The 109,886-nt window shown below is 29.4% G+C and overlaps 15 protein-coding genes, 1 long non-coding RNA gene, 1 other non-coding gene and 1 pseudogene across 22 annotated transcripts in view; 6 read left to right on the top strand and 12 right to left on the bottom strand.

Moving 5' to 3' along the window:
• The first annotated feature begins 2,225 nt into the window (after window positions 1-2,225).
• On the top strand, window positions 2,226-4,808 carry LOC112728934 (ACT domain-containing protein ACR10-like). Of its 2 annotated transcripts, none has more exons than XM_025779286.2 (5): window positions 2,226-2,758; window positions 2,869-3,087; window positions 3,363-3,468; window positions 3,551-4,157; window positions 4,413-4,808. In XM_025779286.2, exons 1-5 carry the CDS (start codon window positions 2,605-2,607, stop codon window positions 4,551-4,553), a joined length of 1,227 nt encoding a protein of 408 aa, XP_025635071.1. In that variant the 5' UTR covers window positions 2,226-2,604; the 3' UTR covers window positions 4,554-4,808. The 2 variants fall into 2 exon arrangements, with proteins under 2 accessions (XP_025635071.1, XP_025635072.1); XM_025779287.2 differs by having other exon boundaries at window positions 2,304-2,758; window positions 2,881-3,087.
• Window positions 4,809-5,600: 792 nt separating this feature from the next.
• LOC112730734 (uncharacterized) lies at window positions 5,601-11,527 on the bottom strand. Its single transcript, XM_025780795.2, has 13 exons — window positions 11,351-11,527; window positions 10,358-10,495; window positions 10,187-10,268; window positions 10,009-10,085; window positions 9,389-9,504; window positions 9,183-9,291; window positions 8,443-8,559; window positions 8,253-8,344; window positions 8,082-8,148; window positions 7,890-7,971; window positions 6,657-6,748; window positions 6,389-6,532; window positions 5,601-5,781 (listed from the first exon to the last, which is right to left on the bottom strand). The coding sequence occupies exons 1-13, from the start codon at window positions 11,525-11,527 to the stop codon at window positions 5,635-5,637; spliced, it is 1,440 nt and encodes a 479-aa protein (XP_025636580.1). The 3' UTR covers window positions 5,601-5,634.
• An 8,888-nt stretch (window positions 11,528-20,415) lies between these two features.
• Window positions 20,416-25,053, top strand: LOC112728933 (protein NUCLEAR FUSION DEFECTIVE 4-like). Its single transcript, XM_025779285.2, has 3 exons — window positions 20,416-21,763; window positions 22,804-23,357; window positions 24,062-25,053. Exons 1-3 carry the CDS (start codon window positions 21,391-21,393, stop codon window positions 24,950-24,952), a joined length of 1,818 nt encoding a protein of 605 aa, XP_025635070.1. The 5' UTR covers window positions 20,416-21,390; the 3' UTR covers window positions 24,953-25,053.
• Window positions 25,054-27,812: 2,759 nt separating this feature from the next.
• LOC112728931 (serine/threonine protein phosphatase 2A 57 kDa regulatory subunit B' beta isoform-like) lies at window positions 27,813-31,913 on the top strand. Of its 4 annotated transcripts, none has more exons than XR_003812811.2 (3): window positions 27,813-29,717; window positions 30,929-31,309; window positions 31,655-31,913. XR_003812811.2 is itself a non-coding variant. In XM_025779283.3 (3 exons), the coding sequence occupies exons 1-2, from the start codon at window positions 28,584-28,586 to the stop codon at window positions 31,250-31,252; spliced, it is 1,458 nt and encodes a 485-aa protein (XP_025635068.1). In that variant the 5' UTR covers window positions 27,813-28,583; the 3' UTR covers window positions 31,253-31,295; window positions 31,655-31,913. The 4 variants fall into 4 exon arrangements, 2 of the variants coding, with proteins under 2 accessions (XP_025635068.1, XP_025635067.1); XR_011869060.1 differs by having other exon boundaries at window positions 31,632-31,913; XM_025779283.3 differs by having other exon boundaries at window positions 30,929-31,295.
• Window positions 31,914-32,415: 502 nt separating this feature from the next.
• LOC112728930 (probable pectate lyase 12) lies at window positions 32,416-36,013 on the bottom strand. Its single transcript, XM_025779281.3, has 5 exons — window positions 35,741-36,013; window positions 34,894-35,342; window positions 33,525-33,775; window positions 32,792-33,189; window positions 32,416-32,689 (listed from the first exon to the last, which is right to left on the bottom strand). The coding sequence occupies exons 1-5, from the start codon at window positions 35,980-35,982 to the stop codon at window positions 32,485-32,487; spliced, it is 1,545 nt and encodes a 514-aa protein (XP_025635066.1). The 5' UTR covers window positions 35,983-36,013; the 3' UTR covers window positions 32,416-32,484.
• Window positions 36,014-42,911: 6,898 nt separating this feature from the next.
• Window positions 42,912-45,202, top strand: LOC112728932 (alpha carbonic anhydrase 7-like). The gene is made up of 7 exons (XM_025779284.2): window positions 42,912-43,167; window positions 43,272-43,489; window positions 43,800-43,906; window positions 44,317-44,431; window positions 44,569-44,733; window positions 44,833-44,886; window positions 45,020-45,202. The coding sequence occupies exons 1-7, from the start codon at window positions 43,056-43,058 to the stop codon at window positions 45,098-45,100; spliced, it is 852 nt and encodes a 283-aa protein (XP_025635069.1). The 5' UTR covers window positions 42,912-43,055; the 3' UTR covers window positions 45,101-45,202.
• Window positions 45,203-46,016: 814 nt separating this feature from the next.
• LOC112729493 (uncharacterized) lies at window positions 46,017-47,078 on the bottom strand. The gene is made up of 2 exons (XR_003166558.2): window positions 46,421-47,078; window positions 46,017-46,299 (listed from the first exon to the last, which is right to left on the bottom strand). It is a non-coding gene; the product is annotated as an uncharacterized lncRNA (long non-coding RNA).
• Window positions 47,079-47,868: 790 nt separating this feature from the next.
• TRNAH-GUG (transfer RNA histidin (anticodon GUG)) lies at window positions 47,869-47,940 on the bottom strand. Its single transcript has one exon. It is a non-coding gene; the product is annotated as a tRNA-His (tRNA).
• A 2,167-nt stretch (window positions 47,941-50,107) lies between these two features.
• Window positions 50,108-51,463, top strand: LOC112728929 (zinc finger protein ZAT5-like). Its single transcript, XM_025779279.3, has one exon. It carries the CDS (start codon window positions 50,398-50,400, stop codon window positions 51,280-51,282), a length of 885 nt encoding a protein of 294 aa, XP_025635064.1. The 5' UTR covers window positions 50,108-50,397; the 3' UTR covers window positions 51,283-51,463.
• Window positions 51,464-54,993: 3,530 nt separating this feature from the next.
• On the top strand, window positions 54,994-57,022 carry LOC112728928 (uncharacterized). Its single transcript, XM_025779278.3, has 6 exons — window positions 54,994-55,331; window positions 56,003-56,094; window positions 56,195-56,273; window positions 56,364-56,458; window positions 56,601-56,696; window positions 56,782-57,022. The coding sequence occupies exons 1-6, from the start codon at window positions 55,166-55,168 to the stop codon at window positions 56,857-56,859; spliced, it is 606 nt and encodes a 201-aa protein (XP_025635063.1). The 5' UTR covers window positions 54,994-55,165; the 3' UTR covers window positions 56,860-57,022.
• A 79-nt stretch (window positions 57,023-57,101) lies between these two features.
• LOC112728927 (ras-related protein RABC2a-like) lies at window positions 57,102-59,101 on the bottom strand. The gene is made up of 6 exons (XM_025779277.3): window positions 58,468-59,101; window positions 58,118-58,186; window positions 57,964-58,029; window positions 57,682-57,803; window positions 57,426-57,554; window positions 57,102-57,311 (listed from the first exon to the last, which is right to left on the bottom strand). Exons 1-6 carry the CDS (start codon window positions 58,610-58,612, stop codon window positions 57,198-57,200), a joined length of 645 nt encoding a protein of 214 aa, XP_025635062.1. The 5' UTR covers window positions 58,613-59,101; the 3' UTR covers window positions 57,102-57,197.
• Window positions 59,102-59,956: 855 nt separating this feature from the next.
• On the bottom strand, window positions 59,957-64,588 carry LOC112728925 (phosphatidylinositol 4-phosphate 5-kinase 9-like). 2 transcript variants are annotated; one of them, XM_025779273.3, is made up of 9 exons: window positions 64,322-64,588; window positions 62,569-63,928; window positions 62,292-62,459; window positions 61,855-62,020; window positions 61,629-61,739; window positions 61,338-61,525; window positions 61,109-61,266; window positions 60,591-60,756; window positions 59,957-60,432 (listed from the first exon to the last, which is right to left on the bottom strand). In XM_025779273.3, the coding sequence occupies exons 2-9, from the start codon at window positions 63,810-63,812 to the stop codon at window positions 60,153-60,155; spliced, it is 2,481 nt and encodes an 826-aa protein (XP_025635058.1). In that variant the 5' UTR covers window positions 63,813-63,928; window positions 64,322-64,588; the 3' UTR covers window positions 59,957-60,152. The 2 variants fall into 2 exon arrangements, with proteins under 2 accessions (XP_025635058.1, XP_025635061.1); XM_025779276.3 differs by having other exon boundaries at window positions 62,569-64,160; window positions 64,322-64,562.
• Window positions 64,589-75,496: 10,908 nt separating this feature from the next.
• LOC112728924 (protein fluG-like) lies at window positions 75,497-80,935 on the bottom strand. Its single transcript, XM_072210335.1, has 18 exons — window positions 80,649-80,935; window positions 79,872-80,123; window positions 79,701-79,767; window positions 79,503-79,619; window positions 79,319-79,424; window positions 79,067-79,223; window positions 78,881-78,976; window positions 78,732-78,780; window positions 78,372-78,640; window positions 78,102-78,274; window positions 77,889-78,009; window positions 77,748-77,800; window positions 77,530-77,659; window positions 77,259-77,404; window positions 76,957-77,145; window positions 76,426-76,658; window positions 76,164-76,300; window positions 75,497-75,796 (listed from the first exon to the last, which is right to left on the bottom strand). The coding sequence occupies exons 1-18, from the start codon at window positions 80,808-80,810 to the stop codon at window positions 75,734-75,736; spliced, it is 2,520 nt and encodes an 839-aa protein (XP_072066436.1). The 5' UTR covers window positions 80,811-80,935; the 3' UTR covers window positions 75,497-75,733.
• Window positions 80,936-88,268: 7,333 nt separating this feature from the next.
• LOC112728923 (thaumatin-like protein 1b) lies at window positions 88,269-89,703 on the bottom strand. Its single transcript, XM_072209989.1, has 2 exons — window positions 89,496-89,703; window positions 88,269-89,156 (listed from the first exon to the last, which is right to left on the bottom strand). Exons 1-2 carry the CDS (start codon window positions 89,635-89,637, stop codon window positions 88,480-88,482), a joined length of 819 nt encoding a protein of 272 aa, XP_072066090.1. The 5' UTR covers window positions 89,638-89,703; the 3' UTR covers window positions 88,269-88,479.
• A 1,727-nt stretch (window positions 89,704-91,430) lies between these two features.
• On the bottom strand, window positions 91,431-93,668 carry LOC112728922 (thaumatin-like protein 1b). The gene is made up of 2 exons (XM_025779271.2): window positions 93,469-93,668; window positions 91,431-92,287 (listed from the first exon to the last, which is right to left on the bottom strand). Exons 1-2 carry the CDS (start codon window positions 93,518-93,520, stop codon window positions 91,614-91,616), a joined length of 726 nt encoding a protein of 241 aa, XP_025635056.1. The 5' UTR covers window positions 93,521-93,668; the 3' UTR covers window positions 91,431-91,613.
• A 1,390-nt stretch (window positions 93,669-95,058) lies between these two features.
• On the bottom strand, window positions 95,059-96,129 carry LOC112730733 (thaumatin-like protein 1b; annotated as a pseudogene).
• A 379-nt stretch (window positions 96,130-96,508) lies between these two features.
• On the bottom strand, window positions 96,509-101,430 carry LOC112728921 (protein fluG-like). Its single transcript, XM_072210334.1, has 17 exons — window positions 101,144-101,430; window positions 100,367-100,618; window positions 100,196-100,262; window positions 99,998-100,114; window positions 99,814-99,919; window positions 99,562-99,718; window positions 99,376-99,471; window positions 99,227-99,275; window positions 98,867-99,135; window positions 98,597-98,769; window positions 98,384-98,504; window positions 98,243-98,295; window positions 98,025-98,154; window positions 97,754-97,899; window positions 97,452-97,640; window positions 96,921-97,153; window positions 96,509-96,795 (listed from the first exon to the last, which is right to left on the bottom strand). Exons 1-17 carry the CDS (start codon window positions 101,303-101,305, stop codon window positions 96,524-96,526), a joined length of 2,592 nt encoding a protein of 863 aa, XP_072066435.1. The 5' UTR covers window positions 101,306-101,430; the 3' UTR covers window positions 96,509-96,523.
• A 7,333-nt stretch (window positions 101,431-108,763) lies between these two features.
• Window positions 108,764-109,886, bottom strand: part of LOC112728920 (thaumatin-like protein 1b) — a 1,435-nt gene continuing 312 nt past the window's right edge. The window contains exon 2 of the mRNA XM_072209988.1: window positions 108,764-109,651. Coding sequence (XP_072066089.1) covers window positions 108,975-109,651 — 677 coding nt within the window. The 3' untranslated portion in view covers window positions 108,764-108,974. The remainder of the gene's footprint in view (window positions 109,652-109,886) is intronic.

The raw sequence follows: 109,886 nt of genomic DNA, 5'->3' as shown, positions 1-109,886 counted from the left end.
TCACTTGAGTATCTAAATAATACTAATTGATCCTAATTAAACCTAATTATATTCTAACATTAATAATTTGCCTATAAAATATTATTCACAACTAACAAAGTCAATTACTTTGGTTATATATAATAATACAAAATATTATATGTAAATAAAAAATAAACTATTAAATCAATCATCATTTATGTGTATATATATATAATGTTTATTTTATTTTTAATATGTATTTTATTTATATTTTAATATATATTTTATATAAATAACTGATTTTTTTGTGTATATACAAAACTTGATAATAATAATATTAATAATAATAATGTACAAACTAAAAGTAATCTCATTTTTGTGTGTGCTAATGACTAAGAACTCTACATATATACATATCCTCTTAATTGACTCCAAGTCCTCATTTGATTCAAGATGAACATTTGATATAAGATACTATTTACATTAGTTAATTATCTGAATCTATACTATCATATTATTTCATTAGTTAAAGTATATTACTGATAATTGTTTCGGGAGTTCTCTAAAACTGAACTGATTAAACTTGAATATATATGTGGTCCAAATGTTAGAAAGATGAGGTCTTAGGCTGGTTTGGTCCGTGAACCGTTTCTCAAATTGTTTGTATGCTTGAATATGAGGGGGTGGTATTTGCAAGACATTCCATTGCTTAAGTCAATAAGGGATTAAGCAGGTTTAGAATATTAGACTTTTATATATTTGAGTGTGTGAAGATATTTATAGAAGATGAACTAATAACTATTGATAAAGTAATTCCACTTCTGAGTGGATAATCGTTCCTTTATCTTAGATTTGTTAGGATCTCTCCTCTAAAAGTGAGAGAGAAATTTGCAAAAACAGTTATTCACTTAGATAAATGTTAAACGTCTGTTGAACCCGATCTCTTGAAAGAGGTCAGACACGTAATAGAAGTCAATCTGCTGAATTGAGCCTTTTAACTCTATTTGAGTCTGATTTTATTATTTGAACAAAGGATATGATCAGATAATTATATTCAAACTTCAAAACTAACTATATTTACACTATCTTTTAATTAAATTTAAATTTATCTATATCATCAAGTGATAATCTTACACACCTATATTATAATATCACTAGGAAATCACATGGTACTTTTTTAAAAGTAATATGAATTACAAAAAAAAAGTATATAGGCAATTATGCCAAATACAAAAGAAAAAAAAGAAAGAAATTATAAAATTATATACATAATTTCTTTTGAAAGGTCCGTCATTGGTATTATTAGCAACTTTGTTTTGGTTGTGTTCCCATGAGACAGAAGGAAGGTTTGTTTTGTTTTGTTGTGTGTTTTAAATCCATTTTATTTTATTTTATTCCAAAGAAAAATATGCACATGCATGTGATGAAAATTAAAGGTAGTAGATAGATAGATTAATACGTGTCCATTATCATTATCAAGAAATGAATCATTATTAAATCTGCTTTTTTTCTTTTCCGGGTTTCAATAATGACACTGTTGCTTAAACGAATGAGATGTCTACACAATTTGAATTGTGTTAGCGTCGTTTCTTTTGGTTATATGTGATTGATTTTAAATTAACAAACACGAAAGATTTTTATTTTTGAAAAATTAATAATATTTTAAGAAGTAATTTAAAACTATACTAGGATATTATTATGAAATCTATTATTACCAAACTTCAGAATTCTATTTTAATTTGTTAAACATTATTGTTAGAATCAGGATATAGTAAACATTAATGAGGAAATCATTATCATTAATTGTTTTGACGAAAAGTAAAGCAAGTATTTATCAGTTAACTTAACTGTTCATGCCATTTACTAGAGAAAGATAAATAATTCATATAAAAATTTAACTTTATCTTTTTCATTATTATTATTATTATTATTATTATTATTATTATTATTATTATTATTATTATCTAAACGATTTCCACGTTAGAAATTTAAGACTTTGATGTAATTATGTTTCCTATTACGTAGAATACTTTAAAAAAGTAGTTTTAAGAGTTTATTAATTTCTATATTATTAACATAAAAAAGTTGAATATTTTTCACATTATATTCTAATCACATGAGTAAAAATTATTTCTTTTTAAATGAATTACTTTGTTTATATAATATAATTAATATGATTAAATATCAGCATAAATTTTATACAAATAATTCATAAAAATAAAAAAATAAATTAATCTCTTATTTAATTTCCATTTGTTTTTGAGATATATTGCTTGAAGCAACAAAATTCTTTTATTAAAAAACAGTACTATAAATAGTAATATGTTACAATATATAATAATATTTACAACCACATAGAAAGTCTACAACCTTAAAAACATTTGTCCCTCCCTCAGAAGCAGTTAAACTCTCTGCTTCTTCATTCTCCACATTACTCTCTCATATAATATTATTGATTATTAATTGTTGAATCTTATATAGAATTCAACAAGATACTACCACCAATAACAACCATTGAATAAGAAGCCATCATCATTATCACTTAATTAAACAGAAACTTCTCTTTTTCCTTCTCATATGCTTCAACAACAACAAGAAGAAGAAGAAGAACAGTGAATTATATATAATCCTAAGAAGAAGATTATGGGAATATTGCATGATGATGTAGTGATATTCAGGGAGGCAGAGAAAGAAGGAGATCCAACAGTGATAACAGTGAACTGTCCTGACAAAACTGGTCTTGGTTCTGATCTGTGTCGAATCATACTCTTCTTTGGTCTTAGCATTGTAAGAGGAGGTAATTTCAAAATCTAATCTTTCTCTGATTTCTTAGTCTTTTGTTTGGATTTGAGACATGGGTTTGTTTTGTTTTGCTTTAATGTTGACTCTTTTTGAATGAATTATTAGATGTGTCAACAGATGGGAAATGGTGTTACATAGTATTGTGGGTGGTTGGGAAAGAGAATACAAGATGGAGTTTGTTGAAGAAGAGGCTAATTGGGGCATGCCCTTCTTGTTCCTCAGCTTCTGGAATCTCTTATTACTCTTCTGATTTCCATCCACCTAAGCCTCCTCATGTCTTTCTTCTCAAGTTTAATTGCTATGATCGCAAAGGCCTTTTACATGGTATTCTCCATAACCATATTTACATGTGTTTAATGTCTTGTTCTTTTCAACATCAATCTATTTAGTAATATTTAGATTTGGTTTGGTAAATCTTTTCGAGTCAAGAATCAAGACTTTGAGGTTTCTGATATACCTTTGGTTTTAGTTTTAGATGTTACTCCTTTCACTAAATTACTTTATTCTCAATGTTTGGAGGACTAATATATGGAACAGATCATATGGGGTTTGATAGAAAGAACTAACAAAGTAAATGGTTTTTGTTTGAATGGTGACAGATGTTACAGAGGCTCTATGTGAACTAGAGCTTGTCATAAAGAAAGTGAAGGTATCTACTACACCTGATGGCAAAGTCATGGATCTCTTTTTCATCACAGACACAAGGTTTTTACATCTAAAAGAACGGATCTGATTAAGTACTATCAGTGCATCAAAATTAAACTCTGAATTTATTTTCATTTTGTAGAGAACTTATGCATACTGAAAAGAGAAAGGAAGATACCAAAGAATATTTAAGAGGAGCATTGAAGGATGCCATCATTGATATAGACATTGAATTGGTAGGGCCGGCGGCGGATATTTGCTCGCCGGCATCATCGTTTCTTCTGGCGGCAATCACCGATGAAGAAACGATTGGAAACAGAACGCTAATACGGTCGGATGAAGTGACTATTACTATGGACAACACTCTTAGTCCTGCTCATACCCTTGTTCAAATCATGTGCCAAAATCACAAAGGTCTTATCTATGATATCATGAGAACTCTTAAGGACTACAACATTCAAATTTGTTATGGTAGATTCTATGTTAAAGAGAGAGGAAAATGTGACATTGATTTGTTCATCATCACAAAAGGAGATGGGAAGAAGATTGTAGATCCGAAGAAGCAGCATTCTTTGTCGTCCCGGCTTAGGACGGAGCTACTCCATCCGGTCAGAGTAGGCGTCCATAGCCGGGGACCCGACACTGAGCTTCTCGTTGCCAATCCTGTCGAGTTGTCCGGCAAGGGACGTCCTCTCGTCTTCTACGACATTACTCTTGCTCTCAAAATGCTTCAAACTTGCATTTTTTCGGTAACTATTTATATTCTGATTATTACTCAAGTGAAGATATCTTTAGAATTTATAAAAAGATAATAGTTAAAAATCGTTAAATAATTTAACGTATTTTACTGAACTGTATAACAAGTTTGGTATTCGCGTCTTAGTTTGATGAGTAGTCACCTTTTTTTTATTGTTAGAATTTAAAAAATGAATAATTTAGTCCAGACATATGACATACTGAAAATCGTTAAATAATTTAACATGTTTTATTCGTTATTGCGACAGGCTGAAATCGGAAGACATGTGATCGGAGACAGGGAATGGGAGGTATACAGAATCTTACTTGATGAAGGAGGAGAAGGGTTATCTCTTCCGAGGAACAAGATTGAAGAAGGAGTTTGGAAAATGCTGATGGGTTGGGAGTGATAGATCCATGTTTTTGTTCATAGTCTAGTGTACAATTGTACATATACATATAACAAGCTCCTTAATTTTTATCTTATAGTTTATTAGGTGTTATCTCTTTTAATTTATCATATTTGTCAAGTTACACATTTGTAATTCTAACTTATATGTATATATAAGAAAAATGATAAGGCCATAGCAATTAAGAAGATCAAATAAAGGAAAATGGAATGTAATATATTGTAAAGTAGTAGAAATATATAATTGATACACAAATATCTTACTTCTTTATAATAGTTCATGAGTTTGTCTTTAATATATGGACAATGAATCTTAATCAATTAATTTCTTCTTAGATATTTTCTTAGGATACATTTTTCATGATTTTATTGCACAACGTTGTAGTCTTATACCCCACACCAATCTTAATGCTATTGAAATAATTTGATGAATTGGACTCAAAACTTTAGTGATAGGGGCTCTTTCCATCCAAAAACATTTGCTTTAGTTTGTTCATTGATTTCTATGGATGATGTTATAATATTATTGTGGGGTTCCTTGAAGTAGTATGATATTTCTCTTAATAGACATGTGTATTCTATTTAATTAACATATTTGCTTAATTTTAATTACACACATGTATTAAATAACTTATGAGAAATATCTTGGATTTAGATTTTTTAAAGTTTGAATTTCACTTTAAACTTTAAAGAGTAAAATGTGATCTCTTATTATTTATTTTATAAGTGTGATCAAGAATAAATATAAGAGAGAAACCATTTAAAGATAGAAGATCACACTTTATCTTCTAAAGTACAAATTTAAAATTTAGAGGATCCAAATTCAAATATCTTAACATCATTTATAAATTGAGCTAGAGAAAATTAATAGGACGATTAAAAAAATATTACTATATATTAAAGTAAAATTTGCATACAGTTTTTATGTAAAGTTGATAATTAAAAATCATTAAATAATAATTTAATCAAATCTATCAAATTATCTAATGATTTTTAATTATAAACTTTATATAAAAATAATTACATGTGAGACTCTACCATATATTAATTAACATGATTAATTGGTTTCTAAATAAATTAGCCTAGAGTTTCCAATATATTCCTAATTTGTGGAAGATGCCAGCAACCAAACCCCAGAAAGTGATTTCAGCAAAGATGACATATAATAGAGTACCCAATCTCTCTGAGTGCCAAACATTGTTAAACACATGCTCTTGGATCCAATTTACCTGGTTCATATCATCCCAAAAAAGTTGTTATATATTATGCTTCTAGCTAGCTACTTGAGATCAAGATTAAAGTGAGAAAAAGAATATTATAGTTGGATAAAAATATGAAAATTAAAGCATATATTATATTTATATAGGTTTAATTATACTGTGAGTTTTTATATTTTTTTACTAAAAATAATTATTTTAATTAGGTTTTTATATTTTGAAAATTTGTATTATTAGATCCTTATATTGAATTGAATTTTGTAATCAAATCCTTGGAATAACCAAAATATTACAAAAGAAATAAAAAGAAAAAGTAAACGCTCCTATATATAATTCAATACATATATATCTAATTTTGTAAGGTTAGTTAAATGTAAATAAAAGTTTATTCAATTTAAGAAAAACTTACATAATAATGCTAAACTGTGTTTAAGGGCTTTATTATATTGCAAAAGTTTATTCAAATATGCCAAGACTAGATTAATTTTTTAATTAAAAATTAAGTGAAATTATATGGATTTACACATGACCAACACTAATATATAATTTATGTGATATAATTGAAAGACTAAAAAGAATAAATTAAATAAATAATAAAAAGGGTAAGGTAGATTGTTACTAGTGTGTTATCTTGATCCTTAAAATACCATCCATTAACAAAGCCTGGGAAGATGCTCTGAGCAGCCATAACAAACACAAGCATTGCATTCATTCCTATCCATTCCAAGAACAAGAATGGCGTTCTAAATCCCCAAACATCAATCTGATTTTTCCATTAACAATATAATAAGTAATTAGGTAGTTGTTGAAATATTGTATTCTTCTAGCTACTTAATAAATAAATAAATAAATAATATTCTTATGTTATTGTTCACTTAATTACTTACCAGTATGTAGAATGCAGAGGATACAATTCCTGCTGCCCCAGCTGTGAAACAAACATAGCTGAAGCTGTATAGTTGCTTGTTGATTGGGATAGCTGCATTTCAATTTTGAATTTTCCATGCAGATTAATTTTATACAGATAATAGAATTTAATTATTCTGTTAGTCTCTATAATTTTATAAAATTTGTAATTAGATTTTTATATTTTTTTATTGGGTCGTTAAATGCTTTTAATTTTACAATTATGTTTTTTTATATAAAAAACATTAAATTAACAGAATATTTCGTCCCAAAATTATATAGTAAATATTTAGTTAGGTTCTTAATTATGAATGCGTTTAATTTGTAAAGAAATATTCAGTTAATTTTAATATTTTTTATATTAAAAAAGGTTTAATTACAAAATTAAAAATAATATGGAAATTTAATTAAAAAATATATATATATAAATACTTAATAATAAATTTAATGAAATTATAAAAACTAATAGATTAATTAAATTTTTAATTCATTCCCTGTTTTACAATTTACAGTTAATGTCTCAATGAAGCTAATTGCAGATCAACTACTTATTAGCATAGAAGAAAGCAATTCTGTTTTAGGCATGTAACTGATAGGGGTGAGTACGGGTAGAAGTACCGATTATCCGTCAGAATTTGAATCGAATCAATTAAATTGGTTCTGAAATTAATGGGTAATCGGGTTCAAAATTCGAACTAAATCGATAATTTTTGTTAGTGATTAGTTCGGGTATCGGTTTTAAATGTGCAGAACTTGAACCAACCCGCAAACTCGATTATATATTAATTAAATAAAAAAATAAAAAATATATATGGCTTTTCCATTAGACAATGATTATTCATTATTAATATATTTGGATTCTAATAAGTTTAGTTTTTAATGTATTTGGTGTTTAACATGTTTGGATTATTTCTATTGATGTTATATGTTTATTGTATTTGTTGAACTTTTAAGATAAAAATTTGATTTTTTTATGAATTTTAAAGTCATCAGCTACCCAATTACTCAAACCGAATCAATCCGTTTTTAATTGGTTTGGTTTGATTCGGATACATATACTAAAAAATGTAAATTCGAACCAAACCGAACTAATTATATTTTGATCGATTCGGTTCTAATTTTACCATAAATCCTAACCAAATATATCCGTGCTCACCTCTAGTAACTGAATTACCAGAATCAGTTAATGGCAGTTACTTGTATCAGTAGCTTACCATGTGTTAAATGAAGGATGATGCCAAGGATTAGTAACACAAACCCCATTGAGATCCATTGCTTTAACCTCTCTGAATGCCTCTGATGATAAAATAATAATGTTTTATAAATTAATTACAACAACTTAGTCTTTCTATATAATATAATATAATATTATAGGGATAAAGTAGTAAATTAAAGTAGTTAATAACCTTGAAGTGAATCAAGACATGACCATAGTGGACGCCAATGGTGCCAGACAGGATAGCTGATATGGAACTAATTAAAACGAACAAAAAAAAAAGTGAAATATAAAATAGTTAATTTCTTCTAATAAATCTTTCTATTTATTTTACATTTTCAAAAAATAAATAAAGACAAACCTCAACAGGCCCTCAGGTTCAAAGGGAGCACGACACCAAGTTGGAGCATCTTTACGAAAATGCCCCTCACTTGGAGAACTTAATGTGCATGCCTGTTAATGATTAAAACGAAGAAATAATTATAATTAATGAAAAGCATAAAAATAGGTAGTTTAAACTTATTAATTAATGATATGACATAATAAGATGCCTTCAAGCGTGACCAAACAGGGTGAGAGTAAAGATGGTTAATCCCCCAAACTTGTCTGTCCACATAGCCAACTGCATTACATGCTGCTCCTAAGTCTCCTCTCATGCCACATATTACCTTGTAGTAATAATTACAACAATTTAATTAATGATTAGTCACCAATAGACTAAAAATTAATTCATTCCAAATTTAATCTTTATTTAAAGGTTTTTATGTTGACTATCGTTAATTAATATACGGGAATAAAAATATTTAAAATGTCTTTTTGTTAAAAATATTTTTTAGTAATTAAAATTTAATTATAGAAATTTTTGAACTAAATTTTGAATTGGGCAAAATTAACATTTTTTATAGAAAATGACTATAATATTTTTATTATAAAAAATAATTAAAATATTATTATTATATAATTATTTTTTATAAAAAATATTAATTTAGACCAGTTTAAAATTTAATTCATCAATTTTTCAGCTAAATTGATTTGTTCGATTTAATTATGACAGAAATAATACGGTTTAATCGATTATATATGTTAAATTTTAATTATTAGAAAATATTTAAAAAAAAAGACATTTTAGATATCTTTACTTTCTTAATAAATTACTATATACATAGATATGCATGATTTGAACTCTTAATATTTATTTAAATAGATAAGTAAACTAACTTGTGGATCAACTGAGCTAAATTAACCATTTATTTGACAACATTTCAAATCATGAAGAGGTGCATAAACTTACTGTATGTCTCTTTGGGTTTTCCTCATTATAGTCCACAAAACTCCAATTTGGAACATAGAGGCTGAATGTTGTGACCATGTAAATCAGAAATGCAACAAATCCTCCAAACCTATGCAACATGTAGTGTTAATTAATTAATAATTAGTCAAAGAATTTTTACAATCTCAACCATTTAATTTCAGTAGAATTGGATTTGCCCCTCTCACCATTGCCATCTATAGGCAGTAAAAATGGATAGATGTCCAGGATTTAGGGTGGTTGGTCTAATCTTGGAACTAAATGTCTCTATTAGAGCAACAACACAGAATACAAGGCCTATTCTCTGCATGCACACACACAATATATATAATATACAAATTAAATTTCTCATATTTGTTATTCAAGAATATAAATATAAATTAACATTTTACTTAGTGTTTGCGATTTTCTTTAAAAATATCTCTAATGTTTAGTTCCATTCAATTTTGTTCCTAATATTTTCTATTTGTATCAAAATTACTCATAGACATTAATTCCATGTAAAATATTGGGGTAAAAAATAATAATTTTTAGGGATAATTTTGACAAAAATCGAAATCGTTCGAAATAAAATTAAATGAATCGAAAACATTAGAAATAAAATTGAATAAAATTAAATATTAAAAATATTTTAAAAAAATCATAGACATTGTGGACGAAAAATATATTTTATCCTAAAAATCAAGTTAGATTAAGTTGCGTAAAAATAAACTGATATTAGATGTTAGTTTAAAGGAGAATTTAATATTGATATTTAGAAATTAAATTTTTATTATAATAATTTAATTAGTTTGAGGATGAGTCGGACCTGAAGAATGCCACACCATCTAATAAATTTCATGTCAACCCCATATGAAAGGTCATCAGGGGCATGAGAGTATCCACCTGAGGTTAAAACTTTATTAGTCTTCTAATAATAACATATTAATTTGTATATGCATCTGATGAGGCAAAGTTAAGAAGAGAATTATTATGGTTAATTATACCTTGCAAAAGTATACCCCAGAAGAGAAGTTTCAATGTTCTAATGAATATCTTCTTCACAGCATATTTAACCTTAGGGACTCTCTGCATTATTATTGAATTAACACTAATTATAACATAATATAATTTTGACTAGTATAATATGATGATAGCTGATGTAACATTTTAATTACCTTGAAAGCAAGAGCTATGGCAACTCCAACAATGAAAAGAAAGAAAGGCATAACAAAATCAGCCAATGTGCATCCATTCCAAGGTGAGTGATCAATTTCTGGATAAGCCCCACCAGCATCATCAACCAATATCATCACCTTTACATACAATTATACACCTAATATAAGCTCATAATACAAATTAAATAAAGGTTTTTTGGTGTGAATAATTTTACTGAATTTTTAATTAAGTTTTTTTCTTATTGAGTTTTATATCATATTAAATTTTGTTACTAATTAAGTTTTTACCGTGATAAAAATGTTGAATTAACAGAATATTCTATTAGGTAGCGTTTGATGGAGAGACAGAGATGGAAAGATTAAGACTGAGAGATAAAGACTAAAAAATAGAGATTGAAATAAATCTTAATATTTTATTTGGTGCAAAGTAGGAGACATGAATTAAAATAAGAATGAAACTCTAATTTAATTTGCATAAAGGGTAAAATTAAGATTAATTAATTGAAATGAGGGTATTTTAGATATAAAATGATATTAAAGTTTCAGTCTCCATTTCTAAAAATTTTAGTTCCTGGTGTCCCTATTTTTTGGAGGTAGTGAAATACTGAAATTTTGGGGACAAACACAAAAATTTTAGTATTTGAACCAACAAATATAATACTAAGTTTCAGTCTTCTAATCTCTGTTTCAGTACCTCAAAACAAACACTACCTTAATAAATAAAATGAATATACTTAACACTTGACTAAATATTTTATATAGTTTAACGAAATATTTCATTAATTTCAACGTTTTTATCACAGCAAAAATTTAATTGTAAAATTTGATATGATATATAAAAATCTAATTGAAAATTTGATAAAAATATAAAAACTAACAGAATAATTAAAATTTAAATAAACAACTATTTGTATGTATACATGCACACATGTTTATAATTGTTAAAAGTATATATTTATTTTAATATATACTTTATCAATAATTAAGACTGACCACGATAGTGAAACCTCTAAATGCATCAAGTGTTGCGATTCTCTTTGTTTTCTGTTTCATTGTTCCTTGATCTTTCTCATGAGAAATGACCGTTTTGTCCTTTTCATCATGATCAATAACAATAGAGCCATTCAAACCTTCTTCCATTCTCTTTGCTTCTCCATTATTATCATCCATGGTAGCTATTATTCAAAAGTAGTAGTTTAAAACTCAATTAAGACATGCAAGAGTTATATAGTAATTGCATCCAATTTAAGACATGAAAAAGGTCACTGAGGTGAGAAAGACACCAAAAGGGTCCACTATTGTGAGAATACATTATATTGCTCAATAATAACAGTTTAATCCTCTTTTATGTCTTTTTTTTTTTGGTCATGCTCTTTTATGTCTTTAAGCTTTGACTAAAATTTTGTACTAATCACTAATCAGAATCCTCACCGCGGATACTATTATGGGCCTGAATTGGACCTTAAATTATATAAAGCCCAATTAATCCATACCGAAAAACAAAGTATGAACATGAATTTAAATGATACTAGTATGGTGTGGGCTTTGGCCCATCAAGCTTGTAACTATGCTGAAAAAAAGTATGTACATGAATTTAAATTAAAAATCTGACCAAAAAAAAGAATTTAAATTAAAAAAAGTGATATGAATTTTTGTATATTAATATTAATTAATTATCCTAATATAAGTAAGGTAAACGAAATTAAACTCTAATGTTGATGAGATATTTATGTGAACTAATTACTAAGTTTGATTTCATAGTCACAACTTATAATTAGGGTTGTACATAATTAAGGTTAACCAAAAAATTAAATCTATTTTTGGTTAACTAAAAATTTATTTTAGGTTAATTAACTAAATTAGTTTTACATGATAAAATTGATTATTAAACAATAAAAAATTTAAAAATTGATTTTCAATCGATTAAAAAATAATCAATTTTCATAGAAAAACTAGTTTTTGCACAGAAAAATTGAATTTTTTTCACAGAAAAATCGATTTTTGCTTAGAAAATTTTGATTTTTGAAAAAAAAATCAGTTTAAGAGATGATCTAAAACTCATATATTTAAGAGATGTGAATAATAATAATAATAATAATAACAATAATAATAATAATAGAAAGATAAGTTAGACAAAATAATATTTTTAAGTAAACCTTTTTCGGTAATTATATATTTAAAAGTAATTTTGCTTACTACTATCCAAACATTATCACTTCTGTCAAAATTAATTTACAAATAAGTACCAAACATATATATGAAAATATGCGTAATCCATTGTGGTTAAAAGAATTATTAGCATAATGACTTCAGCGGATAAAATTTCAAATCGGATTTAGACAAAGATTCTAGGAAGGAGCAAGATATTTAGTATAAACCAATCCCACACTTGAAACAATGTTCACTTTTCATCATTGCTTCAAACCCTCTTTTATATCCTAATATATATAGCCACCCACTCTAACATTTAAAGTAGGTTTATTAATTAGTTCAAGTCTATAAAATTATGATTAATATCTGCACGATTTAGCTGATCATCACGATATTATAATAAGCTAAAATATCATACTTATTATTTATATTTAAAAAAAAAACTTTATATATTATCATCACATGTGTGTGTGTATATATATTCAATAATAATGTATGTTACTATCTTATGTATAATAGTTATTTATTTTCTTTATCAATTATTCAAATGAGTCAAATTGGAACTTTATCTTATTCTCTCTCTTCTTTTGATTAATTCCATATTAAAGTTGATTAATTAATGGAAAGGCATCTAATTAGGCTATTATATAGTAGTGTAATCGTTCAATTTGAATCCTTCTTTGCATACAGCAATTATTACATCCTTAATTAATGGTCCTATGTCTCCAAGTGCGAATATTCTATAGGCCATGTTTGAGAAGCTACTGTGGAAAATTTGTTCCGATGGGTTACTTTAATTTGAATAGGATCTTTGGATATGTTGCCCACATAAGTGATAAGAACGGATCAATGATCTTATGGTAATAAGATATGATGTAATCATGACAAATAATCTTCAATATTTTTGTCAAATAATAAAATGAGTGATATACATCGCTTAATTTGTTTTGCAACTACTTATTATAATTTTTTAAATATTATATATATTATTAAAAAATTAATTATTATATATTTATATATAAATATATTTTTTATTTAATTTATTTTAGTATATGTTTTATATAAATAAATAATTTAATGGTTCATTTTTATTATATATAAAGTATGATTTTTTTTGTATTAAGTTACTTGACTTTTTATATGGTTCAACTTATTATTTTTTTTTTTACTAAAAATAGAAAATTTTGAATTTACGATTTTTTAGATAAATATAAAAAGATTATATCATTTGAGATATAACTAATTAGATGATTCAACTTATTACTTATCTCTAAATTAATTAGCTTAAATACTTAATAATAACTCTCTCATCACTTTCGGAAACAAAATATTGAAAGGGTACTCACTTTTATGGGGTATCATCATGCAAAGTCCATGCCCTATGCTAAAATTGTGGCTATTATAATATTATTCTACTAATTTGGTAGCTGCCCTTTTCACTTTCTCTAGAAAGCACCAAAGCACCCCTTTCTATTACCACATTGCCAAATTGCTTAGCTTCTGCAGAAAATCATGAAGGATATATATATATATATATATATAATCTTGTGCAAAACTTCTCAACACTTCATGATAATATATTACCTTATATTAATTAGGGGCCTTTAATTCCCGACATGGGTTGAAATTTAATTTGACTCTTCTTTTGTTGCTAAATTTATACTAACATGCATTTCATTTTTTTTGTGATATCCTCAAAATTTTATAGTTTAAAAATTAATCTGTTGTAAATTTAAATTTTATTCATATTAAATATAATAGTGAATTAACCATTAAATTAATTTAAATTAATTTGTATTATCACATATATTTTATAATTTAAATATCACTTTTTATATACCGTTTTTAATTTACATATGGATGCATGATTGGTGTTAGACTTTGATACAGAAGAGGGATGTACTTTATAATTTTGTGGTATCCGTGGAGCCACAATTCGAATCGAGTTCCATTCACCACACGGACCGTCCGAGTTACGTTTCACCAAACACACGGTCCGATTTAATGCAGCCTGGACACTCTCCCTGAACGGTGCCCGAAAGCAAACAAAGACCCATGCAACCTTTTCTCACCTTCCGATTACAATCACTTTTACATTTTACTCTCAACTTCACTCCCACTTTCTTCTTCCTTTCTCCGTTTTTAGTGGAGTTTTGCATAGTGGAGGAAAAAAAATCATGCCAAAAAAACATAAAATTAAAGATATTGATCGATCTGAGTTTCATATTATTCATTATCTCAGTCATCCTAATTATGTAAATTTTTTTAAATTTTTTAAATTTTTTATGTTTATAATTATTATTGTTAGAAATTTAATTATTATGATTGTTGTTAGAAATACAATTTAAGAATATAAATAGCATGATTATTAGTATTTTTCAATATTTGTTAGATTTTTCTAAAATTTTTTTACTAATTTTTAATTATAAATATTATTATTAGAAAATTCATTATTATTATTCTTGTTAGTTTTTAAAATTTAAAATTAAACAGAATGATAGGGTCTTTTTAGAAAGAATGTAATTTTATTTTTAATTTTTTATTATTTTTTAGTATAATTATGTTTGAAAAGAACGTTAATTTTTTAAATCTTTTAAAAAAATATTAACTTTAACTGTTAATGGATGAAGTTAAATGTTATTGTTATTGTGAGAAATTGTTAGTATTGAATGATTAGTAGAAAGAAAAGTATGAGAAACTAATGTATGTTTTATACAATGTATACAATAGGGTTAAATTAAAATTAGAATTAAATTAGCGGCAATTAATTAATTTTGAGTAGTTTTCAATTTAAATTTTGATTCAAATCATGATTCCCGTTTTTAAATTTTATACACGTTCACATTGAATGTTTGTTTTTGTATGATTTTGGATGTTCACTTTCACAGTTTTTGTGGATGTTTATTCTCCGAGTAATTCAACAAGACTCGGTCAGCAGCGCTGAGATGATGTGAGCGCGAGGTTCGGAGCTACAACTCACATCAACGACGCTGACAATTGCAGGTCACGAATGTTCGGCTGCGTAAGGAGTGACAGTGGTTCTTCCGACGAGGGCGTTGGCGCGAGGAGGAGGGCGTTGACAGAGGTTCTTCACGCAGAAACAGAGCGGTAAGACACAGGTTGCTGCGCACATGGCGGGGCGGCGGAGAAAGGGGGATTTTCTGCGAAACAAACAATGGAATTTTTTGGAGAGTAGGTAATGGTGGGTGATGAATAGTTAATGTGAAATAATTTGGGATAAATTGGGGGTAGATATCACAAAAAGCAATTAGAAATTATGGATAATGATGTTTAATTTACATTATTAATACATATTGGGCCAAATAAATAGCCCATTGTACATATTGTATAGATATTTTATTGTCTCCCTAACGGGACTCTATTTTTTATAATTGAGGAAAAATATTTAAATGATAGTAAATGAGTAATTAATATTTGATATTATTTTAGATGTTGTAATATTGTTGAGAATTTTGATTAGGAATATATGTATTAGTAATTATTTTTAGAGTAAAGTATTGTTTTTGTCCCCAACGTTTAGGGTAAATCCTATTTGTGTCCCTAACGTTTAAATCGTCCTATTTGTATCCCTAACGTTTGTAAAAGTGATTCAATGTTATCCTGTCGTCAATTACACATCATGAACGCTTTAGTTTGAGTTTTAAAAATCTCTTTTTGAAGTTATAATACAAATGTCTGGAATAGAATCGATGATCCATTCCGAAAAATAGCTCATCAAAAGTTGAAACTAATTCCTACAACATTTACATAATTCACTTTTCTATGGACATAATTGAATCTAAACACAAATAGTGGGTATAATATTAAAATTGAAAACACATCCAAGTGAGACTTAATTGAGAATGAATACATCCAAGTGAGCATAATTGAAAAATATAATCCGATTTATTAGTATAATTGATAATAGGATAACATTGAATCACTTTTATAAACGTTAGGGATACAAATAGGACGATTTAAACGTTAGGGACGCAAATAGGACTTACCCCAAACGTTGGGGACAAAAACGATACTTTACTCTTATTTTTATTAGTAGTTAGTTATGAATAATTTTAAGGATTAATAATTAATTTTAGAAGTTAGAATAATTAGTTTTATAAGGATTCAGTAAAATGATTTATGATAGTAAGTTAGTAATTGTTAATGAGTTGACTAGTAATTTGTTATGTTTTTTGTAGAAATTAAAAATGTTGACATGTGACCACCCAGTTTCTCCGGATCGGTATAACGATAGGGTGGAGGAGCATTTACGACTTACGAGTTTTTATCATGTATCTCAGATTGGGGTAGTGCAGTGCCAGAAAGCATTTACCACCTCTGTCACATCTGGAGCCATAGTTCCGTCACCTTGATCTTCATCTCCATCTGGACCAACAAATTCGTAGTTGTTTTCGAACTCTTCTTCACTGTCACTATTATGATCTTTCCGTAGAATATTCCGGTCGGCCTCAGATTGTTCAAACTTAACATACAACTCGATGAACGAGATTTGAGCCCGGTTTTCAATATACATTGAAAACATCTCCTGCATGCTCGCTTCCTCTGTCACATATTTGGTTTGATACTGGACGAATTCACCAAATACCGGTATGGGATATCTGTATAGAATACATGATATTTTTCTTGTCCTCTCAGAATCAATCTTTTCGCAGATCACACCTTTGATCTCTTCAAATGAGATGATAAAAGGAGTAACAACATCTAGCGGATTTTCACAAATAAATTTTACTCCTTCAGACATTTGTAACAAAATCTGACCAAAATAATACACTTTTAGTAACACTCTGTCACTCATTTCTCTCAATCACCAAAAAAGAAGCATAACCTTATCTACTAGATTTTCAGGTTCAAAACAAGCAATAAAGAAACCAAAAAGAAAAAACAGAAGAAGCAGCCCTTCAAGAAGCGGAAGAAGACGCGAGTAAGCTGCCACCAGTTCACTTCACACTTTTATATAGGCTTTTTAATCAACTCGCACCCTTCGATTATGTTAACCTGATTCAAAAAAATATTAAAAAATGAAATCGGACCATGCAATTTCATTTACCAGTTCATATAAAAAATTGCCAAGCTCACGCAAAATGGAGGGTCCGACTTTAATCTTCCTAAATTCAAATTCTCAGCATGAAACTCGGACTATGCGATTTGCTGTCCCATTTCATATTAAAAAACCAAGTTTAAGCAACACGGAGGGTCCGATTTCAACCTTTCGAAATTTAAATTCTCTTACCATACAAATTGGACCGTACAATTTGTTATGCAAAAGTTTAAAACCAAAGAACTCGCACGGTCCGAGTTCTTCTACCTCACACTGTCAAAAAGTTGTCCCACATATATGTCTAATTTTCCATAAATCCATATCGAAAAATAACATACATATATCTTCTATTTCCATAAAATTGAGCCTTTATATACTCTCTTTTTCTCTCTCTTTCTCTGATTTTAACCGAATAACTAACTAAAATTATAGCATGCATGAATTAATAAGTACCTTTAGAACATTATTTATTAAAACATATATTAAATGAAAAAAATTAAAAGGTTAAAATTTTTAGTTGGGTATTTAGTGATTGTATGAAGAATATATTAAAAACATTAAAAAATTTTAATATAAGTAACCTTAATACTTTTTATGCTTAACATCAGCATAACCTTTAAACTAATTAATAAACTACTTTAATTTCTTGTATATAGTTATCATTATCCATTTTAATGTTGTAGATAGTAATGACATCAATAAAACAAACCCACTTAGTTAATGGTAGCTTTAGTATACTAGTATCTTCCACATTTACCAATGAATGTGGGTAATCCAAGCACCATTATTGTTGGCTGTGAAAAGCCATGATGAGATGTTAGTGAACCATTAATTTATGTTGTAAATTGATTAATTGAGTTTATCCCAAAGTGATGATGCTTTTGTCTCGTGAACTGAAGTATGACACTTTGTTCTAATTTGAATTTTTTTATTTTTTTTATTATCAAATTGCCGATACAAAACCAGTCAAAGATTTATATTTTATATATTGTATATACTTAAACACACTTAGTTACAAGTTAAATTACAACCAATGCAAATATGCAATCACATGGCTGGTCACATGTTTTGTCTCATTTGATTAACACATCATTTGGCCTATATATAATTATTTTAAATAAAGAAGGGTTAGTAATTAAATATCTTCATTTTGGCTCAATCTTATTAATTATGAGGATCTTGCTAAGTAGATGATTTGCTAAAAAAATTAAAACAAAACAAAAAGAAAGAAGAAAAATTTTGTTGAAAAGTGTTAAGGACCGTCACAAGTTTAGTCCGGAGGCCGACGGGTCGGGGCACCGCCTCCGACTCAAGTCCCGAATCATTCTCCGCATCAGGGAACTTGATGGGTCGGTCCCTAACACCCGGTCCGAAGCTCGTCCGATTTGCTCTCAGACGGTCCAAATCTCTGCGCCCAGAAGCCGGCCGAGTCGGCACTCTCGAGGTAGCACTCGAAGCTCTGACCCGAAAACCAGAACGACCTGCTCCACCACGTGGACCAGGACAGCTTATAGAAGTTTTTTGGCCAGTAGACTAGATCACCTATGGGCCCGTCCAATACAATATATAAGGGAAGAAGATAGCTCTCTCCCGAGGTACATAACATTCTTACTTAATTCGGCTACCAAATCGTACGAACACTAACTTGATCGTCGGAGTATCCTTACAGGTGGCCACCCCCCATGCTTCACACCACCTCTAGCGTCTACAACTCACATCTTTGTCCTCGCTCCATGTCAATTCAGGGTCTCACCCGTTCCCATACTCATCACCATCCGACCCGTCGAATACTCAAGATCATCAGGTAACGAACAAAAAGTAAAACATTTTTGCTTTGTTTTTCATTTAATTTGAAGAACTCTTCTGATCATCATGATATATAGTTGTTATTTTATGAGGAAAAGAATATATATATCTTCAGTTATATGCTTACTTTTGCTTTAATTTGTAGAATGATTTTAATTTATTTTTTATTAAAAATAAATTAAACTGCATGAATTTTGCTTACTCTTTAAATTATATTATCTAAATATAAAGTGTTGGAAATAATGGTGTTGAATCTTTTATTTGATTATTTCTTTCCATACAACAAATAAAAGTGATTTTATCCAAAAAGTAAAATTATTATTCTTCAAAAAAGTGATATATATTCTTCAGCATGTGACCCTTTCCACCTTTCAAACAGATTCTTCCCAAGTGTGTGACCATTTCCATCAAGATTCATTGATGCTTAAGTGTTATTAAGCAATCATTTCTAACTGTATATACGATTAATAAATTATATTAGTTGTGCTATTTTTATTTTATATATTAATTTAATACCTACTTTTTATTATTAGAATAATAACAAATAACTTTATACTTCATCATCTAACAACAACTAAAAAAAAAAATAGAACCAATTACATAGAAAAAAAATAAACATTCTCAAAAAAACTAAAAAGTAAATCAATCAAATAGAAATTAGCTAGTTAGCAAATTATATTATTGTTGCTTTAATTTATATCCCTTGAAGTTAGAAAACAAATTCTTTTTGCATGATCAAACTAGATAGAAAGTTCAAAACAATTTTTTTTTCCTTAAAGAAAGAAAAATCTTAAATACCTTATCTCCCTTTTTTGAGAGAAGAGTATATATACAATTACAAAAGGACAATGCATATATCTTTTGATTTCCTTTAATTTATTCCCAAGTTTCCCACTGAATCCAAGTTCTTCCCTTGATGTTTGGTTAAGGAGCACTGTCTAGTGCTTATCAATTGGTGGAGAATAAAGTTCCCACATGAAACCTACTTTAATTTCTTTTCCAAAACCTTATAATATGGCATCCTCTAGTGTATATTTTTCTTATCCTAGTAGCCATTTATTTTGTCAATCATATCAAGATATGTAGCATTCAGAGTTTAATTTTACTATAATCTAAAAAGAAAAATGTTTGAGTAGTATACTTAAAAAAATTAATCCAAGTAATTAATTAATATAAGGGTAAAGTATACTTTCTGTCTTTGAAGTTTGGTAAAAAATTATCAAAAATATCCTTAAGTTTTATTTTGTTTCAATTTTATCTCAAAAGTTTTCAATTTGCATCAAATATATACTCGATGGCTAAATTTTCAAAAAATGTAAGACCAATATAACAATAATGTTTGAAAATTATGCTTGATTTGCTTGTATTGAGGGTTGTTCTTATGAAATTGTTGTTGAATTAATTTTACATTTTTTGAAAAATTAGCCGTCATGGATATATTTGATGCAAATCGAAAATTTTTTGGACAAAATTAAAACAAAATAAAATTTAGGAATATTTTTAAAACTTTTGTCAAATTTTAGAGATAAAAAATATACTTTATCCTTAATATAATTAATCTGTCTTAGTAAGATAAAACTTTATAATTGTTATATTAAAAAAATAAAAAAATTTAGGTGGATTTGATATTTGTTAGTCCATTATTAATATTAAGAAATAATACCCACCATCACATTCTTATAGAATTTGAAACCTTAGTTAAATCAATGTTATGTTGACACATACACAACTTGCAACACTAATACCTTAAATAAAAGATTATTAGATATGCATAATAGGGAGACAATGATAGATTTAAAAACTAAAGAATAATTAAGATGTCATTGTATGTGAATAGTAATAATACATAAAACAATAATGTTCTTTTTAAAAAAAATATATATATGTCTGGCCATAAAGACAAATAATACAGCATATAGTTGTGTGTAGAAATAATATATATTAGCCAACCCATGTGTACATAACATATATTATATGCATGGTTCCAAAATAGCCTAAGTTTCCTAAGAAGCAAAAAATGGTAGAAGCAGAGATGAGAAAAATGAAGAAGTTGAGCTACCAAATTGTAACTGGGAGGTGGTTCATGATCTTTGCCTCATGCTTAATCATGTCAGTTTCAGGAGCAACATACATGTTTGGTTTATACTCCAATGAAGTCAAATCCTCATTGGGATATGACCAATCTACCCTCAACTTGATTAGCTTCTTCAAGGACCTTGGTGCAAATCTTGGCATATTCTCAGGGCTTATCAATGAACTCACACCTCCATGGGTGATTCTCTCCATTGGTGCAGCCATGAACTTCTTTGGTTACTTCATGGTTTGGCTCTCTGTCACTGGCCACATTGCAATTCCCCACGTTTGGCAAATGTGCCTATACTTCTATATTGGTGCACAAATCCTTCCATTCTATATACTTTTCTATTTGTGTTCCATATGCATCAATTTATTCTCCAAAAAAAAAAATCAAACGTTTTAAATTTATCTTTGAAAGATACAGTTGTGAATCAAATGGATCATTTCATAAGTTAGATGATAAAACATAGCATAATTATTTTGCCACATATTATCATCTAATTTATTTTATGATACGTGAGATAAGTTTAAATTTTTGAGAATCAAATTGATAAATACCTAGTCTTTTAGGTAATGTTTGTTTTCAAGACTCATAATGAGATTTAGTACTATATTTAGTAGTTAGAAATTAAAACTAAAATTTCAATCTCAAAACTCAAAATTTCAATTTTGAGATTCAAAATTTTAGTACTTTTAAAAATTGAGGATATAGAGAACTTAAATTTTTTGAGATGAAAACTGAAATTTTAATTATATTTCTTCTCAAAAATACTCTTATTTAACCTTTTAAATTTTAAATTTGTTCTTTAATCTCTATATTTATCTTAATTAAACATAATACTGAGACATAACATAATCTAGTATACTTTATACCAGATATAATACAAAAATTTAATTTAGTCTCTGTCTCCTTTTCAAATGCAGCCTTAGGAACTATTTAGGATGCGTTTGTTTACAGGGACGGGAGACTAAGATAGGGACATAGAGTTGTATTTGACAAATAAGATATGAACAGAAATATTGTATTTAGAAACACTAAATTAGTGTATTTTGTGTCTATCCTAATAAAAAAGACATAAAAATACTAATAAGTGATACAACTTATTTTTTATTTTTATTTTATTAATTTTTTATAATTATATTTTTTATTATTATATATTTTTCTTAAATTTTTAAATAAAAAAATAAAAATAAATTAATTTTTATAATTTATTCTATTTTATCATTAAATAAAATACAAAAATACTAAATTCTATATCTTTATTTTTCATGTTCTAAGAAACAAATGTAGCCTTTACGACATTATTGTACCGTATTTAATATTGGTATTTGTATTTGTATTTGTGCGACATAGGAGCTAATTCGCAATCATTTGCCAACACTGGTGCATTGGTAACGTGTGTGAAAAGCTTCCCAAGAAGCCGAGGAAGTGTTATTGGGCTTCTAAAAGGCTATGTTGGACTAAGTGGTGCAATCTTCACTCAACTCTACCATGCTTTTTATGGTGATGATTCTAAGGCTCTCATCTTGCTCATTGGATATCTTCCTGCTGTTATAAGCTTCTTGTTTCTCCCCACGGTTCGAATCCTCGACATCGTTCCGCAACGGAAGGAGCTGAGAGTTTTCTACAAGCTTCTCTATATATCACTTGGTGTTGCTGCTTTTCTTATGCTGTTGATTGTGTTACAGAACAGGTTGAGTTTCAACAGGGTTCAGTACATTGTTGATGGCATCTTTGTTCTCTTGTTGCTCCTTCTTCCACTTGTTGTTGTCTTTAAAGAAGAACTTAACATCTTCAACAATCATAATAATAACATCAATCATGCTTCTTCTTCTTCTGATTTCAAAGTTGTCACACAAGTTCCATCTCCTGCTAGTGAATTGTCCCAACTAGAATCACAGTCACAGGTAGTGTTCAAATTTCAAGTGCAAGTAATTTAGTAATACTTTTGTTATGTGGATGTTATATATTAGTTAATATGTTCAGTATCTTATTAGATTGGTAAGTAATTTAATATAAAATTTAAGAGAAAATAAGTATGTGTTTAGTAGTTAAGACAAGACAATAATGTATAAACAAAAAGAAAAAAAATACTCTTTAACAGAAGAATAGAATATAAACAAGAACTTAGTTAACATCTGTTTTAAGGTCACATGATAAAATAAGTTTATCGTTAGTGATAAGTTTTAAATTTTTTTTATTTAATAAAAAAAATTAATATATAATTTTAACATATGTCCTCTTTAGAACACACTATAAATAACCATATAAATAATTTATTTTTTGAGTATTAAATATATTTTTATCTCTTTGTTCTTTTAGTGTTAGATATTATGTCTTAACTAGTAAATATGGTCTAAGATAATAAAAAATAATAGAAATTTTGTCTCTTTGTTAATGTTTAAATAGACAGATAAAAATTGGACAAATTATTGTGTTAAAATCTTTTCTTATCAAACATATTTGTGCCTCTCCTAGTATAAACAAAACCTTAATATTTTGTATCAAAATGCAATAGATTTTTTTTTATTTTTTCCTCTTAATTAATATTATAAAGTCTAATCTTTTATTATATAAATAAAATTTACACTTGGTAATATTAATTGAACAGGTAGCACCAAATTCAAATAGTGCCATTTCACATGGTGGAACTTCATGTCTAAGCAACATATTCAAACCCCCAAGCAGGGGAGAGGACTACACAATCTTGCAAGCACTTTTCAGCATTGACATGTTAATCCTCTTCATAGCAACAACATTTGGTGTTGGTGGAACATTAACAGCACTAGACAACTTGGGACAAATTGGTAAATCACTAGGTTATCCCAAAAAGAGCCTCACAACATTTGTATCCCTAGTTAGCATATGGAACTACCTCGGACGCGCCTCTTCAGGCTTCGCGTCCGAGGTATTCCTAAAAAAATACAAGTTCCCCCGGCCGTTGATGCTCTCACTTGTCATGCTTCTATCTTGCGTCGGCCACCTTCTAATCGCTCTTGGAATCCCAAATTCACTATACTTCGCCTCCGTGATCATCGGATTCTGCTTTGGAGCCATATGGCCATTAATGTTTGCAATCATATCCGAAATTTTCGGACTCAAGTACTACTCAACATTGTACAATTTTGGAGCTGTGGCTAGCCCTGTTGGATCATTCATACTAAATGTGAAAGTAACAGGCTCTTTGTATGATAAAGAAGCTTTGAAGCAATTGGAAATGAAAGGACTAGAAAGAAAAGTTGGACAAGACTTAACTTGTTTAGGAGTACAATGTTATAGGTTGCCATTTTTCATAATCACAGCATCAACATTAGTTGCTTGTTTAGTGTCATTTATTTTGGTCTTGAGGACTAGGGAATTCTATAAAGGTGACATTTATAAGAAGTTTAGGGTGGAAATTCAGACACATGAGGCAGAAATGGGAGCTTCAAAAGGTGAAAATCTTGCAGCCACTACCACAGCCAACATAGATGTGTCACATAATAAAGACAATGTAAAGTGAAAAAAAAAATTGTATGTATTCATAGTTTTCTTGATGTATGACTTATTATATGTTCATTTCATGTTGCTTTAATGAACTCGTATAGTAGAAGAATTAATACCCTTTGTTTTCTCTCTTATGTGCTTCTTTTCTTTTCTATGATGAACCAATTATCTAAATGTTAATGTTAGTAAGTGTGAGGAATGTTGAAATTAATTTCACATCAAAGAAAGCAATGAATAGTGAGGAATTTATAAAATAAGAAATTCATTAATTTACTACTTTAAGGTTTTAAATTGAATGTGGTGTCTTTTCATTTTATGTTCTCTCACTTTCTCCCCCTAAATTTTAGAGCTGTCTCCACATGATATAGATTTTAATATGATTATGCTACGGTGACTATGTAAATATTATTAAAATTAAAGTTACGTTTTTTTCTATATTTTAGTAACTTTTTTTTAACCAACACTTTTAAAATTGCATTGTTTAACAATAAAAAAGCATTACTTTAATTTTAGTAACATTTTTTGAAATACTATAATTATTATAGTCACCATAACATAGTCATATTAAAAGGATGGTATAGATATATTTCTCTTTATAGTATCTACTACTTTTTTTTGGATTGGTAATTTCAATTTTTTTTTGGGGGGTTATGGATAGGTATATATAGGTCTGAAACAGAGTAGGGTAAAGCCCAACTAAAGCCCAAGGCCCAAACCAAGGACCAACTTTTGTTTGTCTTTTTCACTAAGAAATATACAATGATTACTCTATAAAATAGGAACTATAGTCTATGGTAAAAACACAAAATGAAAAAAAAAATTGTGAACTATATACCTAACAATAAAAAATTACTATTTTAAAGAAGATGAAAAAAAAATTCCATTGACCTTATTATGATTTAGTATTTTCGATTTGAATAGAATTATTTTAGGCAACAAACACATAATATGATTCCAAGTTTCCAACTAAAACAACTAGAGAATAAGGGTAGTCATTATCTACATGCATAACAACCATAAGAATTAAAAAAAAAGTTATTTATGAATGGTTAACCTTTTCTTTTCTCTAGTTATTTGTTTAGCTAAAAATTAGTACTATAAATAAATAAAATCTAAATGCCACCGCATTTGCAGTTCATTCTCTGAAATCTAATGTGATTCCGTTGAATGCTTCATTAAAGTGCAAAACAACAAGTATATAAAGTTGAAATCTATATTAATCTAACAAATAATAATAATAATAATAATAATAATAATAATAATAATAATAATAATAATCTCTAGCTAGGTCCCTTGTTGACCCCTAAATAACACTAGCACAGTATCACCCTTTTTTATTTTCAAACCGACAAATATATACATTATGTACTATGCTTGATTTATTCATTACTATATATAATATCATATAATTATATAAGCCCTACATATGCATCATGCATGGCATGAAAATAAGAATATCTTGTGGCTAATATTCACCAACCAATTTTGTTTCAATATTTATGTTACCCTATTTGCCAACCCGACCAGTCAACCTAACAAGCTACTATGTATACTAGGTACTAAATCTATAAATAATTGGAGTTGACTAAATTTCTTGTTAAAATTTAGTCCACAAAAGGATGCAATAAGGAACAACAGCGATGGATGGATATGGATCGTTAAATTTGAAAGAGGAATGACTAATTAAATTTAAATGTTTTCATATCATATATATATATATATAAAGTATATATATGCACGGGGCTTCATCACTTTATTGATTTTCTTGTCACGTAAATTACATTACTCATCTTTCACCTTTTTTCCCCCTCAACTTATAAAATAAAGTTGGCTAAAGTTGGTTGTTTTTTTTATTATTATTTTCATGATTCAAATTTGAATAGACAAAAATATATAGATTAATCAATATTTATCCATGCTTTGGTCAAATTGTACATGGATCTAATCTTTATATAACACATCATCTCTTGAATCAAAAAGAGATAATGCTACATTAATCAATGGTGGCCCAACAGTTGATCAAATTTTATTAAGTACTAGGATTTTAAATGTACATAATAAAAATAAATGTGAAAATAATTAAGATGTTAAAGAATTTATTTTTTGGTAAATTATATTTCGGCTAAAATTTTTATGGACACGAATTAAAAAAATTAAAAATATATACTAAATATTTTTTAATTCTTTTTATATAAAATAATATATATGACATACCTTTATTATGAAAGAAAAAATAGCTTTTTCTTTGCCAAATTAGATATCCCCACTAAATACATCAATTAACTTGATATAAGACTTAGGAATTAACCTAGAGTTAGAACATTATATGTAGATATCATTTTCACACAAAAATTGACATTAGAACTTCTACTATATGAGTTCATAATGATAATAAAATCTAATGTTAAAAGACATAACTCAGTAAAACTTTTGGTATTTAAATTAGTATTTGTTTTTAGAGATTGAATTTGAAATTAAAAAATTGAAATTTAATATTATATTTAATAATTAAAAATTGAAACTAAAATTTTAAATATATTTTATTTAATAACTAAAAATATTTTTGTAAATATTTTTATTTTATTTTTATATTTATTTTAAATTAAATATAATACAAAAAAATACAATTTTTTTCATTCTCCTTTTAAATGAACCCTAAAATAACAGAAGACGTGGCAGCTAAGTAGTGAGTGATGTATACGACAACGTGTGCCACGTGGGCAAATCTTAATTCATTATTCTTCACTTACAAGCCACGTATTACACGGACCAACTTCAACTAACACTACCCATTACTCGACACTCTTGTGGCTTTCATTCATCTCATTCACTTTAGCAAATTCATCTCTAATCTTGTGACATTCTCCATTGTGATATATTTTGTGTTATGTATTTTAATGATGAATGTTACTAAGATATGAAAAGATAGTGTAGTATTTTCTAAAAATTAATTTGTATTGATTACAAGAAATGTTAGTATAAGTAGCATTTAAAAGCAATTAATTGATTACAACAAATCTTTAAATAAAATTAACAAAAAAAACATAGCGCTTCAGGAACTACCTTGTTTTTCTAAAATACATTCGTACTCAAATTTTAAAAAATGAGTAATTTATATTTTGAAAAAATAAATTTTTACAACTGGTATTAATGTAAATCCATAATTACTTACTTTTTCGTGAATATCGCAACCTTTCTCTAATCTCTTAATCTTAATTATCCTCACTTCACTCTCTTCTCTCTCTCTCCCTCTCTCTCTCTCTCTCTCTGACTCTTCTCTGCAGACATCACTGCGGCGCTTCCGCCGCCGGGAAACACCTCAGACCTATCACAGCTCCGGCGACCACATCTCCGATGATTCCCTACTCCGATCCCTAGCTCCCTTGATCTCCACAAGCACTTTCCACCGCTATCATTCTCCATCTCCATCTTCTACTTCGTCATCATCTTCTTAGCTTTATTTCAGATCCGTTCTCCTGGGATTCGCGATGCAAAAATCGAGGAATAACGACGCATTCATGGATTACAGAACCATCTTATGAGAATCTCTTTGCCGAATCCATCGAAATCCAAATCGGAGCAGCTACTGCTACCTGTGGTGGATCGCAATCCTTAGGGTTAGGGTTCCAGCTCAAATTTCCGGCAAAATGTTGAAGAAATTCATGGGAGGAGGGAACAAGAAGCCCTCCAAGTCCGACTCCGCCGATGCTATCGCCGGCACCGGCAACAATGTCGTCGTCAACCACGCCTCCCGTGGAGCTTTACCTGCGCCGGCGCCAAATTCCGCTGGAATACCGTCTGCTCCGCCTCCACCGTCTGGTGTCATGGAGGTCCTGCCGGCGTTCCGCGACGTTCCGGTGGGGGAACGGCAGAATCTGTTCCTCCGTAAGCTTCAGGTTTGTTGCTTCGTCCTCAACTTCTCCGACACGCTGAAGAACGTTAGAGAGAAGGAGATCAAGCGGCAAACGCTGATGGAGCTCGTTGAGTTCATCCAATCTGGCTGCGGAAAATTATCGGAGAATTGCCAAGAAGAAATGATTCGAATGATTTCGGTTAACATTTTCCGGTGCCTCCCTCCGGCGTCGTACGAGAACACCGGGCAAGAAGCCACCGACCCCGAGGAGGAGGAGCCTTCTATGGATCCCGCCTGGCCTCACTTGCAACTTGTTTACGAGCTTCTCCTGCGATACGTTGTTTCTTCAGACACCGATACGAAGGTTGCGAAACGGTACATTGATCACTCTTTCGTGTTGAAATTGCTTGATTTGTTTGACACAGAGGACCCTAGGGAGCGTGAGTATCTGAAAACTATACTTCACCGTATATATGGAAAATTCATGGTTCATAGACCGTTTATTAGGAAGGCGATTAATAATATATTCTATCGGTTTATATATGAGACTGAGAGGCATAGTGGAATTGGTGAGCTTTTGGAGATTCTTGGTAGTATTATTAATGGATTTGCGTTGCCAATGAAGGAGGAGCATAAGTTGTTCCTTGTGAGGGCTTTGTTGCCTTTGCATAAGCCTAAGTCGCTCGCCATGTACCAGCAGCAGTTGTCTTACTGCATTACTCAGTTTGTTGAGAAGGATTTCAAGCTTGCAGATACCGTTATTAGGGGCTTGCTCAAGTACTGGCCTGTTACCAATTGCCAGAAGGAGGTTCTCTTCCTTGGAGAACTCGAGGAAGTGCTCGAGGCCACGCAGCCTGCCGAGTTCCAGCGCTGCATGGTTCCCCTTTTTAGACAGATTTCCCGCTGCCTCAATAGCTCTCACTTTCAGGTTTGTGGAAATTTAAGTTTCTAGTTTTCATAGTGATATGTATGTTTATGTAGAATTGAATTCTGATAAAAAGAAATTGACGTGCTCTTCTAATCATGTATTACCACATAAGTGAAATTGTTGGATTCTTACCCTTGCTATCTTAAAAGTCAAGCAAACCAGATAATATATGATTAGTTGACAGTGTAAAACAATTTGCAGAGGTACCGTTTCATATGGTTATAGATTTGAAATGTTCAGCCTCTACTTCCTATGTAAAGATACATTTTCGTTTATGGCATATATAAGTTTCAGATGGAGTAGTATAAGTATCACTGTCAAGTGTCAACTGCTTAATTAGTAATATTCCATTGTCATATTCTTTTTCTGCTTCTCTTTGCATGCCTCCAAAGTTTATCTTGATTGAATCTGATTTTGATGAAGCTATGGACTTGTAGTTGAAGTTGCTTTTTATGCCTTTTGCATCTAGTAGTGATTCACTGTTTGATAAGAAAAAATACTTCTGTATCATGTTATCCATTGATATGTGAAAAAATATGCATGATCTAATATTTCACTTAATTGGAAGCCTTTAACACACAAAAATTTAAAAATAGAGGGCAAATATGCACATATGTATTCATGTCGATCTTTCTTCTTTTCCTTAATAGTTTTGCATTTTATCTTATAATACATTTGAATTAAGTTTTTTTATATGCTCCTTGACAATATTTCATTTACCTAGTGGAAATAAGGCTTTGTTGTTGTTTATTTATTTATCTGGGGGAGGGGTACTACAATTCAATATCCTTAATATTTTCCATTTGTTCAGCCTTTTAGCTTAACTGTTGCTTTGTTCCCTTATAAATGTAGATTATTAAGCTGCAGTATCAGGTGGATATATTTGTATGGAGATAGTTATGTTGAATGTTTTTATTGCATTTTCAAGAAGCAGAATTTTGTCGCTTGAAAAATGTTGAGAAATTTCGTTCTAACCAATTGATGTGAATATTACTAAGGCTTATGTAAATTTTGAATTTACACCATTGGCTGAATATTGGTTCTTTCTTCTTTTTGGCCTTAAATATCTCCCTTACATTAGCTAAAAGAATAAAGGAACTTAAAATTTCAAAATCTTGTAGTAAAAAGTGACCTTCAATCCAACAGTGGATCAAAATCACATTGAATGTTGTTCCCTTCGAAGTCTTTGCTTAGATACATTTGCAATGCAGGTTGCCGAGCGGGCTCTCTTTTTGTGGAATAATGAGCACATCGTGAGCTTAATTGCCCAAAACAGAGCCGTAATATTACCAATATTATTTCATGCACTTGAGAAAAATATATCGAGTCATTGGAACCAGGCTGTTCACGGGCTTACTATGAATGTTCGCAAGATGTTTTTGGAAATGGACGCTGAGTTGTTCGAACAATGTCAGAGACAACATGCAGAGAAAGAGGCTAACGCGAAAGATGTTGAAGAGCAGAGGGAACTAAATTGGAAGAGAATAGCAGATGCTGCCGCACAAAATGGGGTGGATGATATGGTCACAGATTAGCTTCCATAGATTACCACTGAAACTGCAAGTGTGAATTTAATAGGTGAAGAATGATGAGTACGCCACTCTCCATAATCGTGTCATAATTTATTGGTTTTTTTCTTTTATATACATATATATAATTTCCAGCCTAATTTTTTACCACGAATATCTTATATTTCTCTCTTTTGGGATAATCAGCATTTTGAAGAGAGCAGTCATTAATGTAACTTATTGGAAATTGTTAGCAATTTTTTTTGTTTACAAGTTCTAAGCAATGTCTGCAGATTAAGGATGTTTTGTGAAACACTTTCATGTATTTTTCTCCTTTTACAAAGAGAAATACGGAAAAGGTCTTTTCTTGTTCTTTTATTGTTACCATATTAATAACAAAATCTAGTGTTTTTGTTTTATTGCATTCAGATAGGACTTGATGATTGAAGGCATTATGCAGTAAATGATTGAAGCAACTATGTATCAAAAGCTAAAAGGTGATTGTAAATTTGTAACTGAAAGTTGCTTATTCTCATATGACACAAGAGGCACCTATGCCACGAGGTTGATGGCTGAAAAAAAAATGTACATATTCTAGTATGGATAGCTTTCTTTTACATTCCTTTGAATGAGAATAGTTAAGACATGAGTTCCAATGGATACGGATCATAATCTCCATATATTCTAATTATGGGTCGCAACTGTGAGGGCATATACAAATACAATTCACAATAATTGTCTTAAGAAAAAAAAAAAAAGAGTCATGCAATTATGTAGTTTAGGGTGGGTTGATCTTTCTCTCTTTTCAAGCACGCAATATAATCAATTTTGGACAGTAGTTAAAATAGACGAGTTTAACTGCTATGTATTCCTGATGACGTGTCAATGAGAAAATTACAAAAATAAAAATAGATATGTTGTTGTTGTTTAGAGTGATGACCACCATTAATCTGCTCCCACTTTTGCTTAATTTATTAACAATATATTATCTTTTCAAATCCTTGAATTAAAATATAAGAGGATAAATGCATTTTCTCCTCACGCATAGTTGGAGGAATATTATGAAATTAAACCAAATGATGATTAAGAGATTCTATTATGAAACTAAAATTGGGGATTATTAGATAAAGTTGCATATTTCAAGTCAAGTTGAAGAAAGAAAGGCTCTAAAAATGTACTGGTTAAAGGGATGTCCTAACTTTTAAGGCTCCTTTTCATTTAACAGTCAAAGAAAGATAAGCAAACTCAATAAACAATTGTTATAGTACTAATGTTATTAGGGGAGTAATTGTGTGAGATAACAAGCAGAGCATTGTAACAAGAACAGATACAAATGTGAAAGTATGTGAAGGTGGAAACAGCATTGCAGCCTTTGACATTTCATCAGTGAATTCTGGACCGTTTGTTGAAATATAACTGCCACCATCGTTGGGTCCTCTAGTCCACATGCCAAGGTTATTGTCCCTGCTCATTCACCAACCATGTTAATTAACCTCATTACATTTTCATATATGAACTGCATATCAATTTCTTAATAAGACTAGTTTATAATATTAATGTTAATACCTAGCCACACCAAGAACTCCAGCAGACATAGTAAGCAATGAAATGCGATCCGCAGACTTAGGCTCCACACTATAAGCCTTCTCATACTTAACCTCAGCACCTTCCCCTGATGGAACAAAGAATGCTCCATTCACCATCACATCCCCTTCTGACCTCCAATTCCACCCTGTCCACTCGCCTTCCCCGACATCCAACCGCTTTGTCACTTGCTTGGCAAATGAGTTGTCCGGAGCAGTGTATCGATTCCCCTGACTATTAATAGTAGGGGATCCACTGCCCCCGATTGCATACATCTGCCAAGCAGTGAAGTCGTTATTGACTATGTGAACATATCCTAGCCTGCAACGTGGCATGCGCTGGACGAGTTTTTCGCCGAAATGGTTAAAGGCAATGGTAACCTGCAACAAGGTTGGTGGCTAGATTGTAAGAAAAGAAAAATTTTCTTCTCAATAATTTTACAGAGAGTATGTTAAAAATGAGATGAAAGTTAACTACAAATGATTAATAACTACTCATATGTAGCAATTCATTCGCTAACAACAAATTCTTAAACGAAAATTTGATCCGTAACGGATTAGTTTTTAGTTTGCTTATCGGGAAAAACTGTAAAAAAAAAAAATAATAATATCACTAACTGAATATTTATGTGAGGATGCATAATTAAATTTTAAGGTGCATGTTTGTGAGGTTGGGCTTGGGCTCAAATTGGGTAATTGGGCCAGGACTGGATTACCTGCATGGCTGAGTCAGGTAAGTAGTGGTCACTATGGCCCAAGAGCATTACGTCATTGTGATGAGAAAAGTGGTTGTTGGACACAGTGATGGCAGTTGAGCCCATAACTGCATCAATAAGCCCATCCTTGCAACGAGATAGAGTGCAGTGATCGATCCAGATGTCATGCGATCCAAATATGGATATGCCATCACCGTCCGATTCAGTGCGGTATCCATAGTGCTCTGGACTCGATCGCACCATAGCATTACCTGTAAAGAAAAAGAGTTTAATAGTATTTCATTTGATAGGATTTGTATCTTTTATGGAAGAATTTAATTTTAATACAATACAGTCGTGCAATCACAGTCGTTCTTTTAGATGACCATTCACGCGATTCATATAAAAAATAATTATTTTTATTAATATAATATTATGTAATTGGATGCATGTAAAAAACGATTTATATTGACAGTGTATTAAAATTAATTTTTTTAAAAAAAATAATATACTTTTAAAAAATGTTTATCGGACTAAATATATAATATAATGTGTTTATTATTTTCAAAATAGACAAATATATTTTAATTTTATTAATATTCAAATAACTTAATGCCACTTGTGAAAGGACACCTTTGAAAAAAAAGAAAAAAAAAGGTAACAAACAAACACAATGATAAACCTCACTTTCCTAGCAGCACAATTCAAGAAAAAGGGAGGGAGAAGAAAATATTGGTACCAGTATTATATTATTTAGATTTTAAATTTCAAGATTCTACTTTACTTTCTAGGAGTGTTAATCTAGAGCTTGGGTATCCAAAGTGAGAGATTAATATTATTTAATTACTTAAATAAGTCTATTTAAAATATATAGAGACAAAGTTTATCAATTATATCTTTGTCCATATCTGACTTTATTCAAAAAGCGGAAAATAGGTTTGGTTACTGCTTTGAAATAAGAATCAAAGACGTTGAATTGTTGAGAATAAACACATATCTAAAGAAGAAAAAATAACTTAATATTGTCCTTTTTTTAGGAGATATTTTAAGGCTTTTTCTTTTATTAAAATAAAGAAAATAATACAAATTTTGACATAAACTTAATATTATGCTTATTTAAGGCAATATATTTTGAAAATTGATATTTGCATTTTTTCTATCATTTTTTATCAATTACTTTTAATACAAAAACAATTGTGAGAAAATGGAAAAAAGGTAATGCCTCATTTTTTTTTTCAAATTTCTTAATTTTTTTTTCTTTTAAGAAAAGGACAAATGCCAATGGTTTATTCGGACAAACAAAAAGGACATAAATCTACTGTCCATGATCTATCTCCGAAAATAATTAACCTAACCTAACCATAATATTTGAAATTAATTTCTTAATTACCTGAGGGGTGACAATGGTGAATGTGAATGTTATGTATGATAACATTGCTAATATATTGAAGAGTAATGCACCCTCCACCAACAATGTGCACATCAGCACCACGCCCATCAATGGTCTTGAAGCTATTGAAGATGAGTTCTTGTGAAAGCTTAATCATCATGTTACTAGGAAACACTATCCAAAGTGGCTCATTTTGAATCACGGCATATCTTAGGGTTCCGGGTTTAGGGTTTACAGCATCATTGTCTGACGAATCGGTTACTATGTAGAACTCGCCACCTTTTCCCCCCTTTGCGTTTTGACCGAACCCAATTGCGCAATCGGCTAGCCTTTGTCTGTTTTGGGCCCAATTTGGGTCACATTTCCAGCAATCATCAATGGGGTTCCCTGTTAGGCATGATGATGATGATGCTAACATCTCCCTTCTTGCTATTGAAGCATTAATCTTACTACAAAAATAAAGTGTCATAATATAAGATACTTTAGTTATATGACTCATCTTAATTACATTAGTATTTCTAATTATTCTAATGATAGAAAAGTGCTATTAATTTAGTGCATAAAAAATATTTATTTGAAATAATATATATGAGGAGAGTTATAAATGAACATTATTAGCAACACCTACATTTTATTGTGAGTGCATTATTACACTTGAATCTCTCCCCTTAGTAACTAGCAATAATAAACTCCAAGCCAAAAAGATAATTATTTCATAAAAAAGGGAAAATAAATTTAAAAAATAAACTAAAAAAAAGAAGAAATTGAGCATGTCCTGGATTATCAAGATCTAAGTTTAAGTAATGTTGGAAGATTGAAACAGAGAGAAAGTAGTAAGAAGTAGTACCTATGAAGTTGTGTAACAAGAGCTTCAGGGTTTGGATGTTGTCCTTGGAGTGTGAGATTCACCATTGTTGCTCTTCCATGATCCACAATAATGCATCCAAATAATACATATGTTATTGTTACCACAATGCACCTTCTTTGGAACATTATTCTTCTGCTTCTTTGGAAGAGTTTCACTCTCTCTCTCTCTCTCTCACTTAGGTGCATAAATGGAGAAGCTCCGTGATCATAGGGATTAGACATAAAATAAAAGTTTTCATAGTTTTTACAAGAACAAAAATCCCTACTCAGAAGTATATTGAAAATTCTTAATCGATTTTTAATCATTTATTTAATTGTTCTGAGTAATTTGAGTAATTTTTGTTACTGATTAAAATAAAATATATAGTTAGTGCACGTGGTTATTTATCAGAAAGTGAAAATTCAGATGCAGTCGACTTCACGTGAAATCAACTGCATCTGAGTTTCCACTTTATCAGAATCGCGGAAATCAATTATTTAGATGACTAAGGATCAATTAGAGATTTTTTAATATAATATTTGAAAATTTTGAAGAAAAAGAGTGTGTAACGAATTGTTTATTGTTTAAACCTTCTTCTTTAACATTTTGTGAAACAAGGTCTTTTATTTTTTTTATTTATTACATTAACTATAGGAGTATACATTGAGTTGTTCTAAATTTCTAACTAGAGTTAACCGTTAAATAAGGACACAAAAAGGTTAATATTAGGTTTTGAGAGTTGTGAGGACTCCAAGAAAGTTATGTATGGACAATGGACACATTACACAGTACAATGTTGTTGGTACCACCATAATGGATGGTGATGGTACTCCTCATACTGACAACTTTAATTTAATATTTGTTTTATAATAATAAAAAATTAATAATGGCTCCTATTTCTTTGACTTTTTGCTTATATGGAAATAAAAATAGTGATATATTTTAATATTGTAATTTTTTTTATTTTTTTATACTATAGAAAGTACACAAATCAGATGATCCGATTTTTGAATCTCAAAATTTTTTTATTTTTTTAACACAAATCAGACGATCTAATTTTTATACTTATCACAAATTAAATAGTTCAATTTCTATACCTCTAACAAATTAAACAGTCTGATTTTTACTTTTCTAATAAAATGATTCCACCTTTAAAAATAACACCCAAACAGTCCGTATTTAAAAAAAAAACATCATCACCACTCTAATATCAAAAACAAAAACTTCTATTTCTTTCACGAATGACTATTGAATATTGACTCTTAGCAATGAAAAAAGGTAGGTGAATTTCCAACATTCTTGATTCTTGCTTGCCCCTTCATTTAATTAACTTCCTTTTGACCTTTTGGACTTCCATTGCATCTTGTCACATGTTCACCTTCATTCTCAGGATATAATTCGATTTCAAACATTAAGTTAAAAGATAAACATTATCTTATAAAAATTATTAAGATTATTTTCTTAATAAGTGTAAAATTTGTGATAGATATTAGCAAATCATACTATGTAATATATTAGAATAATATAGAGTAAAGTATCTACTTTTTCTTTTTGTGACACCCGCAAATCCGTCACAAGATGAAAAAGTAACAAAAGGCATCGTTAAATGAAAATTATTAGTTAGAACTTAGAACCATATAATCTGCCATAAAATAAATAAAAGTAATCATGCTTGCATGCTTTTGCTTGGCATCCTCGACCTTTATTAATACTATATAAGTAAAATGTTGGGAGACAATTTAGGAATGTTGAAAACACGATATAATAATATGAACTAAAAACATAAGAAATTATTAAAATACTTTGCCACATGTTTACACGATTCCTGAAGTTATATAGAGCCGCAAACCCAACTTTAAATAACAAATGTATATGTATGTTTTATTCCATTGTAATTTTTAAAATGCATAAAGTACAAAGTTAAGTCACCAAAAAAAAACCTCAAAGTTAAATATCAAAGATGGGATAAATGATCTCTATTTTACTAACAATTAATGGTGGAAACAAAAATACATAGAAACAATAAAAACTTTACCCTAATTTCTAGAGCTTTTTTACTTGGTTCAATATGAAAATGGTGCAATCCATAACAGCAATTATGACTTTTATTTGAGACTGAATGGCACATGCAACCACTGCAAGAAATGTGACACTTTTTTTCCTATGGTGTCACCGATGTAATAGTACAGTGGCTCCACCACTTTGACCAATATCCTCACATACACTTTTTTCTCATTTGTTTAGCTAATAAAATGGAAAAGATTTCGAATATTCCTAAAACATGTAATTTTAATGGATTAATAGTCAAATTAATTCTTAAAAGATAAGACATTCTTTAAAAAAAATATTTTAGGGAGTTAATATTTTTATTAAAATCTGGTCAACACTTAACTAACAAAAAAAAGTGAATAATTTCACACCATTAAAAATACTAGAAAAAAGTTTGATAACAACAAATTTTCAGTCATAATTAGCCAAAATTTTCTATAATTTATTTCATTTATATCACTTAATAACAGTTTTATTTTTTATCCCACTCTCTTATCATTTCACTTATTATATTCTTATCAACTTCACTTATTATCATACCCCTTATTATTAGCATTCTTGTAATCAATACTTAATATTCTCGTTTATAATTTAATTTTTATATTTAACAATACATTAAATAATAATAATAATAATAATAATAATAATAATAATAATAGACGTGATAATATATATTAATTGAATTAATTATACTTGATTTTTTGTTTCCCTTAAAGCATTTAATATCAACCAGTGAAGATACGAAAAAATTATTAATTCTTTGTTTCTGTTCAAGCATTTATTTGCACTTGATTCTTTGTAATATATACCTTTTATTAATTTAATTATGATCATTCAAAAATCATGACTCTAATACCATTGCAGGCACAATAGTGTATAAGTCAAGGAATTTTACAAGAAATTACGTTTATCATTGCAAATAGTATGTCATTTGAATTCGACCTTAATATAGTACCTATGGTAGAAGGTGCTGATGAAAAATTTGAACAATAGACAGACTAAGCCGACGAAGTTGTTGTCAGTCAACCAATTTTCGAGAATATAAAAAACCACACTAGCTTTGATGAGGTATGGTAATAAACTGATTTAATTTTTTTTTGTGCTTTTATGTGCATTTATAATTATATTGTACTGACTAAGTTCATACACATAACATTCATACGTACATATACATAACATCCATAATTACATACAATTAACATCTAAAAATTAAATTTATATTTATTAGATATTGCATCCATACATATCATTTTTTAGTTATTGCATAAGTAAATATAAAGTTAACACAGATATTTTAAAATTTTATCATAATTGAATTTTTAAAAAAATATAAAATTCTTAAATTAATTTATTCAATTGATAAATTTACTCATAACATCTATAAATTCACACATAACATCCATAATTTCATGTTAATAACATCCATAATTTGTATTCATAATATTCATAATTTCATACCTATAATGTTTATAATTAATAAATTTTTATAATTAATATTATCAAATTTTAAACTATACGTCTTGTTGTATTTTTCAAATTATCTCATATGTACACTAAACTAATAGACCATAATTTTAATTATTTTAATATTTTTATTTAATATTCATATGTATGCTTATTTATAGATTTTAATATGACGAGTTAATAATTATTTTTAAAAAATTATTTTTTAATTTTTGTTTATATTTTATATTTTATTTTTTATTTTGTAATAGCCTATATGTAAAATATAAGTTGTATAGTAGAAGTTGTTAAAATTTTTTAATTTAAATTTCACATTTTTTTCAGATAATTATTGCATTTTAATGGATAATAATGTGATTGAGAGATGTTAGAGATTTGATTTGTAAGAAACTGAAATTGATTTTGGAAAAAACATTAATGACTCCAAACATGCAGCAAAATAGTAGGTGATAAGAAGGTGTAAATCACTTGCTTATTAGAAGAATATGAATTTTTATGTGATATTTCTATATTGTAATTAATTTTTGGCTATCTAATATCACCCAAAATACTAATGATGGCTAGTTGATGGCATCTCTAAAGGTTTTTCAATGAAATTGGTTCTTTAAAAATTATGAATTAATCATATATGTTTTTCAGTTACTCTACTCACAATTTTCGACAATGATTGATGATGTAAAATATTAACTGATAGCACATAACATGTTCAATTCAACGTTAACTAGAGGAGTGCTAGGGGCTAGCAAGTTTTGTGATTTGTATCCATCAATTAGTTATCATTTATGTTTTTAATGGTGTGAGATTTCATCTAATGATGTGGAATTACTCACTTTTCTTTTGCTGGTTAAATGCTGATCAGATTTTAATAAAAGTGCTGGCCCCTAGACTTTCTTTTAGAAAAATGAATAAATAAAATTTCATAAACATATTTGGTCAATATCTAATTATATATGCCAATGAGATTGTTCGGTTGGTCGGATACTGGACGATTCGGGTTGATACTTTGAGGAGATGGGGTATCGCCTAGTTCCGGGTCGCTTGGAAAGAAATGGACTAGCTGATGTTCCGAGCTCTTGTTGTGGAATGAGGGGGTCACCAGTAAAGACACTCCGACGCTCTAGTCAATGAAGTGTGCAGACGAAAAAGGGTGAATGGTATGTGACGTACCTTGGGGGAGGGTAGGACCCTCCTCATATATACCATGTCAGAGGTGGGCCCCCCAAAGGCAGAGCCCACCTTCCTCGAAGCTTCTTTTCACAGCTGTAATGGAAAGGACGCGTGTCTGGGTCGGTATTTGATCGTCTCGCACCTGACCATTCAGGTCGGGTGTTTCGTGGGTCGGGTCAGCCCATGTTATACGTGGACCAGACCGTAAAAGAATTATAACTCAAATGGTATAATCTTCCATTCTCACCTAAGAGGTTACAGATTCGAGTCTTCCTCAATAAAAATAAATAAATAAATAAAATATCTACTTAAACATATAAGTTATTATATATATATTATTAATTAACGTTTTATAACATCAATCTTTAAAAAATTATTTTAGAGAAGAATTAGAAAAATGTCTTATTTTCAAAGACATTTAATTTGGTTATTAATTGAAAATTTATCTAATGATTTTAATTAATATATATATATATATAATATTTTTTTATAATATGATTCCTACGACATTCATACACTTGCAGGACTCAACACATCTTCATAATATTTGTTTATTATTTTAATCTTGAAAGTCAGAATCTAAACACAATTTTAAAGTACTCATTAGTACAATAATTCATATAATCATATAAATATATATATTTAATTATCTATCAACATATAAATTTAACAACCCAAAACAACAAGTTACATCGCGGGCAAAATAAAATACCTCTTGATGTCATTGACCAAAAAATAATGATACCTTACGTCCTTAATTTTTTTATTTTTCTCGAAAACTCGATTAGTTCATTTGTTGACTTTTGATCCAATAGAGTATCCAGATCCTCAAAACCGAAAAAAAAAATTGTTTCTCTATTATAAGAAAAGCTCTAATTAAAGGAAAATAGTTACCTGATGAGTAACGTTTTGTAGTTTTGTCTAGAAATAAAAGGCGTGTGGGGGTTCCAACCTACCCTTATAATATTTTGTAAGACTTTCTTTACAAACAAACTTGTTTGCAACACAGCTTCACCATGGTCACAAATTTAGACCAATTCAAACTTTAGCCTAAACATTCTTTTTTTTTTTCTTTTGATAATGGAAAAATTAAAATTAAAATTAGAATCGAAGTTTTTTTCTCTTATGATAATGAGAATGGAATATGGTTTGTTAAGATAGAAAGCAATAGGAAATAAGACCAAATTAAATAAATGAATAATAATATGTTGCCTATTGCCATATGTCTTCAAAATGTTATTGATAAATGGTATGGTTGAACTTTATATTTATTATTTATTTTAAAGGACATAATGAAACAAAGAAGTAGGTGATGAGATGTATCTAGATATTTTTGTTATATAAAAAATGTGAGTAAATAGTCTTTTTGGTCTCTAATTATTTATTCGATAGATTTTGTACTCTCTAATAAATATAAATATTCAAATTGATTTTTATTTACTTTGATATCTGTACGTTTCAGTCTTTGTAACTAGTTTCGAGCAGATCACTTACTGATATGTCAGTCACTTGTTTGATCATCTTTTTTATTATTGTAGGGACCAATTACTGACACATCAGCAAGTGACCTGTTCGAAATTAATTGCAGAAACTGAAACGTACATATATCAAAATAAATAGAGACCAATTTAGATATTTATATTTGTTAGAGGATACAAAATTTATCGGACAAATGATTAAAAATCGAAAAGGACATTTATTAAAAAAAAATGCAAATTTTGTTTGTGAGTTACCTAAAATATTAGAATTTACTATTTTTTGAATTGGAGATTTTTGTAGTTTTTGGTCCAATTAGATAAAAGGTAAAAAGTGACCTGTAAAACATTTCAACGATTAAATCAAAATAAATATCAAAGATAGAGGTAGTGATGTGTCGATTTAGAGGTGCTGGAATTTTGGGCTTGAGATGAATAATTCACGCTTGGTGGTCGAATTATCATTGGGCCAATGAGATCGGAATTCGGGTCCATAACAAATTTCATAATAAAATTTTTCTATGGTTAAAAATACTACTTTTTCCGTTTCAAAATAAAATTCACTAGATACATTAATTTTTTAATGAACGGAAAAAAAGTAACAGTTATTTTAAAACCAGAAGATAAAAACTAATAATTAATTAATGTCCCGCGTTTTGTGTGTGTGTGAAAAAGCTATAACTCAAAATTAATTAATCTTAATGTACCCAATTTTCCATTTTATTTGCTCTACCTAACCCTCCACCCTTTCTTTTTAGATTTTCAAGACAGCCTGTATGTCCTTCCCTTTTCAGTTTAATGTTGTCATTTTTTTGATCATTTTGTTGGTTTAGGGTTAGAAAAAAACAGTAAAACACCATAGAAGCTTAGAAAATCTAGGATTCACACCAATTGGTGTAACAAAATTTCAACAATCTAGGAACTAGGAACCTTCCTAGTTTCCCTTGACCAAATCTCAAAACCAATCTAATTAAAGTCTCGCTTTTATATATATATATATATATATATATATATATATATATATATACACACACACACGCATTCCTTCCATTATGAGAATCATCACCCTCTTTCATCAATCCATCATCTACTTTTAATTAATTAATTAATTTATTCATAGTTTTCTTTTTCTCTAGCTAGTCCCAATAATCTTCATCAACATGATGATGAAGCACCAAAGCCGGATCAAAATTTCCCAACGAATTTTGCTAATACTAGTAACCGTCTTTCTCATCCATTCAACAAAAATTCGGACTTCAGCGGAGGAAGTTGGTAAGCACAATATCAATCAACTCCAAATTACTTGTTTTTTCTAAATAATTTGAGTGATGTTGTTGTATTTTTAATTAATTAATGATGTGTGTTTGTTTGTGTAGAGAATGAGAGAGAGTTTGATTACATAAAAGGGAGTGAGAAGGGTCCTTCACATTGGGGTGAATTGAATAAAGAATGGGAAGCATGCAAGAATGGAGAAATGCAATCTCCCATTGATTTGTCAAATAAAAGGGTGACTGTGGTTCCAAACTTGGGAGTTCTAAGGAAGAATTATAAACCTCACAATGCCACTCTTGTTAATAGAGGACATGATATTTCGGTAATTAATCATCGTTACTCATCTTAATCTTCTTTGTTTTTATTTGTTTGTTTAACTAAGTGTCGAATGATCGAATTTCATCGTGTATATATAACAATCTATTGGTCAGACTTTTAAATAGAGTTCAAATCGATGACAGATTAGTCTTCAATCTGTAAGATTTGGAGATATTGTAAAAACAGAAAAAATATCTAATATTAAGATATATTAATTATTAGTAATTGAATATGATGGTTATTGATAATATAAACAGTTGGACACAGCTAATAATAAGCTTGATTAAGATCTAAAATGTTTGTTTATGGTGCAGCTGAGATGGATTGGAGATGCAGGGTCAATAGACATCAATGGCACTCAATTATTTCTAAAACAATGTCATTGGCACTCACCTTCAGAACACACCATCAATGGCAGAAGGTTCAATATTTCTTCTCGAAAAATCTTTATTTACTTATATATTATTTTGTTGAGAAAAAATTTTAAACGGCTTTTGACAATTATCTCGAAAAACAATGAAGTCATTGACAAAAAAATATCCAACATAATTTTTGAGCTTTACTTTTATGAGACTGATTAGATCCTGTATAAAAAAAATTAATGTTGTTTTTTATTGGCACAAGGACTAATTAATTCCAAAAAAAAGATTAGAGACCAGGCTGGATATTTTTTTTGTCAAAAATCTCGTAATCCTTTCGAAATAATTATCAGGACCGGTCACTCTTATTTTGTCTAAATATTTTTTGTCAAAAAATATTAAAAAGAAACTATTCTTTTTTTTTTCTTTAATTAACATATTAGATTTTTTTTTTTGGTCATGGAAATTTTAGGTATGACATGGAGCTTCACATGGTTCATGAAAGCCCAGAGTCAAATGGAAAGACCAAGGTTGCTGTTGTTGGGCTTCTGTTCAAGATTGGAAGGCCCAACCCTATACTTTCTAAGGTAAGTCAACACAAAATAATTGCTCTTGATCCAGAAAAAAAAAAAAACTTTTCTTGTGAATCTTGTCTATATTTTATTAAATAAAAAATTGAAATTGATTTTGATTAATTAAATGTGGTTGAAACTATTATTTGTAGTTGTCAAATTACATAAAATCCTTAGTGGATAAAGAAGAAGAAAAGAACATAGGAGTGTTTGATCCTTCAGATATCAAATTTGGTGGCAAGAAATATTACAGATACATGGGTTCCCTCACTGTTCCTCCTTGTACTGAAGGTGTCATTTGGACCATTAACAAAAAGGTACCATTAATTATTCATCAAAACCCTATGATTGACATTATTATATGATTCTTTATCATGTGATTAATTTGAACACTTATTTATTTCCATGATTATTAGGTAGGAACTGTGTCTAGGGAGCAAATCAATTTACTAAGAGAGGCAGTCCATGATGTAAGTATTCTTATTGCACTATTAATGCAACCCAACCAATAAATAAATAAATAAATTAAATAGTTTAATTAAGTGTATTACTTTATATTTTTTTATGATTATAATATTTTTTTATATGCTCTTTTTATGGCAGCATGCAGAGAAGAATGCCAGACCTACACAGCCACTGAATGGAAGAGGAATCCAATTTTATAACCCAAAACGCAAGGAATAGATTCACTACGTAATTGATTTGTATAAACTATTGTTCATGTTGGCATATATATAATTACTGTTGTATTCAAGGGATTAATCATTCAATACATTACTTGTAGAATTTTTTTCCTATTTTATTATTAATATATAATACATAACAAGATATTGCAAAAAGATGTTATTTGATGAATTATGAATACTAATACGTTTCGAAAAAAAAAATAAGAAATACGACACATTTGAAATTTAAATCCAAAATTTTAAATTTTAAATTTATTAAAATCCTAAATCTTATTGATATACTCTAAAATATAATAATTGAAAAACTAAAATTCACTTAATATAAAACATAATTTATTTACATCAAATTTGACATATTTGCTAAAAGAAGTCCACTAAAAAATAATAAAAAATCTTAACAATGTGTTTAATTGACTGATTTACTAGCTCACAGTGGATTAAAAAATAAGAAACACCTCCTAAATTTTAGTAACAAAAAATTTTTACCCTTCAATTTCAAAGTTTAACCATCTCTTATCCACTACCAAACCCTAGTAGCGCCGGACCCCCTTTCCCCCCCCCCCCTAGCCCCAACAGTGCCATGACCCTCCCTCTAGCAACCCTAGCAGTGCTGTCACCCACCTCCAATAACGCCATGGCTTCTCCAATTAAAATAAGGGTTAAATACTTTTTTCGTCTTTAAGGTCTGGGAGGATGAAAATCAAAATTGTCCCCATCCTTTTTTTGTTATTAAAATTATCCTCAACGTTACAAAACGTTATAAAATCATCCTTTTATTCATAAACAATATTTTTTAGATAATTTTATCCTTGAACAAAAATAAAGAATTCTCTCTACCTTCACCACTGCCTCATCATCATCACCATGAACCACCATAACAACAAAATAAATCTGTCTCATCATAATCACCATCGTTACACATAAATCTAATCATGAAATAAATTAACAATCCAGCAACAACATAAATTAAAAAAAATTAAAAAGAAAGAACTCATGCATATGTTCTTCAAAAATTAAAAAAAATGAAAAAAAGGAAGAACGAAGAAGAGAGAAAGAGAGCCATAGTGTCTTCTCCTTTCATTTTTTGTCTCTGCCATTTACTTTCCACCATCAACACTCATCCCACCTCCATCACACCACTGCCTTAACCATTTCTTTTTTTACTGCAATAAAGTCATCACAAGTCTAACCTTAACTCTGTCCAAAATCAACAATAACAACACAGACAAAAAGAAAGTAAATCAAAGAAAAATATACAGAATAAAAAAAATTAAAAAAATAAAAGAATGAATAACAAATTGAAATCCACAAACAGTACCATGCCTTAGTCAAAATCTTTTCGTTTTTTCCTCTATTGGCATCCCCTTTCTGTTCGTAACAGCCCCCTTCCAGAGTCGATCCCTCATTTCTTAATCTCGTAACATTATTTTCAAAAAACGCTTCCAATTAATTCCACCGTGGAACTGTTTTCGACAGCTACCGCATTTTTAGGCAGAATGAAGACTGGATCGGTAACAACTCATCGACGTCTCCCTCCTCCACCGCGTCGTTCGCAATGCCGCCACCATCTGTTGCGGCTCCTCCTCCGACAGTAGCAATGATCGCCTATGGTTCAAGCTTTTGAAAAAGCTTCTATTAGATGAAGTCTCTTCATTTTGTGATTCTTTAATTTGTGTATGATTCAATCTTTGTTTCTATGATAATGGTGATGGTGATGGTGATGATAAGAAGATGAATAGGGTTAGTGGTGAGGGAGAGTAAGAGTTTGGGATAAAGAGAGAGAGAAAGAGATTCGGTTATAATGATGAAGGGAATTAGGAGTTAGGAGTTAGTGATGAGGAAGAGAAGGATACTGAAAGAAAGAGAGAGAGAAAGAAGCTTGGTTATGATGATGAAGTCAGAATGGGAGTTGAGGATTAGTGGGGGAGGAAAGGATTTTTTTAGAAGGCAAAATCGTCTTAAAATTATTATTTATTGACAAAAGGATGATTTTATAATATTTTGTAAGGTTGGAAATTGAAGGTTAGTGAAAAAAGAAAGGATTTTTTTAGAAGGCAAAATCATCTTAAAAATACTGTGTTTATGAAGACTTTCTCTTGCTAAATTCTTTTTTTTTTTGGTGAGTATAGTTACTAGTAGGGGTGTTTGCGGTGCGGTTTGGATCGATTTTGAGTAAAAAACTCATCCGATCCGAATACTAATTTTACTTGCGGTGCGGTTTGGATTGGATGATGTTTTTAAAAAAATCCGATCCGATCCGATCCAATTTCAAGCAATTTGGATTGGATTGGATTTGCGATTTTGTAAATTAAAAAAATTAAATACATATAACAAGTCTCAATATCAAATTTTAAATAATTAACAATGACATAACAAATCTTAATAATATCTTCAAAAACCAACGATAACATAACATAAAAATAAAATTATAGGTTAATTAAAATAAATAATAAATAACATTTTAAATATAAAATATTTATTAAATAATAATAATACATGAATAATATATAAATGTATAATAAATTAAACATGTTATAAATATAATTATAAATATAATAATTTAAATAGTTACTAGATTCTATTACATAAAAATAAAATTATAGGTTAATTAAAATAAATAATAAATAACATTTTAAATATAAAATATTTATTAAATAATAATAATACATGAATAATATATAAATGTATAATAAATTAAACATGTTATAAATATAATTATAAATATAATAATTTAAATAGTTACTAGACTCTATTACAAAATGAAAATGTGGCTGCTGGGATTCGAGCCCAGGTCTCCACGGCCACAACGTGGAATTCTTACCACTAAACTACAGCCACAACGTTGTTAATTCTTTGCAAACTATTGTTCTCATGTATCTTAATATATAACTCTTCATCACCCTTCTTTTGAATCTAACCAATAATTGACATGACTTCCTAATCATATTTACTGTTAATAATGGAATTAAAACTACCAAATATTTATTTGCACATAATTTTTCAAGTGTCTAAATTATATATTCAACAACAAAAAAAGAAGAAAAAAAAATTAAAGCTAGCAGTGAAGAGGTTGATACTTTTCTTTGAGACACTAATACGCGCCCCTCACAACCTCTCCATTCATATAACTTAATAAATTCCTTACGCTAAGAATCTCTCATTTTCTATCCAATGATCTTTTTTATTTGCATGCTCTATGTACTCTATATTACTATATTCTATATATTATATTATGCCACTATGGAACCCTAAAACCCATGCATGATGCATCAATATATAGATACATACCCATATTCCCCAGCTTTTTTTTTATTGTATTTTCTTGAATTAATTATTATTATTGTTGGTTCCTTGTTTAACAAATTATTTCTTTTAATAATATGGCTGGTTATTCCATTGTTATTAGGCTTATAGCTTTGCCACAACTTCAACACGGTTTGCTACTTAACTTATTATGTATATTTATTTATACTAATGGGTCAAGTTACTCTAAAATGAAAAATTAAAATTAGTAAAAAAAAAAAAAGTTTCAAATCATCTTTGAGCTACTAGATACCCAAAAATGTTATTTTGAATTAAAATAGTAAAATTTACCTATAATAATAAAGTTATAAAAATGAATGATAATTAATTTTTTATTTATTATTTTACAACTTTTTTCATTAAAAAAAAACTTTTTCCATATGAATATGGGTAATTTGATTTCATAAGAAGAAAAAAATGTAATAGATAATAGTAAAGACTTATATTAATCAAATTTTCAGCACATAAAATGTGCTTTTTACCAACACCAAATGATTGGGAACAATAATAAGACTATATGATATATGAATCATGAATCAAATCAATTGGTGATGTATATGCGGCGCAATTGTTGGAGTTTTGTCCAATTAAAATTAAAATGTGAATATAATTTGCAAAATATATAAGTAGTTGGGTCAACTTCACATGAATTCCCTCATTATAGCAAGTGTGTGAACTATATGAACATAACCACTAGCACTCTATTTATAATATTTAATTAACATAGCTACTATAACTATAATTAATAATACAACATAATCTCATGTCACAAGTCATAAGGATCATGTCCAACCCATAGTTTCCACACTTGGACTTTGTTAATTGTTAATTGGATTGGGTCCAAAATTAATCAAATTAAGCTGTACTAACTAATAGCTAGCTAGCTAGCTAGCTTGGTACCACAAGCCAAGTTAGTTAAAATTTAGTGATGAAAAATAAAACCAGCAAGAAAAGCAAAACCAAATTAAACTAGATAAAAATTAGTAAATGAACATTAAAAAAAAAAGGTTTAATTTTATTAGGAAGTTGAATATTCCGTGGTTCCAGGCTTGCAAAACCAACTCTTCAAAATAGTAGATAGTACCTTAGAGGAAAAGTAACAAGTTTGCTTCAAAAACCAACCGAATCTCAGTATAATTTTACTTAACAAAATTCTCACACATACTCATCAAATTTAATAATCCTTTTCTTTTTGGACACCTACCAATTAAATTCAAGTGTATATATGTTGCGTTTGTTTACAGAGACAGGACACTGAGATATGGACGACACAAAGACACAAAATCATATTTGACAGAGGAGATATGAATAGAAACAGTGTGTCCAGAAATATTGAATTAGTGTATTTTGTGTCCATCATAATAGGAAGGACACGGAGACACTAACAAGAGACACAACTTATTTTTCATTTTTTTATTATTTTTGTTAATTTTTTATAATTATATTTTTTTATTATTATATTTTTCATCTCAAATTTTTAGAATGAAAAAAATGAGAATAAATTAGATTTTCATAATTTGTTCTAGTTTATCACCAAACAAAATATAAGAACACAAAATTTTGTATCTCTATTTATCAATGTCTTATCCTATCCTGTTCTCGTAAACAAACGCAGCCATGTGATGTATGTAACTAAATTTACCCTATAAAAATAGTGCAAGCTAGGTTTCTATTCCCTTATACACACTACACATACAATTATTAACACAACTGTATAAGACACACTATTTTCTATATATATAACTTGCAAGGTTGGAAAAGCAAGTTTGGCAAAGCTAAAACCAGGGTTTATTCTTTATTCTCATGCAATTTGCATCCACTACTTCAAACTTGAAACCCTTAGCTTCCATATATTTATTAACATCCCACTCTCTCTTCCATATTCAACAACACCAACACCCTCTTTCTCCTATTCTTCTTCTTATTCTTCTTCAAATATAATTAATATTTGTGTGATCACTCACTATACAACAAGTTTCACACATCAACAAGATGGAGGAGGTTCAATTAGAGGAACAACAACATCAACTTCTTGTTAAAGGCAAACGAAGCAAGCGGCCGCGGCCGCCTTATTCGCCTTCGCCATCACCACCACCACCACTTGAATTTGCACCAATCATCCTCAAAAGAAACAACAACAACATGATGATGATGCCACCACCAACTACTAGTAATAGTGCAACTACTAGCACAACATTAGATGATGAAAACATGGCTTATTGTCTCATTCTATTGGCACAAGGACACCACCACCATCATCATCATCATAATAAAGCATCATCATCATCATCAGCACCATCATCACATCATGATGATCATCATGAGAAAAAGAATATCTACCAATGCAAGACGTGTAACAAATCATTCCCTTCATCTCAAGCACTTGGTGGACATAGAGCTAGCCACAAGAAATTATTATTACCAAACAACAAATCAAAGAGAAATAATAATAATGCTTATGACCATGATCATGAATTAGAGGACCTCAACACAACAACAACAACAACAAAAACAACAAGCACCATGCTCTCGTTGCAAGTATCATCATCAAATACCACAATAATAACAAAAAGAATTAGTACTAATAATAATAGTGCTAATAATAGTAGAAAATGCAAGCTACATGAATGTTCTATTTGTGGTGCTGGATTCTCATCCGGCCAAGCATTAGGGGGTCATATGAGAAGGCATAGAAATTTTGATGAAGGTGACAAAAACAAGAAACCAAGGAATCATTTTTTGAAGCTGGATTTGAATCTTCCAGCATCACCGGAAGATCATGATCAAAGAGAATCATCTAAGTTCCCATTTCAAATAAGGGAGAAAGTTATTGTCTTCTCTTCTTCTGCACCTTCTTTGGTGGATTGTCATTACTGAATTTATTAGTCAATTATTTTATTTTTTATCTATTATTCTTTTTTCATTCATTCAAATTGAATCCTTTTATTCAGTGTTAGTAGCTTATAATAAATGGCTTAGATTTTAAGTTTTCTTTGTTGACATGCTCTTTATTGTTAGTATTTAAGATTCATTATTCACCACTTTGTGTAGTTACTTTTTCTCTCTAAATATTTACCTTTTTGGATATCCCCAACATTTTTCGTTGACATCTAATTGTCAATCTAATCATGGTAATAGCTTTCACCAATAATAGGGATGTTCTTATATATAGTAAGAGTAATATTCTACTTCATATGAAATCACAAAAATATTATTCTACTAGATATAATTTCACTTTTGTGTTTAACACAAAGAATATTATTAGAAGTCTAATTAACTCAATCTAAACTAACTGAAATGGTAGGAATTTATTGAGGTTTTTCGTTTTTTTTATAACTCTAACTCATTATTCGAGATCACTAATTAAGGCAATTTTTTTTTAGTAAAAGTATTTGCAAGTAATAAAAGAAAATATATTTTTTCGGCCTATTAGATTAAAAGATATTATAAATAATTAAAAAAATATTTTTTATTTTTATAATATTTTTAATTTAATAAATCAGTAATTAATTTATTATAAATTTAAATTTTATTTAAAAATTTATTACTGATTAATAGATGCTGCAAGTATAAATTAAATTTTTTTTTTTTTGGACGGGACCCAGGCCAACAGACCAGCCCGGATCCATTACAGAGATCCATGCCCTACCCAAACCGACCCGTTAACTCTCTGACCCGATCCCTAATACCTAACTGAAACCCACCCTTGCCTCTTTCTCCTTCGTGATTTCTGCTCTGCAACTAGACGAGCAGGCTTCTGCATGTTGCTGACCACCCTTCCGAAGTGCCGTCAGTCCACCTTGTCTCCGCCGAAGCGACCAGGCATCAGCAACCGCTCCCCATTATCCCTCTTGTAACTCTCCCAGTCAATTATTGTGAGAAGCTCGATGCTGGCCTTTCCTTGTCAATGATTGTCTTCCTCAGGTCTCCAAGGAGCTAAACTGACCGGTGCATGGTTACTGGTGCACCCTGAGCCACTTTCGCGGGAGATTTACCAAGCTGAGCCACTTTCGTTCTGCCTTGTCCCCGTGGCAGGAACGGGATCGATTGCTCTTCTTCCCCTCAGCAGATGAAGGCATTCAAATTTCCCCACATCAATTCCTTTTGGAGTTTCAAGTGGTATCTCAGCGTCGCCACTTTCCTTACCCTAAACCTGGATTCCTTGGTCTCCATAGATCACTGCCGCCTTTGTCTTTCTCTGCCTCATGATCTCGTAACATATACTCCGTAACAGCGTCGTCTTGGGTTGCATGTGGATCTTCTGTCTCAGATCGTTGATGATCTGGTTGAAATCTGTCATACTTGCTCCATTAACAGGTTCAAACTTCACTTCGCCTAAATTCAATCTTCCTTACTGCTTTGTGATTCTGACTTCACATTTGAATCTCTTTTTTTATGATGCCTTGTATGTCAGCAGGTGGTTTAAAGCTCCAATTCGCTTGTAATGTTCCTGCTTCTGCTGCTTTAGCTACTGCATCTGCTAGACAATTTCCATTTCTGGGGGTCCAAGTTATACCTTTCTCAGGTAAACTCTCCATCAAAATTTGAATATCCTGGATTATAGCCATAGCCTCCCCTAAATCTGTCTTAGATTTAATTGATTGAATTAGCTTCAAATTATCCGATTCTACTAGAGTTCTGCCCATTTGTAGGTTGTTTACAATAATTAGCGCTTGCCTTATTGCCTGAGCTTCTGCCACAATACTAGATTTAGCTTGAATCTTTCCTGTAAAACCTAATATAATTTTTCCTTTGTAGTCTCTGATAACCACAGCTATTGCCCCCGTTCCGGTCTCCTTCCGAAAAGCTGCATCAACATTTGCTTTCAGCCAGTTTGCAGGAGGGGGTCTCCATTTCACCAGGTTGGTATTGTTCCTTTTTGCTTCTATTTTTTGTGTTTGCTGCTTTTCTGCTAGCTTCCAATATATTGCCTCTAGTGCTGCTGCCTTGTAAATAGTCCATGTAGGATTTACATCCTGTTTTTGGAATAGCTTGTTGTTCCTTGTTTTCCATATCTCCCACATTAGAAATCCCAGCTTGCTTATTCTCCTTTCCTGGTCCTCTCCCCCTGCTGCTCTCAACTTCTTTATGCATTCAACTATCCAATTCCCGATTGAGCTAACTGTCATAGCTGTTGGAGTACACTGACATTCCGCACCGAACCATGTCGCCCTAGCCCAATCACATAGTAGTAATGCGTGTTCTGCTGTCTCTGCACTTCTTAAGCATATCTGACAAACTGGATCTGGTACCAGCTTCCTCTTATATAAGTTCGAACCTACTGGTAATATATCATGACACGCTCTCCAAAGGAACATTTTGATCTTCTGCGGGACTTCCATCCTCCACACCTCCTTCCATATCTCCTTTTTATTATCACTTGTTGATGGACCCCTGTGTTTCATGTTCTGCTCTGCCTTTCTTGCCACGTAATATCCCGTTCTAACTGAGTAAATTCCATCCTCCCTCCATGGCCAATATAGGTTGTCTTCTTTGTTCATTACACTAACCGGGGTGCTGAGAATCTCTTTACTGATTTCTTGGGAGAATTCACTTTCAATCTTCCGTTTGTTCCATCCTTCCCCATTTACAATGAGATCCCTGACCCTCGAGTTATCTGTACTATTTTTGCTGAGAGGCCCGCTCCTCCCTGCGATCCAATTATCCCTCCAGATGCTAACTTTGGATCCATCTCCTATACTCCACTTTGCCCCTTCCTTTAATAGCTCTCTTCCATGTAAAATGCTTCTCCAGACCCATGATGCGCCCTTTCTACTCGTCGCTGTCCAGAAGTTGCCGTCCGGGAAATATATCGATTTCAAGATTTTTACCCAAATTGCATTCGGGTTCTTTAATGCTCTCCATGCTTGTTTTGCAAGGTAGGCTGTATTCTGTTTTTCAAGGTCTTTAAACCCCAAACCCCCTTCACCTTTACTATCAGTAATGCTGTCCCATTTCTTCCAATGGATGCCCCGTTCCTTCCCCGATGCTGCCCACCAGAATTTAGCAACTTTTGCGCAGATTCTTCTACAAAAACTCTTAGGAAGCTTTATGACATTCATGATGTATGATGGCATTGCCTGAATTACTGACTTTATTAGTGTTTCTTTGCCTGCTTGGTTCAACAATCTTTCCTTCCAACCCTCTAGTTTATTCATGATCTTCTCTTCAATCCATGCTAAAGCTTTGTTGTGAGATCTTCCCCATATGGCTGGTAACCCCAAGTATTTCCCTGGCGTGTCCCATGTTTTCATTCCTAAAATTTCTTCAATGTTGACCCTCGTTTGTATCGGCACTTGGCTACCAAAGGAAATTCCTGACTTATTCATGTTGATCCTTTGTCCGGATGCCTCCGTGTATTCGTTGAGCACAGTTATAATCTGATATATCTCCTCCTCATTCGCCTTTGCAAATATGATGCAATCATCTGCGAACAGCAAGTGAGTGAGTGCCGGAGCTGTTGGAGCTATCTTTAGACCTGTTATATTTCCTTTTGCTTTAGCCGCCTCCATTTGGATTGTGAATACCTCAGCTGCTAAAATAAACAAGTATAAATTAAATTTAAACCTCAGACAGTATATTATACTAGAAGAAGATAGGAAGTTTGATGGGCCCAATGGGCCGTTTAAAGGCCCAATATCGGTTAGCATTTCCAAAACAAAAATCTCACTGTTAGAAAATAGAGGCGCCGCCAAAAAGGGACAGGAAGAAGAAGAAGAAGAAGAAAGAGGAGGAGGAATAAGAAGAGAGAAAGGAATCAATGGCGGTTCCGGGGAGGCGCAACGGCATAAACGAAGATGACGAAGATAACAACCTTTTCGAAGAAGAAGGACTCATCGAACATGAATCCGACACTCCTCCTCACCTCCGTGACCTCTCCGCCGCCGCCCAGCTCGGCGACCTCTCCGCCCTCCGCATCGCCCTAGGTCCTCCTCTCTCTCTCTCTCTCACTCTCTTCAATTTTATGTTTTCTTTTATACTTTCCAAATTGTTCTTTTCTGCATGTATATTGAGCTGCCTTTGCTAAAGCTCAAACCCTATTTTCAGCTGAACTTGTATGAAATTATTGTTCGTAATTTTATTCGTTAAATTTTCTGCAAGTAAATTTTTGTGGCACCTGAATCTGAATCTGATACTAGCCTAAACCTCTCAAATTCATTGTAAGAAACTTGTTTGCGGGTATATATTAGTTTATGAAAGATGCTAAAAGCTTCACCTTGATCCTTAAGAGAAGCCAAAGTTTTGGTCATATCATTATTTTAGATTATGGTTTCTTCTTGAATAATGAAATTGAGAGAAAATGTGGTTGATTCTGCCACATATATGATTGCTTCCTTACTGTGTTTGGTTATTGACTATAGTTTAAAACCATGGGAGATGGGACCAATAATCATGGTTCCTTAGAGATTGAATTTTTTTTGTGGGGGGGGGGGGGGAGGTTTCACATTCTCCGCCGTGATTATATTGTGGCCATGAAGACATGCATGTTTACTGAAAGCTATTGCACCCTGTCTGCTATGGTTTTGCACTCTTTTTTCACTAGAACATAGGGTGTTCTTTCTGCTTAATTCTTACCCTTGTACTGCATGATTTCCAGATAACTTGCAAGGTAGTATCGATGAGCCAGTCGAGGATGGGGATACAGCATTACATTTGACCTGTTTGTATGGCCATTTGGAATGCGCCCAGGTTTGTTTCCATTGCTTATTATCACTTTCATATGCTCAAATTATGCAGCATGATTATTCCCATGGATACCGGATGATTGATCTTGCTTAACAAATTGCAGCTACTTCTAGATAGAGGAGCGAACTTGGAGGCCAACGATGAAGACGGTGCGCTTCCTTTGCACGATGCTTGTGCTGGAGGTAGTTTCCGCTCGCATCTCAAAGCTAAAATGAATGTTGTTGCACAATTTGTGATTTTTTTTTTCTTTTGCATGTCGATGATCATATCAGGATATACACAGATAGTCCAACTGCTATTGAACAGAGCTGGTGATGCAGAGATCATAAAAAGGATGCTGGAATCAGTTGATTCCGAGGGTGACACGGTGAGTATTTATCGATTTCATACTCAAATTTTCGTAGTCTCAAGCCACCTATAGATTGAGATTTTTCTGATTTTTATCCTTATGAACTTCACCTGATCTTTTTCTATCATCATGATCTTGTGATTGTGACTATTTTTTGCAGCCTCTTCATCATGCAGCAAGAGGTGAGCATGTTGATGTAATTAGGTTGTTGCTGTCTCATGGTGCTTCCCCCACCAAGCAAAACTTATATGGAAAGGTATGTAAATTTTAAAGGAATCTAATACATAATAATAAACCTTTTCTAGTTTTCATCAAATTCTGAGGATTGTTTTCTTTGGTAGTGCCCGCCAGAGTTACCTGATCCAGGCACAGATGCTAGGAGGCTGTTGGAATCTACCACCATTCCCATGGAAGCTTAATATGATAGCCTTAGTATTGTGATTGGTAGAAATATTCAGTTTTCTTTTTGCCAATTTTGCTTTAGGGCCAAAACATCTGGATTATTGTATACTAATTTTATATGGCTGTTGATTGACATTCAGAAATGATTTAACAGAGAATCACTTGTGATTAACGGCTAAATAATTACCTCTTTAATGGTTGTAACATAGGCTAAATCCCCTTAAACATAAGTCAAAGAAATAAATATATACACAAGCTATTAGGTATTATTGTTTCAAATTTTCATTAGTGAACTAGTGATAGATACAAGTAATTAAGCAGCCAAAAGACATTGGCAGCAATTAGAACAAACATTTCAAGAGCAACAACCACCACTTTGTTGGGATGCTTGAGGTTCCTGTTTTTGCTTGAGAATATTCCTTTTTACTGTGCTTGATCCTTCTTCCAGAAGACTAGGAGCATCCATTATCTATGATATGTTAAATGATTTATATTAGCTATAAGGTAACAATTTATCTACAATTTGAATTTCTTCTTCTTGTCCATTAAATAAAAAGAAAATTAAAGTGAAAAATCTACCTACCTTTAGTGCAAGCTCTTCAAAACAGCTTTCCACATTTTCTCTAGTTTTGGCACTACATTCAAAAAACAAACATCCCAACTCTTTAGCAAGAGCTGAACCCTCGTCTCTGCTCACAGCCCTTTCAGAAACCTAATCATAGAGAGATACAATTATACAAAGCATCAAAGAAAATTAATATACAATATACATAACATAAATATCATGGTATGTCTTCACTATATTCAAGAACAATATTAATTATAACACAAGAACTTACTCTGTCAACTTTATTTCCAACTAGTAACTTCACACAATCCTGATTAGTAGAATAGAGTTCTACCTCCTTGGACCATACTTCTGATAAATTTGTGAAGCTTTCTCTCCTGGTGACATCATAAACTGAAAACAAATATATATAGCAAAAGAATTCTATAACTGTAACAACAAATGTCATGAGGGATTTTGTTCCACAAAGAAGTTTCAATGCAATTTGCAAATAGCAAAGACATGTCTCTAGGAGAAAAAATTAAAACAATCACATTTACATAATTTAGCATACCAAGAATGATCCCTTGAGCTCCTCTATAGTAAGAACTTGTTAGTGTTCTAAACCTTTCCTGTCCAGCTACAATAGTTGTAATGTTACTATCAAAGGGGAAAAAAAAAGAGAAGAAAAAGAGCTTGGAAGCAAATGAATTGATTATAAATTTTACCGGTATCCCAAATTGTTAGTTTCAATCTCTTCCCACCAACTATGAGCTGTTTGATCTTAAAATCAACACCTTCATAACATAAAAACAAGGGAAATTAAATGAAATACAAATTAATATGAGAAATATGATAGAATAAGCATCAATTCTAAAATTTAATGACAAATGCAATGCAATACAAGGAACAAAATAGTAAAATAGTTATTAATAAACCATAAGACACTGTCTAAGGACACCTTCTATTTTTCTTGTTTCTTTCATAAAATTATAAAAACAGACAAAATAAAAAATAAAAACAAAATAAAAATACAAAAACAATTGCATCCTTAGTATATCTCAAATGAGAGAATTACCAATTGTGGGGGCAAGTTCTTCAGTAGAGTTAGAGATGAAGCTTAGAAGTAAGCTACTTTTTCCAACAGCTGAATCACCAATCAACAAGATCTTGAATGAGAGATCATAGCTACTACTGATTTGACCTGAAGATAAACTCATCATTCTCTCAAATAAACTCTGTGAATGATCTTATGATGCTGATAATGAAGTACCTCCTCCCTCCTCTTTCTCTAATGAATGATTCTATATATATAAATAAATAAATAAATAGAAAGTACAATGCCAAAGGAACCTATTTAAGTGAAGAAAGAAAGAAAGGGAGAGAAAAAGAAAGAAGAAAAGGTATCATACAGCAATGAATGATAAAGGCTCTTAGCAATATTAATTAGAATAGAAGTTTTTGTATGTTCTTTATTTGTAGTTTATGCATACTCTAATATAAACTAAGAATGTGTAACTACGAAAGTTTTGAGAACATGTATAAATTTGTTAAAATCATTCACATTTTTTTTTCAATTAAATGTCTAACATGATTTAAAGATGAAAAGTAAGAGTTGAAATATTATGGTGGAGATTACACTAGAAATTAAAGATGATAAAATATATAAATGTTTAACAAAGAATTTTAATGTTGTTTTATAAATGTTTAACAAAGAATTTTAATGTTGTTTGTTGTTTGGTATGAGAGAGTTGAGTGAGACAGAAGCCAAAAAAAAAAAAAGGCTAACTTTGCTTGAGTTCTATTCTATTCTTTTCTTTCTCTCCTTTCCTCTGTCTCAACTTTCTTTCTTTTTTCAGCTTAGAAATTATTCGAGCAAATGCATATTTTATTTTCTAATGATGTTATTTGCATCATTGCATATGAAAAGATAACTTGCATCATATAAACCATGAAAGTACTTGACTAATAATCACCATATATATGAATTATTATACATGGAATAAGTTAATTGGCTAATATTGTAAAATCAAGGTACAAAAATTAAAACAATATATAAAAAATTAGTTACTTCATACTTTTTAATAGAGATTTTATTTTATAATAAATCAACTATAGAGGAAATGGATCCTTGTATATTTGAAGGTCATTTGATCCTTAACATACACCTAACCAAACCCAAGATAAGATGCTTGGTGTTTAAAATAAACTTGCAATAATAATAATGCACATAGCCATCATGTAACACATAATTAATTCTAACTTTGAAGTTCCTAACTTTCTGCGATATTCTCCTTAATGCCGGGTTCTTGTCCTTAATTAAGTCATTAATAATTCTAATTTTAAAAGAATCAAACGAGAATGCTATGATAATTTATTTAAACAACGAGTTTGGTGAATAATTAGCTCATTCATCTGTTAAGTAGATGTCTGAGATCTGGAATTTGAATTTCATCTTGTGTATACAGTAACTTTTTAACCAACAACAGACCCTTAAATAAAACTCAAATTGCGGTGAATTAGTCGTTGGTTTGTTGGGTTGGAAAATACGTAAAAAAAAAATCATGGAGGATAAAAATGATCCAATATTATCCATTTCATGATTCAAGCTTCAAGGCATTAGATTTGAGTCACAAAGCTATCTATGAATACAATACCTATGTGGCCACCAACCATATAAAATTTATAGACAAAATGCACAAAAACAAAATATGTGACAATGTTCAAATTTTTGGACTAAACAAACAATGACTTGGTTGAAAATCAACCAGCTAGAGTTTCATTTGGTGGGAACACTTTCTGAATGAAGTCCAAGAAGCGACGGGAGTAGAATCCGGGATCAACGGCCGAGATTGAAATCGAATCGAACTGAATCGATTTGTAGGCATGTTCAATTTTCTTGGACATGTTGTAGTCCTGTAAAATGTCAATTATGCCCAGGTAGAGCACCACATCATAAGCTTCATGAAATGTTTGCATCTCTTCCTTTCCTGGAATTTGCTCTGCCCTTGCTGGCATGTTTACTCCTAACTGGATTTGTAGTCTGCTTAACAATCAATGGTGGTGTTTCAACAATTCTAGTTTAACCATATAGTCCTAACTGTTATGTGAATAGGCGTGACGTTGCGGCCGATTCGGCTGTGCAATGATGTTAGCTGGAGAACTATAATATGAAGTTATGAAGATTAGAAGGAACCATACCTTGCTGTGCCTGGAAGAAGCAGATCCACCTCCTCATCGCCGGCAGCCGAAGCGCGCAGTCGACTACCTCTGATGTGTGATCCTACAACAACACTGTTATCATCTGATCCCCTAGGGACCAAAACAAGGCTTTGGGGATAGCTTGATACTTCATCCTCTAGAGGATCTGTCAATTCAACATTTTGAATGTTTTCAAATAAACAATTTTAGTACAAACAAGAAGAATATGTTCATCAATTTAGTCCTCGAAAGATCAAACGGCTCAAATTGATCCCTGAAACATGCAATATTAGATGATGATGTGTCGCAAAATGATTATGCCATGTGTCATATCTAACTTATGAAAGGACCAATATGATTCAATTTGAGACATTTGATCTTTCGGGACTAAATTGACTCATGTTGATCTTTTGGGAACTATTTCAGGAACTATTTTGACTATTAACTAAAAGACAAAACTCAGATATATTAATCCTTTTTAACATATCATAACTTTCAAGATCACATCTCATACTAACCTTCCTCAGCAAGACTTGCTAATCCATCAGCAGTTATGCTACGGTTGTATGATGTGAGAGGACGGAGATGCTGTGGAGCTCGATAATGAACGCCGAGTAGAAGGCTGTAATCCATTATATGCTGTGCTTCCAAGAACTTGCTGTCGATCTCAATCTGCCTGCAGAATATTTTGAGAAGATAAAAAAAATGAATGAATGAATGAACATAGGTGCAACTTCTTTCCCTTACTTTAGCAAAGACTGGCGCCAAGAAGGTTCCAAATAGAAGCAGTAGTTGAGATCCAAATCTTTCAAAGTTGTATTCTCATCGATTTCTATCTTGTCCGAAGAGCGTCCGAGGGATGAACCTTTCAAATCGAATCTCCTATGGATCCTTAGCTCTGTACAAAACATATTTCCCATCACAACAAAGCGAAACTGCAGAAACAGACAGTTATATATAAATTTTAGCCTCTCTATTAAAGGAAATGTAGATAAAGGTTCAAATATTTGATGCATTTGGCAATTCAGATCACGATACCTTTTGACCACTCGAAGGTATAATCCGGTGCAGACCGAAGAATTTCGTGATGAGGGTATTATCGTATGACTTCACGTGATGATGATAGTCCGGAAGCATTCTTAGAAGAACCTACATACCAATTTTTGATAATGATGATATGATTATTATCTTTAAGGCCTAAAACTTGTGTATGTAAGCCTATGGAAAAATGGTAATTAACAAGATATAAGTAAAATAAGCATACCTTTACTTCAGATCTTCGAAGCGTCTTGATCATGAAACGATCATCCTGAGACAGGAAAAAGACACTACCACTTTTCCCCGGAGATGATAGTTCCCTCAGAGCATCATTTCCGCAAATCGACATCATATAGTCAGCAGCATCAATCTTGAACAACTCTCTCAAGTTTCTGCATAAATTTTGATAAATAATTACATGATTATGAGGTTATGCTGAATAATCATTCCATCTTAACTAGGCATTGTAATTTTGACATGGATATATGAGATCATATGCATACAATTCAGAGTGTAAGTTTCTTTTCTATAATCAACAGAAGATTATGAAAAAGTAAGAAACACTATGATAGTGGACCAAAAATTCAGTTCCTTGGAGAAGAATATAATTGAAATTCGGATGAAATAGAAATAATCATACAAAGTAGTGAAAGTACTACTAACCTGAACACCATTGGGCAATAATCTTTCCATTTGAAGTCATCAGATTGATGAGGAGGAGTTAGCTGAGAACCTTCTTTAGGAAAATTCATCCAAAAACTTGCTCTAGGACCGAAATCCGATGCTCGAACTTCTCGCCTCTGTATCGGGGTAATCTTTCCCACAGTATACCTAGAAATATTGAAGCCAAATTTTACATTACATATAGAAATCCACTGCAGATAATTTTAGAGTAAATAATTATTATAATTTGAAGAAGGGTCATGATTATGCATTGTACCTTATTCCAAGCTGCAGACTAAGCATCAGATCATAGCTCCGGTGACCTTTAATGATGGCTTCACCGGGTCTTTTAATCTCTCTGGCGAGCTTCTTCTGCAGCCGTTTTGCCCTTCTAGACAAATTCGAAAAGCTGTTATTTAAAACTACCTCACTTATTAATACACCTTGCATATACTCGCGCTCCAAAATGGGGATCTTTTCACTACCTTCCAATATAGAATCTGTTGAATCATGGGCTATTACTTTCTCAATAGACACCTCAAGACTCCATCGCCTTTCGAGAGAGATATTCTTGCTGCGCGATTGTTCAATGTTTAATAGACTCCCTTTGGCAAGCTTATCGGACGAAACAAGGCTAGAACTCTGATTATCACCACTGACCTTGACATTTCCCATATCAACCGAAGAAGCATGATGAATATGAGCCTGTTTCTGCCTCCTCAAATCCGGCAATAGTCCTCTTTTCCTCAAGGCATTCAGATAAACCTCTTGTGCCGACGGAAGACAGCTACCTTTCGGATAAAACGTTCCTTTGCCGTCTTTCAAACCTCTCGTCCAGGTCCCAACATAGCAGCCGCCGTCACTCCAAGTATAAACTCCAAGACCATGCATCATACCATCCAACCAGCTTCCTTCAAATGAGTCTCCATTGATCCATGTCAAAGTTCCTTTCCCTGACATTTTCCCACCTTTCATATTCCCTAAATACACATTCCCATTCGCCCAAGTATACTTCCCCGGCCCCTCCGGCGTTCCTTGGATCCAAGACCCTTCAAAGATGTCTCCATTAGGATAAACTTGATAACCAAGTCCATGCTTAAGATTCAATCGCCACCGCCCTTTGTAGGTAAGACTATCCGAACCAATATATGTTCCTGTACCATGGATATAGCCACCGGAGAATTCGCCCTCATAAACCGTGCCAGAAGGCCATTGTAACCTTCCATTTCCATTCCTCATCCCCCTTCTCCACTCACCATCATATACACATCCATCTGACCATACATACTTACCCCTACCCTCCGGCATGTTGCCGAGAAGGGACCCGGAATATGACTCTCCATTAGGAAGCAAGAGTTCCCCAACTCTAAACCCAACTATCTCAGATGAATGACCACTGCTTTCGCCGTTTCTCAATAAGGACGACACGTCTACCTCGGAAATGGCATCAAGAGACTTTGTTCTCTCTGCAGAGATAACTGCTCCATCCAAATTATCAACTGTGGCCACAGGGCCAGACATGCATAATTACCAGAAAAAGGAAAAACTTTTCCTTATTCAATCAAATTATTATAAGTTACCCTAATTCTCAACAGCTACAAGAAGAGATTGACCCTTGAAATTCTTTGCCCTTTTGACTAGTGAAGCGGAATCAGAAAAATGAAACAACATCAGAAAACTTGATACAGTACTATGAACTATTAAGCTCAATTTAAGAAGAGCACTTGAACATGGTTTAAAATTGCAACTGAATTTGCTAACACACACTCAACTTCAAATCTTCAATCCCAATAACAATAACAATAACAAAATTATCTGATCAGTTCCATGGCTTTGTTTCCATCAATAGCAACAACTCTGAATACCAATCTATATAGTCAAGCATATACATTCATAAATGAATAATTGAATTTATATAAGGATTAGTGATTGCACATTATCAAGAACAGGATATCAGTAATATCATCACTAACTACATAATAATACAGAAATACAATTGAATAAGAAAGTGAGAGAAGGAGAGAGAGTACCTTGAAAGTTGAAAGAGAAAAGGAATGAGAACAAAGTCACACAAAGTGATGAATGAATGAATGAAAGGCAAGGACAAAGAATAAGAAGAAGAAGAAGGAGTGGAAATAAAACAAACAAATAAATTAAAAAAAAAGACTTATTATTCTCTCTCTCTTAAGCTTTGGTTCCAAAGTATATGGTTTTGGATGACTCAGTCTTTTTCTTCCTTCTTCTCTCTTTCTGTGTCTTTGGAATGAAAAGAGAATAATGATAATAAACACAATAATAATAATAATAATAATAATAATAATAATAATAATAATAATAATAATAATAATAATAATAATAATAATATGAGAGAAGTAGTAACAAACAGTGTCCTTGATCGGATCTAGCTAACTCTTTACTCAACTTATCTTCTATTTGTCTTCTTTAGCCCCACAATATATGTTTAATTATTTAAATTTGTTTAAATATTTTATTTTGCAAGGAAGTTAATTACACTATCAATTCGATAAACAACTTAATTAAGTTTTTTTTGAAAAAATAGTTTAAACAATAAATAACTAAATTAAAAATAACTTATAAATAAGTTATTTTATATTTGGATATTAATTTTAAAAATATTTATTTTATAAAAATATGTTAAAAAATAGTAGTATTAGGAGAGAAGTCATTTTTTTAACTTCTCCATAAACTCCTAAATAGCTTCTTAGAAAGTCACAATTTGATTTTGAAAATTACACCAGATATTAATACTACTATTTTTTATAAGTTAAAAACTAAAAAAATTACTTTTTAAATTTTTCAAACGGCCTAATTTATTCTTATTTGTATTAGGTTAAATTGTAGTCCAAAATTAGTAAAATTTTATGTTAAAAAGTCTTATGATTAGGTCAAAATTTTGTCTAGATTGAAACAAGATATGATTAGAATTATCTAGATTCTATATATGGTTAATGAAGTTAGACTAATTAACTATACTTTGGAAAAAGTGAAGGTTTAAACCTTCTAAGAGTTACCACCTAGAATAAAGTTTTCAAACTATATATTATATATTTACTCTACATAGAAGAAATTAATGTAGGGCTCAAACTTCAAATGCTGAGATAAATAATAAATATCTTAGAAAAGTGAGATATTTACAAGCAATGTTGTTGAGTCAGAATGCAATTGGTATAGACATTAAAACATGGAAGGTTACCTAAGTCATAAGTGCAATAATATGATTCCTAAATAGCCATGTTGAGACAAAAGATCCCCAACCCCAACTAACTCAAAGACTACCCTTTGAATTTTGGATTTTGGTTTGCCTTTACTTAACTCTCAATTTTGAATTTTCATTCTTTCTTCTAAGTCTAATATTAATAATCTTCCAATGCCTAACTTTACCTTCCCCTCATACGACATACTATATATGTATACTATTAAATTCCCTCTTTGTTACGCTCTTGTACACCAATTATATAAATTTACATTAAGAACAATAATCACAAAAATATTTTTAGGGTGCAATTAGATTGTGTTTCTATTTTATATTTTTTTAGTATTTTTTAAGAATTTTATGAAAATAAAAATAATAAAATTACATTTCTTGTTAATTAATTTTTTATAAAAATTTTATTCGATTTGAGCAATTCTTTTTCACTTTTTTATTTAGAAAAATATACATAATCTATATTCTATCATGTGGTTTGCACCAATAAGATATCAATATTATTGTGAGAGTAAAATGTAGTGGTAAGAAAAAAAAAATTTTAATGGTGATAAATTATTTATGTATCAATAAAGTTAAAAAGAGTTTAATTAGGGCTTCTTAAATTTTTTGTCCAATAGTTTATAAATTCATCTACTACTACTATGTGTATCAAGCATGGGAAAATCTAGCAAGAGATTTATTTCTCTTGTTAATAAATATCTTCAATATGATAATCATAAATAGAGTTGAAAATGAAATCATGGGGACCATAGACATGGCAGGGCCAAGTAGTGGGCACTATATATATATGTTTGAAAAAAGTTATTCATTTTTTTCTTTTTGGTTCACTAGATATTCTTCACATTCAATAATATTAAATATTTTTTAATTAAATTTTATGTGTAATTTTTGTATTAAATTTATATATATAAGTTATACCCTATTACTACATATATAAATATTAAATTATTTCTTTTTTTTTAATAGATACGTAGAGAGAAAACAATATAAAACTACATGTTATTAACTATAAATAGAATTAAATGGAGATTCTTCATTTTTATATTACCATCTTAATGTATTTACTTTTTAACCATTAAGTCAATATCAATAATTATTCTAGTGTCAGATTTCTTTTTTCTTTTTTCATCCTTTTATATATACCGTTAGTTGGATCCTTTTTCCCCTGGAAAGGTACTTTCCATTTTCCATTCCCAGTAAATAAAACAAAAGTCTTTGTTTGGAATTTAACTTTATTCGGATATTTCACTCATGTGCCTGGATTCTCTTGCTGTCTCTTGCCATGTGTATGTAACTTTTAAATTCTCTAATAATTTCTTCATATATATATATATATATATATATATATATATATATATAGGGTTTATTTGGATGTTATTTTAAAATAAATTTTTTTTTAATAATTTTTTTAAAGATTTTTTATAAAAATAAAAATAATTTTATATTTGAATATCTCATATAATTTTTTTTATTTATCAATTATGTTTGGGTAAAATAAAATAAATTTATTTTTTGTTTATTTATTATATGAAAAATATCTTTTTTAATTTTTTTAAAAAAATATAAATTAACTTTTCAAAAAATATTTTTTATTTTTTTAGTACTTTTATTTTTATTATTAAAAATTTAGTAAATACATTAAAAAATAAAAAAATTGTTTTTATTAAAAAAAATTTATCGATTTAATGGTGGCCAAACAAATACATATTTTTCGTAGTTTCAGATAATTAATTATAACTATTAATTAATTAGAGTACTATATATATATATATATATATATATATATATATATATATGAATTGTTTTATTAAAACAATAATCATCCTTAATTATCTGTTATCTAAACTATAGTAAAGCCAACAAATAATTTTTGCCATAAAAAAAGCTTCTTCATAAAAGGGTATTTATATTCACTTTTTAAAAGCTTTATATTTGTGTGCTTTAATATTTATATATACAAAAAAGGTGTTTATTGCAATTGTTTCCTTGGTTGCAAACTAATAGTGCGTGCCATATGATGAATGAATAAACAAATGATTTGATTATACATACAGTGATAACTACGCAGAATCCACTTTCTAAGACAAAATAATAATTATTAATCAATTAAATTATTTATTTATTACTACATCAAAAGTGGGTAATCTTAGCTGTCCATTATTATTCTTCTTCTCCTTCTTCCAATTGTGACTCTTTTCTATACCTTCACGTTAATATACTATACTATTATAATTACTATATAGTTTATATGGTTTTAATGTAATGGTTTATGGGTCCTACAAAACTTAGAGTGACTATAACTTATATAAGATAGTACCTTATTATATATTTTTATATAGTTGTTAAAATGATCTGATACATAGATAGATCATGATGAAAGGTAAACACATGAAGATAATGTATTTTAATTAAAGAACCATTATTGCATGCATTTTTATTATAATAATATGTAAAAGACAATAATTTAAAAATTCAGTCTAAATGATTTAAATTTGTTTGTTTAAAATTTATTAATTATTATTAAAATAATTATGTAATTTTAAATATAATAAATATTTAATTACAGATATTATAAGTATAAAATTATAAATATTATATTATATAAAATAATTTTAAATATTACCTCCTGTAACATTATTTTTTTATTATTTGAGTTCCAAAGAACCTTCATATATAGAGGCTGCTTCTGCATGCTTTTGTACGAGTTTGATTCTAATTAAACATTTTCATGCCATAACTAAAATATATTATTATTAATTATTATACTATATGTATATTAAAATATAAAATATATATTAAAAATAAATTAAATAATACAACATATATTGTAAGGTTTCACATCGGTTGAGAAGGGGAACGAAGCATGCTTTATAAGGGTGTGGATATCTCTTCCTAGCATGACGCGTTTTGACGAGTGAGTGTGGGGGGCTTCGGCTAGCATCCCTATCGTTAAAGGCAAAACTGTGAGGCCTTGTGTGCCAAAACGGACAATATCGTGCTAGCGGGTTGTCTGAGCTGTTGTTAGAATATAATTATGATCAATTAAGATCAATTAGTATTATTTAGTATATCTGAATATTTATTATAGGAGATTACATCTTTATTATTACGATTCTCTTAGTACCTATAAATACCTTTTTATATTGTATCATTTCAGACAAGTTGAATAGAAAACTTGAATACACTCAATAATATACAAATCCTTTCTCCAGTTAAGTTTCTTGTTTCTAACATGGTATCAGAGCCATGGTATCCTCCTTGAAGAGGATATGTTATTTTCCTTGTGGTGAAATCACTGTAGTTTTTATTTTTTTGGGTAAAGTATATTTTTTGTCCCTGAAGTTTGATAAAAGTTTCAAAAATACCCATAAGTTTTATTTTGTTTCAATTTTGTCCCAGGAGTTTTCGATTTGCATCAAATATACCCCTAACGGCTAATTTTTCAAAAAATTTAAGACTAATTCAACAACAATTTCATAAGAACAACCATCAACACAAGCAAATCAAGCATAATTTTCATGCATTATTGTTAAATTGGTCTTAATTTTTTTGAAAAAATTTAGCCGGTAGGGGTATATTTGATGTAAATCGAAAACTTCTGGGACAAAATTGAAACAAAATAAAACTTAGGGATATTTTTGAAACTTTTGTTAAACTTCAGGGACAAAAAGTATACTTTACCCTTTTTATTCTATGTCATTCTTCTTTCCCTTTTGTCACTCCTTTAATGTTTTTTCACCTTACCCACTAGCCTATTTTGAGTTGAATGATCAAACACCATTGTGATCCGCTGCTTACCTATTCTCACGAAGAAATTATATATTTTTCGCTCTCTTTCAGCAGTTCCATCTGCGTTCTCTCGTGACAGTTGCATTCTCTCGTGGCAGTTCCGTCTGCATTCTCTCGTGACAGTTCTATCTGCGTTCTCTCGTGGCAGTCCCGTCAGCATTTTCTCGTGGCAGTTCCGTCTGCTTTCTCTCGTGGCAATTTCATCTGCGTTTCGTGTTTCCTTGTGGCAGTTCCGTCTGCATTTCCCTCAGATAGCGACAGTTCCGTCTGCACTTCCTTCAAACAAGCGGCAGTTCCGTCTACGCTTTCTTCAGACAAGCAGTCCGACAAGCGGCAGTTCCATCTGCGCTTTCTTCCGGCAGTTCCGTCTGCTACTTTATCAATTTATGCAGTTTTTTCTCTTTCTATCGTTGTTTTAAATAAGTTTCAAACTCAAGTTGTCACTTGAGTTTGAGGGAGGATGTTAGAATATAATTATGATCAATTAAGATCAATTAGTATTATTTAGTATATCTGAATATTTATTATAGGAGATTACATCTTTATTATTACGATTCTCTTAGTACCTATAAATACATTTTTATATTGTATCATTCCAGACAAGTTGAATAGAAAACTTAAATAGAAAACTTGAATAGAAAACTTGAATACACTCAATAATATACAAATCATTTTTCCTATTTAGTCTCTTGTTATATATTAACTAATTTTAATATATAAATAATATTTTTATATTATTAATTTAAAAAAATTATATATATATAGAACTCAGAATAAAAAACAAAAAATTAAAGGATTTGAACCCTTTCTTTACTTTAATTTTTATTCTAGTTTTGCATGGTTATTTAATTTTATTTCAAGCTTAATTTTGTATGTATTTTGAAAAAGATTCTCTTTATTCCCCTAATTGGTTATATATAGGAGTTTATTTTTCTTATATTTGTAAAAGTAACTAAATTTTTAAACTTATTTATTAAAAAAAATCTAAATACATTAATCCGATTATTAGATAACTATATAAATTTTGTTCACAAGCTCACAATCTCTCAATATATATATGATTCTTGAAACTTCAATTATTAAAAGTATTATTTTCATGATAAAGTAAAAGACAAGTTACTGAATTAAAATGATTTGGAATTAAATTTATCAGATTATAATTTTTTGAAACTACATATTTGATTAAAAAAATTTTATAATTATATAAATTGTTATAGGCACCACCAAATTTAAAATTAAATATAATTTGTTATTGGTAGCCACAGTTTTATAATTTATGTTCAAATAGAATTGAGCAGAAATTGTTATAGACTGTAATAGTTTGTGAAAAAGGCGCAATACACATAAGTTACTATTGATTATAGATAGAAGACCAACCAATAATATTTTTAACTCGATCCGGTCCAACTTTAACTATAAAATTAGGAATCAAGCGAGCTGAAGTAGTCATCCCAACTGCAATAGATGGAGGACTAACAAACGGACAAGCAGATGCAACTACAAGCATCGAAGTTGAGGCACCTACCCCCTAAATAGTCGACTGAGGATTCGACGTTGATGTTTCAGATCGAGCTGTCGACACCATCTTCCAACTTAGCAAACAACTCGTGTATTCTAACTTTCGGAAAACTTCGCCTACAATGAAACAAGACATGCATATTTTTATTGGACTATATCACAAATGTATCGTACGTCACACCGATTGACACAACAGTGGTAAAGATCTTGTAAAACAACTTTTTCACCCACTTTATCTCACACACCCCACTCTTTTTGCAATATGTTGATTTTTAATTAGACAACGTATTCGATGCTCGGATAAAGACGTTTAGTAGTTCCCTATTCGTAAATTTAACATCGTATCTTTTGTTTTTTTGAATTTTGCCATAACATGCACTAGAATTAGAAAACTCTCCTCACCATCCATATGTGAAGTAGATACTCTATATCTACTACTTTTCAATTGTCTTGGTTGGGTATATGTAGAGAATAATCCGATCCTAAGCATAAACTACTACTGCTTTCAGCAGTTTTTACCTTATTCCTTTTGAACATAAATTGCTATAGTCAATAGCGGTTTATGTACATTGCCCCTCCTTCAGAAATCACTACAAGTTATAATAGTTTTTTGCCAGCTCGATTTCAACGTAAATTACGATTATTAGTAGCAGATTACATTCAGTTTAAATCCGTTGATGTATGTAATAATTTTTATAGTTATACAAAAGTAACAAATAAATATGTAGTTTCAGAAAATTATAATTTAATAAAATTGATTTTTAATTATTTTAATTAAGTAATTTGTCCTAAAATAATTATAGTACTTAATTAATCCAATCTCATACTATTGGGTAAAAAATATTCTCCATAATATTCTTTTGCAGCGTAGTACCTCTTAATATTAAGTTAAGTTTGATTTTTAAGGTAATGATGAAAGTACAAAATATATTGTCATGTTCATACAATGAACACACATGAGATAATTTGTGCACACATAAGTCAGGTGGTCCTAAATTTCCAAAGTTTGATATAGTCAACTGAATCCAATCCAAGATTTTGTCCATGTCTTAATTTTGTTACTTTATTTATTTTATCTCTGTATTTTGTTCCTCAAAATCTTGGAATACATACTAATACAGTAGCTTAAAGAAAAATATAATATTTGAATTATGAAATATATAGGAGTTTAATTGATTCCAAATACTCTTGTAGGGTCAAAATAAAAAAAAAGTACATTATCTACAAAGCATGACAGAGATTTACTAACCAATAAAATTAAAACATTAGAGGTTTCTTTTACATATGTATAATCTATAGTCTGTTGGAGCCTTTAACTTGGATAATATGATCATTTTTTTTTATTTCAGTTGACATTTACACTATTCATTAGTAATTAATTCCAATCTCATGTCCAATAATATTTTATTAGTTTTGAAGAAGTTTGAACATAAAATTTATTATTTATTTCCGGACATAAAAAATGGACATCCGATGGGTAACAGAAAGTAATAGAAGGTGTGACAGTTTCGATAATATATGAAGTATTCAACTATCATACGAAATATATAGATTGAAGTATGGAACTATTTTTGTTTTCTTTTTTAAGTAAAACATTTGTTTTTATTAAATTAAAAGACAGTTTTGAAGGAAGTTTTTTCTTATAATCTTTAGAAACTTTTTTTGGGAGTGAGGAATAATTTATACCAAGAAAGAAGGGATTTTTTTTCAGGAATAAAAAAATTTATATTTTTCCAAACATTATTTTTAACTTTAATTTCCTAAATACGATTTTTTGTTTAGAGCAAGTTTGTCGCACTCTGGGCAAACTCTATAAAAATTATAGAGTTCGATTTACCCGGACAAATTCTCTTTAATTTTTTTGAATCCGGCGTTTTTAATCCATTTTAATCTATTATCATTATCTCTAAATAGTATATAGATCTACAAACAGTATACAGGAGTATACAAAAATATATAAACAACAAGCATGACTTCTTCAAATATTTTTTTAATTATAAATTAAAAAAATAAGTCATATTTAAAGACAAACTCTATAATTTTTATAGAGTTCGTCGGAAGTACGGCCAACTTGCTCAAAAAAATCGTATTTAAAGAATTAAAATTTAAAAATAGTGTTTGAGAAAATATGATTTTTTTTATTTCTGAAAAAATCCCAAGAAAGAATGTAAACAAAAACACACACCTTTTTTTTTTCTAGAGAAATTAAAATTATTGTAAAATAATTAAAAACTCTTATTTCTAGCTTTAGAGGGACCACTCGTTGGTATTTCAACATTTTTTGTTTATCAAAAATTGACATCAAGACTAGTTATAGCATGTGTCCATGCATTAATCTTCAACATTAAGAACGTTAGTATTATTGGTTATTCTCTTTTGAAAACTAAAGTTATCAATAAAATATCAGCCATATATATACTCGAGTTTCGCAATTGCATTATAATAATATTTACCATGCATATATATACACCGACAATAAAATGTTTTTGGGCCATATTTCGTGCTAACTTTTTGACGTCCAATTTTCAATATTTCTATGTTTAAGAAATATTTAATAAATGAAATTTTTTATTTTAGTATTAATTCTCTAAAAAATAATTAAAGAATAAATATAGAGAAAATATTTTTAATTAATAAATACTAATTAATTTCTTCATCATAAAATTAACTTTTTAATCATTATTTTATAGAAAACTTATAATTTAAAATCTATAATAAAAAATAATTGTAACTCCTTTTTTGTTTGAATTTCTGTACTTCTCTATTTGTTGAATTTTTTAAGCACGTGGACATATATGAATTTGGGGGTAGGAATATAAGGAAGACAAATGGAAGTGGCCAATTTTAGCTTTGCCAATGGCTCTCATCATATTCATATTATTCATATATATATTTTTTATGGCCATAATTTTGTGAAAGCTCAGTCCCACATTCATCATCTTCTTATGATGACTAATTATTGATTTTATTATATTATATTCCTTGATATGTCGGTAAATATTATTATTACTTTAATTTTAACAAGGCTTAGAGATAGTGACATTTAAAAGAAGGAGCAAAGTTTAGAGAAAGTGACATTAGTTAACTAATCAAAGTAACTTTTGTTTGGTAAAATTCCTAAAATTAAATATATATAAAAGTATGGAACTTTTTTTTTATCTTTGATATAATCAGGAAAATTTAGTGAAAACATAAACATATGATGTGTGTTGTGAATAAAAATAATATAAATGCTAAAAAATGAATTTTTTATGCCTTTCCCAAATCTAAAAAGCCTAAATTAAACTAAACAAAATTGTTTGTGATCTAGTTCTTCATTTATCATAAATTTATTTTTGAAAAAGCTTTTAAATTGGGAACAAAAACTACTTATGTAGTTTCCCAAAAATGCTCTTCTTAACCATTTTTGGGGATGAAGAGAATTTCTTTTTTATTTTTATATAAATTATTTCAAACATTTTGTTATTTGATGGTTATCTCTTTATTTGTCTTTATATTATTCGTCACAAAAGATTCCCTTGATGAAACTTCCACTATAAAACACAGCAATTTGATTAACACATTGTCTAATTGTCTTATTCTAATATATAATATGTAAGTTAAGGATTAGCATCCATCTCTCCAACACTCAATTAAAGTTTTGTTCATATAGATAGAAAAAAAAGTAACATTATTTTTTATAAAATAAAGTTAAATATGCTAGTATAGAAAATGAAAAGAGTATGTAGATGTCAACCTATTTATTAATAAAATACATATTATGTGTAAGACCCACTAAATGTTTAAGTGTTGAGGTCTCACTTTCTCACTTTTAGAGAAGCCTTATCTATCCCCTATAAATTAATATGGTTGGAGACATAGTTTTGAGTTTTCAGATGATGTCTAATGGAGTTTCCAATTCTCAAGATGTGACCTTAACCACACAAAATCTAGAGAGAAATGATGAAAGTGCAAAGCATATAATAAGCATCCATGTATTACATTTTTTTTCTTTGTTCAAGTACATTTTTTTTCTCGTGTATGGGCTCCGCAAGCAGAATTATGTGAAGAAAAATAATCGGCCCAATTAGGTATCCCAAAACAGATACAAACCAAAAAGTTTATCCAAAAAACTGAAAAAAAAACTAACCAAAATCATATTATAAGCCCAATTGGATTGTAGAATACCATATTTTGTGTGTTTATTTTAGGATAAATTTAAAATTTCAATCTTTACATGAAAATTGTTAGTTAAAAATTGTTAAATAATTTAGAATCTCGCTAGGCAGTCGATAGAATATTTGTACAATATATATAATGGGCTATTTATTTGACTCAATATGAATTAAAAAATAAACATCTAAAATAAAATACTACTAATTTCTCAAACACAATACATCCATACTATCCAGAATAACCATCGGATACCAGAAATAATAATCTAATATTCTACTGAATCGAACATCTCTAAATTTTCTTTGTACACATTATACAGATACTCTATTAGCTCCCTATACTTTCTCAATAATTTAATATATTTGACTAAATTATTATTTAACATTCCTTATTTATTAACTTTACATAAAAATATCTCCAGGTAAATATTTACCTTTATTTTATCTCATACACTAAATTGACCTACACTACTTTTGAAAAAGAAAACGAAAATCGTATTGTCCAAAAAAGAACGAGAACAAATAATAATACATTTCATTAAAAATATGAGTTCATTCATTCCAATCAAGATTACTTAAATATGAGTTGACAAATGAAATTATTACATTATATATTATAAGCATAACGACGAGCTCTATATATTAAGGATAACTTATTAGATAACCACGAGATAAACTAAATACTATGAACAAGACTAAGCAACCAAAATCTAAATCTAAATCATAACAAACATAAATTGTTATCCATTGCTTCAGTAGATGTGTATGAGTTTCTTGTAAGCATCTTTGTTGTTTGAGTAATGATCAATTTCAGCCTGCATATCATAAATTCACAAAATAAGTATCAAAAATTTTGTCGCTCCGAATTACTTACTCCGTTTCAAAATAAATGTTGCTCCGACCAAATTGATATATTGAAAAATCAATTTATTTGAATATAATTACATCGAAATAATTCAATTTTTCAATATATATATTTGGTCAGAGCGACATTCATTTTGAAAGTGAATAATCTAGAATTATGCAAGTCATACACATGGTGAAAACTCAGGTGCAGTCAATTTCACGTGAAGTTGATAACTGAGAGCCGTTAGATGATTTGACTAGATTTTCATCTAACGGCTCTCGACTATCAACTTCACGTGAAGTCGACTGCAGCTGGGTTTCCACCCATACACATACCTTTCGGACCGCTTTTATGGCAACCATCAAATTTTCGCCGATAAACTCCTTAAGCAAGTCATCCTTATGAAGAGCTTCCAAGGATTCAGAGAGTGATGTTGGCAATCTCTGAAGCTTTTCTGGATTTGGAATTGTATCTGTTTCATAAATGAAAATAACAACTTCATTATTTCCTATGAACTTTATACAAAATTGCAAACTGTTTGAAAAATCATATAAACTCTTATGTGTTGATACAAACAAGTACTATTCATGATCTTACCAACAGGTTCAGGAAGCGGAAGATGCCGGCGAAGACCGTCTATGCCGGCGGCAATTATGGCAGCCAATCCCAAGTGTGGATTTGCAGAGCCATCAAATGATTTCATCTCAAAGTTGCTTACAAGGCCATCAGGAGTTCCGGGCGGAGACGCGGCTCGCAATGGAGCTTCCTTATTGTCATTCCCCCAGCACAAGTATGCGCCGCTCCACGTGTTCGGTTGTAACCGATCATAACTGAAAAAACCAAGAACAATCTAAGACAGGTGAAAACTCACATGCGGTTGTCATGATGTAAAATTGATAGTTGACAACCGTTAGATAATAAATAGTTCTCAAATATCAACTCACATAAAGACAACTGCATACGAGTTTCCACTTCTAAAAAAATTCGAGTTTAATTTATATACATAGTACTGTACAGACATCTAATTAGGTATTGTCACACAGACAAAAGTCGCGACGCGACTTTTGCTTATGTATTAGTACCTGATTGGATGTCATTAACAAACTTGGTTTAAATGGGAAGAGCAACCTGTTAGGAATTGGAGCTACAAATGCCAGAATAGAAGGAAGATGATGCAAAACTCCAGCCATAAATTCTTTCCCTGTTGTTGATATGCCGTGCTTCGACGATTCATCCTTCGCCATAAACACATTTTTCCCATTTTGCCATAAGCTAAGATGCACATGGGATCCAGAACCCAAATCATCTAGCTTATACCTTCAATATAGACAAGAAAAACACATGTAATACACACTTTCAAATTGTTTCTTGAGACTCAAGTAAGATAGCAGTGTCTTAAAAAAGAAGAAGAATGATGAAACTTGGCTTACTTTGGTGCAAAAGTCGCGAGAAGGCCGTGCTTTCTTGCTATTGCACGGACAGCTTCGCGCGCGTAAATTAAGTTGTCAGCAGCTTTATTGCAAGTGGTGTATCCCAAAGCAATTTCAAATTGACCATTTCCAGCTTCAGCATGTAACTACAATTTTATAGAACAGAAAGGCTTGAAACTAGTCCTCAGAATATAGAGCTTTTCTAGAAAAATCAGATGATTTTCGAATAAAATCAAGCGAAGCTGTTACCATGTTATAGATTATTTCTTACCTGCTCTACTGAAATCCCCAAGGAATGAATAGCAGCAGAAATTTCGCGAAATATCTGGGAAGCAGCGTCGAATGCTGACGATGAGCAGTAATGACTCGAGTCAAATGGTAACCATTCTTCATTCCCTTCCCTGAATATAATTACACCTTTTTTTTTCATCTTCACATTTTAATTAATTTTCATGAAAATTTGTTCTGGTGATATGAATTATTACATACCTTGTTATGCTCTTTAAGAGATAAAACTCATTCTCAAATCCTGCTTTCATTTCCTGGAAAACACAAATCAAAATTGAACACCAAAGTACTTTGGTTTAAAGATATGAATTCGAATATCAGAATTTCGCAATCGCGACATACCAAGTTAAATTCGTCTTTCAGAATCTTCGAAACTCGTCTTAAGGCCTCTCTCGGGCAATATTCCCAGGCCGTTCCGGCTTTGATTTGCATATCACATAAAACCATTTCTTCATGCTCGCTCCTATCATCACATAAAAGAGTTGAATTACTTGCACCACAGGTTACTATAATGTAAGATGATAAAAAAATCAGCTTAAGAAAGATTATAAGTACCATGGAATTCTTAATTTAGTAGACAAATCAGGCATTAATCTTATTTCACCAACTGCAGTTAGACCTGACCCTTCAGCAGGTGCATCCATAAAAGAAACCATAGACATAATACAACGCGCTAAACCAACTCCATTCTTCGAAACAGCATCATCGAAACGCTTTTTAGGAACAACCTGAAACAAAATTTGACACCATATCAGGAATTCTAATAGCAGCTCATGTCATGATTCATGAATAACTGAAATTTGCTTTGATGGAACTTAAACTCACCCTGCATCTATGCTGCCCTGAACCATCAACGAATATGATACGAACCAGTGACGAATCAGACTCTAAGCTACTACTACTAGTATTCAACTTAGAAACCACATTGTATTCTGAACTAGCTAAACTATTAGTTGGACTAATCTTGTAAAATCGAATCGCATTTCGTGCAAATATATCTTTAGCAGCTTCCACAGCCTCAGGAATTGAGAGATCACCATCAATGCACGCGTCGCGCAGAACAGCGAAAACAACTTCACGAGACCACTTTGCACCTATGTTGCAAAATATTATTTCAACCACTTAATCTTACACTACAGAATATAAATTCTTCAAATTCAGGCATAGGAAAAGATGTTAACTAACCTAAGTAAAAGGTTTCTGGAAATGCATAGCCATCAGTGCTGAACATAACCTGCAATCCAAAAACTTAGTCTTGTGACACATTGAATTTCATGTCCTAAAGTTAAATAAATCATGATCTTGAAGTATAACAATATTCTTATTCTTGTCACCTTATTAATTGGAGCTAGCTCTAATAGCTCTTTCACTGAAGATATCATGCCATGTACACTAAGCTTTGGAATCGCCAACCCGAAATCAAGGTAAATCTGCAAAACAAGATTGTTATATCTAAATTTGAATCTGAAATACATATTCAGACTTACTAACATAATTCAACGAGTTGAGAAAAGGTTTGCCTGTGAGTAAACCGAAGCGAGATACGACGCTTCCCTTGAGAACGGATAGGATGCGTGTAAGATGACTATCCGAGACTTCAAGAATCTCTTGTCTTCAAGGACTGCACGTAGGTGAAGAGGATTGGACAGTCGCATATCCAAATCTTTATCCCCAAAACTAGTTAAGCAGACCAAAAATTTAGTACCAACAAATAATTTTCTGAAAGCTTTTCAGCTTTAGAAGTATACTAATTGCTAAAAGCCATGGATTACCCTGTGTGTATCTGCATTGGCAAGTCATAGGATTGAGCAACTTCTAGACTTTGCAAGAAGATATAATCGACGAAATTTTTGTTAGCTACGCGAACAGGCTTCCCAGCTAAAAAGTACAGAATATGGTTGATTAAGAACATACCAAAACAGAACATATTATAACCAATCTGCATACTCCACTAACCACTTAAATCCTGTTCGAGACCCTCTTCGGCCTCTATTGCTGTCACATTTGGATTGATTTCCAGGCCACTTCGGTATGCAGCTATGCTTTTGAATCCAAAGATCTCACCAGCAACTGTAACCATGCTGTTAAGGATCATAACTAAAACATTGGATGTGTTTATATACAGAAAGATTTATTTACATATAAAAGGATATGATTTCAACTTTGAGACAAATGCTTTTGTAAATGAATCCAATGTCCAAGAAGATCCATCTGTTAAACCCTTTAAGAGCACGAGATACAAATATTAGATAGAAATTCAAGAACATATAGCAGAATTCAGAAAATGTGAAATAGAACTATTAGAACTATCTACAAGTATCTTACTTCATCAAGGATTTCCTCGGCGACTCGTTCGATTCTTAAGATTCTACCAACAACAGGGGTAAAACTCCTATGCCATTCAAGATCATGCTTCTTGTCAAATTTTAGTCCATCATCAATGAGTAAGGTAGAGATTCCTGCGGCTTTGAAGCACGATGTGCTGATCGATTGTAATCCGGAGACTCTCCGGTGTTCTTCAATAGCTTCCAAAGATGACTCGGATCCATAGAGCTCAGCAATGTCTCTTAAACTTCTCTGATATTACATAATAATCTATTGTCAACAAATCATATCTTCTGTTCAAAATTACTGTCACTTTAACTAAATTAGTATATTGAAAAATCAATGTATCTAGACACAATTTCATCCTTATACATTCAGCTTCCAAGTGCTTATTATACATTTTAAGCACCACATAATAAATCAATTTGACAGAAAATTCTCAAGAATCAATTCTGTTTATCAATAGAAAAAGGAAAAATTTCATTTCTTCAACTTCATATCCTGTTTATCACTCATGATGAAATTGAAATGCATAACTCAGGCAAACTAAACTTCAATTTAGTAACATTTTATCTGCTTAATAATGCTGTAATTGCAGAACTTAATCCACCTAAAAAAGTGTTAGGTGGTCCACACTATACTACTAGTTTTTATAGGTTCATAAATAGATGAAACAGAAACACTATCATCAAACATAGCATATAAAAAATCATAAGCTAAGAAATAAATGAACATTAAGAGGAGTTAATTAATAGTTATGATGATATTGATATGGACCTTGAAGGAGAGAGAGTGTGGTGAGAAAGAAACAGCATCACCATAGGCTTCAGAGAAGGCATGGATGAAGGGGAAGTTAGAATCAATGGAAACTATGTTGTGGGCATGTGCATCAACCAGCTCCACCTCTTCCACCGTTCTTCTCAACTCACTAAAATCCATTCTTATTATTTCTTCTCAATCTCACTGATCTCTTCTTCTTCTTCTTCAACTCCTATAAGATGCTGAGTAGTCAACACTTTCTTCTATTGTCTCTGACTTTTCAATATGCTGTAATAATAATGTATTATGCAATATGCTTATATATAGTGTGTCCTTTCTTTTCTTCTTTTTCTAGATAAACACAAGAAAAGTATAGGGTATCAATATACTATATGCTAATTTATTATCAATAATAATTTATTATTATATTTTAAATACATATATAAAAAAATATGTTTAGAAAATATATATATAAAGATATTTTTATTAGATATAATTATAAAAAAAATATTTTTATTAGATACATTTATAAAGACATTTCTGTTAAATACAATCATAAATAAAAATTAATAGATGTTAATAGAGATATTGTTGATAACGTAACAAAATTGTTAAATTATATATACAAATTTTAAAAAATATAAACACAAATTATATTAATTTATATGTATAAATTTTAATAAATATACATGTAAATTATATTTTTTGTATATAAAATTTTTGTAAATTTAATATAAATTATTATTAACTAAATATTGACTAAAAATAATAATATTTGTTAATTATATTATATTTTTTATTAATAACTCTCTAGTGAGATATTTGATCTTTAATAAATTATAATTATCAAATTGGTTTTTAATTTTAATTTATTAGCCAAATTTAATATATTTTAATTTTTTTAAATCATTTTACAATACAAATATATTTAGACATTTTTAAAATTTTGTATTAATTTTTATATATAATACATTTTTTTAAAATTGATTTGAAATATTATTCTAATAAATATATGATAAGGTATGGTAATAATTTATATTTTATACATAGATGGTGCTTAGAACGTGGCGGTGACTGGTGAGCTAGAAATGTTACTTCAAAGTTCAGAATTCAGATTCGATTTTTGGATCACAATGGGTTTTGGAAGTCAACAAAAGCCATCTGATATGTTAGAAGTTTGATCAAAATTAAACTTTGAAAAAGTCGATCAAAATAAATAAATAAAAATAACTACGTTTTTTTATGATTATATAAATGATCATTCAATATATTGATATGTGATTAGATGACTCTTTAAATTCAATAAATAAATAAAAGAGGTTATTTTGATAAAGATATTAAAAATATTTTTTTTAAAGATGTTTATATGTGTCATGATATTATTTGATATTTTTATTAAATTAGTTAATAATTTATTTTTTTATAAATTAAAATAAAATCAGTTTATTATAGCAACAATAATAAATCCAGTTATTTACATTATAATTATTAGATCCAATTTGATTCGATTAATTTATACAATATAAACCGAATCATGTTTAAATTTTTTAATAGAAAGATAAATATATTCCTAATTTTTATTTTAAAGAAAAAACAAAACAATGATCCAATATATTATATAAATTAATCGATTCGATCGAATATAATAATAATTAGGTTTATTATTATTGGTATAAAAAATTAATTTAAAAAATAATCAATTCATTAATATGTCCAATAATAATATAATACATAAATATTTTTTTTAAAAAAATATTTTACACATCTTTGCTATAAATAAATAAATAAAGTGACTTTAAACTTTTGGTGGTTAGATTTTGGAGTAAGAAAACAAATAGATTTGCGTGAGAATACGTGTAATGATATGGACAGATATATAACTACGAAAAAAGAATGACAAAATCAAACAAATTTAGAATTTAATATTCATAGTGGAACAATAGATTGATAGAATATGAATAAAACTGAGATCTTCTCAACTCTTCTTTTGAAAACGTTTTCGTTTCCAAGAAAAAACGAGAAGAGACTAAAATATGCTAAGAATATTGTTAAAAAAAAAGGCTCATAATGGTGGATAACTCAATATATAGTAGTTAAATGAAATAGAAAAATAAATAAATAAATGATTTTGGGTTGTGGTAAGAAATAATAAATCAACCAAATAATAAGTGGCTGCTAACTTCAACCAATTATATATTACACAAGATTTAAAGTCACACCCTAATTAAACATTATTTAAGGTCATTCCCATTTTGTCAAACTTCAACCATGGCATATACCTTAACCGCCATTAACAAATATTTCTTATTTTTTATCATATATATTAATTTAATTTTAATATATTCACAGTATAATTATAATTATTTTTTATATAATTATTTATGTAAAAAATAATTATTTTTAATAATATAACGTTATGTAATTAGATGTAGTTTTATATTGATAGTCTATCAAAATTAAATTGGGTAAAGTATATATTTTATTCTAAAAATTTGGTAAAAATTTTAAAAATACTCTTAAGCTTTATTTTGTTTCAATTTTCTTTCAAATATTTTTGATTTACATCAAATATATTCTTCAACGGCTAAATTTTTAAAAAATTTAAGACCAATATAACAATAATGCATGAAAATTATGCTTGATTTTCTTGTATTGAGGGTTATTCTTATAAAATTATTGTTAAATTGGTCTTAAATTTTTTTAAAAATTATCCGTCAAGGATATATTTGATGTAAATTAAAAATTTTTAAATTAAAATTAAAACAAAATAAAAATTAGATCTATTTTAAAAAAATTTATCAAATTTTATGAATAAAAAATATATTTTATTTAATTATATATATATATATATATATATGATAAAAAAAATGGGACAAAAATGGAGGACAATAAAATCGATACCTTCTGGACCCTTTTATTTTGGAATGGTTTTTGTTTCCAACCTGTTTTTTCTTGTTTTATTGATTTATTTTGGTTGAAAAGAGACAATACAAAAGAGCAAGAGAAAACAGATAACAAACAATCATATTTTCTTCTGCCCTGTGGAGTGTGGACCATAATCCATAATAATTCTCCTAATAAATAATTAACATTGCGTGTCACCGTTTCTATGATAACCTTAAATAATAATATAAAAATATGTCCTTTTCTAATTCCATCTGTAAATATTTAAAATAATTAAAGAATATCCATAAGTGTTCTTATTTTGTTTATTTGGCTTGGACATAGCAACTAACAAGTGTTAGTTATTGTAATTCATCACCTAAGATGGAATAATTGGTTATTTTTTTATTTAAATAAATATTAGAAATTTAAATTTATTTTAATTAATGATAAATTTTTAAATTAAATTTAAATTTTTGATGGATTAATTTTTAATCTATTAAATTAAAAAATATCATAAATAACTAAAATAAATAAAATAGATTATAATAATTAATAAACAAATTAAAAACAAAACCTTAAACACATAATTACTTGAATGATAGTACAATCAATTATATTACATGTATATTAAATCAGTTATTATAATTAGTTATTAGTATAAAATATATATTAAAATATAATACACATTAAAAATAAATTAAATTATATATATTTATACATAAATATATTAATAGTTAGTTTTATTGTATAAATAATCTTTTTATATTATAATATGCATGTAAATTATTAAGAGGGTGTCATGTCCAGCTAATTTTTTTATATGAGGTTGACATGTGAGTTATGCTGAGTTATGGAGTATTAGAGGGATATACATTGTTGTGACGACGTTTAATTTTTGGTTTTAGTGGGAAGAAATTAGACCGTAATCCAATTTGTGTGAAGCAAAATTTTTTGTGTACTAAAATCAGACTCAAGATTCTCTGTACCGTCTGTCACGTGAAATCAGTACACAAATTAAACCTAAAATTTTCTGTACCATTTGTATTCTATTCGTCTGATTATAGTATCTTCAATCAAACAATTCAATTTATCTTGTGTAATTTTTAAGTAAAATATCATATACTTCCGTAATTCTAATATACATTAACCTTCTCTCCATATTAAAATTAAAAAGTTCGTCATGTCCCGTGATGAAAATGTACTGTGATAGTAACTTATTGCTCTGAGCCAATCTGTGTTTTATCTGGAACACTCAAAACAATTATTGCAACCTGCAACCTATACATTAAGGTGTCCCTACTATACTCTATCTCCATTCTTCTTTCTTCCGACAAATTAATTAGATGGACACCACATTTTTTTTTTGGTATATTAATATGCCTCATAGAACTTATAATTTTTTCTACTAATATATACTCTTAAAATAATCAACACGAAATTAATTTTTATAAGAAAAGAAAATTAGTATAATGTATTAATATTGGTTATTAGTGAGATTTATGTGTATGCAGTAATAACAACTTTTTGCAATTTGCAAAATACATATGAGATCAGTGAAAAGTTTTTTGCAATATGTAAAATTGGTTTTAAAAAAAAAATACTTTTTGTCAACTACGAAAAATCTTTCTTAATCAATGGTTATTTTTTACAATCTGCAAATTATGTGTAGGTGTTAGCATGTATTTTTTTTTTTTTTTGGTAAGTTGCAAAGAAGAGATAGATTCATATATAAAGATATTTTATCTAGTTAGACTATTTTGGTAAAAAAAAATACCAATTTTAATCCATAAAAAAATTGACCTAATATAGACATACATTTTTTTCTCTTAAAGAATTATAGACATTTTTTTACTCAAACCTAAGATACAATATTTTTTTTATTTTGATATTTTTTAACCTTATAAATTAAAGACTAATCCACGATAAATTTGAGCTCTATTTAAGAGTTTGTCGCTGATTAATAAGTTGTTGCATACACAAAAGAAAATATAGGAAGATGGGTTTAACTTTTCGGGAAAAAAAATAAACAAAAGAAAAAATATCAGAAGACGTGTCATTTTAGAAGTTTGATAATTTTTCAACATATGATGATGAAATCAATAAGAATGTGTCACTTCAAGCACACTTCAATTTATGGCGAGAATTGCGCTACCTAGTTAGAATACATTGAATTACCATCTACATATATATGCATGCATGCCAAACTCAATTAAATAACAAAAATAAAAATGATCTCCACAAATTAATATAAGTACTAATAATAAAATGATAATGATGATCTTCATTACTCTCTTTCATCATTTGTTGTAAATTTTAATTTTTAAACCAAAAATGATGAAATATATGTGGAAGCTTAGATTCAGTCGTCCAATCTTTTGTATAATAACTTTTCATTGAAAAAAAAAAAAAAACTCAGGTGAATTTCACATCTATAGATTGTGCCAAATCTACTAAATGGATTATTTTAGTTCTGATAAGAATTAAAAGATTCGGAATCATATATTCTTGTGATGAGAGATACTATTTTAATTTTTTCATTTATGTCAATTCTTGTTGTCTATATATTAGTATTATATTATGAGAAATTATCATAATAAATGGAAAAAAAATAATTTATTAATCAGTAATGTTAGGAAGATAAAAAAAAAAGTTAAAGCTTATCTTATTTAACATTCATTAATCATCACAACAATTAATAAAAATTAAATAAGACAAGTTATAATTATTTTTGGCTAATTTTCATTAGTTACCAAATATTTCGTTTATTAACAAAGACTATGGATGAATATAATTAGTAGCTAACTCCATCATGATATATAATATATTACCTTGAAAAGTCTCATATTAATAATTAAATGGCAATAAATTAAAGTTGAAGCTAACTTAACCATATTTTAATTAACCATTGCAAATTATCCTTCATTATTATTAGGTAATAATTTTCTGACCGTTAATTCAGCACAATAGAGATTTCTTATTTTCTTTTATTTAATTAAAATAGATTCAAACAACAAAGAAAGTTAAACGCACTACACATAAGAAGATTATGTGAGGAGAAAAAGTCTTTGTAATAAGCACAAACGAGTGACAAGATCAAAGGATAAAACTTGCCATATGTGTCAAGTAATTACATCTGGCGTTTTTCAATTTTCATAATAAAATAAAATCACGTCCTTTTACTAGTAAAATAAATTTGTTCTTTAATTTGGTCGTTCAATCAAGACTAAACTACATACCATGGGTTACATTTTGTGGTTCCATTATTAGTAATTCTTTGAAATATCTAAAAATAAAAATGCATCATTGTTCTTTATTATATAGCATCTCATTTATTAGTAATATTATATCTCCTAAAAATTTAAGCAGATAGAAAAAAACAAATAAATAATTATATTTTTAACACGTTTTTTTATATAAGAACTTCTTTTTTCGATTTAATTTGTATAAAATTTTGCATAATTTTTTTATTTATCTTATGTTAAATTTTATTTTGGAGTTATCAATAATGAAATTCTAGATTATTAGATTATAAAAATTCTAATATTATATCATGATATCACTTCTCTTAAAAAATTAAATTAATACTAAGAGAAGGCACATAAAAAATTATAAATCTAATTACTAGAACTTTTTGTTTTGAAATTAACTCATATATGAACATTTATGCTAGACATAGATATAATCAATTATATAATAACCTAAAAATACCATATATGAGGTGGTAAAAAAAAATCTATATATTATAATTTTATTGTAGGTATAATACATAATAAAAAATATAGGGTTGTTAAACGGGTCAGTACGTCGATTCATTTAGACGCATGACCCGCTTAAGTTCACGAGTTAAATAAGTTGGCCCGTTTAAACTTGTTTTATTCATTGTCTATAATTTCTCAATTCAATAAATTAAACGGACCAACCTGTTTATTCTTTTATTTTATTTTTTAAAAAATATTTTAACAAAAAAATATTATTTTTAAATAAAAAATTTTCAACAAATTGCTTTTTTATCGACGGGTTGGGTTTTCAATTCGATCATGAAAAATATTTTCCAGCCATATTTTTTTGAAAAAATTAAAAAAATTAAGTAAATCGTTTATTTAATCCGTCATTTTTTGAGTTAATTGAGTTCAGTCTTTTAACTCAAAATTTAAATAGATATAATTTTAGAAATAAAAGTGGGTTCGTTTTAATAGATAAATAAATTGATTTGACAAATTTGATCTATTTTAACAGTCTTAATAAGATATAATAATATCATAAATTTGATTTATGTAGCCAATTTTTTTTAATGAGATAAGATTTTATTGTTGTTGTCTAATTCATGACAATTTATTTTCATACACTAAAATATTTACTTATTACGTTTTTTGTACCTACCGTTGGTGATTCCAGTCATATATATACTTTTTTGGTGAGGTATATATATCAGTCAATATATTTATGAGAGAGTAATAATTAAGGACCATAAATTAAAGAAGAAGCACCCCAAGTCTAAAATAGACGTATATCATGTCACCATTATGATTGAAAAACAAAAAATGATTTGTATTTTATATATATTTCATTAACTATATATCATTTCGATTTTGGAATCAACTATATAACTTTGATAATGAATTACTACTGACTAGCATACAAAAATCCTAATAAAGACAACATAAATAATAAATACGTTACATGTTCATTTATACAATATTGAAAGAGTACGTAATACTTAAGTTAGTATCATCACATAAACCAAACAAGGTATAACACTATAATAAGATTTTATTATTATTGGAAATCACTATATATATTATTAATACAATGCAATCACAAAGGGATGTGATGATTATTAGTAGTATTATTTTTTTTTATCCTGTATAATAATTGTGTGCAGTTATTTTTTGTCAAGTATAACTAAGGCACAACAATTAGTTATTAAGATCTATCCCTTTCTAGCTACTCAAAGCTATAATATTTAAGGACAGAATGTAATGGTATAATTAGGCTTTCCAGAGCAAGTGAAAGTGCTCCTAAGATCATCATAAGCATAGCTATAAGCATCAGGACACTGTTGTTTGAAGAATTTAGAGTAGTTTGTTGGAGGGCAAGTTTTTTCAGTGTTGTGACTACCAGTGCAACAATACTCAGGTTTGCCAAAAGCTACACAAGCACTCTTGCAACCGACAACGTTTCCATTCGAGCCTTTCACTTGCAATTCACTCGGGCAAGCCCGGTTAATATTGGTCGGGCAACTCGAGGTCTTGCAAGTGCCTCTACCGCCTTGAGTGCTAACCGAAAGAGGTAGGTTAAATCCGTCCACATTACTAACATCGTAGAAGTCTTGTCCACCATTAGATGCTACAGTAATTTCTACTAGGGTTGCCGGTGTGGCTCCACCATTGCCATTACACGCGACTTGACCAGTACCACAGTCACCAGTGGCGCAAGTGAACCTTCCGCCGTTGTTGGAGCAACCAGTTCTACCCCAGAACCTACCAGACCATGAAGATGGAAGGTTCAAAGAATTGGTTGCTCCAGGTGCCAATGTAAAACCAGTTTGTGACAATTGCGCCTTTTGAGAACCAGTTAGGGTTCCTGGCCATACAGTATATTGACATTTGTTCTTGAAGGTAACCCTAGCTCCTTGTGCCACTTCAAAAAAAAAAAAAACAAAATTAAGAGTCATGGTTAATTCACATTATTTAGTCATGTACATATCTATAATCTTACAATAATATTAAGAAGACAATAATATAAAATTATCTTATTTAATTTAATATCTATATATAATATTTAAAGTTATATATTTATTACATCTAATACTATGTATTTATACAAATATAAAATAAGACAATTTTAAGTTGATTTAAGCTAATTTTTATTATTTTTCAAATATTTTTGATAATCTTGATGCTTGATCATGTGATAATTAAGAGGCACTAGTAGTCTAAAAGAAAATGTGATGAAAAAATACATGAAAATTAAACATACCACAAGCAAGGAATGCAAAACCAAGGAAGAAGAGAGCAATAACACGGGTGATGATGATCGCCATTGTTGGTGAAATTGGTGATTGATTTCTTCTTGTTATGTTGCTATGGTGTATGAAGTATGTGCTAATAACAATTAACATGCCTTGCTATTTATAGTAATTGAAGGTTGAATTTTCAATTTTGAGAAATTAATTAATATAATGCCATATTGATGACTATGAGTTAGTCCATGGCTGCTGCTGACCGCAATATATATATATATATATGTATAGAAATTAATTAATATAATGCCATATTTTCTTATTTTCAACATGGTTTTCTGGAAGAAGAAATCTTCGTGTTAATCTTTTATGACGTGTTGTAAATCTTTTTTTTCTCTCTCTCTCAAGTTTCTGTTGTTAGGTTTTTCTCCAATAATAGTTTTGGTTTGACATGCATAACTGAGTTTTTTTTTTCTTTCAATGAACTCATAAATAAAACTAAAGTCCGATTTGTTCGTTGTAACTTTTAATCTTTAAATTAAAGAATGACTAGATAAAAACAAAGTAATGAATATTAAATAGTTAGAATTTATTTTATTTATTATTTATTAAATAATTAATAAATATTAAATAAAATAATTAAGTTGTGATTAGTTTTTATTTTTTTTTGTTATTAAATATTTTCGGAAAAATAAGAGCAAATTAAAAGAGATTTCCTTTTTAAGACAATACATATTACATACACGTTACCACTTTTCCCGTAAATCTAGTTAAAAAATCTGGAGAAAACGTGACTACGTTCACAAGAGTAGATCAAGAACTATTAAAGAAAAAAACAACAACAACAAAAAGAGATAAAGACTCGTGAAGATAGGAGTTTCCGCGTATTATATTTTTTGAGCAGGAGGATGCTCACGTAAAGACACATCTAAAACATTTTTTATAAAGATACTTATGTCTCGTATTATTATTAGATATATTAATGAATTAGTTATTTTTAAAATTTTTAATAAATTAAAATAAAATTAATTTTTTATAATAATAATAATAAACTCAATTATTATTAGATTCGATCGAACCGATTAATTTTGTTGGATTATGTTTTTTTTTTATTTTTTTAAAACAAAAATCAATGATATATTTGTCTTTTTTATCAAAAAATTTAAACATAATTCGATTGTGTAAATTAATCGGATTAAATCGAATCTAATAATTATAATGTGAATAATTGAGTTTATTATTGTTACTATAATAAACTGATTTTATTCTGGTTTATTAAAAAAAAATTATTAACTAATTTAAAAAAAATGTCTAATAATATCATGATACATATAAACCTCTTTAAAAAAAATTTTAGTGTCTTTATCGAAATTGTCTTATTTTGAGAAACCAAAAAATTGGAAGAATTCGCATATTACTAATAAGAACACAAAGTATACAACGTATTAGATTATTAAAAAATACAAATATCATTTGCACCTTAAAATTAATTATTATATATTTGTATATAAATATATTTATAAATATTTTAATATATATTTTATTTTAATGACTGGTTTTTTTTTTTTTGGTGACTAATGACTGGTTTAGTATACATCTATCATGATATTATTAAAATTTTAGAAATTCAATTGTAAATAAATAAAGCCCCAACAAATATCTAAACCATGCATGTTATAGTCCAAGTAATTTAAAATAATTGATATAGGTTACTCTGCACGAACGACTTGTCGTTTATTTTTGGAATTAACTATGAATTGAGACACTGCTAATTAAACTATAAAGTATAAACCCCCTCAACCTTGGATATGCCGGTAATTATTAATTAAAAAAAAAACTACAAGTAGTATATGGACGAGATAAGTAAATTTGCAATAGGTGGTTATGTGAGTAATAAAAAGAACAAAATTATTTGCTATATGCGAAACTTTGCTGTTGAAAAATCATATATATATAGAAGAAGAAAAATTATATATCTTTTATTACATTTCATGACAAACACTATAACAATGCCATATATATAGCATGTGCTATGAATCTATTTATGCATTGATATATGCACTTATTTTTTCATAGCAAAATTATTGATTAATTAATATTAATGCCATATATATAATGTATGCATTAATTTAAGTTCATGGACAGAAGTTGATAGCATAATTAGGGCTTCCTGAACAAGTGAAAGTTCCTCTTTTGTCATCATAAGCATAGCTATAAGCATTAGGGCACTGGTTGCTAAAGAATTCGGAGTAGTTTGTCGCCGGACAAGTCGCCGGTGTGTTGTGATCGCCGGTGCAACAATACTCAGGAGTGCCAAATTCCACGCAAGCACTCTTGCAACCAATAACGCTTCCATCAGATCCCTTAAATTGCAATGCGGCCGGACAAGCAGCATTAATGTTAGCTGGACAACTCGCGACGTTACAGGTACCAGATCCACCCTGCGGGGTAATTGAAGAGGGAACATTGAATCCGTCAACGTTGCTAACATCATAGAAGTCTTGTCCACCGTTAGATGCAATGGTAAATTCCATTAGAGATGCTGGTGTGGCTTCGCCGGCTCCACTGCATTCAAGGTGGTTGCCACAGTCTGCAGTAGCACAAGAGAATACTCCGTTATTGTTGGAGCATCCTGTTCTAGCCCAAAACTTCCCGGACCATGGTGCTGGGACATCAACTGTTTTGGATTGGCCACTTGGCAATTCAAAACCGGTTGTTGATAGTTGAGCACTATTGGCATTGGCTTGTGATCCTGGCCACACTGTGTATGAACACTTGTTTGTAAGGGTTATTTGAGCTCCATGAGCAACTGAAAAAACAAATTATGTCAAGTTAATATTCATATATATCTGAATAAATAATATTATAGAAGATTTAATGCGAATAATGTCAATATTGGGTTTGATAATAATAATAATAATAATAATAATAATAATAATAATAATAATAATAATAATAATAATAATAATAATAATAATAATGTAATATATTCATAAAGATATATATTCGAAATTATTATTAGAAGAAATTAAATGATTGTCCAATGAATTATTATTTTGAAAAAGTCAGATGAACTTAAAAATATAATAAATTTTGGATGGATGTAGGATTCAATGCAATAAGTAATCTACTTTCAAGTTAAAATAAATAAATAAATGATTTAAGGATTAAGTACGATTTTGATTCTTAAGATATAGGTTAAAAAAAATTTTCGTCTCTAACTTTTTTTTTGCATATAAAATCGTTCCTAAGGTTTAAAACCAAGTTTTAAATTCATCTCTTTAACTTAAATATTAAAATTTTGGACTAAATTATCCATAATAAAAAAATTATAAAATAAAAAAAATAAAAAAAAGAGAGTGTTTCTGCTTCTGCGAAGGGAGAAGAGAAGAAATAAAGGGAGAAGGGAAGAAGAAGAAGAAACTGTCCATGATCAACTTCTGCTGCCACTTCTGCCACTACTTTCGTATGATTTTGATCCTTAAGGTAAGGACGATTTTGAAATCAAATTAAACCTTAGGAACGATTTTGTATGCAAAAAAAGATTGAGAACGAAAAAATTTTCGATCTATATTTTAGAGACCAAAATTGCATTTAACCCATAATTTAACTAGTCTGCCACAATATACATATATACTGCCATCCATCATTAACATCATGGATATAAAAATATTATTCTATATATAAAAATGAAGGTGGGATAACTTATAAGACACTACTACTCCAAATAAAATGTGATAACTAGAGAAATTATAAGAAAAATGGAAATGTTTGGTAAAAATTAAAAGCTGGCAAAATTTATTATTTTAAATTTTATTTAATGTATCATGTAATAACTAAATATTAAATAAAGTAAATTTGAATTGTCTAAACTTATTGTTTTTTGTTTTCCAAGTATGACGGCAAGACAAAATAAAAAATAAATTAAATAAAAGGAGATAAAATATGGAAGTTATTAATTAAGGTGGTTTGAATTTGATGAAAATATACCACAAAGGAAGAATGCAAAGCTTAGGGAGAGAACAACACGAGTAATCGCCATTATTGTTGTTAGCTTAGTGATCAAGAAAATATTATGAATGTGCCATTGCCATACAATGCTTATTACTATTTATAAGCTTTGAGGTTTGATTCTTCAACTATATTCATGGTTACGTGGTGCAATTTCATTGGATTGTAATTAATACACCGTGGCTCTAATGAATTGGTCCATATGGGGCTGCTATATATATGTAGAAATGTCCTTATGCCGTGATATACGGTGCAGATTTTTCTTGTTTTCTAACATAATTTTCTGAATCAGACAAATTAAAAGAACATTATGAAATTGGATATGTTAATCTTCTAATAAATATCTAAATTGCTTCCTCTACATTCATTCGTTGATTTATTACTTCTTTATTTTTATCTTATAAAAAGCTTATCATGTTAATTTCGAGATAAAATAGTTATTACTTATTTCACTATATAGCAACCACCTTCTGTATTTATATATTATGATGTGTTGACCAAGTCTTTCTACGTATAAAATGGTGCATAATAATAAGTTAATAAATGGATTATTTTTCTTCAACTTGCCGTTGTTACACGTAAATGTTTTATTCTAGGCTATCTAGCTACTAAACCTGAGGTGAAAAATCCACCGCGAAATTTCACACAAATAACAAATCTTTTCAATAAACTCATCAATTTCAAAATTTCCACGCATATGTGCCTAATAACTCCAATATTTAATCCGCACATGATAGAATGCCCAAAAATAAAAAATAAAAGTCTTAATAATTTTGTTGCCAAATTAGAGAATGTTCGTAATATGAAGAGTTAAAGTGTTATTTAAAATATATTAATTTACATTTTTATGATGTTTTAATTTAATATATTTTAATTTTGTTTATTTAATTATTAAATTGGGCCTTATCTGTATGGATTTTAGGGATTTCTTTGTTTTAACCTAATAAGAGGTTATAAATACCTCCTTAGCTATTGTAGTCGTAGTATAGAATGATTTAAAAGTTTCAAAACCCCTTTTTTGTTTTCGTGATGAAACTATGGTGTCGACAATTGAGGTTGAGGAGTCCATTTTTTGTTGCATCGGAGAATTGAGTAGAATGTTGAGGAATCCCTTCGATTCAATTCCCAAATTATGGTGTTGACAAGTTAGGTTGAGGAGTTTCTCTCTTGTTGTATCAATAAATTAGGTAGAAAGTAGAGTGATTTTCTTTATACTCAATTTCAATCTATCTTTTGTTTCTATTTCAATTATAATTTAATTTTTTTTATTAATTTCAATTATTGTCTTGTTTATCCTATTGTTTTTTTATCATTATTTCTTTATCATGAACTCAATTGAGTCTAATTTTGATATAATTCAAATTCATCCTTAAATGAACATCTTTTATTAAATAAAAATAGTACACTTTATGATTAATTAAAGAAATGTTAAATTTCTATTTATTATATTTTATATGAAAAAAAAAACATAAATTTCTCTTTATATATTTTTTATTCTTTTTCTTTTCTTTCTTTTTAATTTCTTTTCTCTTATTTCTAACAAAAGTAAAAAACTTAATTAGTCACAACACAATTATATATCCATGTTACGTTCCTCCCAAACTAATGTACATAAAATCAAGGACAGAACTTGAGAACATAACTAGGGTTTCCTGAGCAAGTAAAAGTTCCCCTCTTATCATCATAAGCATAGCTATAAGCATTAGGGCACTGTTGGCTGAAGAATTGAGAGTAGTTTGTTGGAGGGCAAGTTTGTGGTGTGTTATGATCACCATTGCAACAATATTCAGGTGTATTAAAAATCACACAAGCACTCTTGCAACCGACAACACTTTTATCAGAACCTTTAAATTGCAATTCAGCCGGACAAGCAGCATTAATGTTAACCGGACAACTCGCAGTGCCACAAGCACCGGAGCCACCTTGTGGGCTCATTGAAGAAGGAACATTAAATCCGTCCACATTACTAACATCGTAAAAATCTTGTGCACCATTATTATTTCCTGTAGTAATTTCTATTAGAGATGCTGGTGTGGCTTCGCGATTCTCCAGCACCACCACATTCAACGTGGTTACCACAGTCTGCGGTGGTGCAGGAGAATACTCCATTATTATTGGAGCATCCTGTTCTAGCCCAAAACTTTCCGGACCATCCGGACGGAAGTTCCAATGTGTTGGATGCTCCGGATGCTAATTCGAAACCAGTGGATGATAGTTGAGGACTAGTTGCACCAGATTGTGTTCCTGGCCATACAGTGTATGGACAATTGTTTGTGAATGTAATTTGTGCTCCTTGACCCACTGCATGCAAAGAGAAAACAAAGAAATTAAAATATTAAATAATATATTATGATATTTGTATCCATAATATGATATGATATATATGAACGTTACTTTTGATAACTACACTATTATCTTTTTATCTTGTATATATGAATATAATTTAAGACATATATATAAAGATTCTTAAATAATAATATTGGATCCAAAGAACAACATCATGTGATAAAGGAAACACAAGGAAATTTAATTTAAAGGAGAAGTAGGATGGAAAATGTTGTTGAAACTTGAAAACATAAATATACCACAAAGGAGGAATGCAAAGCTAAATAGAGAGAGAGAAACACGAATAGTTGACATTGTTAATAATGAAATTGGATTATATTTGTGCATTGCTATGCTTTGAGGCATATATATACATACAATAATAATGTTTAGAACATAAAAATAAAATCAGTTAAAATAATTTAAATTTACCTTATTTAATATTTATGAATTGTTGTTACAAGTAATTGTCGCTACAATTAATAAATATTAAATAAAAAAAATTTAAACAATTTTTTTCGGTAATATTAGAAAAACAAAAAAAAACTAAAATTTATCTTATTTAACATTTATTAATTGCTATACTAATTTATTTGAATATAATTACATCGAAATAATTCAATTTTTCAATATATATATTTGGTCAGAGCGACATTCATTTTGAAAGTGAATAATCTAGAATTATGCAAGTCATACACATGGTGAAAACTCAGGTGCAGTCAATTTCACGTGAAGTTGATAACTGAGAGCCGTTAGATGATTTGACTAGATTTTCATCTAACGGCTCTCGACTATCAACTTCACGTGAAGTCGACTGCAGCTGGGTTTCCACCCATACACATACCTTTCGGACCGCTTTTATGGCAACCATCAAATTTTCGCCGATAAACTCCTTAAGCAAGTCATCCTTATGAAGAGCTTCCAAGGATTCAGAGAGTGATGTTGGCAATCTCTGAAGCTTTTCTGGATTTGGAATTGTATCTGTTTCATAAATGAAAATAACAACTTCATTATTTCCTATGAACTTTATACAAAATTGCAAACTGTTTGAAAAATCATATAAACTCTTATGTGTTGATACAAACAAGTACTATTCATGATCTTACCAACAGGTTCAGGAAGCGGAAGATGCCGGCGAAGACCGTCTATGCCGGCGGCAATTATGGCAGCCAATCCCAAGTGTGGATTTGCAGAGCCATCAAATGATTTCATCTCAAAGTTGCTTACAAGGCCATCAGGAGTTCCGGGCGGAGACGCGGCTCGCAATGGAGCTTCCTTATTGTCATTCCCCCAGCACAAGTATGCGCCGCTCCACGTGTTCGGTTGTAACCGATCATAACTGAAAAAACCAAGAACAATCTAAGACAGGTGAAAACTCACATGCGGTTGTCATGATGTAAAATTGATAGTTGACAACCGTTAGATAATAAATAGTTCTCAAATATCAACTCACATAAAGACAACTGCATACGAGTTTCCACTTCTAAAAAAATTCGAGTTTAATTTATATACATAGTACTGTACAGACATCTAATTAGGTATTGTCACACAGACAAAAGTCGCGACGCGACTTTTGCTTATGTATTAGTACCTGATTGGATGTCATTAACAAACTTGGTTTAAATGGGAAGAGCAACCTGTTAGGAATTGGAGCTACAAATGCCAGAATAGAAGGAAGATGATGCAAAACTCCAGCCATAAATTCTTTCCCTGTTGTTGATATGCCGTGCTTCGACGATTCATCCTTCGCCATAAACACATTTTTCCCATTTTGCCATAAGCTAAGATGCACATGGGATCCAGAACCCAAATCATCTAGCTTATACCTTCAATATAGACAAGAAAAACACATGTAATACACACTTTCAAATTGTTTCTTGAGACTCAAGTAAGATAGCAGTGTCTTAAAAAAGAAGAAGAATGATGAAACTTGGCTTACTTTGGTGCAAAAGTCGCGAGAAGGCCGTGCTTTCTTGCTATTGCACGGACAGCTTCGCGCGCGTAAATTAAGTTGTCAGCAGCTTTATTGCAAGTGGTGTATCCCAAAGCAATTTCAAATTGACCATTTCCAGCTTCAGCATGTAACTACAATTTTATAGAACAGAAAGGCTTGAAACTAGTCCTCAGAATATAGAGCTTTTCTAGAAAAATCAGATGATTTTCGAATAAAATCAAGCGAAGCTGTTACCATGTTATAGATTATTTCTTACCTGCTCTACTGAAATCCCCAAGGAATGAATAGCAGCAGAAATTTCGCGAAATATCTGGGAAGCAGCGTCGAATGCTGACGATGAGCAGTAATGACTCGAGTCAAATGGTAACCATTCTTCATTCCCTTCCCTGAATATAATTACACCTTTTTTTTTCATCTTCACATTTTAATTAATTTTCATGAAAATTTGTTCTGGTGATATGAATTATTACATACCTTGTTATGCTCTTTAAGAGATAAAACTCATTCTCAAATCCTGCTTTCATTTCCTGGAAAACACAAATCAAAATTGAACACCAAAGTACTTTGGTTTAAAGATATGAATTCGAATATCAGAATTTCGCAATCGCGACATACCAAGTTAAATTCGTCTTTCAGAATCTTCGAAACTCGTCTTAAGGCCTCTCTCGGGCAATATTCCCAGGCCGTTCCGGCTTTGATTTGCATATCACATAAAACCATTTCTTCATGCTCGCTCCTATCATCACATAAAAGAGTTGAATTACTTGCACCACAGGTTACTATAATGTAAGATGATAAAAAAATCAGCTTAAGAAAGATTATAAGTACCATGGAATTCTTAATTTAGTAGACAAATCAGGCATTAATCTTATTTCACCAACTGCAGTTAGACCTGACCCTTCAGCAGGTGCATCCATAAAAGAAACCATAGACATAATACAACGCGCTAAACCAACTCCATTCTTCGAAACAGCATCATCGAAACGCTTTTTAGGAACAACCTGAAACAAAATTTGACACCATATCAGGAATTCTAATAGCAGCTCATGTCATGATTCATGAATAACTGAAATTTGCTTTGATGGAACTTAAACTCACCCTGCATCTATGCTGCCCTGAACCATCAACGAATATGATACGAACCAGTGACGAATCAGACTCTAAGCTACTACTACTAGTATTCAACTTAGAAACCACATTGTATTCTGAACTAGCTAAACTATTAGTTGGACTAATCTTGTAAAATCGAATCGCATTTCGTGCAAATATATCTTTAGCAGCTTCCACAGCCTCAGGAATTGAGAGATCACCATCAATGCACGCGTCGCGCAGAACAGCGAAAACAACTTCACGAGACCACTTTGCACCTATGTTGCAAAATATTATTTCAACCACTTAATCTTACACTACAGAATATAAATTCTTCAAATTCAGGCATAGGAAAAGATGTTAACTAACCTAAGTAAAAGGTTTCTGGAAATGCATAGCCATCAGTGCTGAACATAACCTGCAATCCAAAAACTTAGTCTTGTGACACATTGAATTTCATGTCCTAAAGTTAAATAAATCATGATCTTGAAGTATAACAATATTCTTATTCTTGTCACCTTATTAATTGGAGCTAGCTCTAATAGCTCTTTCACTGAAGATATCATGCCATGTACACTAAGCTTTGGAATCGCCAACCCGAAATCAAGGTAAATCTGCAAAACAAGATTGTTATATCTAAATTTGAATCTGAAATACATATTCAGACTTACTAACATAATTCAACGAGTTGAGAAAAGGTTTGCCTGTGAGTAAACCGAAGCGAGATACGACGCTTCCCTTGAGAACGGATAGGATGCGTGTAAGATGACTATCCGAGACTTCAAGAATCTCTTGTCTTCAAGGACTGCACGTAGGTGAAGAGGATTGGACAGTCGCATATCCAAATCTTTATCCCCAAAACTAGTTAAGCAGACCAAAAATTTAGTACCAACAAATAATTTTCTGAAAGCTTTTCAGCTTTAGAAGTATACTAATTGCTAAAAGCCATGGATTACCCTGTGTGTATCTGCATTGGCAAGTCATAGGATTGAGCAACTTCTAGACTTTGCAAGAAGATATAATCGACGAAATTTTTGTTAGCTACGCGAACAGGCTTCCCAGCTAAAAAGTACAGAATATGGTTGATTAAGAACATACCAAAACAGAACATATTATAACCAATCTGCATACTCCACTAACCACTTAAATCCTGTTCGAGACCCTCTTCGGCCTCTATTGCTGTCACATTTGGATTGATTTCCAGGCCACTTCGGTATGCAGCTATGCTTTTGAATCCAAAGATCTCACCAGCAACTGTAACCATGCTGTTAAGGATCATAACTAAAACATTGGATGTGTTTATATACAGAAAGATTTATTTACATATAAAAGGATATGATTTCAACTTTGAGACAAATGCTTTTGTAAATGAATCCAATGTCCAAGAAGATCCATCTGTTAAACCCTTTAAGAGCACGAGATACAAATATTAGATAGAAATTCAAGAACATATAGCAGAATTCAGAAAATGTGAAATAGAACTATTAGAACTATCTACAAGTATCTTACTTCATCAAGGATTTCCTCGGCGACTCGTTCGATTCTTAAGATTCTACCAACAACAGGGGTAAAACTCCTATGCCATTCAAGATCATGCTTCTTGTCAAATTTTAGTCCATCATCAATGAGTAAGGTAGAGATTCCTGCGGCTTTGAAGCACGATGTGCTGATCGATTGTAATCCGGAGACTCTCCGGTGTTCTTCAATAGCTTCCAAAGATGACTCGGATCCATAGAGCTCAGCAATGTCTCTTAAACTTCTCTGATATTACATAATAATCTATTGTCAACAAATCATATCTTCTGTTCAAAATTACTGTCACTTTAACTAAATTAGTATATTGAAAAATCAATGTATCTAGACACAATTTCATCCTTATACATTCAGCTTCCAAGTGCTTATTATACATTTTAAGCACCACATAATAAATCAATTTGACAGAAAATTCTCAAGAATCAATTCTGTTTATCAATAGAAAAAGGAAAAATTTCATTTCTTCAACTTCATATCCTGTTTATCACTCATGATGAAATTGAAATGCATAACTCAGGCAAACTAAACTTCAATTTAGTAACATTTTATCTGCTTAATAATGCTGTAATTGCAGAACTTAATCCACCTAAAAAAGTGTTAGGTGGTCCACACTATACTACTAGTTTTTATAGGTTCATAAATAGATGAAACAGAAACACTATCATCAAACATAGCATATAAAAAATCATAAGCTAAGAAATAAATGAACATTAAGAGGAGTTAATTAATAGTTATGATGATATTGATATGGACCTTGAAGGAGAGAGAGTGTGGTGAGAAAGAAACAGCATCACCATAGGCTTCAGAGAAGGCATGGATGAAGGGGAAGTTAGAATCAATGGAAACTATGTTGTGGGCATGTGCATCAACCAGCTCCACCTCTTCCACCGTTCTTCTCAACTCACTAAAATCCATTCTTATTATTTCTTCTCAATCTCACTGATCTCTTCTTCTTCTTCTTCAACTCCTATAAGATGCTGAGTAGTCAACACTTTCTTCTATTGTCTCTGACTTTTCAATATGCTGTAATAATAATGTATTATGCAATATGCTTATATATAGTGTGTCCTTTCTTTTCTTCTTTTTCTAGATAAACACAAGAAAAGTATAGGGTATCAATATACTATATGCTAATTTATTATCAATAATAATTTATTATTATATTTTAAATACATATATAAAAAAATATGTTTAGAAAATATATATATAAAGATATTTTTATTAGATATAATTATAAAAAAAATATTTTTATTAGATACATTTATAAAGACATTTCTGTTAAATACAATCATAAATAAAAATTAATAGATGTTAATAGAGATATTGTTGATAACGTAACAAAATTGTTAAATTATATATACAAATTTTAAAAAATATAAACACAAATTATATTAATTTATATGTATAAATTTTAATAAATATACATGTAAATTATATTTTTTGTATATAAAATTTTTGTAAATTTAATATAAATTATTATTAACTAAATATTGACTAAAAATAATAATATTTGTTAATTATATTATATTTTTTATTAATAACTCTCTAGTGAGATATTTGATCTTTAATAAATTATAATTATCAAATTGGTTTTTAATTTTAATTTATTAGCCAAATTTAATATATTTTAATTTTTTTAAATCATTTTACAATACAAATATATTTAGACATTTTTAAAATTTTGTATTAATTTTTATATATAATACATTTTTTTAAAATTGATTTGAAATATTATTCTAATAAATATATGATAAGGTATGGTAATAATTTATATTTTATACATAGATGGTGCTTAGAACGTGGCGGTGACTGGTGAGCTAGAAATGTTACTTCAAAGTTCAGAATTCAGATTCGATTTTTGGATCACAATGGGTTTTGGAAGTCAACAAAAGCCATCTGATATGTTAGAAGTTTGATCAAAATTAAACTTTGAAAAAGTCGATCAAAATAAATAAATAAAAATAACTACGTTTTTTTATGATTATATAAATGATCATTCAATATATTGATATGTGATTAGATGACTCTTTAAATTCAATAAATAAATAAAAGAGGTTATTTTGATAAAGATATTAAAAATATTTTTTTTAAAGATGTTTATATGTGTCATGATATTATTTGATATTTTTATTAAATTAGTTAATAATTTATTTTTTTATAAATTAAAATAAAATCAGTTTATTATAGCAACAATAATAAATCCAGTTATTTACATTATAATTATTAGATCCAATTTGATTCGATTAATTTATACAATATAAACCGAATCATGTTTAAATTTTTTAATAGAAAGATAAATATATTCCTAATTTTTATTTTAAAGAAAAAACAAAACAATGATCCAATATATTATATAAATTAATCGATTCGATCGAATATAATAATAATTAGGTTTATTATTATTGGTATAAAAAATTAATTTAAAAAATAATCAATTCATTAATATGTCCAATAATAATATAATACATAAATATTTTTTTTAAAAAAATATTTTACACATCTTTGCTATAAATAAATAAATAAAGTGACTTTAAACTTTTGGTGGTTAGATTTTGGAGTAAGAAAACAAATAGATTTGCGTGAGAATACGTGTAATGATATGGACAGATATATAACTACGAAAAAAGAATGACAAAATCAAACAAATTTAGAATTTAATATTCATAGTGGAACAATAGATTGATAGAATATGAATAAAACTGAGATCTTCTCAACTCTTCTTTTGAAAACGTTTTCGTTTCCAAGAAAAAACGAGAAGAGACTAAAATATGCTAAGAATATTGTTAAAAAAAAAGGCTCATAATGGTGGATAACTCAATATATAGTAGTTAAATGAAATAGAAAAATAAATAAATAAATGATTTTGGGTTGTGGTAAGAAATAATAAATCAACCAAATAATAAGTGGCTGCTAACTTCAACCAATTATATATTACACAAGATTTAAAGTCACACCCTAATTAAACATTATTTAAGGTCATTCCCATTTTGTCAAACTTCAACCATGGCATATACCTTAACCGCCATTAACAAATATTTCTTATTTTTTATCATATATATTAATTTAATTTTAATATATTCACAGTATAATTATAATTATTTTTTATATAATTATTTATGTAAAAAATAATTATTTTTAATAATATAACGTTATGTAATTAGATGTAGTTTTATATTGATAGTCTATCAAAATTAAATTGGGTAAAGTATATATTTTATTCTAAAAATTTGGTAAAAATTTTAAAAATACTCTTAAGCTTTATTTTGTTTCAATTTTCTTTCAAATATTTTTGATTTACATCAAATATATTCTTCAACGGCTAAATTTTTAAAAAATTTAAGACCAATATAACAATAATGCATGAAAATTATGCTTGATTTTCTTGTATTGAGGGTTATTCTTATAAAATTATTGTTAAATTGGTCTTAAATTTTTTTAAAAATTATCCGTCAAGGATATATTTGATGTAAATTAAAAATTTTTAAATTAAAATTAAAACAAAATAAAAATTAGATCTATTTTAAAAAAATTTATCAAATTTTATGAATAAAAAATATATTTTATTTAATTATATATATATATATATATATATGATAAAAAAAATGGGACAAAAATGGAGGACAATAAAATCGATACCTTCTGGACCCTTTTATTTTGGAATGGTTTTTGTTTCCAACCTGTTTTTTCTTGTTTTATTGATTTATTTTGGTTGAAAAGAGACAATACAAAAGAGCAAGAGAAAACAGATAACAAACAATCATATTTTCTTCTGCCCTGTGGAGTGTGGACCATAATCCATAATAATTCTCCTAATAAATAATTAACATTGCGTGTCACCGTTTCTATGATAACCTTAAATAATAATATAAAAATATGTCCTTTTCTAATTCCATCTGTAAATATTTAAAATAATTAAAGAATATCCATAAGTGTTCTTATTTTGTTTATTTGGCTTGGACATAGCAACTAACAAGTGTTAGTTATTGTAATTCATCACCTAAGATGGAATAATTGGTTATTTTTTTATTTAAATAAATATTAGAAATTTAAATTTATTTTAATTAATGATAAATTTTTAAATTAAATTTAAATTTTTGATGGATTAATTTTTAATCTATTAAATTAAAAAATATCATAAATAACTAAAATAAATAAAATAGATTATAATAATTAATAAACAAATTAAAAACAAAACCTTAAACACATAATTACTTGAATGATAGTACAATCAATTATATTACATGTATATTAAATCAGTTATTATAATTAGTTATTAGTATAAAATATATATTAAAATATAATACACATTAAAAATAAATTAAATTATATATATTTATACATAAATATATTAATAGTTAGTTTTATTGTATAAATAATCTTTTTATATTATAATATGCATGTAAATTATTAAGAGGGTGTCATGTCCAGCTAATTTTTTTATATGAGGTTGACATGTGAGTTATGCTGAGTTATGGAGTATTAGAGGGATATACATTGTTGTGACGACGTTTAATTTTTGGTTTTAGTGGGAAGAAATTAGACCGTAATCCAATTTGTGTGAAGCAAAATTTTTTGTGTACTAAAATCAGACTCAAGATTCTCTGTACCGTCTGTCACGTGAAATCAGTACACAAATTAAACCTAAAATTTTCTGTACCATTTGTATTCTATTCGTCTGATTATAGTATCTTCAATCAAACAATTCAATTTATCTTGTGTAATTTTTAAGTAAAATATCATATACTTCCGTAATTCTAATATACATTAACCTTCTCTCCATATTAAAATTAAAAAGTTCGTCATGTCCCGTGATGAAAATGTACTGTGATAGTAACTTATTGCTCTGAGCCAATCTGTGTTTTATCTGGAACACTCAAAACAATTATTGCAACCTGCAACCTATACATTAAGGTGTCCCTACTATACTCTATCTCCATTCTTCTTTCTTCCGACAAATTAATTAGATGGACACCACATTTTTTTTTTGGTATATTAATATGCCTCATAGAACTTATAATTTTTTCTACTAATATATACTCTTAAAATAATCAACACGAAATTAATTTTTATAAGAAAAGAAAATTAGTATAATGTATTAATATTGGTTATTAGTGAGATTTATGTGTATGCAGTAATAACAACTTTTTGCAATTTGCAAAATACATATGAGATCAGTGAAAAGTTTTTTGCAATATGTAAAATTGGTTTTAAAAAAAAAATACTTTTTGTCAACTACGAAAAATCTTTCTTAATCAATGGTTATTTTTTACAATCTGCAAATTATGTGTAGGTGTTAGCATGTATTTTTTTTTTTTTTTGGTAAGTTGCAAAGAAGAGATAGATTCATATATAAAGATATTTTATCTAGTTAGACTATTTTGGTAAAAAAAAATACCAATTTTAATCCATAAAAAAATTGACCTAATATAGACATACATTTTTTTCTCTTAAAGAATTATAGACATTTTTTTACTCAAACCTAAGATACAATATTTTTTTTATTTTGATATTTTTTAACCTTATAAATTAAAGACTAATCCACGATAAATTTGAGCTCTATTTAAGAGTTTGTCGCTGATTAATAAGTTGTTGCATACACAAAAGAAAATATAGGAAGATGGGTTTAACTTTTCGGGAAAAAAAATAAACAAAAGAAAAAATATCAGAAGACGTGTCATTTTAGAAGTTTGATAATTTTTCAACATATGATGATGAAATCAATAAGAATGTGTCACTTCAAGCACACTTCAATTTATGGCGAGAATTGCGCTACCTAGTTAGAATACATTGAATTACCATCTACATATATATGCATGCATGCCAAACTCAATTAAATAACAAAAATAAAAATGATCTCCACAAATTAATATAAGTACTAATAATAAAATGATAATGATGATCTTCATTACTCTCTTTCATCATTTGTTGTAAATTTTAATTTTTAAACCAAAAATGATGAAATATATGTGGAAGCTTAGATTCAGTCGTCCAATCTTTTGTATAATAACTTTTCATTGAAAAAAAAAAAAAAACTCAGGTGAATTTCACATCTATAGATTGTGCCAAATCTACTAAATGGATTATTTTAGTTCTGATAAGAATTAAAAGATTCGGAATCATATATTCTTGTGATGAGAGATACTATTTTAATTTTTTCATTTATGTCAATTCTTGTTGTCTATATATTAGTATTATATTATGAGAAATTATCATAATAAATGGAAAAAAAATAATTTATTAATCAGTAATGTTAGGAAGATAAAAAAAAAAGTTAAAGCTTATCTTATTTAACATTCATTAATCATCACAACAATTAATAAAAATTAAATAAGACAAGTTATAATTATTTTTGGCTAATTTTCATTAGTTACCAAATATTTCGTTTATTAACAAAGACTATGGATGAATATAATTAGTAGCTAACTCCATCATGATATATAATATATTACCTTGAAAAGTCTCATATTAATAATTAAATGGCAATAAATTAAAGTTGAAGCTAACTTAACCATATTTTAATTAACCATTGCAAATTATCCTTCATTATTATTAGGTAATAATTTTCTGACCGTTAATTCAGCACAATAGAGATTTCTTATTTTCTTTTATTTAATTAAAATAGATTCAAACAACAAAGAAAGTTAAACGCACTACACATAAGAAGATTATGTGAGGAGAAAAAGTCTTTGTAATAAGCACAAACGAGTGACAAGATCAAAGGATAAAACTTGCCATATGTGTCAAGTAATTACATCTGGCGTTTTTCAATTTTCATAATAAAATAAAATCACGTCCTTTTACTAGTAAAATAAATTTGTTCTTTAATTTGGTCGTTCAATCAAGACTAAACTACATACCATGGGTTACATTTTGTGGTTCCATTATTAGTAATTCTTTGAAATATCTAAAAATAAAAATGCATCATTGTTCTTTATTATATAGCATCTCATTTATTAGTAATATTATATCTCCTAAAAATTTAAGCAGATAGAAAAAAACAAATAAATAATTATATTTTTAACACGTTTTTTTATATAAGAACTTCTTTTTTCGATTTAATTTGTATAAAATTTTGCATAATTTTTTTATTTATCTTATGTTAAATTTTATTTTGGAGTTATCAATAATGAAATTCTAGATTATTAGATTATAAAAATTCTAATATTATATCATGATATCACTTCTCTTAAAAAATTAAATTAATACTAAGAGAAGGCACATAAAAAATTATAAATCTAATTACTAGAACTTTTTGTTTTGAAATTAACTCATATATGAACATTTATGCTAGACATAGATATAATCAATTATATAATAACCTAAAAATACCATATATGAGGTGGTAAAAAAAAATCTATATATTATAATTTTATTGTAGGTATAATACATAATAAAAAATATAGGGTTGTTAAACGGGTCAGTACGTCGATTCATTTAGACGCATGACCCGCTTAAGTTCACGAGTTAAATAAGTTGGCCCGTTTAAACTTGTTTTATTCATTGTCTATAATTTCTCAATTCAATAAATTAAACGGACCAACCTGTTTATTCTTTTATTTTATTTTTTAAAAAATATTTTAACAAAAAAATATTATTTTTAAATAAAAAATTTTCAACAAATTGCTTTTTTATCGACGGGTTGGGTTTTCAATTCGATCATGAAAAATATTTTCCAGCCATATTTTTTTGAAAAAATTAAAAAAATTAAGTAAATCGTTTATTTAATCCGTCATTTTTTGAGTTAATTGAGTTCAGTCTTTTAACTCAAAATTTAAATAGATATAATTTTAGAAATAAAAGTGGGTTCGTTTTAATAGATAAATAAATTGATTTGACAAATTTGATCTATTTTAACAGTCTTAATAAGATATAATAATATCATAAATTTGATTTATGTAGCCAATTTTTTTTAATGAGATAAGATTTTATTGTTGTTGTCTAATTCATGACAATTTATTTTCATACACTAAAATATTTACTTATTACGTTTTTTGTACCTACCGTTGGTGATTCCAGTCATATATATACTTTTTTGGTGAGGTATATATATCAGTCAATATATTTATGAGAGAGTAATAATTAAGGACCATAAATTAAAGAAGAAGCACCCCAAGTCTAAAATAGACGTATATCATGTCACCATTATGATTGAAAAACAAAAAATGATTTGTATTTTATATATATTTCATTAACTATATATCATTTCGATTTTGGAATCAACTATATAACTTTGATAATGAATTACTACTGACTAGCATACAAAAATCCTAATAAAGACAACATAAATAATAAATACGTTACATGTTCATTTATACAATATTGAAAGAGTACGTAATACTTAAGTTAGTATCATCACATAAACCAAACAAGGTATAACACTATAATAAGATTTTATTATTATTGGAAATCACTATATATATTATTAATACAATGCAATCACAAAGGGATGTGATGATTATTAGTAGTATTATTTTTTTTTATCCTGTATAATAATTGTGTGCAGTTATTTTTTGTCAAGTATAACTAAGGCACAACAATTAGTTATTAAGATCTATCCCTTTCTAGCTACTCAAAGCTATAATATTTAAGGACAGAATGTAATGGTATAATTAGGCTTTCCAGAGCAAGTGAAAGTGCTCCTAAGATCATCATAAGCATAGCTATAAGCATCAGGACACTGTTGTTTGAAGAATTTAGAGTAGTTTGTTGGAGGGCAAGTTTTTTCAGTGTTGTGACTACCAGTGCAACAATACTCAGGTTTGCCAAAAGCTACACAAGCACTCTTGCAACCGACAACGTTTCCATTCGAGCCTTTCACTTGCAATTCACTCGGGCAAGCCCGGTTAATATTGGTCGGGCAACTCGAGGTCTTGCAAGTGCCTCTACCGCCTTGAGTGCTAACCGAAAGAGGTAGGTTAAATCCGTCCACATTACTAACATCGTAGAAGTCTTGTCCACCATTAGATGCTACAGTAATTTCTACTAGGGTTGCCGGTGTGGCTCCACCATTGCCATTACACGCGACTTGACCAGTACCACAGTCACCAGTGGCGCAAGTGAACCTTCCGCCGTTGTTGGAGCAACCAGTTCTACCCCAGAACCTACCAGACCATGAAGATGGAAGGTTCAAAGAATTGGTTGCTCCAGGTGCCAATGTAAAACCAGTTTGTGACAATTGCGCCTTTTGAGAACCAGTTAGGGTTCCTGGCCATACAGTATATTGACATTTGTTCTTGAAGGTAACCCTAGCTCCTTGTGCCACTTCAAAAAAAAAAAAAACAAAATTAAGAGTCATGGTTAATTCACATTATTTAGTCATGTACATATCTATAATCTTACAATAATATTAAGAAGACAATAATATAAAATTATCTTATTTAATTTAATATCTATATATAATATTTAAAGTTATATATTTATTACATCTAATACTATGTATTTATACAAATATAAAATAAGACAATTTTAAGTTGATTTAAGCTAATTTTTATTATTT

Source organism: Arachis hypogaea, chromosome 12 (assembly GCF_003086295.3).
Source record: "Arachis hypogaea cultivar Tifrunner chromosome 12, arahy.Tifrunner.gnm2.J5K5, whole genome shotgun sequence".
In the NCBI taxonomy this organism is placed as follows: Eukaryota; Viridiplantae; Streptophyta; class Magnoliopsida; order Fabales; family Fabaceae; genus Arachis; species Arachis hypogaea.
The sequence above is the reverse complement of the archived record's forward strand: the minus strand, read 5'-3'. Positions and strand labels throughout refer to the sequence as shown.

Coding starts and splice junctions, on each gene's coding strand:
- LOC112728934 (XM_025779286.2), top strand. CDS start 2,605: ATGGGAATATTGCATGATGATGTAGTGATATTCAGGGAGGCAGAGAAA. Junction 2,759..2,868: donor TCTTAGCATTGTAAGAGGAG/GTAATTTCAAAA, acceptor ATGAATTATTAG/ATGTGTCAACAGATGGGAAA. Junction 4,158..4,412: donor TTCAAACTTGCATTTTTTCG/GTAACTATTTAT, acceptor TTATTGCGACAG/GCTGAAATCGGAAGACATGT.
- LOC112728932 (XM_025779284.2), top strand. CDS start 43,056: ATGATGATGAAGCACCAAAGCCGGATCAAAATTTCCCAACGAATTTTG. Junction 43,168..43,271: donor GACTTCAGCGGAGGAAGTTG/GTAAGCACAATA, acceptor TTGTTTGTGTAG/AGAATGAGAGAGAGTTTGAT. Junction 43,907..44,316: donor CACACCATCAATGGCAGAAG/GTTCAATATTTC, acceptor TGGAAATTTTAG/GTATGACATGGAGCTTCACA.
- LOC112728927 (XM_025779277.3), bottom strand. CDS start 58,612: ATGATGAGTTTATCTTCAGGTCAAATCAGTAGTAGCTATGATCTCTCA. Junction 58,187..58,467: donor AGAACTTGCCCCCACAATTG/GTAATTCTCTCA, acceptor TATGTTATGAAG/GTGTTGATTTTAAGATCAAA. Junction 57,312..57,425: donor TTGAAGAGCTTGCACTAAAG/GTAGGTAGATTT, acceptor AACATATCATAG/ATAATGGATGCTCCTAGTCT.
- LOC112730734 (XM_025780795.2), bottom strand. CDS start 11,527: ATGGATGATAATAATGGAGAAGCAAAGAGAATGGAAGAAGGTTTGAAT. Junction 10,496..11,350: donor TTAGAGGTTTCACTATCGTG/GTCAGTCTTAAT, acceptor TTGTATGTAAAG/GTGATGATATTGGTTGATGA. Junction 5,782..6,388: donor AGGATCAAGATAACACACTA/GTAACAATCTAC, acceptor GATATGAACCAG/GTAAATTGGATCCAAGAGCA.
- LOC112728921 (XM_072210334.1), bottom strand. CDS start 101,305: ATGGATTTTAGTGAGTTGAGAAGAACGGTGGAAGAGGTGGAGCTGGTT. Junction 100,263..100,366: donor CCGAGGAAATCCTTGATGAA/GTAAGATACTTG, acceptor GTGCTCTTAAAG/GGTTTAACAGATGGATCTTC. Junction 99,136..99,226: donor TCCAGAAACCTTTTACTTAG/GTTAGTTAACAT, acceptor TTTGCAACATAG/GTGCAAAGTGGTCTCGTGAA.
- LOC112728928 (XM_025779278.3), top strand. CDS start 55,166: ATGGCGGTTCCGGGGAGGCGCAACGGCATAAACGAAGATGACGAAGAT. Junction 56,274..56,363: donor GCACGATGCTTGTGCTGGAG/GTAGTTTCCGCT, acceptor TGATCATATCAG/GATATACACAGATAGTCCAA. Junction 56,459..56,600: donor TTGATTCCGAGGGTGACACG/GTGAGTATTTAT, acceptor TATTTTTTGCAG/CCTCTTCATCATGCAGCAAG.
- LOC112728929 (XM_025779279.3), top strand. CDS start 50,398: ATGGAGGAGGTTCAATTAGAGGAACAACAACATCAACTTCTTGTTAAA.
- LOC112728923 (XM_072209989.1), bottom strand. CDS start 89,637: ATGTTAATTGTTATTAGCACATACTTCATACACCATAGCAACATAACA. Junction 89,157..89,495: donor TTTTGCATTCCTTGCTTGTG/GTATGTTTAATT, acceptor TTTTTTTTGAAG/TGGCACAAGGAGCTAGGGTT.
- LOC112728931 (XM_025779283.3), top strand. CDS start 28,584: ATGTTGAAGAAATTCATGGGAGGAGGGAACAAGAAGCCCTCCAAGTCC. Junction 29,718..30,928: donor TCAATAGCTCTCACTTTCAG/GTTTGTGGAAAT, acceptor TTTGCAATGCAG/GTTGCCGAGCGGGCTCTCTT.
- LOC112728924 (XM_072210335.1), bottom strand. CDS start 80,810: ATGGATTTTAGTGAGTTGAGAAGAACGGTGGAAGAGGTGGAGCTGGTT. Junction 77,801..77,888: donor TGAAAGACGAATTTAACTTG/GTATGTCGCGAT, acceptor TGTGTTTTCCAG/GAAATGAAAGCAGGATTTGA. Junction 77,405..77,529: donor TGGGGATTTCAGTAGAGCAG/GTAAGAAATAAT, acceptor ATAAAATTGTAG/TTACATGCTGAAGCTGGAAA.
- LOC112728930 (XM_025779281.3), bottom strand. CDS start 35,982: ATGTCTAATCCCTATGATCACGGAGCTTCTCCATTTATGCACCTAAGT. Junction 35,343..35,740: donor CTTGTTACACAACTTCATAG/GTACTACTTCTT, acceptor TTATTTTTGTAG/TAAGATTAATGCTTCAATAG. Junction 33,190..33,524: donor TACCTGACTCAGCCATGCAG/GTAATCCAGTCC, acceptor ACCTTGTTGCAG/GTTACCATTGCCTTTAACCA.
- LOC112728925 (XM_025779273.3), bottom strand. CDS start 63,812: ATGTCTGGCCCTGTGGCCACAGTTGATAATTTGGATGGAGCAGTTATC. Junction 61,526..61,628: donor TACCTTCGAGTGGTCAAAAG/GTATCGTGATCT, acceptor CTGTTTCTGCAG/TTTCGCTTTGTTGTGATGGG. Junction 60,757..61,108: donor AGCAAGTCTTGCTGAGGAAG/GTTAGTATGAGA, acceptor TTGAATTGACAG/ATCCTCTAGAGGATGAAGTA.
- LOC112728933 (XM_025779285.2), top strand. CDS start 21,391: ATGGTAGAAGCAGAGATGAGAAAAATGAAGAAGTTGAGCTACCAAATT. Junction 21,764..22,803: donor GTGCCTATACTTCTATATTG/GTGCACAAATCC, acceptor TGTGCGACATAG/GAGCTAATTCGCAATCATTT. Junction 23,358..24,061: donor AACTAGAATCACAGTCACAG/GTAGTGTTCAAA, acceptor TTAATTGAACAG/GTAGCACCAAATTCAAATAG.
- LOC112728922 (XM_025779271.2), bottom strand. CDS start 93,520: ATGGCGATTACTCGTGTTGTTCTCTCCCTAAGCTTTGCATTCTTCCTT. Junction 92,288..93,468: donor CTTTGCATTCTTCCTTTGTG/GTATATTTTCAT, acceptor TTGTTTTTTCAG/TTGCTCATGGAGCTCAAATA.